The sequence below is a fragment of the Marmota monax genome, unplaced genomic scaffold, assembly GCF_021218885.2.
Source record: "Marmota monax isolate L192 unplaced genomic scaffold, Marmota_monax_Labrador192_F-V1.1 WCK01_AAM20220418_F8-fsc00041, whole genome shotgun sequence".
NCBI lineage: Eukaryota > Metazoa > Chordata > Mammalia > Rodentia > Sciuridae > Marmota > Marmota monax.
In genome coordinates, this window is record NW_026695238.1 from 16,291,474 (window position 1) to 16,434,792 (window position 143,319).

A 143,319-nucleotide genomic window follows, 5' to 3' on the forward strand; every position below is an offset into this window, starting at 1 on the left:
GCAGACACCATTTTTAATCAAGAGAGCCGTGTTGCCATATCACAGCCGATCAGAAGTCGGGCTCTACCCGCCTCGCTTGGCCGGGGTGCCCAGCCCAGGCAACAAAGTGCCTTACCACTGAGGCTCTCCCCTGCCCTCGGCTCTCTCAAGACTGCCTTCATCCTAGGTATTGGCTACTGTTATTCCCCCAATTTGCAAGCCAGCGCCCTGGACCCCGGAGCTCAGGGTTCGCTCGCTGACCGTCCCAGCCGTCAGTGTGTCTTGGTTTGGGGGCTCCCAGCGACAGGCCTGGGCATAGTCTTGGACGCAGGGAGATGGCGTGGGGTCTGGGGCCACTCTCCTTGGGGAAGGGAGGGAGCCAGAAGGTGAGACAGAGACTCCAGGAAACCCAGCAAAGGAGCGTGGATGGCACCCCATGGGCCCTGCTTCATCAGTGCAGTTCCCCAGGCTGAGCCTCCCGTGGGGGGAACCGGGACATTTTATCATCGGTGGGGAGTACATCCGAGGAGCTTGGGGTCCCCAGGACTTCTGGGCTCACTGAGTTTGGGTTGAGCCAGGCCACGGAGCCTGGTGCAGAGAAGCTCTCCATGAACTCTTTCCTTCTCAAGGTCTCAATCATTTTAGTCTAGAAATACAGTGACAATGGAAGATTAAGAAAGCACGGTTGTTAGTGGGCGGAGACACAGGGGCACAACCAGTGTGCGACTCCGAGGGGCTCAGAAAGGTGAAGCTCACGCAGAGACACAGGGACAGGCTGCGGCCTGGGGGTGCAGGTGGCAGGAGGTTGGCAGGAAGTGCGTGAGCCGGGGCTGGCTCCCACACAGATGGCGTCTCCCAGGCCACCGCCACCTGGGTCACATTCCCAATCGCTTCTTCCTGGAAAAGGATTCCTTCCCATGTGGCAAGGGGGACACAGGAGAGACAAGCCTGCTTCACTCCAACAGGGTGTCCTCCACTGACGTGGACGGACGTGGACCTCACTTTCCCACGGGCAGTCTTCCAGACTGTTCCTGCCGCGGTCAGGACAGCCGTCGCAGAATGGGCCACAGAGATCAAAGAGATTCCTTTTAGGGTGGCACATTCTGGGGTCCCACACAAGCAACTTGACGGGCAGAGAAGCAGTGAGACACAGGTGGGACTGTCAGTGGGCGGGGCCCTGTCTGTAGAGGATCCAGGGTCACTCGGGTGTGTTGGGGACACGGGGCTGGGAGCGGGTACAGGGACTAACCAAAGCCAAAGCTTGTGCAGGACCCACCTTCACCAGGCAGAGTCATAGGGATAGTCTCTTGATCCGTCAGGAAGATAGAACATTCCAAACCGAGAAAGGAGAAAATCAGGGCTGTTTCCCTCGGCCCTTCCTGGTAGCTTTAGCTTATGACCTGTGACCTCTTGGGGATGTTTGAAGGAGATGCTCGTCCTCAGCCTAGGCCCATGTCCTGGAAGAGCCCCCCACGGCGGGGCAAGAGGAGGTTTGAAATTATTAATAAATTCCCGGAGCAAGTCATCCTTCTGCCTGACTTTCAAAGGGAGCCAGGGTTGGAATTAACATGGAAAGAAAGTGACTTCAGCCCATGAAAGTCAAAATGCAGTACTCCAGGACTAGAGTTCTCGCCCAGGCCAGGCATATTGTGAAAGAGGATGAGCAAACCAAGAGCCAGACCAGCTGACTAGGCTGTTGTTGTTGTTGTTATTAGAATGGTGGCTGGTCCCTTTTCCTTGCTGTGGGGGCTCCAATCCCCCCTTCCCAGGCCTGACTGAGGGAAGCTGCCACGTGTCTCAGAGGTCAACGGCGTGGCCAGGGCACCCTCAGGCCTGGGGGTGGAGCCCCTTCTCCCCCAGTCCCCTGGAGGCCAGAGAGTGGCTGTGGCCTGTCTTCCTTCAGGATTCCTCCAGCGTCCACCGGAAGAGGACAAGGCAGAGACTCAGAGCCGTGGCTAGCCCTTCACAGGCCCAGAGGAGGCCGTGTGGGTAAAACAGGGTCCTCCTGGAAGCAGAAAGCAGAGCGCAAGCCATACGGCTCCAGAAGTCAGCAGAACACACAGGGTGGGGACAAGGCCAGCTCCATCCAGGGGACCTGTCACACCACAGGCAAAATCTCCCTCCTCCACCAAGGGGATCCCTGAGCCTCGCACCCACAGAGGTCTTGGTGAGCAGCCAGTTGGGTGATGGGGGATCCAGAAAAAAGAGAAATGGAAAATGTGTCCCCCAAATGCGATTCTTTTAGAGCTTTAATCAAACTATGTTTAAAGTTGGATCAGACACTGAGTTCAGTTCAATCTAGTTCTTTTTTTTTTTTCCTCCTGCCTAATGTCCTGAATTGGGTGCTATCAGAATCAGGGATAAAGCTATGATTGCAAGTTGTAAGCAGACACATCCAGACAGAGGATGCACTGGACGAGGCCGGAGCTGCAGATTGAAGGGCAGCGGTCACTCCTGTTGGACAGGAGCCGGTGTTTGTCATTTTGTGGCTTGGCCCGTGTTTGAACACCCTAGGAGTGGCCTCGTCTGATGCCCATGGTCTGTGAAACCTCTGTACTCTGCGGGGCACCCAGGGCTGAGAGTGCCCGGCCTGCTCCCCAACATCAGGGCTGCTTTTCTCTTTTCAGTTGAAAGCTACAGTGGTGAGCTGAGCTTGGTGTGGACCAGCCGATCACCGTGTCCAGCAGCGAGCTCTCAGGGCCTTCCCTGGGGAGGGAGTGCAGCTCCTTCGGGGAAGGAACAGGGGGAGGTAGAAGCAGCACCTTAGTCTCCCGTGCAGCGGCCTTTGTCAGGGACTTGCTCCGTGCTGCACAGGGAGCCCCAGCGGGGTCCCGGAAGAGGCTGGAAAGTTGAGTGCAGACATGCCAGGGACACCTGCAGTGCACCCTCGAGTCCCGAAAGTCACAGGAGTTTCCAAGTTTTTACACTAGCGTTCAATTCAGTCATCGACGGAAATTTAAAATAGTATGTGTTGAAGCAAGCTATAAGTAGAACTTGGAGTCAGACATCTAATTTTAAAGGACATCAACCAAATATGAAAGTGGAAATATCAATAATATTTGTATAGCTTATATGTCTCAGTGGACAGTCACTGGCACATCGATAAAATGGGCAAATGCAGGGTTAAACACGTACAAACAGTGGCACACAGATGACCAGCAAGTATTTGGACAATCTAGGCACAATGGCACACGCCTGTAATCCCAGAGACTCAGCAGGCTGAGGATCACAAGTTCAAGCCTGGCCTCAGCAATTTAGCCAGGCCTCAAGCAACTTGGAGAGACCCTGTCTCAAAATAAAAAATAAAATAAAAAAGGGCTGAGGACGTGGCTCAGTGGTAGAGCACCCCTGCATTTAATCCCCAGTACCAAAACACACACACACACACATTCTTTGGACAAGTGCTTCGCTTTGCTAACAAATAAAAATTAAACTATAATAATGTATGATTATAATCACACACACTAATAAAACACAGTTCTATGTCCTAAACCATGAATGATTTTAAAGAATGTCAAATAATTGTTACAATCTGTTAAAACAAGCACCCTCCCGCTCTGGGGGAGAGGATGTAAAGAAAATAATTTGGCAGTGGATGTGTGCACGCCTTTTAAACTTCTAACTCTATTTCTAGAAATCTAACCTGAGAAAATATTTCAAAACGAAAAGATTTCTGTACAAAGTATTCTTGATCAGAATATTTACGATGAAAGGAAAAAACTGGAAATAGGTAGGTAACAGAGGAAGGAAAAAGGAGATGATGGTTTTCTATAAAGTCTAATGTTATGAATAAAATTTACAGAAGGCTTGGGGGAATCTTTCTCTTTAATATTTATTTCTCCACCAAAAAATACAGCATTGTATGGTTGAGGCTGACCTTTAAAAGAGTAAGGATGTTTAAAGAACAGTTATTTTTATCATGAGAGTGATAAGGGTGAAATTTTTATTTATTTTTGAATATGGTAAGTGTGCTGATTTCAAGATCACTCAGGTTTTATTTTTGAGGATTTTTTTTTCTCAGTATTTGAGGCAAATGACTGAGCTCTTCCCATCCTTGGTAGCTGGACTCTCCCTCCAGATCGACCGACATGCTCAGAACAGTTTTTAAATAATGACAAATGATCTACAGTGTGAAGTGGCTTGTGGTTTTTCATTTCGACAATTTTTTTTTTACTCTTTGAGGAAAAATAATTTGGTCTTTATTATTCCAACACAGAGTAGGCGTCTGTCATGAATGAAAATGTCGAGCACTGTCAGAACAGAACATACTTTTGGTGTTGGCAAAGCAATCCATTATTCATGGTGCTCAGCAGCAGGGAGCAGTGTTGACCTGGGTGACAGGGAGCCACTCCTCCTTGTTGACAGGCACCGGGAGGGTCACACACACAGCAGTTTCCATGAGTTTTGTCTTGTTCATTGGGAATGATTTGTGAATGGTCATCCAGCCTGATTGTTATGGTAATGTTACAAATTGATGTGGCATTTAGAAGCAAGGTGTTTGTAAACCAAAAGAAGCAGGTGTTTAGGGATTGCCACAGACTCCCACACCCGCCTCCCCTCCCTGTCAGACAGGGCTGTATTCCAGAGCCCTGCTCCAGAGAGGTCCTTGCCTGGGGCCAGAGGCCTGCTGCTGCCTCTGCTTTGTTCTCCACAGACCCTGCCAGTGCTGCTGGGCCACCGGGCACTCTGCCTCCTTCACCCACCCACACGTGTGCAAGCTGATCTGAACTGGGCAAAGCCCAGTCCCTCAGGGCCAGTTAGACGCCCTGCCCAAGGCATTTGGGACCTGAGACTTGGAGGGAGCTGGATTGCAGAGGAGAGCCCTGGGCGGGGAACTCATTTGGACCCTCGGTTACTTCAACAGCACGCCCATGTGGCCCGCAATTCCACCCCCAGGTCTGGGCTCAAAGGAACAGGAACACACGCAGATACATGTTCACAGGCACAGCGTCCACCAGGGCCCAGAAAGTGGAGCCAGCCCAAGTGTCCACCCACAGACAAAGGGGTCAACCAAGGTGGTCTCTCCCTGGGATGGAATACTGTTCAGCCATAAAAGGGACGAGGCACAGGCACAAGCTACCATGTAGGTGAATCTAAGATGCCATAAAGAAGCTGGTCATAAAGAGCACATTCCCAATGTCCCCACCCTTGGGGGTTCCAGAACAGGTGCATCCACAGGGACAGAACCCAGGCCACGGGGGAGGAAGAACAGCGGGAGCAAGTTCCTCTGGGGGATGGGTTTTTTTTTTGGGGGGGGGCGTTGGAAGTGGGGATTAGAAAGAACTGGAGGCTCCGCAGCAGGGTGAAGGCGCTCGTTCTGCCTGATGGTTGGTGTCTGAGCTCCAGTGGCCCCACCAGAGAGCTACACAAAACGGTCAACTCTACGGTGTGGGAATTGCACCATGAGGACAAGAAGTCCACCTGACGTCGGGTCAGAGCTGACACCCGAGCTCTGCGGACGGGTGGACACCCGAGCTCTGCAGACGGGTGCTGAGTGAGTCCAGCTGGAGCAGGGTCAGGCCACGGGAGGGAGTTGGCTTCAGAGAGGAGGACAGAACGCGTCACAGAGAAGCAGAGGCACAGGAGGGCCGGGGGCTGGTGGCCAGAGCCAGCAGTGGTCTGTGACATTTAGGTCCCCGCAGTCAGGTCCCCAAGGGTCCCCTGTACCCCTGTGGTGGATGCACTTTTATCTCAACTGGACGGATCCGTCCCCTTAGAGTGAACCTCTCGGTCTAAGTCTTTTTCCAGCTAAATCCTGACAGAAGTGACCTGGTCAATAGAGCAGTCCAGGACCTAACTTGAGGCAGAGACTTGATCCCCTGCTCGTTCGTGGACCTCTGGCACTAACAGAGTGCTTCTGTCAGGAGGGAGGCTGCTGGGGGACAGTGGGCCCAGAGACTGGGCAGGGAGACGGCTGTGTGCCCCAGCTCAGTGGGAAGCCCCAGGAAGGTCCCCGTCTGGAAGGACCCCAAGCCGAGCAGAGCAACACCTGTTCCCTGTGCCCAATCCTTTCCTCTGTAGGAAGGCCTGTTTGCTGGAAGGACTGAGACGATTCTGTGAAATTGTCCCCACTGCCCTGGGCCCTGGGGTGATTGGGCGGGTTTGGTGTTTAAGCATCTGTGTGTAGACTTGGTCTTTCTGCGGTTTTTAGACTTATCACAGTGAGTGTTCTTAAATGTGTCTGGAGCCCTGGCCACCTGTTTTCCACAGTCGGGGTGCTCTACCCTTATCACCTGGTGTCCAGTGGAGGGTCTTAAGCTGTGTGCGTCAGACATGACCACTTGCAGGGAACGTTGGGTCAGCCATTCCAGGTCCACCAGGCCTCCAGGTGGGCTCATCCCTCACTAGGTCTCAGCAACTCTGGGCTGACACAGACCCTTCCCTGCCCTCTCAGGAGTCCACAGCACCAGGGAGACCAGAAGGGCCTATGATTATTCCTATTTCACAGGGCAGGACACAGGGCTTGTGGGTGCCAGGGGGCAGGGTGAGGATCAAGTCAGAGTGACGTGGTTTCTGCCCACTTTCACCCAGAGCTTGCGTCAGGATGAAGAGTCAGGTTGTTGGGACAAAATATCCTGCAGGACTGAACATTTTATGTGCAGACAGCTGAGAGGAGAAAGCAGAGCCTTTCTTGGAGATGGACCTGAGCAGCTGGGACAAGTGTGGAGGTCTCTGGGGAGTCCAGCTCCTGTCTCTGAACACCTTGGGGCCCAGTGGCCCTGGACTCGAGACTGCGTGTGCATGTCATCTTCTGCCTCCTTTGTGAGACCCCAGCCCAGTGACCCTTTGCTTTACCCACTACAGGTTCTGGGCCAAACGTCCTGGCAGGTCACAGAGGTCACAGAAGGGTGTCTAAGCTGCTTGTCCTCGTGCACAGGTCCCTTGGGTAGCTGTCTGTGCTCCTGCAGACCTGTTCTTCCAAGGTCAAGATGAGACCCTGCTGAGCCTCCAGACCTCAGTGGGTGGATTGTTGTCTAAACTGCCATCAGGTCACTAGCTCATCAGGGAAATTCGGCAGCTGTTACTTTTGAAAGGCTAATTAAAAAAAAAAAAGCATTTAACTGGTGGTGGTTTTAATTTTGGCTATTTCAAAGAGTTTGTCACACCCTCCATGGATACCACCCATTGGTCCAGGTCGTGTTGCAAAGCCATTAGCAACTCTCTGAAGGTTTATAGGGCACCCAGTGCAGAACACTAACCCTGGAAGCAAGTGTGTCCTTGGGTGTTTTTATCAGTGTCAGCAGGGCCAGGCCAGCACCTTCTACACACCTGAGCTGGCCTCCCCTCTGTTCAGAACAAAGTCTGTCCACAGCACACAGGGCCCCACATGGCCCGGTCTGCACCCAGTACACCTCCTGTGGCTCCTTCAGCGGGTCCTGTGTCCTGCCGATCTTCCACCCACCCGCTGTCCTTCCACCAAGCGCCTGCTGGCCATTCTCCTCGGGTGGCCCCACCCTCCAGCGCATCACTTCTCCAAGGATTCATTCCTTGGCTCCCAGCATGCTCTGCGGAGGCTCATCCAATTACGTGTGCATCCCAGGGCACCTGCAGGCCCAGGGCTGTCTCCTCTCTGTTCTCCACTGGGCCCAGTGTTCACCAAAAGCAGGTGCTCCATGCTGAGGGAATCCACTGAAATGATCGGGAACTTCACAGGGGATTCCCCTCCCCCAAAGGGTGGTGCCCGAGACCTCCCCAAATCTAAGGCTGTGGTCGCTGGCATTCTCAGCGCCTGAAGCAGCCTCGGGGTTGGCAGGTCCAGCCAAGGCCAGGTGACTATGTCATCAGACCTGGAAGCACAGGCGACCCACCCGGGCAGGAAGCGCCTGCTCTTGCTCTTCCTGGAAGCACTGTCCTCCGTGTGAAATCGTTAGGGACAGGAGGAGAACCCCCAAGGGTGACCTGTCCGAGGAGAACCTCAGCTCCCTGTATCCCCGCGTCCATGGTGGGTGTGGAGAGGACTGGGGGAGAGTTAATCAGCCTCCCCTGGCTGAGGCTGGGTCAGGCCAGTGCTCTCCCCCTCCCCACCTCCCTCCGGCGGTGTGCAGGCCAGTTAAGCTGGACGGGCAGAGCCTGGACAAGGGCCGCTCCTGAGCTTGTCTCCTGCAGCCTCTCTCTGGCCCTGCTCTCAGTCCCCTTTGCTCCTCTTCCTCGGCCTCATAATCATCTTGCTATTCTCCAGGGTCCCGTCTGGGGCCTTGTTCTCTGCTTAATCTGCAAGGTCTCCCTGGACAATTTCCTCCACTCCTTACCTTAATTAGCATCCATTTGCTGTGGGTAATTAAATTTCACTCTGGCCCAGAACTACAACCTGAGCTCCAAACCCACGGAGCTGACCTGGGTCCTGGCCGCCTCCGTGCCCCTGGTGTTCAAGATGGGGCACTCCCAACCCGGCCCCTCTGCGCCTCCCAAGCCCACTCCTCGCCTTCTCCTGACTCTCCAGCGAGAAGTCGGGTGCAACCTGCGCCCGGCCTGCTCCTTGACTCCCCACCGACACCCAGACCAACAGTATAGGGCAGCCTCCTTGTGATGGCAGCACCAGACCCGGTTGTGAGATGAAATGATAAGAGTGTTGTTGATGGTAAGAAACCAATGCCTGGGGAAGGGGTTCCCTTCCCTCTCTCAGCCTTTTTCAGGAAGCCTGATTGACCAGGGGCCCCTACTTTTGGATTGGAGATAACTTCCCCTGGGAGTCCAACTACTCCCCTGTGAAGTGTAGAGGCTCCTGTGGAGGCTCCAGGCCCAAGGCCAGAGACTTATCAAAGGCCTTGCAAGAGGTGCCGGTTCTTCCCCTTATCCCACTCTGCTTCTGTAAACATGCATCCTGCTAGAAACCTCGTGCACAATTGCATATGGAGCAGACGAGAGCATGCGTGACCCTAGATAGGCTGTAAATATTGTGAGAAACTGTGTTTGGGAGCTCAGGATTTGGAGTTTTGTTTTCCTCTGGGCCTGCCGTTGTAAAATAACGTCTGGAATTCTCCCGCTTCAGACTGCTGCTTGCTGCTTCTGGACTGTCTTTCCCACAACATCCTGAGTATTATGGGATTCACTCCCATCCTCTCCCTCCTCTTTGGCTACAACCATAGCTAAAGCGCGCCCCCAGGGATTTCCTCTGACACTCGCAGAGCAGTATTTTTTAAAACTCATATTTTTTCCTGCTTGAAATGATGCAACATTTTAATATGTTACAGAAGCATCCAAGCCCTGAGTCTTGATGGGTTTTCACCCTCTTCCTGGAGCGGACCTCAGCCCCTCCCAAGCCCCCCACAGTCAGGACAGCCTGCCCTGCTCCGTCACACCTGCCTGCCCCAGGCTGCTCTCTGGACCCAGGGCCCCGCCCCTTCCTGTCCTCCTGACCCACCTGACTCCTTTCCACAGTGAGTCCAAGCCCACATTTCCATGTGAGCATCTGGGGCATTTGCTGTGAGCTGGATGCACAGGGCACTGCGGAGCTGCCCCCTCTTTGTAAGGAGGACAGTGGTGGCGTGCCTTCCACATGTGCCCAGTGTTGTGGTGGGGACAGACACGTCAGCGTCTGCATCACCCCAGTGGGCCCAGATGGCCCCGTTTTAGCAGCACATTCTCATCTCCCGATGCCCCTCCGTATGGCCTGCCATTTTACACTCTGCGGGGTCAGAGAAGGGAGACCCAGAAGAAAAGCCACGGTTCACTAGGACACAGGAAAGGTGGGCGGGAGAGAGTTCCAGGCACAGAACTGGCCGAAAGGCACCTGAGCGGGAAGGGATGGTCCACAGGCAGCGTGTAGAAGGACCAGGAAACCTGGATGCTGTGTGAGGAGGGGTCTCGGGAGCAAGCCCCCTGCCCGTATCTGCCATGCTCAGCTCCCAGAAACAATCACCCTCCTCCCCTCTAGACCCTGGGGAACCCCACAACTGCACCACACGGAGCCCATGTGTTTCATGGTGTTTCTTTAACTCATTACTTTATTCCTGTTTGGATTTTTTTTCTTATTTTAACCAATTTTCCTGCTAGAGACCAGAGACCTTCAGACTAGAGACGCTCTCCAATCCCTTGGGCCTCAGAGGGATGCAGGGAACAGGGAGGAGATGGAGCTTTGATGGAGCTTCCTGTTCCCAGAGCATCTCCAGGGATCCACAGGATCAGAATCAGGTCAAAGTGAAACTGTTTTTCCATGTGGAGCAGGGAAACGTTCCTCACAGAGACGGCTATTTCCAGAGCTCCAGAGACACTTGGAGAAGAGAATGGCAGGAGACACCTACAGCTGAGAGTGGCCTTAGAAAAGAAAGTCACAGTGAGCACAGGTTTAGGGGAAGATTCCAGATCAAATGGGGGCCTCTCGGGCTCTTCCATTACTCCCATTCTCCAAGTTCCCGAGCACTCTGAGGAGGGAGGCCGCCCTGGTCTGCCCTGAGTCCCCCAACAGTATAAGAGTGCTGGGCGCTCATCAGATGTGCCCACTCTTGCCCTCTGGAGCCACTTCGGTGAGGCCCCCTGACTCACCCATGGCCCCTGAGACCCCACCCACCAAACCGAATGGGAATCGGCATCTAAGGTTTATGTTTGGTGCTCATTCACCTTTGAGAGGACCCTTGCAAGAGACCTAGTCAGCCCAAGCCAGTGACTTGGTCACCTGTAGAAGTTCCTGAGAGCACAGGCCTCCCTGCCACCTAGCAAGCCCGTGTTCATCTCCAAGACCTGCCCCAGACCCCCCGCAGAGCCTGCCCAGATGCACGATTGCAGCCAGGGTGGCTCGTCCTCTCCACCAGGCTGTGCTCCCCTGTTCTCCCTTCTGTTGAGACGTTGCCCACTCTGCACCACAACCTGCTCTGCATGCCAGCCCCCCTACCAGGAGCGCAGCCGGGTAAGAGAAGGGATCTCACGACTCTTTGCGCCCAGGTCTCCCTGCACACCGAGCAGAGGTGCACCCTCCAGGGCGTGCCAGCCTGTGGGCACTCCTGTTTTATTTTTTAATTTTTGCAGTTCTGGAGATGACCCAGGGCCTTGAGCATGCTAAGCAAGGGTCCTGCCACTGAGCTGCACCCCAGCCCTGGGGTGCACCCTTTGAGTCGCACATTCTAAAACCCCAAACTTCACCAAAGCAGGGCTTCCCTCCCTCCTCACTTCCCCTCCCTCTCCTTTCCCCCTCCCCTCCTCTCCTTATTTCTGTCCTCCCTCCCCTCCTTCCAAAGGAAATGCAGAAGCCAAGGAAACAGTGTGTGTGACCTGGAGCATCGGTCAGGTTTTCATCACTGTGGCCAAATACCTGGCTGAGCCACCTGGAGGAGGACAGCGTGATTCTGTGGCTCAGAGGCAGCTGGCTCTACTGCTTTGGGCCTGAGGGAGACAGAGCATCATGTGGAGGGGTGTGGAGGAGGAAAGCTGCTCGGCTCAGGGCAGCCAGGAAGTAGAGAAGAGGGGCCCAGGGCAAGATAAGCCTTTCCAGGTCACGCCCCCAGTGACCTACTTCCTCTAACTAGGCCCAACCTCCCAATAATCCAAGCGAAGTCTTAATCCAGCAAGTGGATTAATCCACTGATGAGGTCTGAGACCTCCAGAGCAGTCATTTTCTAAGTCTCACCTCTGGACATTGTTGCACTGGGGACCAAGCTTTTAAATACACAGAAGTCACCTTGGTGCCATCACTACTGCCTAGAATTCATATCTGAAATGAATAAGGAAAGTCCCAAAGGTCCAGGAAGGCAGGGTAGGAGGAAGTGCCACACGTTTTCCTGGGGTGCCAGGGCTTCATTGCCATCCTAGATGCCAGGGAGCTGGCCATTCTACCCTGGCGGTTAGGCTGTCTCGTCCTCAATCTGCTGAGAATGTGCCATCAGATAGAACGCGCTGCGGGTGACAGGGCTCCTGGCTCACTCTGCCATCCTAAGTAGCCTGCTGCGTCATTCACTGTGACCTGGGCTCCTCAAGGACACACACTCTGCCTGAGACACACACGTCCTTGACACTGGACGGTCTCCAGCTCAGCAAAGCTGTTCAGCCAGGGGAACCCAAACGGCAATCCCAGGACACCCAGCAGCGGGCACAGGCAGGTGCACACAGGGCCTCAGGCCCACACAACCCGCTGCAGACCCTGCACCCCGCCGCATGCAGTTTCACCCTTGCAATACTGTCAAAGAGCCCCCTCTCCAGCCCCGAGGCCGCGTGCCCTGGACAGCGCCAGATCCAGGGCCAGTCTTCTTCTACCTGCTCCCCTCCACCTGGGCCCTGGGGAAACTGCTGACTCTTCAGGCAGATCAGGATGCTAAACTCTGCTGACTGAAGCAGGAGAAGGAGCGGAACTATTATTCTTTTATTTTAGTTTTTTTCGTGTTCTGTAAATAAAAGGAAAAGCCTCTAAGAAAAGCCAAATGGAAAGATCTCATTAAGCATCTCCCAACAGCACAGGGTAGGCTTATTTCTAACCTCTTAGCATCTCCCCCAAAGGCCCTTTCTAACGAATACAATTAATTTCACCTCCTCTTCACATCCTGAAGGTGCCCAAACCTCCTTATATTGCAAGATGAGCTAAAGAGTCATTGATATGACCCTGTGGAAGGTGTCAGCAAACACAGAGTGTTTGCATGTGCTACAAATCCCAGGAAAAGTCTCCTCTTTGGGTTGACTCATCCCTGAGCCAAGGGACATAGTGGGGAGCTAAGCTTGGCCTGATTTCAGCCCTTAGTGGGTTCCCCAGCCAAGTGCCTTGATTCAGTGCACAAACTTCACAGCTGTACATGGAACCCTGGTGTTGAGACTCCCAACAGATTCAGGCTTAGAGGACCTGGGTCTAGTTCCCCAGGTGAGTCTAATGCACAGCATCATTGAGAATCACTTCTTTAATACACATTTATTCAGCAATGATTTGCAAGGTGCCTCTGCTCTTATTTACAGATGCACTATTATAATGCCATAAGAGTTACTCCACGTGGGAGAAGAAAAGTGTGACTCTTGGTGGAAGAGAATTTTGAGGGTTAAGCCAGGCATGGTGGTGTACACCTGTAATTCCAGTGTCTCGGGAGGCTGAGGCAGGAAGACTGCAAAATCAAAGGTCACCCTTAGCAATTCAGCAAGGTCCTAAGCAACTTAGCAAGACCCTGTCTCAAAATAAAAATAAAAATAAAGAAAGGGCTGGGGATGTGGTTCAGAGCACCACTCTATTCAATCCTAGGGCCAGAAAGAAAACAGAGGATCTGCTAGGAGTGTGCTAAGAGCGTGGTGGAACAGGGTCAATGTGAATAACTGGGCTCAATAAAAGAGCAGGCTTCAGCCAGCCCTCCAAGCCCCAGGCCTGTGTCCCCAGCAGGAGCCCAGTCAGCACAATTCCCACAATACTCAGCTCTGCACCTGTCTCTCTGTACCGGGAACCACCTGGTTAGAGGTAAAATGCAGTCGCGTCAGCCTGCAGGGTGAACGGAACCCATCTCCTGGTGTGAGAACACCTTAAGTGCTCCTCTGCTCTGCCTTTTCTAAAGGATGCCCTTAAAGAAAACTGCCTGCCCAGCTGAGGGCCGCCAGCAGCCAAGAGCCAGTCCCGGCCCCTCGGCTTCCACCCGTGCCTGCTAGAACTAGGTGCAGCCGGTGGGGTGTGAACTCAGGGGGCTTCCGCCAGGGCCAGAGGGCATCACTGAGCAGCAGGAAAGAGGCCTAGGCGTTCTGCTGTCCTAGAGAGAAGACAAAGCGTTCGTCTTACTTCCGAGAAACGCCCAGGCTGCCTCCAGAGCAGGGGCGAAGGCACCGTCCCTCACCCCCAGGTTCTCCTCCCAGCCTGAGGACACGACGTGAATATCACCATCTTAAATCTCATCTGGAGATCTCTGCACTGACCTCACTTACCGTCCTGGCTCCTCCAGCTCCCCTCCTTCCTGACTGCTCTGCCCCCACCTGGCCCCTGATGGCCACCACTCCCTTCTCGGTGGTAGCACCCTCTCTGGACAGCACAGGAAGGAGCCCTGGAGCCTCGGCACCTGCGTGCTCTGGTCCCCGTGTGCCTACTCCATGAGCCCTTGCCTTACGTTAAATGACACTTCTCACTTCTCCCAGGACAAAGGTGATACTAACAAGCCATGATTTAACGGCTCTCAAGCCATTCTTACCAAGAACGGGGAGAATCTTTTGCACAAAAATAAATTCTACGTTATCACAATGTAAGAACGTGTAATAGCTATTGAGTCCCAGCAGGAAACCCCATGTCCTCAAACGGTGCCAGCTTGCTCTTTAATGTGGCCAGTAAACAGGAGAGAGGCATCTGCCTTTCAAGCCCTAAACTCTGAAGACATAACTGGGTGTCATTATCATCAATCACGTCAGTCAAAGGACAGGTTATGGAATGTGCCAGGAGAGCATGTGCAACCCGGATCTCGGTTTCAAGTGTCACTCTCCCACAAAAGGAGCCAGAGCTCCATGGGACAAGGCAGGTCCTAGGACTGGGGAGGGAAATAGATGAGCCTGGAGTGTCTTGTATCAAAAAGTAAGAAAAATGCTAAAGAAAAAAAACTTACATAGCAGCCATTGATGTCAGAGGGCTCAGGAGCCAATTACAAGAGTTTCCAGGGACAGCACTGGAGCCACCTGAGCAGCAAAACAGAGAAAGCAGGTTGGATTGTAGACCAAGGTGTAAAACAGATCCCCATGCATCTGTGCAGATGTAAAGACTGGATCCGCTCAGTAACCAGGGAAGGTGACGCATCCTGCCCAGAGGCTTCCAAACATCACGCGGTTACTCTGGCCCAGAGGAGGGGCCCACCTTGGGACTCCAGGTTTGGGCCACGGAGCATCTTCCTTCAAAGAGCTCAGTGTGTAGGACCTTTGACGACACTGCCCGGGGCCTGCCTCCCGTGGCCGTGGGAGCCTGCCTCCGGGCCGTGGAAACTGCCCCATCAGGTGCCCACTGATGGAGGAGGCACAGGTGGTCTTCCACCAGGTCAGACCTGAGGAAGGGACTGGGCCATTATTCCAAGAAACTCAGCCTCAACTCCTGTCTCCATGCCACCTCACAATTCTGTCAACTCTCTCATCTTTTAAATAAGCTACTTCTCTGTAACTAGCTAATGCCATTTTCTATTGCATTTAAATAAAGCACGAATACATTCAGATAGAAGAAAAGGGAACACAGAAAGATGGCACATGGGAAGTAGTAACAAGCCCAGAACTTGTTGTAGATGTGGCAGTGAGTATGTCCGTCGTCGACTGCAGAAGTCCTTTCTATGTGTGTGCACATGTGTGGGGTAAAGAGGATGTAATAGTATCCAAGCACAATAACAAGAGTGTGGGGTTTGTCAGGGGCAAGAAGCAAGACAAAAGTCCTGCCACAATTTAAAGGAGAATAGATAATAAATAACTAGTAATTACTGTAGAAAGTGCCAGAAAAATAACTTACAGTTGAGTTATAACTTAAAGGATAATCATCAAATCAATAAAAATTCAGTCTGTGGCTTCTTCATCAACAGAGGAAGAAAAGAAGAATATAAAATTTTCATTATTTTAATAATACAAAGGAAAAAACTAAAAAAGAAAACGGAGAGAATGACAGATAGAAAATGTGAAATGGGAGGAATGAGTCTAAAATATCAGAATCTCAGTAAATATAAATGAATTCTATTTGTCAGTTAAAAAGCAGAGATTGTCACATGAGATGTTTACAAATATAGGTAACACCACTTACAAAAAACACAGAATAACATAAAACTGCATAGTCAAGTCTAAATAAAAAGATGATAAATGGTATAGCTTACAGATGCTGATGAAAATTAGGACAACAATATTAATAATAGAAGAAGTAGAATATAATATACGTAGCATTAGTAGGTACAAAAATTGACACTCTAAATTAGTAAAATGAACAACAACAATAAAGTAGATATCAGTGAAATAAAAAAAAGACAACAGATACAACAAAATCAAATATGCAAAAAGCCTCAAATTATGCAAATTTTAAGCTTTTGAGAGAAATATCAGCATCTCCATGTTAGAAATGAACATAGAAAATATTTAGGATAAAAAATAATCATGAACAAAATTAAAACTAACAGGATATATTTTAAAAATCTCCTCTTACATCAAATACAGAATAGACATTCCAGAAAAAGTGATCATGTATTAAATCACAAAGTAATTTTTAATACATTTCTATAAGATACAGATCAAGCTAGCAATTATGATCCAACCAAACTAAAAATCAACAATAACAGATAAAATAGCAGACATCTCCCCCTCCAGATATGGAGACATTTTAAAATTTATTTATTTATAACTCACATAAAAGGAGGAAGTCACAATGAAAATTACAGAGTATCTAAATTGAACAGCCTGAAAATACTATGTAAAACTTGAAGAAGAAGAAAGTAAAATTAGTACTGGGTGTTTAAATTATATCCTTAAAGCATTTATTAAAAATAGAATTTTAAATAAATGAGTTAATTCTTCCAAGTTAGAAAAAGAAAAAATAGTGAAACAAAAAGAAGTAACAAGAAGAAAATAACAAATTTAAAAGTAGTATTAATAAAATGAAAAACAAGGGAACAATAAAAGACCAACGAAATCAAAAGCCAGTCCATGAGAAACCACGTCAAATAGCAGGAGAAAGAGGCACAACAGAGCTACGAGGCGGTGACAGGGCTCCCCATGACAGGCCGTGGACCCTGCAAGGGCAACTCCCTGCCACACACTGGAAGGCTGGGCAAATGGAGCACTGTAGAAGGAACAGGATAATGGGGCTCAGGACGTGCTCCCCGGCATCCTAAAATAATTTAAATTAAAATGTTTTAATCAAAGTCAAATTCAGGAAAAAAAAAAGAAGCTGGTAGCCCCTATGTCTCACCACCTCATTGCCACATGCTGGGGACCTGTCCATCCCTCTGTGCAGGACAAGGGCTCACTGTCCAGTGAGGCAGCTGCCCCTCCTGGTAACTTGGGTGGGGCAGCAGGGGAACCATCAGGTGGGTGTGGTACATGAGAGAAGGTTGGGGCTCTGGGGGTGCAGGCAGCTGCACAGGAGTGTGGGGACATGCACCTGGTGACTCATGGGTGCTCATCCCACCTGCCCCCAGGAAGACTGGTATCAGCACAGCCCCTCCCCTGGGGAGGGGGGGAGATCAAGGGCAGCCTCCCCGTGAGATTGAGGTCACCAGAGCTTTAGGGGCTACTCTGCTTACTTCTCTTCAGAGTCACAAGTCGCGCAGCTGGTGAAGAAACAGGAATTCTTATTAAAACAACAGACACTGAAAGGAACCGATTCCTGCTTAAAAAGGCAGCAGATTTGGATGTGTTTGTGGTATATTTTACCATACCTTCAAAACTGAACTATTTTAGCCATCCAAGAGACTAAAAAACAGAAGGAAAGCCTTCAGAGTCATTTGAAAAATCTAGCCAATGTCCACCTTCAGGAGCAAAGAAGGAAGGAAGAGAGAGAGACCAGCTCATTGATGAACACACCTCTGCTGCCAACCATTGTGCCAAATACAACTCAATGTTGGGTTCTAAAACAGCAATGCCAGTGTATTCCAGGAATGGATGGTGTTTCAAAAGTGGGAAGAGGTGCTATTGAAGTAGGCCATGTTAAGAAAATGAGAAGGCAAAGGGAAACTCCACAGACACAGGAGAGTGGTCAGAAAATCCATCACCAAATGAATTGAAAATCCCCCTGGAATTGGGAAAAAGAAGTATTTTTACAAGTCTATAGCACACACTAGCTCTTAAGGCCAGTCCCTGGGCCTTAGTTCTTGGGTCTGCCTTGAGGAACGGAGGGATGGCCTTCATCAACAATCTGCTCTGGGGAGCTCATAACCCACTTGAATCAAATTGTGAAATATGATATATCAAGAACTATGTAATGTTTTGAACAGCCAACAATAAAAAATTAAAAAAAAAAAACAATCTGCTCTGGTCACTAGAGAAAGAAATAAGACAAGAAAACAGAAATAGTAAGTATACAAAAAGGAAGAGATAATGTCATCTTTACTCACACATGGTACAAGGTATTTCTTAAACACGTAACACACTAAGGAGAACGTTCAGATAAGCTATGAAGATGAAGACAAGAGTTTGCAAGATACATGAAAACGTCAATAGTATTTCTATGCTGATAAATACAGTTGGAATATGGACTTCTGCTCTGGCTGTAGGAGGAAGTGGTGCAGGATGGGCCTCCTGCAGTGGACACCTCCAGCGTTGGACATAATAAAGACCCATCGTTGGAGGCAAATTTGGCGAGAGGGTAGGGAAGAAATGGATCCCAGACAAGCCCCCAGATGTTATAGTTAAAGCTTCGTCCCAGGGTTTCATAAACTGACTTCCAGACCACTCACGTATAATCGAATCAAGCCTTTATTGAAGCAAACCGGTGGCAACTGACCAGAACATAAAGCTGTTCCCCTGATCAGCCCCAAACAATTGCAAGGTGCTCCTTGTAAGCCTGAAAACTGCAAAAGGGATGTTCAGGGGGTCTAGCCAATGCAAGCCAGCCAGGTTACAGAAGCGGGAGAGTGCAGTCAAACGGAGGGAAGCCTAACCAATCACAGTTAGCCCAGTCACCCCAGTTACAGAAACAGAGCCCCGTTACCCTAGTTACAGAAACAATGCCCCATTAGGTAGTTCCGTGTTCTTAAAGGTTTCTAGAGCAAGAGGAAAAGAACATCTTGCCCCAGTCATGACCCTTCTACTTGGCCTGGTTGTTTTACAGGATGAAATCATAAAACAAAATGGAGACACATTTGCTTCTATTATCACATTCCCCACTGGTTTTAGTAGGTTTGATGTCAAACTTGCACATCATTAGGCCTGTTTCTTTTTCATCCTTCTGTGTCTAAGGGACCATACTGGGCTTGCAAGACCATAAGTCTTGACCTCAACTACATTCTTGTGTATATGGTTTAGGAGGGTTTTTAAGAGGCAGGGTCCTACAGCAATCCCAATCAGGAGAAGGACTAGGGGCCCAACTACAGTTGAAATGATAGTAGTCAACCAAGGGGACCATGAGAATGGGTTTTGGAACCAATTGCCTAAAGTTTAAATTTATATCTATTTGACAGCTGAGGGACTTAAAATTTTTAGAGCCTGTGATAAGAATTGCAGTTCCCAAAGCAGTAGATCCAGCTATTCCAAAACCAGCCAGGAGGGGAACTAAAATGGGGGTAGCCAGTTTATGTTGATAAATCAGTGGGCCCTGGCCTTTTAATAAGTCCAGATGTTCTTTTCCTTTTACTCCATCAAAATAATAGGTTACATAGTTCAGAGTTATTGACAGTTTGGAAATTTAGGCAAGGAGTTCAAAGTGGGACCCAGAAAGCACAATTTTTGGTGAACAGGGAGTTGTTCCACTTATAAGTTGGGTTGTGGAAGCAAGCGTCTGTTTCTGGGAGATCACCCCTTGTGATCTTGGGAGTAGTTTTCCAGGCACATCTTTCTGAGCTAGACATATTGGCGAACATCTATATTGACCGTAATTTTTCCTCTAATATTAGGGACCTCCTACTGCTATAGGAGAAAAGGGCGATGACCATTGCTGTTACTCCAAGCTGAAAGGGGGCGATGTGCAGTGGGCAAGCAGTTTGGAGTCCCTTTTTAGAAACTGAGTGGGTCAAGGAGTCCATGGTAAAAATCTGGTTCAGGAAGAACAGGGAGATGCGATCACAAAGGGAGATGAGGTCACACAGGGAGACCTCCAGGGAGACAGTGACAATGTCTCGTCCTGTCCCAGGAAAGGTGTAAGCGACTGCATCCAATCTGACCTTTCCCCCCAGAAGAGTCGACTCACCAGAACTGACAGGCCAGCAGGAGGCTTTTCAGAGCGTCCTAGGATGGATTGGAGTCATCCTCGGAGTGAAGACCTGCAGAACACTGCCTGGCAACCCTGGGTCTGGCCCTCCCTAGGCTGGCTTAACATCTGAAAGTCCAGACGTGTCACCTGGAAACGGATTTTTCAGTCACTGGACAAGTCAGATGAGTGACTCCGAGGGTCTTTCCGCCCAGTGGCTCTATTCATTGCAGATGCCAGGAGGGGATTTTTAGAAGCCACCTGCTCAGGTCTGTGTGAGCCTCAGGATGCAGCTCTTGGTTAGTTCTCTCAGCAGAGGGTGAGCACGTGCCCAGGGACGAGTGGAAAGGTATCAGGAAAGGAGCCAGCATCAAACCCACCCCAGGAGGAGAAAAGTCAGCCTCAGTAGGAAGAAAATCAAATCAGCAAAGCCAAAGATGAACCTGAGCGGCCTGGGAGTGTCACAAAGGAAATGAATAAAGAGAGTGAAAAGATGAGAAAAACAAGATAATGGACGCAATTCGTGAACAATGGCTGCCCCTGGAGAAGAGCACCCTAGACGTGAGCAGAGTGCAATAGCAGGAGGTGCTGAGAAAGCTCTCCGGACCTGCAGGTGGACAGCCCGGAGGAGGAGTCCACAGCCTCCAGGGAAAGATGACCAACAAATGGGCTCCAAGACCATGCCAGCAATTTTAAAAAATAATTTAAAGAACAACAAAAGACTGCCTTTGAGCTTACCCTCAAAGAAACGGAGGTCAGGGAGGTTGGCCTAAAATATCTCTCCTGCTACACTGAACACGGAAAGGCAACAAAGAACTACAGGGGCAGCCAAGGTCTGAAGCGTGGATCAGGGAGCAGACGCAGCAGGCACCAGGGCGGAGGCAGGGGCAGGTCGTCAGCATGCAGCTAAATTCAGCAGCTCACACAGGAAGTCTGACGTCCCCTTTGTCTGCTGGTAGGATCTGACAGCACCTGTCCCCAGTCAAGCACAGTCCTTGGGATGGGAAACAGGTTGCAAAGCCTGGGTCACTGGGAGCAGGGGTGAGGGTGAGTGGGGGGGTGTCTCATTGTCATGGCTTGCTATGAGATGTCCCTCAAAAGTTCCTGTGTTAGTGCAGGGATGTTCAAGTACAGTGGTTAGATTACGAGACCTGTGACCTAATCAGTGGATTAATCCACTTGATGGATCAGGAATTTCAGTGGACTAACTGGTGTTAACTGTAGCAGGTGGGTCATGGCTGGAGGAGGTGGCCACAGGGGGCATGCCCTTGGGATTGGACCTGTTCTCTCTCTGCTTCCCGGCTCCACTGGGTCCTTCACGCACGATGTTCTTCACCTCGGACCCAGATCAATGGAGCTGGCCAGCCAAGGACTGAGACAGCTGAAACTGTAAGTCCAAAATAAGCGTTTCCTCCTTCAAAGTGTTCTTGTCATAGTGATAGGAAGAGGACTCAAGCAGTCACAGTGAACCAGACACTTGTAGGGTGGGGCTTCACTGAGTTTCACCAGACTGGCTGCTAAGGAGCGCCAACTCCTGCCGATGCTGGGAAAGAGTCTGGGTAGAGAACTACATCTTTACCCATCCCAAGCTTTCCAGAGTGTCCCCAGGGCATGGGCACTGATGTTGACCCTTAGCTCCATCATGGGCCCTTGGGCCTGTGCTCTGGAAGGAGTTCTGGGGAGCAGGCACTCGATTCTCATTTCTTGGCTCCAACACATACATGTTCTTGCCTTTTTCCTGACCCTCCCAGACTTAAGGAACAAGTCATTTGCTTATGGAGCAAGTCCATAGACAAGACCTCAACTCTCAGCCTGGAAATTGGGATGTCGCCATGTCTCCGCCCGATTGGTGTGTGCTTGTGCAGCCCACCCATCCTTCTGGGTGAGTCTGCAGGTTCACAGCTTCAGGGACTTCAAAGTCGCCCTTACTGGTAGCATTGCCAGCCTGTCTTCTCTGTTTATTGTCAAGTTGTTTTCAAACTGCCACACCGTGTTGATGTTTTTCTAATTTGAATGCTTCACTTCAAAGGTTTCCTTTGGAGGTAGAAAAATCAAATCAGTATTTGATATAATTAGGCAATGGCCCATTGATTTCCCCACCACTGTAAATACGCCTTCTATTCTCATTTACAATGTTAGTTCCTAATGAGTTTATCCTCTAATAGGTATTTATTGATGTCTTGACGCAACAATCAAAGCGCCAGAGGCTCATCCATATTTAGCCAGACTGAGCCGAGTTATTCATAATTCAGATGCCACCTGAGGGCTATATCTGCTGCAATTCTTATGAAATGACTGACAGCGGCTGGAATTGGAAAAAAGAGCCAGCACCAGTACCACTAACAAAACAGGCCTCTGTTGACCGTTAACCCTCCTGTCCTGCACACCGCGCCACTTCGTGGTAAACTGCGGCTCTTTGTTGGACCCAAAATGACAGTGAGAAGTGCAGCTGTGTCCCCAGGGAGGAAGGAAGGGAAAGTTAATCACAGAGCAGTCCCCAGGCAACAGCGTGATAAATGAAGCTGAGAAAAATGACCCTCTTGCTCCTTCTGCTGTCGTCCTGTTAAAGAGAAGAGGCTGAGAGGTTTGGAAGGGCAACTTGAGGTCTATTACTGGAATCAGGACACCTCCTTGAAGTTCCTTTTCATTGACCCAGCCTGGAGGGCCCCCAATTGGGGCAGAGAGCAGGAAGAGGACCCTAAGGAGGATGGTCTCCTGCTGCCTGCCCCTCCCTGGGCTGCACCCCAGGATTGCAAGGTGGGCCCCTGGAGTCCTGAGACCAATCACATTGCTAGGACCACAGAACAGGCTTCCGCAGTCCTGTCCTTCTGGGGTGATGGAACACGGCCACCACCACCAGAAGGAAAGAAGCAAATTAGAGAGGAGAGGGGCTCAGCAGTGACACAGGGTTATTGGGGACAAACCTGCGGAGCAGCGGGGACCCAGGGGAGACAGCCTGTCTTCTGCTTACAGCCTGGGGCAGATATAGGGGAATGGGGGAGTGGGGAATTCTTGCAGTTAGGCCATGCGAGGGGGTCAGCAGGGAAGGGTCCTTGTGGTGTCACCTTCATAAGGAACTAGGGATTTTCAGGATAACAATTTTCTTTCTTTGCAAGATGGTGACGTATCATCTGGGGTTTAGGTCAGGCTGAGTCAGAGTGACCTGGGGTGACTCTTATTCTAAGAGGGAGGATATGTTCCAAAATGGCATTGCCTAGGTCAAGTTCTTCCTCCCCTGAAGGGCCTCTGTGGATAGTTCATATTCCACTGCAGGGTACCTCCCCTGGGCAGCCTCACGTACTTCCTTCTCTGAGGGAACTTCAGACCAGGTGGGCACAGTCCCAAGTCCCAGGACTGGGGCAGGGGCCCTAGACAAAGCCAACTGAATGTCCCACCCCCTTATTAAGATTGGCTCAGGGATGGACATGTGACCTAGAACAGTCTCATCAGGGCCAATGAGATTCAAGTCTTGGGTTGGAGTGACGGGGCAGAGGACTTGCCCCGTAGCTGTGTGGCCAAGCCTTGAGCGGCCCTTCTAGGTCTTCTTAGAGTTTCCCTGGAGTTGCTTTCCTTTCGTCCTGGTCACAGGCAAATGTACTGACTATTTCAGAGGCCCACGTTTTGATTTTATCAGTACCGTCCTGTCATTGATGCTTGCTGCTGAGGTTCCTCCGTGTTCCTTGGGTTTAATCTGCTCTTCTTTTTCCAATCCTTCTGCTGTAAGCCACCTTCTTTTCTAACTTGAGCATGCAGGGCTGCGGGGTTCTAATTTCGTTTAAGATTTTTCTCTGACTTCCTCTCTGACGTGTCTTTCCATCGTCTCCCTGTTTGAATCTGTTAGATCTGTGGCCAAGCTACAGAGGAGGCCCAGGGGGCTTCTCCCCGCCTCCCAGAAGCCCCTGTGTGTCCCCACGGGCTGCACATCAGGGCCCTTTCCTCCTGTCTCTTTGAGGAAGGAATTTAGGATAAAGAGAGATACAGTGAGTTTTAAAGGAAACACCCATGAGCCATCAGGACTCAAAAAGCACTCAGGAATAAGCCCTGACCCATGTGCCCTTGACCCCAGCCCTTGTAAAATGAGGGCAATAAGCAAGCCCAGGTGGGAAACTGGGCAACTGCGCCCAGCTCTGCCACTATTCTAGCCCCCAGCAGCAGCCCCCTATAAATGCTAACACCCACCCCAAGGGGTGGCCACCTCTCCTTCTGGAGATGGCTGGTGTTCTCCCTTGAGTGCTAGTCCTTGCTTGACCCCACAGTCATCTCTGTGGAGACCCCCCTCTCCAACATACACACTCTCCCTTGAACACTGTCTGTAAGAAACCCCCTCAGCTCTCCAAAGCCAAAGAATGGACTGAGAGACACGAGGTGTAGTGAGGATTTTTACTGCTGGTCTTGCAAGAGTGGGTGACTGGGGCAGCAGGCACCCCCAAGTCGGGCATAGCCAGCATTTTATTCCCTGGAGCTCAAGGTCCCCCCCCCCCCGCCAGTTGGCTGAGCACTAGGGGGCACACAATCTTCCTGAATGAACATCGAACATGGCCTAGGTTATACTATTTCCTCTTAGGTCATTTAAAGAAAAGTGCCCTTTGGCACCTACAGGGTTCTCTCTCTTGGTCAGGTGGCCCGCCCTTCTCCCCTCCTGTCTGTCAAGGGGCTGTGGACTTTACACTTCAGTGTTACCTGCTTGGAACTTTCCATCCTGCTCTCCCCTCCGCCTGCCCTTCTTACATCGCGAGACATTTTACATTTAAGGCTACATACTGTATTCTGAAAACGGGCCACTGGACTTTCTATCTCTCCTGGTATCTACTTCCTAAATGAATCTGTCTATGCCTTTGCCTGGCTTGTACTAATTCTTTCCCATCACATATGCCAAGAACCCTGCTGGTCCTGAATCGAGCTCTCCTTCCCCTCTGAAAGCTCCCTGGACCCTTCTCCTGGACACCTTGACCTTTCCGGATCTTCCTGATGAACACGGTGACTCTGTGGAGGAAGCCTGCCTGGTGGGCGTGGGGTCTCCGTGTGTCTGCGGCTGTCAGGAGTTTGGCTCCTCGCACTTCACCTGTCTCCTCTGACATCCACCTGGGCAGCCCCAGATAAGCAAAGCCTGTGCCCATCTCTTCTTGTATGCTCTTCTCCTCCCATTTATTTTCCATCTTTTAATCGAGGTGAAATTCACAAAACATAAAACTAATCATGTTAAGGTTTAAATTCAGTGTCATTTCGGACATTCACGGTGCTGTCCAACCTGACCGTTACCTAGTTCCCATGTTTTCAGCATCCCCAAAGGAGACCATGTACCCGTTAAGCAGTCACTCCCCTCTCCCCTCCGCAGTCCCTGGGAAACACAGTCTGCCTTCTGTCTCCATGGATTTGCCTGCCCTGAGTATTTCATATGCAGAACTGAAATCACAGAACGGTGGCCCTGGTGAGTCGGGGTCAGTCCTCGGGCTTGAGGTTGGTTTGCTTGTCCTGAGAGCTCTGCTTTCTGGTTGTGGTAAGGACAGTTAGGATCTTGTGGATGCTCTTGTGTTCAGCTGTCCTTCTTAGGATGCCCTCACCTTCCTTCAGTATCCTCAGCAGAAGTTGGAAGTCCAGCAAATTCCCCCACTCCACCCCCTCTTCCTGAATCACCAGATGGCTATTGTTACCTGAGCCATTTCTTAATTAAGTCTTGAGATTTTTTTTAGACTTTTGTTGTTAGGGAGAAGTTACATGATGTTATCTAGAATATTTCTTCATTTTTGCAAAATCACAGTTGAGAGCAGATGTTTGGGATGTGTCTTATAGACCCAAAGATGTCTAAATGTATTTAATGGATTCCACATAGATTTTAGTATCAGGAAAATGTGTCTTTTCAAACACCGTGTTGGCTTTGCCTTATCACATAATGAGAAATGTAAAGCTTGTCATGGGATTTTTATATCCTTGACTGCCAAGAGGGCGATTTAGCTTTCAACTGGATTAACCAATTGATTACGTTTCTGGAATATTGATCTCCTGAATCCTTCAGGAACCTGAAGGCTGCCTGATTTTTAAGTTTTAATCTTATTTTCTTGGAGAAAAAAAATTTGTGAAACAAAATGCATTTAGCATGATGTCAAATGTTTATATTTAAATATCTAAATGCATCACTTAATAAAAATTAAAATAAAATCATATACAGCCTCTTGCCCATATTCCATATTGCCTTACTCACAACTAACTCTTCTATGAATTTTCTCAAGAAATCTGTGATAGATTTCAGTATCTCCAAACACAGATGTGTATGTCCAATGGATGTATAATAAGCAATTAAGATAAAATATAGACTAGTTATGGTCTACAAGGAAGGACGTATGACCCCATAGGCAAGAATTGTGAAGGACCTTTCCCCTTATTACTCCTTAAACCTCTGTATGATTTGAACTTGTTAACACCATTTACTTTTGTATTTTTGTTTTTGGGGGGCTTTTTGTGGTACCAGAGATGGCATAAGGGCCTTCTGCATGCTAGGCAAGCACTACCACTGAGCTGTCCCCTACACCCTACAATTTACTTTTTCAAAAGTAAAAGAAACTGTGAAAGAACAATAAGTAAAACAATACACATATATAGATTAGTGTGATCTGAAGTGAAGCTGTCTCAGAGTGCTTGGAAACATGACACTGAACCCCACAGCAGCCACTAAGTGTCCCCTGAGATTGCCCTGCAGAGAGCCTTTCTGGGGGACGCCTTTCCATTCCCCAGACACCTAGGTGTCCAGGCAAGTGCTCGTGGGGGACACTGGTGTGGCAGGCTGCCATGGATGAGCCATAAAGTTGCTTTCCAAGTCCAAGATTCCTGGGCCTGATTCTCACTCTACTGAAAAGTTCCGATTTCTCCCAGAGCCCCAAACCTAACGGATCAATGTCAAAACAGATTAAACACACAAGGCCTCTTGTAAACAAGGTCTCTGCACCAGATGAGCCTGGTTTTAATTCTATTATATAAATTCCATTAAAGAAGTCTTCTAGGGGAAGAAGTCATGGTGAGGATTTTAAAGATGAGCAGTGTTTTCAAAGGCAGGTCAAAGTGATCTAAATTCCCTGTTTAAATTAAAAACATGGTTCCTTTAAGTGCCTGTGTTGATGAGCATTCCCTGTAAATATTCCCTCGAATGTTTTCTCTTAGTTTCCAGTAACTCTTGAGCCCTTTCTGATGAGTTCCGTTTTGAAAAATTCTTCGATTCAGCAGGGCAGACACACAGACACACACACACACACACACACACACACACACACACACACACCCCGTGTGACTTTCCACTCTGGAATATGCTGTTATTGTCTAACTCGCAGCTTAACCGTGTGTGGTAGAGGAGGTATGTTGGGGTTTGAATCATTGTTGCATTCATGGCTAACTCAGGGCTGCCTGCCAGGTTTCCTAGAACTGCAGAGGATGAGATGAAGGTAGGATTTGAAAGTCACCCTAAGCGTTTTAAAGAGCAATTGCCTCATGGGGGAACGGGGGCTCAACAAAGACCTTCCCCATGGCTGGTGTAAGCAATGCTTCCAGACAGGTGCAGGAGTCTGCAGGAGCCTGGTGGAGAAGCTTGAGCCCACCTGCGGTTCTTTATGACTCTCAGGAGCTCAAGGTCACTCCAAGGGCAGTGCTCTCTATGCTAGAGTGGTTGTTTCCAAGTTATCTAAGGATTTCAGAGATCATGGTGCTGTTTTGCAAGTGTGTACACCGTAGCCTGCCCCAGGCAATAGATGTACTTTATAATTTTAAACAAAACAACAGCTCATGAATAAACAAAGGGCTTAATGCAGCACCACAGGCTGGAGACCCAGCGCAGGGCCGGCCACGCCCCTGACCCAGTTCTCTCAGCCAGCAAGAAAAAGCAAATCTTGTTGGACAGCCGGTGTCTTTCAGCTGGAAACATGAAAGGCGCCCCCTCCCTCTCCCCCTGCCCAGCCTTAGAGGCAAGTTCACTGCAAGAGCCCAAGAGGAGGGAAACCAAGTTGGTGTCAAGTAAGAAGCAGGACAAAGGGCCCTTCCAGGCTGGGCTTTCTCCCACCACTCGTTTAAATTACAGGAAGAACAGCCGCTGGCTCTGCTGGCTCTGTGTCTCTAGGGCAGGAAAAACCCCCAGACCAGGAAGCCTAAGTTGGCTCCCAGTCATGGGACCCCACAAAAGGTCCTCAGACTCCTTTTTGTCCTTAACCAGGGAGGAGAAATCTGCCTGCTTGCCTGTGTTTCAGTGGTTGTTAAGACTTCTAGAAGACTTCTAGGACCTGGAGCTTACATGAGACTTGTTTCCCTTGCAGGCACTTGCTCCCCAATACCTTTTCTGGGACAAACGGAAGGCCCTTGGAGTCCCCAAATGCCTCCTCTACCTTATTATCAACATTTTTAAAAAATCTAGAATGAAAATCATTCAGTTGGAATTTGTTTCTGCTACTGCATTAAGATGCACTTCTGATTCACCTAAATTCATCTTTTAAGATTCATCTTTATGCTGAAATGGTTTCCCTGGCACTGAGATCTCAGGGAGCAGAGCCCCCAGGGCCTCTTAGCCTCTAATCAAGGAAATCTCCTTGTCCTGAGGCTTGACCAAGGTTTGGCTTCAGTCACTTTGGTACAGGGTCTCTCCATCAGGAGAGTCCTGGAGCTAGCTCAGAGCAGGTCACAAGAGCAGATTTCGAGCTTCTCAGGGACTTGGCTAGTTGCTTGCTGCATGCAGCCATTATTATGAATAAAATGATATAAGCTTATAATTAATTAAATTTTACCAAGAGCCAAAATAAATACCCTAAACTCACCGCTTCTTAAATATTTTACTGCAGATTAATAATCTTGAGGTTAGCTTGGAGGTCAGCCAAGTCTCTGCATCTCTATGACAGAAATGCTGTCTAGTGGAGTCAAGTACCACCTGACAAGCTCCACCGTGTCTTCCCAACTCTGCATTCAGTACTCTCAAGAGGAGGAGTATTTACACCACAGGAAGCAGGAACACTGCCAAGCCTCCCACCTCCCACGGCCAATTGTCAAATTACCAGCACATCATGGGTTTCCATCCCTCCACCTCCAGACAACCAGGACTCAAGGCTTACCAGTCTAGAGATAAATCCCTGTTCTGAGACAAGACCTCCATGGCGACACCCTAAGTTCCCCGCTGGAATGTCTGTGGGGCTGTTAGTTCCTGGTAGTTGACCTACAGACATGAAAATGGGCAACTTTAATTTCAATCTCATTCAACTCTTGAAGGCTGTGAGAAGAGGCAAAATGGCCAGGAATTTAAACCAAGGCCATCATCAAGAAATGGATTAGTGTGTTAGCACCACTGCGCATCAGGCCCGATTTAGCAAACCTCCTTCAAACTCAGGCTTCTGCAGACAGCAGGGTGTAGAACAGGGGTCTGTGACGGAGCCCCAGTGGTGAGGACCCCAGGCTCTGCGTCTCTCTCCCACTCCGGGTTACCTGGGGAGGGCGAGTATGGAGGAGGGAGTCCATGCCCAGGTTCTTGGCATCACAGACAAAGAATTGAGCAAGACACACAGGAGAAGCAGCCAGACACGGATTTATTAAAAGTCACAGTACGCCCCTTGAAGTGGAGTGGGCCAATCAGGAGAGAGTGGCTCAGAGCCCCCAAACCAGGAACAGGTGGCTTATAACTAGCCTCATGGATGCTTGGCCTTACTCCGCTTCCCTTAGTCTATGGATCCTTGGGGGGAGTTCCCATAGCAATATGGGTGGTCTTTGCCACAGTTTAGATATGAGGTGTCGCCCAAAAGCTCTTGTATGAGACAATGCAAGAAAGTTCAGAGGTCAAAAAAAATCCAATTAGGAAACCCTAACCTAATCAGTGGATTAATCCACTTTAATGGATTAACTGGGTGGTAACTGTAGGCAGGTACGGTGTTCCTGGAGGAGGTAGGTCACTAGAGATGTGCCCCTGGCGCCTTCCTGGTGCCACGTCCTGAGCTCCTTCCCTCCTCCACACCCTTCCGCCATGACGCTCTCCTCACCTCAGACCCAGATGGAAGGAGTCAGCCAGCCACGGACTGAACCTCTGAAACCAGGAGCCAAACAAACTTGTCCTCCTCTCAGCTTTTCTTGTCAGGTGTTTGGGTCACAGCCGTGAGAACCTGACTCAAACCATCCCGTGGAGAGCTGGGCAAGAGTCCCCTAGGGGGATGCAAGCAGACACACTGCCCTTGACCCCTTCACCTGGTGGCACATCCCCATCTTGCCATCCCAACCTCCTGCCTTGCCAGCCCGATGGACGAGGGGATTCCTGGGCTGCCAAGCCAGGGCAGTCCCACATGGGCCCCACCCACCAAAGGGCTTCCCCAGAAGCTGTTTGCAGGGGTGGCTGTGGCACCAGCAGCCTGAGGTCCTGCCCTGTGTGGAGGTGACTCCAGAGGAAGGAAGGGTCTTGCTGAATGACTTCTAGCCCCGGTGAAGCAGCCAGGTTCCCCACAGACAGTGGAAAGAGGCCCCATGTCCAGCATCCTCATTACCAGTGGGTGGAGGAGCCTGAGGATCCTGGGGGGACAGAGGGGGCTGGTTCAGAGTCTTCAAGTGTCTTGTGCAGATGTGTAGCTGGGCCCTGGGAGGAAAACCCCAGTCTCACAAATTCCCAGTGACATCAGTAGATCACAGCGCAGCCTTCCCTTCCGGCTTCCCCAGAATGGCTGGGACTCTGCATGGGCCCGCGATGGCCGCCGGAGCGTCAGTGCATGGAGAGCTCACAGACCCGGGAATGTCCGAGTCTTAGAGTCATGGTGAACGTCACACATTCGATTAAGTTTGTGGGCACCGTGGTTTTCACTGTTTCCAGGCCGGAATCATCTCTGACCCTGTGATGTTCCAGCTGTGAGAGGCGCGGCCCACGCTGTCCTCACCATTGCCTGTGTGTGTAGTTCGTGGCTCACATTTTCCCAGCAGTTCTGAAGCATCCCAGCGTATCGGATGGACCACCGCTGGGGGTTTTGCAGACCTGTTTCTTTTGCCTCCCTCAAGGCCTCCTGCAGCAGGTCTGCACCTGCTTCTCCCCAGAGGCTCAGAACGCTGATTCGGCCTCTGTGAACACGTTGGTGTCCTGGTCCCCTCTCCCATCATTCAACTCACACGCCCGCCCACATTCCTGTCTCATTGTTGTGGCTGCTGGGACTGTTGTGGCTCTTAACAAGGAGGACAAAGGCGGGACTACAGGAGTGATAGAGGTGAGAGTGCAGAGGTTCTGCTCTGCCAACTGCCCATCATAAATTCAGAAAGAACCACCGCGGTTTGACACATCCCTCTCTCGTGGACTGGGATCAGTTGTTGATAAAGGATGCCCTAGAAAGGATGAACAGATGCCCCAGGAAGGAGGCTCTTTATTCAGGTACCCTAAAAAAGATGGCTTTTATTCTGCTTATTTCCAATAAAAAGCAACCCTTTGGGGGTAACTGAATCCACGGCCCCTTTGTAGATAAGACTGTGTCTCTCTATTCATAGCACAGACTATTTGCCCTCAAGTTTAGCTTTTTGGGGAGTGCAAACTCCCCTTAGTCTACAGTCCCAGGTGAAATTCTCCATTCCAGTCTAATAAAAGAAGTCTAAATCGAGCCACTGAACCAGGAACTGGCCACTAACAAGGATGGCCTTTGAGATCCAGTTGGCTCCTGTGCCTTACGGATGCAGGCTCTGGAGATGTGACTGGAGTTATGGAGGAGAGTGTTAGAAATTGAACCCTGGAACCCCTAGCCGCTCTGCAGACAAGCACATTCAATTCCAATTAAACAGAATCTGAACCAAGGAAAACATTTTACCCCGAGGCTAGGAATCTGCAAACAGGAGAAGCAAGACGAAAAACCTGTTTGCCCTGTCTTAAGCCTGGGGGAGCATTCACTCTCTCTTGGTAAATGAATTCTGGGTTGAGGTGCTTCCCCGGGAGGCCACTGCAGGGACTCACAAACCTTCTTCCTCTGAGTGGGGAGACTGCTGACTGTGAGGCACACCTGTTCACAGCAGGTAACCAGGACTGCAGGGGACCCTGGCCCCGTTCTCCTTGAAAATACCTTCAAATTTCATGGGAATTGGATGAAATGAGCAGAGAACTAGTAAGTAAGTCCAGAGGACATGTTCAATGCTGTGATCCAAGTTCTGCTAGTTGGTAGGAGCCTTGTGCTGTGTTCAGCATCCCAGAAGCCTCCTGTCCTACTGGCTGCTTATCGCCTGCCTGATGGTGCCAAGTCTGAGAGAAATCCAAGGCAGTGTGTGGGAAATTACTTTAAATTCTCCTAAAATAACAAACCATTGATCGTTTTTATTTTTTAAATTTTTATGTTTTTTTGCAGTTTTACACAGTGCCTCTTGTTGATAGTCTATAAATGCTAGATTGGGTAATGTGGTCATTTACAGAGCAACAAGAATTCAGGCAGAGGTGATGTGGTAGGGGAAGAATTATCGACTTGCAAGAAAGAAAACAGGTGGCAAATTGAACATCAGCGTAGGATGGAAAGGCTAATGTTTGCCACCACTGGTCTGTGTGAACCATGTGATCACGAGTCTCTAACAGTGGAGGGACACGCTCCTCGGTGCTGTCACTAAGCAGGCAGGAAACTTCACTTTGGTTTCACTTCTCAAAGCAGCCATGCACAGAGGGTGGTGGGCCCAGGATCAGGGGGCTGGCGAGCCAGGCATGGCTCTCTTGGGTGATGGAGCATAGCACCAGGAGCAGTTCCACCGGGGAGGTTCATGACCCCACCCAGATCCTTTTCCTGGGTGCCTCACTTTTGACCAAGCAGACATTTATCCTGGGATGGAAACTTTGTTACCGCTGTTGACCAGTGACGAGTCCTTGCTTCCCCAATGTTGAAGAATAACACCAAAGAAGCACGCCGAGGCAAGGTCAGAGTAGAAATTAAAAGTTTATTAAAGGACAGCAGAAAAGACTTCTCCCGGAGGAAGAAGGGGACCCAAGAGGTGGAATCCGTGGAAGGGATGTTGTCTCCCCTTTTTATAGTTCTTTCAGTGATGGAATGTAGGTGGGAACGCCCAAGGGGTGGGACACAGGTGGGCCAAAGAAGTAATCTGGTCAGGAAGGACTTCTGAGTCAGCACCTTTTTGCTGGGGGGCTGTTCATTAACATTTCTTTGAGGTGGACTTTGGCCTAGGGCCTTTCCGGGACTTCATTAACATTCCATGAGTTGTCCTGTGTTTTCCCTGAGTCATTCTCCACACAGCCTCCATTTTAGATTTCACTCGATATTAGACCCGATTTACCTAACTACACTGACTACCTAACTTTAAATCTGGCTTCAACTTGATGCTTCACCCCTGGGAAGGAAACAGCACTGAGTTTATTTCCTTCCAGGACTGGAAAGATGTAGAGCCTTGGCTGTAGGTTAGGAATTAAGGAATCAGAAGAAAACCTTTTCCTCCTTCATGCCGGTCAATCCAGAGGATGGATTAGGCAGGATCAAGGTCAAGGAAAGAATGGGTGTCAGTGGGAGGTGGCATGTTTTTCTGATCCTGTTCGTTCACCTATAAAACACGAGTGTCATTTTAAACTTGCCTTCAAGAGTGTGGCCCAAATCGATGCCTTCGAAATGCCTCATGAACTGGGATGAGGCTCCACCGGCCATTTCACCTTCCCCGTCTCAGATCTCACCACGTTCATTACAGCCCCTGTAGAGCCTGGCGTCTTGGGTGTGATGAGTCTGCCCAACAGGCTCCAGGAGAAGAACCTGCGGAGCTAGATGAACACTGGCGACTTGGACAGCTGGAAGGTATCTGCTGGCACCTAGCCCACAGCCTATGTTCACGAATACTTTATTTTCTTCACAAATTAGTTCCATGCACTACCGAGGGCATGGGATCTGCTTTCCTGCATCTCACCTGACTGCCCATCTATCTACATGCATCACTCACACTACCACCTACGGGCAGGACTAAGCGGGACTCTGCCACAGGTCCAAAGCTAACCTGGAGGAGTTAAAGTACAATCCACCCATGAGGACACATGAGGACACAAAACCACTCACGAGCCAGAGCTTACAGGAAGTAGAGAGCTGTGGAGGGTGGTGCCAAGCGCCATCTTGGAAGATGGATGTCCACCCTGAGGTTTAGGATGTGTGGAAGGCAGGCAGGACATGAGGCAGAAGCCCCTCTCGGCTTCACTCCTGATCTGGGTTACTGTGCGCTTGCACCAGCCTGAGGCCTCCTTCTGCCAACATATATGAGGCACCTACTAGAGTGAGTTGCTGGAAGCCTCCGTGACTGGTAGCTGTGTGTGCATTTGCACAGGTGTGCACACGTGGGCGAGTATCCATGTCTGCTCACCCAAAGGGTCAGACCAGGTGCGTGTGTCCAGGGAGAGGGGACAACCACAGCGTCAGAATTCTGTGAATGGGAGTCAAAGTGCACTGAGGGTGCCCAGAGCCAGTTCTGGTTACTGTTCTGCTGTCGCCATCTTGGATCCTTGATCCTCTTTCATGAGACACCTGTTCTCATTTGCACTGGGACCCACAGGTTCTGTGGTCTGCTCTAGGAATGTGCATCCAGGTGAAAGTGTAAGGATGAAGTTATGGAGGAATCTCTGTGAGCAGGAGCCAGGCTGGTCAAAAGGGGAGGACCTCATCACCAGCCAGGGTGCCTGGCAGCCGAGGGAATCCAAGGACGAGCTTCGGGGGGCAGCTCCTGAGGGCTCAGTGCCAAACTGGGTAAACACTCAACTGGAGCAGGCCACTGTGTCCCCGGGAGCTTGTCCTAAAATATCTTTTTTGAATTTTTGTTACTCAAAACAAAATTCCATTATTGGTGCTTTAAACTAAACAACGAGAAAATCTCGATGAGACTACCTTTGTCTTCCCCTAGAGGATGGGTGGAATTCCAGAAGGCAGTGCGGGGGGGAAAGTTCAGGATGGACCCCATGCATAACCACAGACACAGGAGCCAGCAGTTTTGAAGCACAATCAAGGACCAGAAAACACACAATTTTGATGTGTTAGCTTTCTATCACTACAATGAAATACCTGAGATAATCAATTTAGAAGAAGAAAAGGTTGGTTTTTGGTTGACAGTTTGGAGGTTCCAGTGTGTGATCAGTGTGTGCCGAGCTGAGGTGGCACATCATGGTAGGAGTGTGTGGTGGAGCAAGACTGTCTCCCTCAGAAGCCAGGAAGCAAAAAAGAGAGTGAGGAGGGGTGTGGGATCCAAGGGCTCCCTCCTAGTGCAGGCCCCAATGACCTAAAGACCTCCCAGTAGGCCCCGCCTCTTCTACCGCACCTCCAACAGTGCCCTCTGGGGGCCAGTCCTTACACAGACTCTGTGGAACGTTTAGCACAGGGCTTGCAAGAGCAGAGGGCTTTGAAAACAACTCTGGGAAGGTGGGTTGCAGCCGGATGGAGGTGTGGGTGTGTGAAGCTGAGGTCAGAATTCCTTCCCTAGACCAAAGGAACAGAGGCTGCTGTCACCCAGCTCAGGACCCCACCCCTTCCTCAGCAGGAGGCCACAGCTAGGAGCATGGAGTAGGGTGTCTCCAAAGGCTGCTGAAAGGCTGCTTTGGCCAGAGCTGTGCGCCTTTCCCTGTGCTGCCTGTCCTTTCCTGCTGTGTGTGTTCAGGAATGACGCCTGCAGCAAAGCCATGAGGTGGCCTAGAGAGAGGAGCCAGGTAAGGAAGGTGGGAGAGAAGGAGGGGAAAGCCCAACCTAGTCCTAAGAGATGCAGCACGGTGTCTCTAAGAGCGTTCCCTCCTGACCCCTGCCTTGACGTTTCAAGCTCTGCACTAGCCAAGCAAGCAGAGAAAACGCTGCTACGTTCTAGTTGTTGCTCTTGGAAGTTTGTGACGTACAGTGACATATTGAGGGCTACCCTCCCAAGATCTTTCTAGAAGAACCAGTGTTTGTGAGACACGTTCTGGGGTGCACTGCTGTAGGCAATGGGGGAGTTGTTGGTGGGAGCAGAGGGAACCCACGTGTCAAGTGACGGGAGGATGCCGACTCTGACAGGGACACAGAATGGAGAGATCAGGTTGGCAGCAGATAGCAAGAGTCAGGATTAAGGTGGATTGAATTAGAAGGGCAAAGAAATCCTTCCTAAGGCAAAGTGGGAAAGGATTCATGAATGAGACGTGGGGCAGGTCACCGTGCTGCGGGGAGGTCACCGTGCTGCGGTGGGTCCAGGTGAAGGCAGGGGAACCTCGTCAGCAGGGTTGGTGGAGCAGGAGAGCTCCATCCGTAAGGAGTTTAAGTGACCATGGGACACCCGGGCATAGACAACCAGTTATTACTGGAAATTCAGAGTGGAAAATATTGGGTTTGGACTGGGAATCATTTATTTAATGTGATTTTTGAAGAAAGAGAGGGAGAGAAAGAAGGGCAAATGGAGGTCTTAGAAAAATACCTGTTCTCTCTTTTTTATTTTGGGTACCGGGGATTGAACCCAGGGGCTCTTAAGCACCGAGCCACATAGTCAGCCCCTTTTTTTGTATTCTGTTTAGAGAGAGGGTGTCCCCGAGTTGCTTAGGGCCTCACAGCGTTGCTGAGGCTGGCTTTGAACTGGTAATTCTCCTGTCTCAGCCTCCCGAGCTGCTGGGATCACAGGTGTGGCCACTGCGCCCGGCCACGTTCGTTCTCTCTGTTTCACAGGAGGAGTGTGGCGCTGCTCCACAGCACCTCCCAAGGCCGCGTGCTTCGCCCCTCTTTGCCCTGCCTGAGCTACGGGGGCTGCACCTGCAGGCTTGTCTCCTTTCCCATCTGCTGGCGTTGCACCAAGAGAGGGCGCTACTGGAGTGACCCAGAGGCCACGGCAGCAGGAAGACTCCCGTTGTGCCATCTGGTTCACTCGTGCTGTCAGTGGGGGTTCCCGCGGCCATATGAAGCCACCTCTTCCCAACGGGGCCACTTCCTTGTTGGGACTGTTTCTGAAGAGCAGCTCCAGCCTGAACCTGACGAGCCCCTTCCATCTGTGAGACACAGTGAGTCTGGCTCACCACCTGGGGCGGGGGCTCTCCCCGTCCTGCTCTCCTAGCCTCTCTGCAAACCGCTGGTGGGAGCTCTTCCTTTCATCTTCTTTTCCTGGACCCTCAGAGCCCTTCCTAACATTTAGTAATTACCTCCTGTGAGGTCAGTCACTCTATAGCCTTCTCCCTATTCAAATGGGTGGTAGGATTTTTGTCTCTAATAGAGAGATTAGATTGATTTTATTTATTAGATAGCTACGACCTAGAAGTAGAAAGTACAACACTTAAATAAAGAATGTTCAGAGTCAGCACTACAAAGGTGAGACTAGACAGCGCCGGGTTTCATGACTTTCTCTTCAAGGGCACAGCCCCTGGGGGAGGCTCTAGAGGGATTCAGCCTCTAATGAGGGGTTGGACTGGAAGAAAATGAAGGCCACTCCTCACCTTGAGAGTCTATGATTTCACAACGCGTTCTGCTTCTTTTGCCTCCGCTAATTATTGACTCTCCGAGTCCCATTATCCTCCCCAAGGGCATGTGTGCTTGTGATCTGATTGTATAAAGCAGCGGACTCAATGCGAGGGAGGCACCAACCATTCCTGTTGAATGAGGAGTCTTCTTAGGGATTTTTTTATGTAACTTTTAAAATTTATATATGACAGCAGAATGCATTACAATTCTTATTACACATACAGGGCACTGTTTTTCATATCTCTGGTTGTTGACATAGTATGGTCACACCAATTCGTGTCTTCATACATGTACTTTGGATAGTAATGATCATCACATTCCACTATTAATTACTTCTCAGGGATTTTTACAGCAAACCTGTGACATTCCTTATGGGTATTTTTGCCCAGACAGTACGATACTCCACTTCATAAGCACCTAGATTTGGATTTTCTAAAAATACTCCAATAATCAACCACTTAATATTTCCACAGATAAATGGGCAATGGATTCCATTGTTCTTCACTTGAAAAGTAGCCTTGACGGTCATCCACCCATTTCTGTTTCAGTCCGTGCAGTTCCTCGGGGGAAGACAGGTTGGGCAATCTGACTAGACACTGAGTGAAGGTCAACGTCATGCTGGGGAGGGAATTCTCCTTCTTCCTGATATCCAGATGTTCCTTGACTCATGATGGAGTTACATTCTGTTAAAAACACTGTACGTTGAAAACACTGCGAGTCAAACCCCGCATTTCATAATGCCTAACCACAGAACGTCCCAGCCCAGCGCCAAGGCCACTGTAGCATTGTGGCTTCATGGGCTTGTACTGTCCACAGCACAGAGGTGCCAGGGCAGTGGGAGAGGTTGCCGAGAGACCAAAGAATGCAGCCGGTGAAGGCGGGTGAGAGGTAAGGGTTATTGAAAACTACTTCAAGGGAAGGTCCAATGAGAGGGGCTGGACAAGGAGCCCCTCCACCCCTCCTGGTGCTTCACCAGAAAGGAGCACCTGTGTCCCTCACAGCACTTGGACCAGTGGTGGTCAGTTGGACAGGCAATTGTCCTCCCTGCAATGCTATATTCTGAGCCAGTTACTGCAGGGAGAGGAGTTTTACAGGTTAAGTTGCAGAAGCCGTGACGTCATCAGTTTGCTTTATTCCTTTGTGTGACCATCATTCCAAGGAACCTGAGGTGTGCCCAGGAAAGCACATTCTACAGACAGCACTAATTCTCCTAGTCCCCGTGCCTGGGAGGGGAGTCAGTGATCTCTAAGATAATACTTATCTGGACATTTCCATCTGTGTTACTTTCACTATTGCCCGGACTTGGCTAAGTTTGTGGGAATTCAAAGGGAAAAGTCAAGGCATGGTGTTTTACTATTGTCCTGTTTTCAAGGGTAACAAATACTGAGTGGGAGCTGTGGCTTCTGCCAGTGCCCAGAATTGTAGGAAAGGATCGAGCTGCATATCACTAGCCCTGGAAAAGATTCAAATTCAAAATTTGAAGTCAAGTTTCTTCTAAATGCATACCACTTTTGTACTATTGTTAAGTTGAAAAATTATAAGTAGCTAGAGACTCCCCAGATCTTCCTTAGTGGAAAGTTAAAATGTCAGCTTATTCTTTCTTGTGCATATTAACTTCAATATATGGGCACAGAATGTCATCGTTCCTAAAATCCTGCCTCCTGCCTGGGTAAAGTCTACCACTGCCATTTAGGATTAGAAACTACTTCTTGATTTTCTAGCAATTTGACCTTTAATTTTATTGTAGTATTACTCAGAGAAAAATGATTCATTGCACTTGTTTATCACTGTGAATTATATCCTTCAGCACCGACAATGGTTGTTTGATGCTGTGATTTTTCCCTGGATTTTATTTTCATGTAATTTCCCCTCACCGATCTCTCTTTGTTTTTTGTTTTGTTTTGTTTTAATATTTTTTTAGTCATTTATGGACCTTTTTAAAAATTTATTTATATATGGTGCTGAGAATCGAACACAGTGCCTTGTGTATGCTAGGCAAGCGCTCTACCACTGAGCCACAACCCCAGCCCTCTCTGTTTTTATTTAATTCTTTTTACCTTTGTTCATTTTTTCATTTTTTTTACTCTTAAAAATTAGTTTTAGTTACTTTGTTTTCCATTAGGTATTTTAGATATGCCACTTTATTTTGTTGGAGCTTTTACATATAAATGGATTTTGTTTTTCAATTAGCTTAAGAAATTTTTTTGTAGGGGTATTGAACACATGTAGGTTTAATTTCTTTAGGCATTGTGTTCTTTTTAAAGTCATTTTCTTTCTGTTCTCTTGTTTCCTGCCTTTCTTAAATATTATTTCTTTTAACTGTAAGGGTCCCACGAAACGTCGGAGAAAGAGACCACCAAGTGACCACTCATGCAATTGGCAGAAGGGGATTTATTGAACCAGCATGCTGGGGCTCTGTGCCCACTCAAGAAGGGAAAGCAGCCCAGAGCCCCGAGCAGGGGCTGAGCACTGCTTAAGTACACTTTTTGGGGAGGGCGGAGGGCTTTGTATACATCAGAACAAATCATCATGAGGCGCGGGAAAATTGAACAACAACTCCTAAACATGATTGGTTCATTCATTGGCGGGAACAGGTCAGGCTGGAGTGATAGGTCATTCCTAAGGAGGGGGTTACATTTAAACTGATTGGTCCAGGCCCTGCAATGCCTATGTGCGACCACACAGAGCCCTAAACAACCAAATTGTCAGGGGAAATATTTACTGGGCGGTTCTAAGCATTGTCTTAACAGCTACAGAAATTTTGGGTTTTGCAGGTAGCATAGAAACCTAACAATACCTCCTTTACATTTTAACTCAGACCTTGCAGCTTAGAAACTTTTACAACACCCGGTCTTTTACCCTTTAACTTTTACGCTTTAACTTCAATTTCTTTTACCCTTACATAACCACTGCAGCCCTATAAATGTGTGTTAAATGAGTCTGATAATTAAACAGTGGAGACATTGCCCTTAAGTAGCTAAAACAGTGGTGATAATTGAAGTTATGGGAATATCTGGTTGTCTGAGGAGGAGAACAAGAAGGAGGAAGAGGAGGAGGGAAGAAGGAGGGGAGAAGGGGGAGGGGGATATGTGTGGCCAATCCTTGGGGAAGGTCTACATCAGACAGGATGGAGCTACCCATGGGTTCCTGGAGAATCTGGGTAACACAAAACCAGGTGCAAAGGGAAGGGAAGGTTTTAAGAAGAAAAGTCTTGGTTAGTCGCTTCAACAGCTTGAGGAGTCCAAACCAGGTGTCAATTAAGAAAAGATCATCGGGTTTGGTCACTGAGATACCACTAGGGAGGCTTGAGAAGTTGATCTGAGCTCCGGGGTGGAAGCAGAGGTCAAGGAAAAGTGAGTGTGGAAAAGGTATTGTAAGTAAATTAGACTATTGCAAGACATCAGGCAGAAGGAAAGGAAAGGAAAGGCTTACAACAACAGGTATGGGGTGTGGCGGAAAACAGGATTTGTGAACAAATGTAGCGAAGTAAGACTGATCCAGCAAAGCAGGGCAGATACTCTTGATGGAGTGCTGTCTCCAGAGAGAAGAGCTTTGGGATGCCACTGAAGCATCAGCACCCTTCACCCCTCTTTCTTAACTGGAGGGTAAGCATTAAGCATGGAATATAAATAGGCCAGACTCCATTAAGCTCCCCCTGCTGATGTTGAGGGCCCATAGCGGGGACCCCCAGAGCAATCTAGGGAAAGTCAATTATCAGCACAGCAGGCAATGAGGGTCATCTGCAAGTCAATGGCTGCCATTTCTAAATCCATCAATTCACTGCCTGAGTACTGTAAGAGTCAAAGGGTGAGCAGGGCCTCCAGGGGTGACATTCTTCATGTTTCTACCTTATGCATGCCTCACAACCTCCTCCAGAGATTTTTTTAATTTAGCCAACTTTAAAGAGCAGGCTCAGAAGTTAAGTGATCTGCCCTAGGAGGCAGAGTTCTCACGTAAGGGGAGCACTCCAACCCAGATCCTGTAGCTCTGAACGTGGCGTTCTTTGCTCCACATGACACTGTCCCTTTCACCTGAACAGCTAAGTCACATAAAGGTGACAGAACAGGAGCATCAGCACAACAGACCACAGAAGTGATATCCCTGGAAGAGTTTCTCACCCTTGTGCATCCCCTTCCCCATTTCAAGTGATTCATCTGACATGTGCCTACCTTTATTCCTGGAGAGAAGGTCTTCCCTGAGTTCTGCCTCCTTCTATGGGACTGGAAAACTGTGTGTGGGGCAACCTATAAGAAATCCAAATAGCCAACTTTCCCTGGAGGTAAAGGCAGTTCTCAGACCCTGCCCCTGGTTGCTCTCTTCTTCCCCTCTAACCCTTTATTGTCACAGGCTTTTGAGAAAAAGCCACCCAAAGTCCAAGGGAAGGAGCAGAATTCTGAGGAGAATGGGTGTCAGAATGATCTAAAATGTCACAATCTATAGCTCAACCCAGCCATGTGGGATATCTAAAATTATCCAGGTAGCTTTTAAAAGATTCACAAGAATTACATAGTTTTAAGAAAAAAAAGTAAAACATAAGATTATATCAAATTCAATTTTTTAAACAAAATTTATTTTTCTTTAAATCCAAATAAAAAATGCACATACATAATTAAGAATCTCATATAGTTCAAAGGTTTATATAAGTTGACTGAGAATGTGTTTACATGTCCTAAAAAATAGAAAAGAAGGGCTAGGCACGTAGCTCAGTGGTAGAATACTTGCTTAGTATATGTGAGGCCCTGGGTTCGATTCCCAACCTCTGCAAAAGAAAACAAGAAAGAAAGAAGAGAGAAGGAAAGGAAATAAATGAAATGAAAAGTCCAACTAAGTGATTGGGTGTGAGCTGCTGGAATATGACCTTTGAATAAGGAAAAGTAATGAGTATATCTTGATTCCTGGTATAAGGATTTTATGAGCTTTGAGAGCACCACCGTACAAATCTGTGGCTCATGATCCTGTGACTCTAAATGGGGATCTTTTGGCTCCGTGAGTGTGTAAGTAGATCTTTTCTGCCTTTCAATTATCTGTTACCTGGAATGTTTTACTGTACCAAGTTTCCTTAGTGTTATTCATTGTCAACTCCAAAAATATTTAGAATTCAGTTACCTCAGTAAATAGGATCTTAACTGTCTTTGGTGAACAGAAAAACTTTAGCTCCAGAGATATTTAGGATTAAATGTAAAATGGCTTAAAGAGGTTAGCTAAAACTATACATAATGGATAATTTAATATGCCTATAATATTTTAAAAATATGGCTTATTCATATGATCACCTTGTTTCTATATTTCATACTCTAAGATTAATACATTAGTTTAGACCTTTAGTATTAATTTGAAATCTCAACTAATTTATCCATAGAATTAGAACATATAAAAGAACTTTTGTTGTGTGTGTATGTGTAATAAGATTTAAAGGAATTATTTTTACTGGGAAATTTTTTGTTATTACTTTACTTTTAATGATTTAATGATAAGACTGACGGCTGATTTCTCAACTGGAACATGGGGACCAAAGGCAATGGAACAACATCCTCAAAATGCTAAAAGAAAAATGGTAACAGAATTCTGTACCTTGCAATCATATTATTTGAAAACAAAGACAAAAACATCTTCAGATCAACAATTACTAACAAAATACATTTTCAGTTGATATAAGCTAAAAGAAATACTAAAAGGAATTCTTTGTACAGAAGGAAAATGATTTCAGATAGATAGACAGTACAAGAAGAAATGATGAGCACTGAAATAGCAAGAATGTGGATAAATTTAAAACATCACCAATTATGTCAAGCAATAATGATGTATCATGGGATTTAAAATCTAAAATCAAAATGCATGATGATATCACAAAAGGCAGGTGAGATAAACAGATTTAATGTGTTGTAAGCTCTTTACATTATCCTGGAAGTTGTAAAAACATTGATATATATTAAATTATAATAAGTGAAAATAGATTATATCTAGAAACCACTGAAAGGAACAATGAGGGAATGTATAATAAAAACACTAATAGAAAAAGAGAATAATAAAAGAATTGATGTACGTATATGACTGCATGGCTAATGTGATTCTATGACATGTACAATCAGAAAAATGAGAAATTACACCCCATTTATGTATGTTATATCAAAGTGAATAAATGCATTCTACTGTCATATATAACTAATTAAAACAAATCTAAAAATTTGATTAACCCAAAGAAGCTATAAAGAGGTAAACAGAACAAAAAGTACATTTCCTGTGTAGACTTTACAGCAAATTTTGTATTTCCACTGGTTTTGGCCTCTTATCCATTGTAATAATTGCTACTATGGTTGGATCTGAAACTTAGCTATTAACACCATCCCTGTCTTCAAACTTTTCCTCAATATTTATAAAATGTTTGTAAGGCAGGTACAATTATGTATATTTTACTAAGAAAGAAACAGTTGAAGTAACTTGCCCAAGAAATTACACATAACAAGGACTTTTCATCCCAATTAGCCTTATCCTAGCCTGTGCCCACAGAGGCAGAGGTGGTTGGGCAGTGCACAAGACACTCCTGGTCCAGTGGACACAGACCTCCAAGCTATTCACAATTGTGACCCAGTGTGCACCAGGGATTTTAGCTCAACAGACACTTGGCATATTAAAGGGTCCTCATTCTAGATTTTGGAAATACCGAACCTACATCACCTGGCTGGCCATTCTAGCTGAAAGCAGAAGGTGTGGGGTTTTATCATTATTTATTATTTTTTATGTGTGTGTGTGGGGGGGTCCAGGGATGGAACTCAGGGGCACTTGAGCACTGAGCCACATCCCCAGATCTATTTTATATTTTATTTAGAGACAGGGTCTCACTGAGTTGCTCAGTGCTTTGGCATTGCTGAGGCTGGCTTTGAACCAGCCATCCTCCTGTCTCAGCCTCCCGAGCCTCTGGAATTACAGACATGTGCCTCTGTGCCTGGCTATTATTATTACTAATCTTTTAGTTTTGAAATAAGTATTTCACACTCACTGTAAGAAACTGCATGGAGAGACCCTGAGTGCCCTTTGCCAGTCTCCCCAGGGGCCACCTCTTGCACAAGGACTGCACAGTATCACAATCAGGATATCGAAGCTGACGTAGTCATTTCCCCCTCACCTGGTACATTTGTACCCCTGTCTGTTTTAGACAGATTTTTTCACTGCTGTGACTTAAAGACTCTGACCTGAACACCTGTAAGGAGGGAAAGTGTCCTGGAGGGCTCACGGTTTCAGAGGTCTTAGTCCACAGAAGGCTGGCTCCATTCCTAGGGCTCCAGGTGAGGCTGAACATCATGGCTGAAGAGGGTGGCGGAGGGAAGCAGCTCTCATCATGGTGACGGGGAAGCAGAGAGAGACTCCACTCTCCAGATACAAATATATACCCAAAGCCACGCCGTAGTCCCCACCCCCTCCCTCCACACCCCACCACTGCAGGTACCCCTCAGTTAATCCACATCAGGGGATTAATCACTGATTGGGTTAAGACTCTCATAACCCGATCATGTCTCCTCTGAACCTTCCTGCATTATCTCACACGTGAGCCTTTGGGAGTCCCCTCACATCCAAACCCTGACTCCTTCTATAGCAGACTCATGTCCCTTCTGCTCCCACCGTGTCCTCAAGCCTTAGTTAGCACTGATCTCTGCCCTTTTCAATAATTCTGTCATTTCAAGAATGTCACGTAAGTGGCATCATGCAGCATGTACCCTTTGGGGACTGGCCTTTTTCCCGTAGTTAATCCTCTAGGGATTCCCCCAGGATGTCACGAATATCAGTAGTTTCTTCACTTTCTCGGGTGTTTTATACCCAAGGGCACGGATACACGTTACTTTGTTTATCCACTTGCCTATTGATGACCTCTGACTTATTTCCATTTTGAGGCTTTTATAAATCAAGCTGCTGTGAACATCTGTGCCCATCTTTCTGTGTGAGTGTGAGGTTTCATTTCTCTTGGATAAATGCCTTAAGGGCCAGGCAGGGTCAGGTGGTGGGTGCAAGGCAGTTTCTAAAGAAGCTGCCAAACGGTTTCCTGGAGTGGTCTCACCACTGCACACACCCACCAGCGAGTGTGAGAGCGCCAGGCCCCCTGCACCCTTGCTGTCATGGGATGTGGTCACTGCTTGGGTATCAGATTACGCTAACGTGTTGGCCACCTTGACTTCCACATCTATTGGTCATCTCTTTTCATTTGATTTGCTGTCTCTCTGGTTCTGGACGTGGTGGTTTGCCACCTGGGTAGCACCCTCTGAGAGACCAGGCCTTCAACTTTCCCATGTTGCTGACTTTCTTTGACATTGACAGGAGAGGCAGGAGCAACCCCTGCTGCGGATGCCTGAGTGGGAGGCTTCGGGGTACTGCTGAGCAGGGATGGGGTTCAGCACCCCACAGGCCGCACCAATGCCTTGCTGGATGGGCAGATAGTGCCACTGTGATTGAAGTCATGGAATCACCACTGACCTGGGAGGGGGCCTCACCATCCCTGGACAGTATAGGAAGAACCTGCCTCCCCAACAGGTCTCCTCAGACCCCTCCCCAGAGTGGAGGGGAAGGGGCAGTTCATTACAGTTGGTTGGGTACAAGAGTTCCCCTTCTTACGTGACCTCCAAAGCCACCTGGTAGGTCCCCGAGCACCACAAGATGGACAGGGGTGCAAGTCTGGCCTTGCTGGTAGGGGAGGTAGACCAGGGTCTTTTCTGTGATGCTGCCCAGCCGAGAGCTGCTTCGGTTGGGACTTCTCTCCGTCTGTACCGCTCCGTGTTTCTGGCAGCCTCTTCTCCAAATCTGGCAGAGATGAGACAAAACAAACCTGGAAACACGCCGTGGCATCCCTGTGGCCTCTGATCTCCTTCTCTCCACCACACTCTCCTTACCCTCGCTTACTTCAGGCCCAGTGTCCAGGGCTCTTAGCTGTGCTCAGCAGGAGGAATAGGAGAAAGGTCATCTACCACCTTCCCAGAGTGGACATTCGGCAAACACCAAGTTCTGAGAGTCCAGTCTCGCCCTCCAGGCGGCCACCTGACTTCCACCGAACAGGAGGGGTTAGCCCCAGGCAGAGCAGGCAGGGAGAAGGAGCCAGCCGCCCCCTGCGGCACTGAACGCACCCGATCTTGTCCTTCATTCTTAGGTGTTTAGTTCCTTCATTTCTCAGCAGCCTCCAGAATCAAAGGCAAAATGCCAACTAGAATGAGTTGCTTGGGTGTCTTGAAATTAGCATTTCTAATTCCACTCCAAATCCTCCTGATGACTCTCAAGCTGTCTTTGTGGCAGGCTTAAACACTGCCTGTCACTGCGCTATCTATCAAGCCAGGAAACTCTCTGTGGTGCTGTCATCCTGAAGAAGGAGAAGGATGTAGTTCTAGAATGGACGTCAATCACAGTCCTCACAGCCACCAAGCAGCCGCGTGACTGGAGGAGCCCTCAGCAGCCTCGGTTTCCTCATTTTAAAATATACGCATCCCTGCACCCTCCTCCAGACCTTGGATTCAGTGACACAGGAGAGAGGTCCCCCAAGGTCATGTAACAACCACAAAAATGCCAAGGATTTGCAGCCAGTCGAGGTGGCTCATATTCATGTGCCTGTCAGTTTCCGATGGGGTCCGAGGTTAGGTTTCTCTGTCTGGGAACAGGGATTCTGTAAGACTTGTTCTCTGAAGGGTCTGATAAAGGATGTCTCTGTGTGTTTGGTACATCATCGTAAGGAAATGTCTCTTGGTGGAGAGGGTGGCCCAGCACCCCTGCCCATCCTCCTGTGGGGAGCCCGTGCCAAGCGGAGCATGAAGCTGATCTCATTGTTGGCGACGGTGTACGTGACCCAGCCTGGCCAATCAGAGGGGCCTGTTTTCCTGAGAAACGTGAATGGTCACAAAAGGGCATATGACCGGGGCTTGGCCAATCCAAGTCTTTCCTTGGTCCTAATGTGAGAATCTAAGAGAGAGGTTGGGAGGCCAGAGCTGCCAGCATCCACCCTCCTGCCAGGAGAAAAGAGCTCACCCACAGATGAGGTCAAACCAGGGAAATCCTGTGAGGGACCAATGGTACCCTTTGGATTATCTGATTGAGTGACTGCCTAGAAAGAATTTCCTTGAATTCCTTCCAATTTAAGGAATTAAACTAAAGTCCTTAATCTAGTTTCTGAGATTTGTTGTTCAGGAAACTTGATTTAATAATGCCTAGCTTCTAGAAACCACCAACAGAAGTATCCTGTTCTTCCAGTTTCTCCTGGGTGTTTTGAGTCCATTTCAGTCACTCTACACTGTTGTCGAGGACAGGCCTGTCCTTCCATGGAAGGCTGAGCAGAATGGCCTAAGCACTGGTAACTGGAAACCATTCGTCTTCTGTTGCTGAAAGACCAGACTCAGCCGGTGGCTCTTTCTAGATGCCAACCTATCACAGGGTGCAGACCTTCTGTCCAGGAAGCGTGACTTGCAGAGAGAGTGAATCTGGGCGTGCTTGGAGGGAGATCCACCTCCAGTCATATCCAAAGGGATGGACTCCTTGAGATCCTCACCATCAAGAGCTACAGGCTCTGTCCAGCTGACGAGGCAAATTCCCTAAGAAAGGGGAGATCCAGGCAAGTTTACAGAGCTGTTTTCGTAAGAGACCGACAAAGCAGTTTTCCATTCTGGAAACAGACTGGTCATCCCCACAAATCCCCTGATCATAAAAAAAGCACAGACACAAGTGTTGGTGGAATCCATCCTGCACTGGGTGGGAGAAGGCCAGCTGTACATGGCTCATGTGTCCCAGGTTGATCCCCTGTAAATGGAGTAGATGGTACTACATCTGGGAAGGCAACGAGGTTTCAATTGCTGCATGAGCTTTGTACCGCTGTGGGATGGGGTGGCTGCCTGGTGAATGCAAGGCAGGAAGCTGCCTCAGTGGTGCAGGGTGTTGGCCAGCGGTGACATCTGGTGCACAGCGATGCACCATGGGCTAGCCGACCTTAAATGTCCCTCCTTAAAAAGCCCAGCTGGCTTTTCTGATCCTGTCCGACTCTGTCAGACTCTGTCTGAGTTCACTTCACACACATCCAGGGGTCTATGCTGCCTGTGCCATGTTCCCTCTAAGCATAAAAGAGGTCACCCACCGGGTTAACAGGCACTCGGAATTCTCCTCCGGAACCTGGCACGATTGGAGCCCGTGCTTGACACTGCTGCTGACGTGCTGTGCCGATGACTAGGATCACTATTTCACTGTCCTGCGGACAGCTTTTCTTTTGGGGGTTTGGATTCCGGAAATCACGGCAACTGGTTAGAGGTTCTTGGGCGCTATTTTTCACCACTTTCCTCCTCCAAGTTTCTGCCAGCTGACAGCAGACACCAGATCCAGCGGGGTCCAAGCAGAGCTCTGTATCTGCTGAGCTGAGCCCAGTAGCGCGGGGTGCCAGCCCTCTTGGAAGCTGCGTTGAAGCCCCCTTTGGCCTGAATCCATGGTGGAGCCTTGCACACCTTTGTCCTGGAGCCGAAGGCGGCAGGCCCCCCCTGACTCCCCCAGGCTGAACCCCAAGAACCTGGGCACAAAGGGACAGACGCTGGCGTTGCCCTGGGGTCAGCCTTGCTGTCCCCACACTGGACAGTGAGGGGAAGCATCATGCAGGCTCCCCCGGGAGTGGAAGCCTGGGAGAGAGCAGCTGGCTGTCCCTGCTGCCAGAGAAAAGTGAAGCGGCTAGGGCCACACGTCCCCTGCGGAGGGAGGGAGGACGGAGCTTCCCTGATGTGCCTTGAGCGGGTCTGGGGGGACGTTCTTATTTATAGGGAAAGAACATGAGAGGGAAGTGAAGTTCCCCCTACAGGGTCAGCAGTGGCTCAGAGTGGTGAGTGACCCTCAGGAGGCGCCCAGTCGGGCTGGAGGTCCACGTGGCCCTGTGTGAACGGGACAGCTCTTCCTACTCGCCATCTCCCTGCCGGATGCCACCAGAAAGGAGAGTGTGCCCACAGCCCTCCAGCCAGAACCTCTGGACAGGAACAGGAGGCCCCAACCTCTCCTCCCTGAACAGGAAGAGGAAGGACTCCGGGTTACAGAGCGCCTCAGACCCACCCCAGGGCCGCTGTTATGGCTTGGATTGTCCATGTCCCCACAGGCCCTGTGTTGGGGCCTGGCTGCCAGCCTGTGGCCCTGTTGGGAGATGGTGGAACCTTTAGGATGAGAGGTGTCGTGGACGGAAGGTAGGTCATGGGGATTGCTCTGGAAGGGGCTACTGGGACCCTGGCCCCTTCCTCCCTCTTCCGGCTTCACTGAGGAGAAGAGACCTTCTCCATCACTGGCTCCCCACCGTGTCACAGCAATGCAGAGCCGACCAAAGCAACCATGATTGGGCAGGTGGTCTTCCAGATGGTTCTATTGGGAGAGCTCTTCACAACGCACATTAATGACGACCATTAAAGTCATATTCATGGATCCTCAGGAAAAGTTTTCAAAACTCAGAAATCAGGGTGAAAAAAGCGATCATTAGCTCCTAGAATTAGGCTGAATGGCTTCCTAATGAGTCTGAAAGTCATCTGACTCAGGGAATAAGTGGGCTTGATTAATCATTGATCAGGGCCAGGTTAACCGAAGAAAGCTGATGAAGTGTAATGACCCCCCCCCACCCTTGCTGGTCAAGATGGCCCTGGAGGTCATGGTTAATTGCCCTACAGAATGTGAACTGGTTGTGCCTCTAGGTCAGCAGGTGTCTTCCAATGTTTCTGGCTTGTCCCTCCAGGAGGTAACATCTCTCCCAGGTGATTGTTATCGACTTTATCAGAATTACGATCTTAATCATAATCCTCAGAAACGGCCTGAGTGAAATTACTTGTCATAATTCGTGAAAATGCTTAAAATACAATATAAACTTGTAAGTCCACAGAACTGAATATAATCTGTTTTCTGGTGACATAGATTTATCTGTGGGCTCAATTCTTTATCCATGGCCCATCCACCCGCCCATTCCTCGCTGTTCACTGAAGAGTGCGGGGTCCGAGGTGAGAGGGTTGGGATTTAGACCCTTTCTGAGGTCTGCCCTGACTAGCCCCATGACTTTGGGCATGTCTTATTGCTGAGAAGGACTTTCTTGCTTTTAAGATAGGGGCATCAGGCATGAGATTGTGAAGAAAAGTAAAAGAATGTACCCAAAGCAGAAGGAGAAGGGTTTGGTTTGTATCTTCAACTGATAGAAAAGATAATTAATCCAAATTATCAAAAAATCACCTTAAATGTAGTCGAAATATACCAATTAAAGAAGATTGTCAGAAAGAACAATGAAAGAAGACCCAACTCTATGTTGTCTACAAGGAACTCACTTTACTGATGAAAACTCAGCAAGTAGGACTTAGCAAGGTAGGACTTGCCCGAGTCACGGGTCTAGTAAGCAAAGGGGAGGAAGGCAGATTAGGTGTCTTCCCAGGTTGGCAAAACTGAATAAATTCAATTTTCTTTTTAAATCATTTTTTTCTTGCTCCTGATGCAGGTGGGTGACCAAATCCAGCCTGTCGGGATCCCCAGAGCCAAGTGTCCTGCCAGGGGTTCCAGGAACAAGAAGACATGCTCCTTGGAGTGTTGTCTAACCTCTGAGAAGATGTGTCAGTCTGAGCAGCATCCACAACCCCGCTCCGGCTGAAACTCCCAAGACAAGATCACAGTAAACTCCAGGGAGCCCCGAGCATAGTTCAGGAACTCTGCCCTCAGGGGTCCTGCCTGCTTTGCCCCTCGTAATAGGAGGCAGAGTGCACTGATCACAGCTCACGAGTTCAAACAGATCCTGGAGGGAAACCAGGAAAGATTCTTGAAACTCACACCGTGGAGAAACTCAAGAAAAGAACAGCACTCAGCCCAAGATTCAAGGAATTTTTAAATTTTTTTTTTATAAATTAATTTATTGGGCTGGGGATGTGGCTCAAGCGGTAGCGCGCTCGCCTGGCATGCGTGCAGCCCAGGTTCGATCCTCAGCACCACATACAAACAAAGATGTTATGTCCACCGAAAACTAAGAAATAAATATTAAAAATTCTCTCTCTCTCTCTCTCTCTCTCTCCTCTCTTTAAAAAAAAAAAAAAATATATATATATATATATATATATATATATTTATTTATTTATTTATTTTTATGTGATGCTGAGGATCAAACCCAGGGCCTTGCACTCTGGCGAGCGCTCTACCACTGAGCCACAACCCCAGCACCTCAAAAAAATTCTTAACTAACCAGGTTTTCATAGGCAAGATTTGGAGTTTGAAAAGCACAGCAATGGTATGAGAATAGAACAGGTGTTCTCAAAAGAGATGGAGCTCTCAAAAAACTTGGGACTGAGCATTACAAAAAATGCAAAAACTTCAGTGCTGTCCACAAGCCATGTTTAAAAAAAATATCTAGAACAGGAGAAGAAAAAGAAGACTTGCTTGGTGTAAAGAAGTAGCTGAAACCCTAAATGAGATGATTTATGAACATAAAGAGAGGAACTGGAAAAACACAGTCAGAAAAAAAATAGATAAAATAATGTATTTTTAGAATCATGTTATTCCTACATTTTATTATTTTATCCTTAAGATTTTTCAGATTTAAAAATAGTACATATTGATTATAGAAAAATGAGAACATATAAAAAAAATAATAAAAAAATGTAAATCCCATAATAATCCCCTAAAAATTCCATGGAAGATCATCTCTATTATCATGTTGGTCTGTTTTTGATAAAGTCTTTTAAAAAACACAAAATTTCAGGCATTCCTAAATAAATAAAAAGTAAATGGTAGAGGACTGGGGTGTGGCTCAGTGGTGGAGGACTTGCCTAGCATGTACAAGGTCGTGGGTTACAGTCCCAGCACTAAGGGGAAAAAAAAAAACCATGGAGGGGTAGAAAAAGATATACTATGTTAACACTAATCAAAGAAACCTGGAGTAGAAGATAAAGCTGATGTCAGAACCAGGAAAATTATCAGAGACAGAGAAAGGCTTTTCATAATGGAAAGGGGGCATTTCTCCTAGTAGACATCATCTTTAAAGGTGCGCACCAGCCACAGAGCATCAGAGCCTGTGGGAGCTCTCTCTGGTTGGTAGGATGATGAATCATTTATTTTATTAGCCAACTATTCACCAAAACACTTGCATTAGTTCCCCATTTTGCTTACCCAGCCCTCCCAAGCGTGGAAACTGGGAGGGCTGGAACAGAAGCCTAGGAGGTCAGATGCTCAGTTAAAGTGTCGAAGAGCTCTTCTTTGCATTTGCAGGTTCACCTTGTCAAGAAGAGAAAAGCACAGGAGCCCAACCTGAACAGATGGCCTCTCGCAGGGTGCTCACCGCTGCAGAAATCTCAGAAGATCAGCTTAAAAAGCAAATCTGAACCTCACACTTCCCTGTCAACTTGAGTCACAGGGCTCCTTTGGGCAGGCTGGCCACCGAAGCCGAATCAGGCTGAGGATGTGAGGCTCCAACGTGTGTCATCTGCACTCATTTGACCTTCAGAAGGATTCCACGCACCAGCAAAAGGATGCTCTGAGCCCCAGGTGGGAAGGAGAGGGGCACAGGGCTCAGGCTCGGAGCCCTGTCAGCCCGCCCTGGGGACAGCCGATGTTAATTACGCGGAGAGAGCTAGTTCCTGGTGTTTATAATTCCTGAGCAGTCTTCAATGTACTCTGGTGCCAAACCGGAGCTCTCATGAGAAACAACAAATCCTTGTCCTCAGGAAAATGCTGTACAATGTCCTGTCTTATTGAGTTAACAAACAGAATATATATATGTTTTTAAATTTGAGGACATATATCTCATATATTAAAATTCGGGTTTGTACCCAAACTTGGGAATTAAACTTTTATGAAGTTAAGATATATTTCTGGTCAACTGAGAGTTAATAAAAAGACATTTGGTTTTAGTTCATGTTAATAATAATAATAAAAAAAAAATCTCCCCTGCCTTTTTCCCATTATAGCTCAGAGTGTGGAGGAATTGGTTGCCATGGCAAATATACATATTTTCATCCTGCAGTTCAGTCAGCGAGAGTGAAGGAGAGCTAGACGAACACATGTAACCCCAGGATTTACTAGGAATTTTAAGAACCCTTTGTATCCGTGTGCTCTGTTGTAACTCCACCTTGTCCCCAAAGGAGATTGCCAATGTTTCCAAATCAGCAGGGCCACTGCTGTGCCACTGCCCCAGAGGTATCCACCAGTCCTGGGCCTGGAGCTCAGTCCATAGAGGCTGGAGCTACAGCCCAGCCCCAGACGGTGATGGAGGGGTTCAGGGCCCAGGGCTGGCAGGAGCCCCTCCACTGCCACCCACTGGACAGGGGCTCATCCCTCACAGCCCCTCTTGTCCATGCCAGCCTGCCAGGAAATAAGTCATTGTCACATCTGGTTTTGACCCTGGTCCTCAAAGAGCTCAGTGCCATTCCTGTGTTAAGCGGATACCCGCCTGGCCAGAGCTGTGTGCCAGGTAGTGCTGGTGAGTGTGACCCTTAGGTCCCTGCTCTGGGGAACTTCTGCTCTGACCGGAGAAGGTGGTAAGAGCCTCCCAACCAATGAGTGCAAGATCATCCCTGGTATGAGCACCTCCAAGGGGAGGATGCAGGATGGGGCAGGGGACTGCTGGAGGGACACTGAGGTCACCCCAGGTAAGATGCTCAGAGGGACAGATGTGCTGAGAGGGAGGGATGAGAGGAAGTCAGCCACCCCAGGACCGCGAGTGCTCAGGGGGAGCTGGCTCGGCTGTGGCTCCGGCAGGCCGGGAGCTCTGGAGAGTGGGCCCGAGGCCTGCACACCCCCCTCCCCCAGCGTGCAAGGCCTCCAGACCTCAGACCATGATGGATCTGGCCAGCAGGAGGCCAGCAGAAAGGCCTTGGGAAGAAGAGACCTTGTCACTTTACCCAGTGGAGGGCCGGTGTTTCTCTCCTCTGGGTGGAGCCCACCCCCCATTCACAGGCACAACCCAGGAATGGGGTGGGGGAGGCCAAGCGCCTGCGCCCCAGGACGGGACTGTTCTGCCGTCTTCTGCAGCCGTGGAGGCTCCCGGCAGCGCTGGCCCCGTCTCCCACGCAGTCCCCACTCTGTTGGCACTTCTTGCTGACATCTCAGCTTCCCACTCCCCACCTCTGCTTTCTAGAACAGTCCCCCAGGTAAGTCGAGCAAGAGGGCTCGACTGGACTGTGTGAAACGTTAATGAGGAGCTTCCCTCTGAGGAGCCTGCGGCCAGCACTCGGCCAGGCTGCATTTGCTGAAGTCCCTGCTACAGCCACAGCTCAGACACCGCAGCAGGACTGCAGCCAAGACAGCGCATGACCCGAGGACAGGACCGTGCTCCATGAAATGCACTCACAGAAAGGTGTGGGGGGTCAGCCCTGGGCTGCGGCGGCCAACCTGGCCTGGGAGCGGAACGCTCTTGAGCTGGGGCAGTTCTGTGGCCTGAACAGCAGGGATCCGCGTGCCACAGGACCCGGAGGGTCACGTCTGTGGTCAGGGAACGCTGTCTTCTGGACGGTTCAAGGGATATGGCCAACACTGGCTTCAGTGCCGGGGGGGGGGGGGGGGGCAGAAGGGCCAAGAGCAGCCTTCCTGTTTTCCAGAGCTACCCTGTATGTCCAGCACAGAGTGCAGGAGGGGAGCAGGTGGTCCTCCAGGGACCAAAGGCCTCGGGACCTGTCTCCACCTCGCTAGTTCCTTGGGCAAAGGGCAGGAGAACCCAGTGTGGTCTCTGTGGGAGATGGCGTCTTCCCCCAGTCTTCACCGAGACCTGGCTAGCAGGAGGGAGCCTCCCACGCAAGGGACGGCAGTTCTGGCCTTGGGCTCCATGTTTGGTGACGTGTGTGATCAGAACCATGAGGCCACTCTCTTGCCTGAAGACTCCTGAAGGGGGAAGACTCCAAGGCCAGCGGAAGTGGAGGGCTGGGCCATAGCACACGCAGCAGTCGGGAAGGGGACGGTCTCAGTACCTCCTGTCACTCAGGGGTCCATGGAGGACCACAGGAGACCTCTATGGCATCTCCCGGGGGAGCTTGGAGGTTTGGGGTGATAGGGTGCTGCAGAAAGCTACCTGACCACGGGGCAGGGCCCCCCCTTGGAGAAGGTCTTGGAGCTCAGGCCCCCATGAGGACCCTGAGGAGAAGGGTAGGAACAGGGGCTTCTTCATGAAGTCAGGGAGGTGGCCCTCTCAGGCCAACCCACCCAGGGCCAGCCCACTCCACAGCGACACTTGTGAAGCCCTCAGCTGGCAGGGTCCTAGGAGGAAAGTCAGGAACAAGGACAAGAGGTCTGTTCCACCACAGGGAGTGGACACCCTGAGCACCTTCTCTGCCGGGTCCTCCTGAGGCCCACAGATGGCCTGTCCCCTCCCAGACAGGTGTGGGTGGGGGCGGGCTGGTACCCCGGGTCTCTGCTGGCGGGTACTAAGCGTGGGGTTCTCACTGTCCCACTCAAGGCTTGGGGTCGTCTATCTTGACAGTTGACCACTGCACCATTTTAATAACAGGTTATGCGAGTCCTGCCCGCGGGCTGCATGGGGGGTGCTGATCGGGCTGACGCCCAGGCTCAGGGGCACCCCACGCGCTGAGGAGTTCAACATGAACCTGCCGGTGGAGCTGCACGGAGGCCCCAGGACCGGGGGGCGGGGGGGGGGGGGCAGGAACCCTCCCCTCATCTCTTTCCTCTTGCCAAGTCTGACTGCAGCTTGTCGATGGGGCTAGGCCTGTCCCTCGAGCTTCCGGTTTGGGGTTCATTCTGATATTCTGCTGCCGCCCTCTCATCTTTGTGCCGTCCACTGCGCTGGGTTCCAGCTGTCCCTCCACCTCCTCTCTCTGGAGCGCTCCCTGTTGTAATGAGCCTTCCCGTGGTTTCCCCCGGGGGGCTCAGTTATTTCTTTCCCGTGTTCTTGTTTCGTGGTTGTGTGCAGGTTTTGATCTTGACTTTAAGAATTTCGGCCTTGGAAGCTGGTGACAGGGGAAAGGTGGGGAAACCCGTCACCTGAATAACACCTGCCCACTTTATCAGGAAGTTGAAGGAAATGGAAAGTGCATTCGCCTGAGTGTCTGCCCAGGATCTCAGAAACGTCCCCAGGCGTGACTGAGCAGCACTTACCACTGAGAGAGCCGGGGAAAGAAGACCACAGCAAAGGTGGTTTTAGGCCCCAGGTCTCCTCAACAGATACACGATTGAATTCAGGAGAAAAATTAGGCTCCTGATCACCTTGTATTAGCCTGGTCCTGGGTGGTGGCAAGAAGACCCTGATGGCCACACCCTCTCTCCCTGTCTTACTTCTTGTGGGATCTAGTGTGCACCCAAACACAAGAGGCCAGCAGCCGCAGATCAGAGAGGCTATAATTTAGGCAATAGCTCACTTCTAAAATCTCGAGCATAAATCTTGAGGAAGGACATATTTTGAACTTTCTTGCTGTCCAAAGCACCAGGAGGTGTGTAAAACCACCGGGATTCAGTGGGTCAAGTCAGTGTCCCCTCTGATCAAGGTGGGGATTCCAGGGAGGTCTTGGCCATTGAGCGGGGCTCCAGATTCACCAGGGAGCAAAGCCCCTGCACTTTGTCTCTTGCACACAAGCCCTAGGCCAAGTCCCATAAAACTCATCGGCAAGGCTGTATTTTAAATCTGGAGAGAGGCAGGAGGCCTCTGAAATCTTGCAAAGGAGCCTGGGTGTGAGGCGGTCAGCGTTTCCCATCTGGACACGCGTCTCCATGCCCATCCGGTGTTTTGCTGTGTGTTAGCGGAATCTGACAGCGATTAAGACGGCAAGAAAGATGATCACAGCCACAAAGGTGGAGAAAATTGAAGTCAGTGTGCTCTGCAGACAGCAAATGGAAAAAATAAATGGGTGGGATTCTCACTTGGGCAATTCAAGGAGAAATGTTTTGAAGTAATAAAGGAAACGAAAATGAGATAGGAGGAGAAATTGGTTCATGAACTGAAAGGCGTCCACCTGTGTCCTAAGTAATACAGAATCCCAGACACCAGGTAGGGCGTTCACGATGCCTGGTGCTCATCTCAATAGAGTCTTCAAATGTTCATTATTTAGAAATGAAAAAGGTTTTATAGGCAAAACATATTCGCAAAAAGAGCATTGGTTTATACCAAAATGGAAACAGCTACCAGGACGTCTACTCAGCTGTCGGCTTCCCTGGACGCTCCCAGCCGGCGGTTATCCAACAATTCTGAGGCTACAAATGAGACCCCTGGGCTGCTCGTTTGACCTCCTCGTTCAAGATCAGTGAGAAATGGCCACCTGGGTCCTGCCGAGGCTCCCTGGAGGCAGGTGCTTCTCCATGTGGTCGCGCCCTTCCCAAGATCCTCAGGGAGGCTCAGCCATCCACCCGCTGCTGCGTGGTGGTGACCTCTGCTCTGCTCTGGGTTATCACATACCCGCGTGATCCTCACGCTGCTGGGAGCAGGAGGGCAGGCTGGACGGGGTGTCCCTGCCCCGGGGGCCTTCCATGCCACGGGCCTCCAGTGCGCAGTGGTGCGGCTTATCCATCAATGCAAACTCTGGGAAGTCATTTAATTTTAGAGGTATTCAATTTTTTCATCTGTAGCACAAGGAAATCTTTAACCAGTCAGCGATTCAGAACTAAGAGTATGCAGAAAAAATTCCCTACGAAGCTTTTTAAAAATGTAGTCACCAGGGCCCTACCCCAAGCAACTGAATCAAACTGGGTTGAGGCCTGAAATGTGTGGTTTGGAAAGTCTTCCCCTGACAATTTAAATGCAGACCTGCATTTTAAGAATCAATCAAAACGCTGACTTCAAGTTCCTGGCTCGTCCTCACATTCTGACTTTATCTTTTACCATCTCTAAATATCTCTCCATCATGCAACAGCTTTGCTCGGGGGTTGGCAGTGAAATGCCCCATGATGCTGCACTTCCAGAGACGGGGTGAGTCATCTGTACGTGGGCCTACAGGTTTCGTGATGAAACTCTCCACTGACGGGAACTCACGGGAGGCTTCCGTGTCGGGCAAGGACACGAGGCCATTGATGACCTGGATTCTGTCTGGGTGGACCACAGCTTCTCCCCACCATGCATTTCAGGTCCTGCACCAGCACCACCACCCCAAATTTGCAAAGTCTCTCCACCAAAGAAGCCAAGGTTTAAAGACACTGCTGGGGATGGGTTTCTTCCCAGTTAAAGGATCTACTGTTTGGCCCAAGATGATGGGGTTAGGGGAGAGCATGATTAGGAACTGACAGATATCATTGGACAGGAAGTCAACTTCTTCAGACCACTCAACTGGGGTTTTGAGATAAGCTGTACTGTTTCTTGGAGGGTTGGAGAAACTACCAAAGTCATTCAGATCATGATTAGCTTTCTGTTGCTGTGACAAAATACCTGAGATAATCACCTTAAAAAGAGGAAAGGTTTATTTTGGCTCACAGTTTCAAAGGCTTCAGTCCATGGTTCGTCAGCCTGTGACAGAGCAGAACATCATGGCAAAAGCATATATAGAGGAGGCTACTCACTTCATGGTGGCCAAGAAGCAAGGAGAGGAAGGGCCTGGGGTCCCCATAACCCTTTTAGGGGCCTGACCCAGTGACCTACCTCCTCCCACTAGGCCCCACCTCCTACAGGTTCCACCATGACCCAGTAGTGCCACAGACTGGTGGCCAAGTCTTCAGGGGATGGCCTCTGGGGACATTTAGGCGCAAACCCATGACAGGGTGTATGTAGAACACATCGCTTTAGACTCGTTGGCAAAAGGAGACGGCTTCAAAGCCTGTGCCTGAGAGCTCCACAGGAGCTTGTGGACTTTCTAATAAGGGAAAAAATTGACTGCAGTGGACACAAGTTTCCTCCTGCACAAGTCCATGGGCAGTTCACTTTGAAGTAAGAAGAGATAGAATGAGAGGAGGTCACAGTTCGAGTCAGTACTAGATGGACCTTCTTTTTCTATGAGACCTTGGATTTTCCTTCTCTGCTCCTGTAGCCTGAGTCTGAGAACAGGGCATGAGACCGCCTGAGGTCACGACTGGCCCAGCAACAGGCGAATGCGGGGCTCGCTCATGCACTGGCGCTGTCCTCCGCTGGGTGGCACCGCCTCTGTCTTCCACAGACCCAGAGAGCCATCCTCAGAAGCTGGGGAAGTCCTCCTGAGTGTCACTGCCGTGGATCTCAGGCAGCCTGCTGGGTTCCAGGTCACTCATGCATACCCAGGAACGCCGGCCACGCCTCACCCTCTCCCTGCACAGAAAGCCCCCGCCCCAGTGCCCCCGGGCAGGGGCAAGCAGGGCACAGGGGGACACGCTGGACTGAAAAGCCGGGAGCACACCTGGGGTCCCTCCAAGAGGAGCAGGGCCAGGACCCCCCAACGCCACCGAGCGTCAGATCAGGACGCAGCACGCACACCAGGATGCGCAGGAGACCCAGGGGACAGGGACAGGCACTCAGTGCTGACTATGGGAGGTCCCGGCTTGACTCCCGGGGATGGCAGGACACTCTCACCCTGGGGTGCAGTCACCCTCATGAAGATGGAGGGCAGTCCCTCAGCACTTCTGGTCTCTCTGGGCTCCCAGGGACCTCACTACTGCCCAGCAGCTCTGGACTCCTACAGGAAGGTCCCCCTCCCATCAGACATGAGGGTCGGCTCATGCTGCCTCCTGAGAGGTCCCCAGCACCTTCTCTGGACCTTGTCACACTGGCCTACGTCTGTGCTAGGCAGCTCTGAGCAAAGAAGCACCCCTCGGGTGCGGTTATCTGAAGACGTGTCTCAGCCCCCGGAAGATCGTTGTTCTGGTTTGCACGTGAGGTGTCCCCCAAGCTCCTCGTGAGAGGATCCCCTGAGAGGGATTAACTGGTGGTGACTGCATTAACTGGGTGGTGTGCCTTGGGGTGTGTTTTTGTCCTTGCTGAGCAGGGCCCTCCCTCGGCTCCCTCCACCACACCATGATGTTCTGCTACCCTCCACCCTGAGGAATGGAGCCGGCTGTCTCCGAACTGAGACCTCTGAAACCGTGAGCCTCCAAATCAATGTTTCCTCCTTAAAATTGTTCTTGTCGGGTCTTTTGGTCACAGCAGAAAAATAAAATGATAAGAAATAAAAAGCTGACATTATAAAGTCCTCAAAGGAAGCTGTGTCTTGTTCATTTTTTAACTAATCACAATCCCTACGTGAACTGTGTCCCTCACATCTACCAGCCGAGGGAACGCACAGTTCCCCAGGTGAAAAAGGACCGTCACTCAGCTGCTGAGAGCCTGGCCCCAATGGGCAGAGAACACCCTCAACCGACTCCCGCTCCGGGGGTCTCGAGGGACTCCAGGTACAGCACTCCCTGCTTAAGAAAAAGCCCGGGAGGGCCCTGGGGCAGGGTGCAGGGAGACAAGCCTCAGGGAAGTGTGCAACCCCATCCCGAGCATCAGGTTTTGCGTGAAGAGCTCCTCTTCATTAAGGAGCACAGAGGAATATTTTGTGCAAAACCCCAAGTCCCACCTATTTCCATACCTGACGCACGAGGCACCCTCGGGGTGGCCTGCAAAGGTTTAGTTACCTGCCCCACCATTAAGACAAGCACTGGAGTCCGCCAGCCTCAAATTACAAGCATAAAGGGAATCGTGACCTTGTTTGACATGACGGCTAAGATCCGGCTGCCACGGAGCACCTGACCCCAGCCGAGCAGATCCGCAAGGTCCAGCCTCTGCACGGTACGTGTTGTTCCTCAGCCTCCACCTATTCCCTCATCCGTGAAGTGCAGACCGTGTCGTGGAGGGGTCTAGATGAGATCAGCCATTTACATGAAGGAGATGACTCATTGTTCTGGGATAATATTTCAACAAATGCAATTATTATTCTGTTACCAGGAGGAGAATTTGGCAGTTAGAAGCTTGAAGATGGAAAGTGAGTCCACACAGAGTGAGCCCCTTGGAAGCACACGCCTCCGTCAACAGGACGCCTGGAGTCTGGCCGTGACAGCCACAGCAGGACGGTCCCTGGGCTCCAGGACCCAAGAAGACCCTGCTACACGGCCCAGGTCAGAGACTCTGGTGTGCCCAGGAGAACAACCGAGGAGAACTCGCACTCCAGAGAGCGAGGCTGGGCCCAGCCACCCGGGGAGCACGGAGGAAAGGCCGCTCTCTGGAAAGGGCCGCAGCTCCTCCAGGGCTCGGAGGACCAGAGCAGAGAAGGGCGAACACAGGCTCTGGGCAAAAGGTCTCCTTGTCACGGTGTCTGGCTCAGGAAGCCTTCATAAATGTCACTGTGATGTAGTCCCCTGCTCTGTGGAGTGGGTAACAGCCGAGCTGGCCCAACTTTGTCCCCCTGAGAGTCTCCTCCTGTGACATCTCATGCTGCGTCTTTGCATCCTCTCACACAAGCTGCAAAGCAAGCTGGCAGAAGGAGGGATAAGCAGCAGGACTACCCAGGTGATCAGCAGATGGGTCGGGAGGAGACGGGGTTGTGTCCTATAATTAAATAAAGATGGGTCCCAGGAACAACCGCAGCCAGGCATCTGATGGCCCGTGGGCCCCTCCCTCTGGACCCCACTGTGAGTGGAGCAAGCACCCTTTGCTTTCCTCTCAGCACAGTGGAACGTCCTCAGCAGGGCCTGGAAGTCCCCTCTCATGGCTTCCATAATGTAAGGGTGGCCTGAGGCCTGAGCCTAAGCAACTCCTTTTTAACACTCCAGTTTGAAACCTGCAGTCCCACCAGGCACACCTACAGAGCGCTCCAGTGTGGCCCTCAGGCACAAGCAAGTCACCTGCCCACCCTGACAAGCTCAGAGTGAAGTCTCTGTCAGTTGTCCTCACCCTGATAAGAGAGAGAAGCAAGAAAATCAGGGTGGGGACCACCAGACCAGATGCTTTAACCTCAGGACAAATGACATCACTGAGAAATCCAGGAGCAGCTGATAGGGGTTGAAGGGACGGCCAGAAGCCCCAAAACTCAGTATAAATGAAGGAGCAAAGGAACAGACACTCAGCCAGCAGACCCTGATGCCCACAAGCCTGAGAGCCTGGTGAGGACCTGGACTGACATTCCAACTCTTCTTATCATTTGCCTGATCCTCTGCATCTTCCTCACCTCTCTCAAACTCTACAGCCACATCTTGACTCTGGTGAGAGCCACGACTTCTCCCTACCACACTCTCCTCAACCAGCCATCAGCTCCACCCCACGAGAAGCCTGCCTTGGTTCCTGACCTGGTCACCCTGTCTGAGTGAGTGGGCATCTGCTGGACTTAGAGCCTAAGGCTTGAAACTTTTGATCTGACACCTGAACTTAGCCTGCAGAGGGAATGTCTGTCATGAGCCTGTCATGATTAAGTGTGCTTGCAGTGCTTAGAATTAAACTAGAATTGTTTGCTGTGAATTGATGATGTCTGTTGCAGTGCCCAGCATTAAGGATTGTCATTTTCTTAATTAAGAACCTATAGAGTAAAATTGTATTGAGTGACTTGAGTGAATAAAGCATTGACAAAGGCAGAAGCTGTGGACATTCTTTATTTCTCCCCCTCGTCTGCCTGAGTCGCACCTTTTGCCATCACAACACACCACCAAAGGCAACTGGGTGTTTTCCATGTTCACCTCAAAACATTTGTGGGAGAAAAACCCTCTTGGCCAGGCTTGGGTCAGGCCTGCGCTGCACCAACAAAGGAGGCTGAGCATGAGGGCCTCACTCAGAAGGAGGGCAGCCCCAGGAGAAGGGCCGGGATCTGGACAGACCACAGGAGGGGTCCCACCCGGGCCCACTTCTTATGTGCTAAAGCAGAGATTAGCAAAGCATGACCAGATTGGTGGCCCATCTGTTTCTGTAGACAGTTTTATTGGATCACGGCCACACTCAGAGCTGAACAGTGTGACAGAGAACTAGGGCTGGCCGCAGGGCCCAGCGCATGCCTCTCCTGCCTGTGCTGAGGAATGAGACCACCCGGGAGAGTCCAAAACGGTCACTCAGGCCTGGAACAAGGAGATGGCCATGCCCCTCACGTCAGGATTCTAGTAAATTCTAGTAAATACTGAAGTAGAAACTCTGTGCCGTGGTGGACACAGAGCCAGGAGCAATTTCCCTGGTGCATCCTCCGGCTCTTCTGGATCTTGGGGGTGAGGCCCGGGAGAGCCGGGGTGGGAATGGCCCCGCTTTGAGGCTGTCAGAGAAATAGGCTCGTCGTATCAGAGATGGGATTAAAATGGAGGTTGCAGAGAAACATGCATTTGTATTCATCTGATGACTGTTCATGAGGGGGGATAATGGGGGGATGCTCTCTCATGGCAGCAGCCAGTCTGCATCCTCTTAGCTGCACAGGATGATCCTCTTAACCTGGGCTGTCCTGTGCTGGGGTCCCCCTGCGCGACTCCCTGGAGGGAGAGTGAGGACCTGGGGCAAAGGCTCTGTCCACCCATGCAGAGGCGTGCAGGGGACAGGCTCACCCTGAGGTGTGTCCTGGCACCTGGAAATCTTACTCAGAACCAGCTAAGGCATTCACGTGGGCACTGGGTGTGCTGGCATGGACAGGGCCTGGTGGGCTGGCTCACCAGGGTGAGCACAGGGTCCTCTGGAACATTCCCTCTCCTCATGCAAGGCGTGTGGGGAAGCCACGTCCCTCTCCACCCCCAGGCCCAGGCACGGAGTCCAGCAGCACAGGAGGAAGGGCCCACGGAGCCTCTCTCGCCCTTCTCCCCACCAGCATCCTCTGCCCACAGTTGGCCCGGGAGACACAGGTGACGCAAACGAAACTGAGCCCTGGATCCTTGCCCCAGAGTCAACAAGCTGAAGGTCAAGCCGCGGGCGTAGATCCTCGTGGGGAGGCCTGTCTTCTGGGGCCTGGCTGGACTCCCTCCCTCTCCCTGGCTCTTCTAAGAGCCCTTTGTCTCCTCAGGAGGCTGAGGTTAGAAGTTCACTCCCGGCTCTGGGTGTCCAGAGATGGCGCCCAGCCCAGGATGGACTGCTCTTTCTGCGTCGGCCCGGAGACCAGGCTCTTCACCTGGCCCAACCCTCCCCGTCTGGGAGTCTGTCCTCCAGCAGGGGGCAGGGTGAGGCTGGAAGGAGGGTCTGCGGGCCCAGGATGTCTCACCGTCTCACCTCCTTCCCCACAAGCACAGCCCCTCGCTCAAGAACAGTGGGCTGTCCTGGCCCAGGGCAGAGACGGTCCCATCTGGCCCCTCAGTTCCTTCCAGGCAGGAGGGCGGGGAGCTGCAGCTGGAAGGTCCGGCTCGAAGGCCGTGCTGCAGCTCTAGACTGTCACCATCAAAAGAGAAGCGGGACAAGGGGCTTCACTAGGATGAGGCCAAAATGAGCCCCAAGCTGACTTTCTAGGACTCGGAGCTCGGGGAGAGGCTCGGGGGGCGCCCTCAGGCCCCGGAGCTCAGCTCACCAGACCCCACCTGGTCTTCTGTCCGCTGGCCATTCCTCGCATTCCTCGGGAGGACGGGAGACAAAACAACTCAGAACCAACGGCTGAACGCTGCTAGGAAGCAAACCAGACCTGCCCACCCCACAAAGCCTGCTGCGCCCCACAGGGGCTCCACCCTGGGCCATCTCCATTGTCCCCTGGGAGGGCTGACAGCCCTGGAGCAACAGGCTGGGCGGTCACTACGAGGGCCTGGAAGCGAGGTGCCCAGTGCCTGGACAACAACCCTCACCCTAACGTCCCAGAGCCCCTGGCTCCGACAGCAGGTGGCTTCATCCCAGGGCCAGGTCTCAGGCACAACCGTTCACCGTGACCTTCCTCCACCACCCAGAGGGCCTCAAACAGAAGGTTCTTTCATGAATCCCAGAGTTAGGAAATCACCCCGCTGCAGCTGGAGATGGCTTCATGGAGCAGAGCCTGGCCTCCTTCAACGTCTCACGGCAGGACGAGCACCGAGCCTCTCTCAGTCCTCAGAGCAGGGAAAGGGACACCTGCTACTTCTCTGATGAAGTTTCCATGTGTGAACTTGAAGCCAGAATGAGACAGGCAGGCAGTGTAGACAGGTAGATCCAGTCAGGTGGATCAAGGAGGCCAATTTTGAGTGAATCCCGGGAAGTTGCAGACTGTCCCCTGAGGGACTGAAATGTGAGTTCCTTCAGAGCCCTTCCTCCTCCCTGACCAAGAACCTGCCCTGCTGCAGCCTGTTGCCAAGGTGACCTGTCCCAGGAACTGCCCCTGCCTACAGGGAGCCAGAAGGTGGTTAACTAAGGTGTCCTGGGCTGCCCTATCCTGCCCTCCCCCCTTCAGCCCACCTGCATCCCACCTTTGGGCGTCCCACCAGCAGTTCCTGGGCCTGGTCACCTACACAGGAAGGAGAAAGGTAAGGGAAGAGGAGGAGAACAAAGCAAGCCAGGACACATAGAAAGGGCAGAGCAGCTGCCTCTTGGGACAATGATGCGCTGGTCTGAACCTTAGAGAAGCACGCGGAGGCAGGCAGATGAAGCAGGGTTTATTTTAAAAGGGGAATAAAATAGACACTAGTGTTGCTGAATGTATATACGTGGCTGTATGACCAAGGTGATTCTGCAACCTGTGCACTAGGAAAAATGACAGATTATACCCCATTTGATTCAACTGTATGATATGTCAAGACCATTGTATGGTCATGAGCAACTGATAAAAAATAAATAAATAAAATAAAAATAAAAGGGGAAACATAGGCTTCTCCCGGGAGGGAGGAGGGGCCACAGCTGGCACCCTGGCCTCCTTCAACTCGAAATTGGCCTGACTCGATTTACCTGTCTATACTGCCTGCCTGTCTCATTCTGGCCTCAATACCAGGACACCAGCTATGGCCCCCTCCTCCCTCCCGGGAGACGCCTATGTCACCCCTTTTTTAAAATAAACCCTGCTTTACATGCTTGCCTTGACGTGCTTCTCTAATGTCCAGACTTCAACGTGTGGGGAGCAGGGCTCATCGCTCATAACCGGCGTATCACACTCATGGGTGAAGACGAGAAAAGCGAACAGGAAGCCTGCCTTCCGGGCCCCCCAATAAAAATAACGCTAAATAATAGCGAGGCCCAGCCTCCTTCAGGGACAGTAACAGAAACATGGAGCCATCAAAGGGAGAAGCAATATTGGTGTATAAATCACTCGACTTTCTGCTGTCGTGCTAGTGGCCAGCGCCTTCTGGACTGTGCTTGCTGGCCAGCGAGGCGGAGGCCTGGACTGAAGCCGGGAGGAAGAAGTCCGGCTGGCCTCAGCTGCTTGCTGGTTCCTTCCTGAGCCAAACACCACGCACCTGTCTCCTGTGCAAAAGCCGAGCTGCTTGACTGGCAGAAGCAGGAGTGCTGCTGTTCTCGGTGGGCAGCACAGTCTTGCCAGCAGGAGCGGGCTGTCCTAAACAGGTGCCACCCAGCGGATCCTAAATCTGCAGGTCGGAAACACCTGGGGCATTTGCTATGAATACAAATTCCCAGACTCTGCCCCTAAGACTCTGATCCAGCGGGTCTGGGCTGGGGCCCAGGAGTCTGAACACTTGGTGGGACTGCTGGAAGCCATGTTCTGGCAGCTCTTCTATCCCATGCCCCTGTTAGCACTCCAGAGTATCAGACAGGGTTTGGATACCATGGAGTTTGGGCTTCACAGAGAAATGGCATTGAGCCTGAGAGAGGACCAGGCTGGATCAGGCAGGGAGAGACCCGACCTGACGGAGCCCACTGTCGTGACTGAGAACCTAGGATCCAGGCTGCCTCTTTCTGAACAGAGGCTTTAGGCCTAGGTTTCTATAAAGGATTTGAAACAAATAGCCTTCCAGGAAGGGGAGTGGGGAGATAGGCGTCAACCATATAGAAAGAGCCTTTGTTCATAGGAGATGCTTTGAAAAAGCAAATGTTAGTGAAAGATGCTGTACATTAGAGGAAGTTCCCAGGGCGAATCCAGCCTGGAGCACAAGGACCCCTCTGTCTGGCCATCTGCCGCCTGTGTCTGAGGCCCACGCAAGAGGCAGCGACTCTGACGCCTAAGGACTTCGGGGCTCCAAATAAAAAGGAAACAAAGCAATTCTTAAACAGGAGGACTGCAGTCTGAAAGCAGTTCTCAAAGAGAAAGGGCCCCGTTGATGTGCATTCTTCCCAAACGGAGCTTAGCAGGCCACGCAAGCTAATGTGCTTTGAAGAGGCCTCCAGATCCAGTTCGTTTCTAAATTCCTCATGGAGGAGGAAGCTTGGGCAGCTTCAGGCAGCTCTGTGTGGACTCTCAGAGACACTAGGAAAATAATTATGGCGCCCCTAGAGTCACCTGCGATGACACATGAACCCTAACAAGGCAGTTCTGAGTTCCTGGGCCGACCCTTCACTCCAGGCCTACAGGATCCAGGAGCAGAACAGGCTTCTCTGAGCACCTCAACGGTGGGCTCCTCGGGGAGGGACAGGCAGACTTTGGGCTCAGAGTGGACCAATGGAGAGTCCTGGCAAGCGGCAGGCCTACCCCAGGTGATGATATCATGGTCATTTCTAAATCTTAGGCCTTCCCATTTCCACTTACTGAGATGCCCTTCAAAGAATTATTCACAGAAGGGGAACAGGCAGACGTGGGGCCTCCCTGGGTTCCTGCCCCACGGCGCAATTTGCAGAGCAAATGGGCACTTCAGGTTCACCTTTTGATCGTGTGGGAACGTCTGCCATACACTTACCTGGGAACCTTCAACCGTCACCCCCGGTGCGCAGGTGACAAAACTGAGGCCTGGGTGTTGCCCGTCAATAGTGACACAGCCAGATTGGGAGCGAGGCATCTCGACATAGAGGACAGCATTCCTCCCAAACCAACAGGCGGCCTCTGTGACCCCTCCCCTGTTGAGGTTGATTTCTAAATTCTGAGACCTTTCCTGGGTGATCAGCCCCATCTCAGCTTCTCAGGCTTGAGTGGAATATCTGGAAGATTCTGGGTAGGTCTGTAAAGCAGCTGCACTTTAACGTGAACCCTCTTGTGTAACCCTCCTGATTGTGGGTGGAGCCTAAGATCTGTTTCTATTCAATAAAATGTGTCAAAGGTGACAGATGTACCTCTCTGGAGCAGGCAGTGTCATGTGGCAAAGGTGAAGGGGGGCTGGCTCATCTCTGGGTATTACATGACACTGTGGGTAGCTGATGGGCTGGGGAGCTTCTCACTGGTCTCAAGGTGAGCTCCAAGTGGAGAGAGCACCTTGCCAAGGAAGGGCAGGGGACCTGGGGATCTCACCACAGGAAAAGAGGACCCCGTCCTCCAGCCCCAGGACAGAGCTCTGCCAACCACCACATGATATGGAGGGGAGGACTTGGAAGGTCGGGTGACACCTGAGTGCAGCCTGGCAAGGCCCGGGCAAAGGACCCTGGCTACAGGCCCTGAGGGAGAGTCAACGCACAGCCCACAGGGAGGGGGCTCTCACAGGGTCAGGTCTACTAAGTCCACTCAGCTGAGGTTCCTGTGAGACTGTCACCTTGTCATCAGTGGGTCAACGCCTAACCTCGTCCTGAATACACAGAGTCGGTTCATGCTGGTTGAACCCGAGGCCAACAGCAGCATAACACCCACCTGAGTGCCCCTCATCCAGCACCCGGCCTTCCTCCCTCAGGCACCTCACAGCCCACGTGTGCTAGGGACACTTGAACACTCAGGAACAGAACGAGGCATCACATCGGGGACATTTAAAACCCAGAATCACCAATGAAAAGGACAAACTGCCATCAACCTGGCTCTAGCTAGACTGCAAAACAGACACTTGTTCATAGCATGAGCTGATTCAAAAGGCCGTGTGTCCTGGCTCCCCCCAGCCCCAGCCAGGCACGGGGACTTGGGACCGCTCCAGTGTTTCTCTGACCTGCTCACGTCCCCAGATGACAGGAAGTGCACCACAGCCTCCATTTCTGGTAGGTGAATTCATAGATTCAGAGTCTGCAGATAATGAAGACGGACTGTGTGGTTTTAAGCCACTGCACGGGGGGGAGGCACCCGTCACACAGCACTGACAGGTCCTTACCTCAGTCTGTGACTTCTGTCCCTCCACCTACAGGGACGCCCCAGTGGAAGGTCCTTCTCAGAAATAAGATCACTCCTGGTGACTCTGAGCCTCCCGCCCCTGCCTTTGCCTTCCTTCCACCTTCCTCTGAAGGTGACTCGTGTCCTGCCCGTGTGAGGTCGTGGCCTGAACGCTGCTCTTCTGCACCTTTTGGTTGCTTTGTGTCGGGTGGTTCCAGCACCTCGTAGCCCTGGGAAGGTGCCAGGGGGGCTCTGCTGTGCATCTCGAGGGTGTGAAGAGCAGGCAGGACCCTCCCAGCCTGGCTCACCCACGCTCAGCCGCCTTCACTTTTGCTGGCTACTTATCAAAGAGTCGAGCCTCAAGAACATCTTTCATCCTGAGAGAGCATCTTTCTTCTTTTCTACAGATCCCGTCTCCTGTCCTCGATGGATCAAAGAATTCCAAGAGCTCCCTCCCCCGACTCATCTGGTCCCATCCTGGTTCAGCAGGGGAGACAGAGAACCAGGAGGGTGCTCTGCTCTCTGACTGGCCCGGCCCTCTTCTGTCCCCGTGTGGCTCCTTACCCTAGGCTCAGCGGCACCAGTTCCTGCCCTTTTCCTTACCATAAGTTTGCTGCAGATTGGGGTTTAAACCTCAGTGAACATGAAACAGGGCCTGTCCTTGCTTGCAGTCCCCCAGTGCAGACTTTCTTGCCCCCCGGACAGACCCTAAGCATCGCCATCCAGAAGCACCAGTGTTGGTATGCAGCAGGCGGTTCTGCAACCCCAGACCCACCCCGCACCCTGGGCTCAGCTCTCGCTCCACTAACTCAGCTGCTTGGGTTGATGCATTTGTACAGAGCCATTGCCTCTCCCAGGGCTCGTGCAGAGGGCCAGCTGGGCTTCTAGCACTTTCATCTCAGCTTAACGTTGTCTCAGGGACCCTCGTCTAACTCTCCATGTTCGCATCACCCCTCACCATCCGGATGTGGAGGTGGCCCCCTCCTCAGTCAGTGCTCCGTCAGCCTGCCTTCAGGAGGAAGAGAAAGCCCACCCAGTCATATGCCTTCAGCACATCAGGGCCCAGACACCCCTGTGTTGAACTGCACCCCCGCCCCGCTGCGTCTAGACAAATGAAGGGAACAGATGCTTGCATGCAAGAGAGGGAAACATCTGACCAACTCACCCAAGGAGCAGTGTCTCCCCAGCCCAGGGGCCGAGAGCGCCTTGGTTAATTAGCATCATCTGCTTCAATGCCGCAAAATAGGGAGAAAAGTAATGGTCCATTTCACAGCAGACACTCATCAGGGCTCAGCATAGGCCCACGGAGCAGCTCAGAAAATAAATGACCCAGACCCGTCTGTGTGCGCAGATTGTGGGGGAATCCAGCAAAGCCATAACTTCCCCCTCTTTTCAGTCTCTGAACAAAGTCTGTCCTTTCCACTTGAGCAGGTTTGCCTAGGGGTTTGAATTGGAAGGGATTGATTTTATCCTTTTTATCATTATCAGTTGACGCTGTTCTCAGGTCGCTGAGCATTCAAGATGTTCCAGAAGCCACAAGAAACCAAATTGGGAGCACGTGGAACAACACATAGAAAAGCATTCTAAAGCCTATTAGCACTTTCACCTTAAGAAATGAAGATATTTGTAATAATAATTTGTAATAACAATTGCTTAAGATTTCATTATGTCATGACTCTGAGATTTCCTCTTTCAGAAGGTACAGCTACAATGAATCTTAAAACAGCAAGGAATCAGAAAATAAAAGCAGAAGAAAATGTAAAATCAAAGTGCACCACGGGATTCTTCAAGTAAAAACTAGGACAAACCTCGGCAGCCATGATCGAGCTTAATATGATCGACCATTAACTCATTTGCATGACTTTAATACACATCACCTCTTATAATATTCCACTGGCTTCCTATTCCGGAATCCTTCCGATCTCCGTGGTTGATGGGATTTGACATTAGTGCTGGACTTCTTTATCCTGGACTTCTCCTTAACAGCTACATTCCAAACCAATATTCAGAAATGTCACTTGATGCCACTTTAAGAGTGTCCGAACCACTCATGGAAATAACAAGGGATAATGCAGCATTCTCCAAAACACTTCATTAGGACACTGATTTACACTTCACCTGGCTCCAGAAAGCATTTGAGATGTCTCACCATTGCACTTATATGAAATAAGGGGTTTTTTTTAAGGGAAAGAAACCGTGGGAATATTAGGAAACAAGGTAGGAATGTAAGACGAAGTCTGCCTGCTTGTACTACCCAACTAGCACCACAAAAGTGCCACAGGAAGGACAAGGACCGTCTAAGGCAGACAGCATAAGCATCTCTCACTTGCAAGCCTGCAAGTCAGCCAGGGTGGCTCTTACTCCAGGCCCTGGTGACTCTCTCCTCCAGGACCAGGGGCCAGTGGGGACACAGACTTCTAGTAATGACAGAAGCATGGTGTTTTAGTCAGCTTTTTGCTGCTGTGACTAAAGACCCTACCAGAACAGCTACAGAGGAGGAGGAGCTTATTCAAGAGCCCACGGTTTTGGAGGTCTGAGGCATGGAAGTCTGGCTCCATTCCTCAGGGCTTGAGGTGAGGCAGGACATCATGGCTGGAAAGTGTGGCAGAGGGAAGAAGCTCATGTCACGGTGATCCAGAAGCAGAGAGAGAGACTCCACTTTCCACATACAAATATATACCCCAAAGCCACGCCCTAATTCCCACCCCTCCAACCACACCCCACCACTGCAGGTACCACTCAGTTAAACCCTATCAGGGGATTAAATCACTGATTGGGTTAAGGCTCTTACAACCCAATGATTTCTCCTCTGAACTTTCTTGCACTGTCTCACAAATGAATTTTTTGGGGACATCTCACATCCAAACCATAACAGATGGGATAACAAATGGAAATGCAAGGTGCTCTAAGGCCCCGGCTCAGAGCTGAGACTCCGTCTCCACTTTCCAAGTCTTATGTAAGTTCTACTCGTGGGCAAATTCTGCATCAGAACCACGCAAGGAACGGGACTCTGGGAGATACAGTCCTAGACTTAGATGTGTGCAGCACTGGTGGTGATAGTGATTGTGATGGTGGTAATGATGGTGGTTATTGCGGTGGTGATGGTAGTTATGGTGGTGGTGACAATGGTGATGATGGTGATGGTGGTAATGTTGGTGGTGGTGGTGATGGTGGTGATGGTGGTGATGATGATGGCAATGGTGGTGGTGGTGATGGTGGTGATGGTGGTAATGGTGGTGATGGTGGTTATGATGGTGGTGATGGTAATGGTGATGATGGTGATACTGGTGATGGTGGTGATGATGGTGATGGTGGTGGTGGTGGTGATGGTAATGATGGTGGTGATGATGGTGATGTTGTTGTTGGTGGTGGTGATGGTGGTGGTGGTGGTGGTGGTGATGGTGGTGATGATGGTGATGTTGTTGGTGGTGATGATGGTGGTGGTGGTAATAGTGGTGATGGTGGTGATGATGGTAATGGTAGTGATGATGGTGGTGATGGTGGTGATGATGATGGTGATGGTGGTGGTGGTGGTGATGGTGGTGATGGTGATGGTGGTAATGGTGGTGATGATGGTAATGGTGATGATGATGGTGATATGGTGATGGTGGTGATGATGGTGGTGGTGATGGTGGTGATGATGGTGATGTTGTTGGTGGTGGTGATGGTGGTGGTGGTGATGGTGGTGATGATGGTGATGTTGTTGTTGGTGGTCGTGATGGTGGTGGTGGTAATGGTAGTGATGATGGTGGTGATGATGGTGATGATGGTGATGGTGGTGGTGGTGGTGATGGTGGTGATGGTGATGGTGGTAATGTTGGTGGTGGTGATGGTGGTGGTAATAGTGATGATGGTGGTGATGATGGTAATGGTGGTGGTGATGATGGTGATGTTGTTGTTGTTGGTGGTGATGATGGTGGTGGTGGTAATAGTGGTGATGGTGGTGATGATGGTAATGGTGGTGGTGATAATGGTGGTGATGATGGTGCTGAGAACTACAGGTTGAGAGAGGAGTAATGGTGGTGGAGGGAGACATCACACATTGCTTCTGAGACACTCATGTGCAACAGGGGGATAACTCTCTGTTTTCTAATCACTGCTGACTCTAGCAGAAGCCAGGAGGACATTTTCCCTCTCTTCCCTCCTGCAGACTGTCCCAGTTCCTCATCTAAACACTTTCTTTGCTAAAATATACAAGCAGACACTCAAACTCTAGATACCAGGTTGGCCCTGGTTTGCAAAGCCATTGGCTGTTTTTATTTTGGGGGTGTTTTGGTGGGAAGAGGAAGATCCATTTGTCCAGGTGGCTCCACTTTAACTGTGAACCCCATGTCCTCCTCTATCACAGAGGACACGGGTCTGTGAATGCCCAGGGGTGGCAGCACCAGCATGACATCTGCTGTCTGGGAGCGCAGCACTGGGCCAGGAGGTCTGCCAGGTGTCTGGCCACCTTGGTGCTTCCTCCACCCCATCTCCCTGTCTTGCCTGGGTGTGTCCTGGGCCCAGGCCAGCCTTCTGTGTCTCACGGCCTCTGTGGTCCAGAGCTGGGACATGGTGCTTAGTTCCAGGCCAGAAGTCCAGAATCTGGGGCAGCCACACTGTGAGGCAGGCTGGGGAGGCAGACTGAGCAGGCTTTGGGCTCGGCCATGTCTTCCAGTCAACCAGAGCCACCCATGGCCACGGCCGTACACAGGACCCGTGAGTGCCTGGGGGCTAAACAAGAGGAAGCATCCATAGTGGTGTCCGCAAGCCAAAGGGGTGGCCTGTCTCCTGGCCACGCATGAGTGTCACCCTCCCTTTGAAAACAGGATAGGTCCACAGTTCTGGAACACAGTGCTCTTTGTCAGGAAGAAGTGGAGGTGCCTCCTCCGTCAGGCGTCGGAGGGTCGATGTGAGCTCAAACCTGCCCTATGCCTCTGGGCAGCAGAGGAGCAGCAGCGAGCCCTGGACATCCGCGTCAATCTGTCCTCATCATTCCAGCTGCAGGGGAAGCACAACCCGCAGCCTGGTGGTCCGGCTGAGCCGCTGGCCCTTCACCATCAGGGTGGCTCGGACAGGTTCCTGAAAGGCTTCTAGGAGGTCTAGGTGGTCAGGGCCACGTCTTGAGATGGGTGAGGGTTAGAGAAGGTAACAGACACGAAACCCCTGTCCTAGAGGTGGCTCCCTGTCCCCTCTCTCTGTGACCTGGGCTGAATTTCTACTACCACCACATCACAAAGACTGAGGGATTTTTCATCAATCAAATAGGTTTATAGCAGCTCAAGTCCTCATTTCTGAACCTTTCTGAACAGGAAACCCGTGCTGAGAGAACGTTTGAATTGGCTCATGCAAAAAACAATATTTGCTTGAGGTTAGCTCCTGCACTATGAATTTTCAACCTCCCATAAATCAAACTGTAAAAATGGACAAAGGCCGAATTTCCTGTGCCAGGACCAAAATAGAAGCTGCATGCCTCTCCTAAACAATTCCAATCATGCTTCCATAGCCAAGTCATGCTGAGATGAATAGCCGGGATATTTATATTTAGGTCCCAAATATAAGTAAATGAAAACAGTCTCTCTTCTCCCCACAGAAGTTGTGCCACTTTTTTTCATTTGTAAAGGCAATTCAAAGACCAGGCTGGGCAAAGGCCGGGGTAGGCCTGGGGCAGGATTTTGCTTCCTGTCCTCGCTGCTTTTCCAAAGGCTGTCCTAGCAAGGTCCCCAATACTGAACGCTGAGTAGAGAGCCCCAGGGAGCCAGTCCACAGCGAGGCTCCCAGTGAATCCTTTTGTGGATGCTTTGTTCTGAGGAACATGGATACTTCAGAAGACGTTCCAGCCAGAATCTTGTAACTGCACGGTCTTATCATAATTTTACTAAATAATGCTTTCATTCATTTAAGGGACATATCTTTAGCCAGCCCTATGAGCTAGGAACATGGAAGACTGAAAACAACCACGAGGTCTATTTTCTTTCAACCTAGTAGAAAAAGAACAGGAACACTTGGTGGGCCAGCAGGAGGGGAGGCTGGAACCCTCGGGAGGTTCCGAGCAGGTGCACTGGACTTCTAGGACCAGGGAAGTTGGCACCTAAACAGGCGGGCTCAGAGCTGATCTGCAGAGAACAATGGCGGTTTTCATGGGGGACAGAACTGCAGAGGCCACCGGGGTTGACTGTGGCAGTGCTGATGTGCAATGGCGGGAGTAGGTTGTAAGACCAAGGGCCAGTGGGAAGCACCTGCAGTGAGGAAGGGGCTCTGTCTCAAGGACCTGGAAGCTTGCAAAAGCATTTACCAGAAGTGCTGGTCTGGTGCAGGCAGTGAGCAGGCTCCTTCCTCCTCTTGGTCACTTGGTATAGGTTTATTGAGACCCTGATGTATCCATCCTTCAAATGGAGTGACTCAGCTTTAGAAGGTGGCAATGTCCCTGGATCCCATGAACCTGTATCTGCCCCTGCCAGCGATGCCCCAGGTGGTCACCTGCCCAGCTGCCATAAAACCTTCCAACACACTCGACCCTCAGTTTGTGGCTCAGGTTGATCCAAGGGGAAGATCACAGGTTCCCTGTCTCACACCCTGGACATCCATCCAGGCACCGTCCCCCAAGTGGGCCCCTGGCAACCAGGTTTCTTTCTGTCCCTGCAGCTCAGCTCTGCTGTCCTCCTTGTGGTCCTTTGGATAGAGCTCAGCAGCAGCTGGTGGGTCCCTTGCTTGGCACGATAGGACCTAGACACATCCACATTGTCCTCCCGGAACCCACCCCAGCACTTTCCCGGGAAGGTAATAATGAACATGGGCTCAGCCATGGTTTCTGGGCCCTTTTATAAGCCTAGGAGATTTTTTTTCCAAATGCAGTTACTTCATCTTGATTCATACCACTGCTTTCCACCCAGATTCAGGATGCAGACTTCATAACTCAAATTCATGATCCTCCGAGTCTCCTTGCTCCCCTCCTGAAAACCGGTCCTCAGTGACATCAGCCTCATTCCTCCATTGCTCTTGACCCACCCCAAACAGTAACCTCAGAAGAAAATGCCAACCCTCGCCACCGAAAACTACCGTCACCGGAGCTGTTGGGACCTTCAGCCAGCTTTGCTGTTGTTCTGCCCCGCTGGGCACCTCTGGCCAAACTGCTGGGTTTTGAAATCACCTGAAACAGCTCCTCTTTGTGTTGTTCTGACATCAACCGCAGACATTGTGAAATCTGTTTTATCTGGGTTTCCCATTTTTAGGGACAGCATTAATTGTGATTTTGGGTTGATAATCATGTAAAATATATATATATGGTTCCAGATTCCGGTTTCCAACAGGCAGCTCTGGTTCAGCCTCCTTACCTACAGCCCCTTCCTCTCGTCCCTGGATCTGCCTGTCCTTGAGAGGACTTTTTGAAATGTTGAAATTTACACTTCCATTATTTTTACACACATACACACACACACACACACACACACACCTGTTTCTTTCTTGGTTAAGTAAAGGCAAATCTTGCACCTCGTCCTGTCCCGTGCTCTCAGCAGCTGGTAAGATCATCCTGCATCCTGGGGACATCTTCTTTCCCTGTAGTCTAGCCCCCATCACAGGGATGTCCCCTGGTCTCTCGGCCTCTTCATGGACACCCAGGGGCTCCCATCTCGTGCGGTCATGACCAGGGCTGCAGAGGCCACCTGGCCTCTCTGTGTGGGGCTTTTCCGGCAGCTAGACTTCTAGAGCCCCTGCCCCATCCCAGGCCTTGAGGATACGCTGCTTCTTCAGCCGAGTCCCTGCTGGCTCCTTCTGAATTCTGAGCGCTACCAAGGCACAGCTGAGGTCCTCTCCCGCCAGGTGCTGTGGTGGGGTGGCCCTGGGTGGTCAGGCCAGGAAGGCAGAGTCCTCGTGCAGGGATCAATGGCCTAGTAGAGGAGCGCCCTCGCCCGGCACCAGGCACGCACACAGAAGATGCCACCTGTGACCTCTGTGAACGGGGAAGGGCCCTCGCCAGACACCAAATCTGTGGGTGCCCCCATCTGAAGCTTCCAGCCACCAGAACTGAGAACGGCTTTCTGCCTTGTCGGCTGCCCGGCTCTGGTATTTTGTCACAGCAGCCTGACTGGCTAAGACACTGCCCTCCAGGGGCAGGCATGTGGCTGGGGTTGGGGGAGAGACAACCCAAGACACACCCTCTGGGGTGGGGGGGTGGAGGGCAATGGAGGGTTCCATTCTACCCGACCAGGCCTCGCAGAGAGGACCCCGGAGGACAGAAGGCAGGACCCAGGAGCACACGGGGGGACCACTCATGCCAAGGGGAACACCCCCAGGAAGGAGAAGGAAGGCCAGCAAACCGGAGCACGGCCAGGAGGGCTGCAGAGACACGGCGCAGACGGCTGGGCCAGATCACGAGGAGCGGAGCGTGCTAGGTGCTGAGTGTTCTAGAACACCTAGACGCCAGGCTACAGTGGCATCCCATCCCAGGGGAGGTGCACCCATGCCAACCACCTTGCCACGCACCACATCCTGGCCAGATGCTCTGTGCCCTTGAAACCTGAAGAGGCCTGCCCTCACCATTTGCAGCCCTGGTCCTGCAGCCCAGACCAGGCCAGGATGGCAGAGTGAGGGACATCCTATGGGACATGGGAGCAGGCCACTCTGAGAACCGCATGGGAGGCACTCGGGGTGCCATGCAGCCACTGAGTCCTGAACCCAGGTGTCCCCAAATCTGCCGGCTCCTCTGCACCAGCTGAGCCACTCCTGGAGAATGCCCTCGGCTGGCTGAACAGGGGGCAGAGGTCTCCTTGGCTCATCCCTGGAAGTCCTTTAGGTGATTCAAAGGAACTGCCTGCAGCTTCCCCACGCTGCAGCCTGGGTGAGCAGCGCCCAGCCCCGGGACAGCCACCTGATGACCACACGAGGCTTCCTCGGGCACCTCCCACCTTGCGCACCTTGGTTCACTTCTGTAGGTTAAAGACGTCACGGACACGAGGAGAGTGTGACAGTGTTGGGGACAGGGAAGTAAGCTGAGGACAGAAGTGAAGAGTAGACATCTAGGGGTTCTCTGACCTTGGAAGCCTCTGCTTCATTGTTTAAAGGGGTGAGGGTTAGACCAGTGCCTGTATCCTAGGACAATATGTGGATTACGTGTGACTTGTTCCTGCCTCTGACAGAGAGGCGCTCAGTGCAAACGACGTGCAGAGGATGTATTCCCCGGTGACATCTTATTACCATTACCATGGTTACTGCTCTTGCTCTCTTAGTCCTTTTGTGCTGCTATAATAAGGCGCCCTAAACTGGGTGGCCTTAAACAACAGAAGTTCACCTCCTGCCGTTCTGGGACCTAGGAGGCCAAGTCAGAGGTGCTGGCAGGTTCAGAGTGCAGAGAGGACCCGCTCCACAGATCACAGCCGGGGCCTTCCTGCCGCATGGGCCTTCCCGCCGCGTCCCCACAGGCAGCAGACATGCTCTCCGGCCTCTTTGTGCCCTGGTAGGACACTAATCCCGTTCATGGGGACTTGGCCTCCAGGACCTAATCACTTCCTAAGGCCACTGCTCCCTGCGAGCCCTGTGGCTGTCCCGCGTTGGCCAGATGGCGTCTGACCTTCCCCTTGGGGCCCATCAGCTGTCTGCCTCTGCCCCCACCCACCCCACCTTCAGGCCGATCCCAGCACGAGAGCACAGGGCTCCGGGGACAGGATGCTGGAGCCAGTCAGCCCGAGGCCAAAGGGCGGGGGTGGCAGATGAGGGACAATGCAGGACGATGGGGGACGATGCGGGACGGCAGAGGGGCACGTGAAGAGGCTGGAGGCCCTTATCCTCTCCAGGGCTGGGGGGAAAGTCCTGAGGGGGCTCCTCCGTGTTCAGGCTCCCCTCTACGTGGTGTGGGGCAGCTGCGCCCCTGAGGGCTGCATGGGTGGGTGGGGAAGGTCACCCCACCTGGGAGGGAGGGAGAGCAGCCGAGGGAGGCAGTGGGGAGGGCAGGGGCCGCAGGCGAAGGGCGCGGCTGGGCACGGACGGAGGAGGCCCGAGAGCCGTTGCTCTGTCCAGTTCCTGCACCATGCCTTGCAAGACCTTCCGGAAATGTCTCCTGCGCTCCCTGGGAGCCGTAGCTTGAGCGGTGGTGGGACCACGATGAAGAGCCGGCCTCGCTCCGCTGCCCACGGTGGAGACGGCCGGCCAGGCCCGTCCTGTCCTGTCATCCGTTCATCAACCCTGGGGAATGGAGGTCGAAGAGGGAGGGAACCCCTCTGGTGAGGGCTTCTTGCTGGGGGCGGCGTCCCACGGTGGGTGGGAGGGCACCAGAGTGAGGGGGTGGGACTGGGTTTTACAGCAAACCCGCTCTGGAGGTAATGGCCGCTTCTACAATAGCCCCCTCAGCGAACTCAAGATGTCACCATCCCGCAAGGGCCCACCTGTCAGCGCACTGCACTGGGATGAGGGCCCCAAGGTTCCCACCGTGGACTCTGGGGGACACTCTCAGACTGTGGTGGTCACCAACCTTAAAATGGGTGCCATGGTAGCCGAGGATGCCTTGGCGTGGACCTCGATGACAGAGGCACAGAAATGAGGGAGGCCTCTGGACAGCTGTGTCCCTGAGTCCATGGGCCGTTTCCCCGTGGTCCTGTGTAGTTTGGAATGACTCGGGTTGCTTCCTTTGCTTGTTCAAATCCAGTGAGAGGCAAAGGCCGTGGCGAGTCTGAAACACGGTGATCAGAGCCGGCTCCTCTCCCTCTCTGAAGCCCCAGGTCTCCAGGACTTCGATGCAGGCGCAGCCTCCGGCGTCCAGGGTCATGGAAACCTTCCTTCCCATTTAAGAGCCTCTGAGCCTGGTTAGAGGAGCTAGCCACTGGGCATGCAGCTGCTGTGGGCAGGTCTTGGCCCCCACTGCTGGGCCCGTGATTAGATTTCAGTGTGAAGAATTGGGGCTGCCTGCTTGAGGGGCGCCTAGGAGAGGGGAAAGGAGACAGTCACCAAACGCCCCTGAGCCCAGGACCCCACAAATGACCAGGGGCCTCGGAGCAGGTGACACCCCGCTGCCGTCCAGCCCAGAGATCTAGGGGTTGTTCCACGTCCTGAGCTGTGCCTGGGTGCGCAGGTTGGTCCCCACGTCCCACCCTCACGTCAGCCTCACTGGGCCCCGAGGGTCACAGAGGACGCCGTCCTGGGTAGATCAGCTCGATCCCCACATGGCTCCCCTCTCCTCCCTCCTGCCCTCTCTTTCAGGAACCTACACGTCTGAAGGCATGAATCGCCGTGAGGGACGAGCACGTTTGTCCCTTGTCATTGTTGTCCCTCTGGCCAGGTGCAGGCTCCACGGGGAAGGGCAGAGGCCGCTCTACTCCCTGCATGTCCCCAGGCCGAGGACTGGCTTCCCGTGCAACAGCGTCCATCTACTGGCCTGCTGGCCTGCAGAGGCCTATATTTGCTCCTAAATCTACGTACAGCTCTGAGGGGCGCGTCCAGGACACACGAGCAAGCAGCCCGTCCCCTCTGTCCTCCAGGGCTGCACGAATGAGAAGCAATTTGGGAGTCACTTAAAATCCCATTTTGTTGGCTCAGATAAGATAAACAAGGTCACAGAAAAGAAAATTAAAGTTCAAGTGAGAACTATCTTTCTCTGTGTTGTTGTTGTTGTAGCAAAACCAACTCCCAAAGCTTCTCAAGGACCCGGGCACCCAGGGGAGTGACGATCCCCCTGCTGTGGCAGCCTGGTGGGTCCCCCCTCACAGCCCAGCTCTTCCCAGGCTGTTGGGGGCCCCCCAGCCTCAGTCCGTCCTCAGTGCTTCTTCCTCCCTTTGAGGAGACAAAGCTCCACAAACATTCCCGTCCACAAACGGGCTATATACTGAGGAGCAGGATCCACCATCAACCTGAAGGGTGCGGGAGGCAGCATGGTGGCCCCTGAGATGTCCACCCCTTACCCCCGGAGCCTGGGATACTACTTCATATGGCAAAAGGGATCTGCAGGTGGGAACAGATCACAGAGCTGGACATGGGGGATCACCCTGCGTTATACAGCTGGACACAATGTCGCCACGAGGGTCCTTGGAGGAGGAGGCTCTAGCTAACACCCCCACCGCCCCACTCGCTCACCGTTGTTTGTAGTACAAGCATTTCAAATCTACTTTTATTTTTATGAAATATACATTACACTGTTGCTAACCGTAGCCACCATGCTGTGCAACAGATATCAAAAACCAATTCCTCTGTTTAACTGAGACTTTGTACCCTTTGATCTCCTCATACCTCCCTGTCCCCAGCCTCTGGAAGACAACTTCCATTCTCTGCTCCTCTGAGATCAACTAGTTTGGGAAGTGAGATTAGTGCAGTATTTGTCTTGTGCCTAACTTTTCTCATTTAACATTATGTCCTCAAGTTTGTCCATGTTGCTGACAATGGATTTCATTCCTTTTTCTGGCTAAATAGTATTCCACTGTGTATATATACCACATTTGCTTTATCCGTTTATCCACTGATGGACATTGAGGCTGTTCCCATAGCATGGCTGTTGTGAGTTGTGCTGCAGAGAATCTGGGGTGCAGATATCTCTTCAGTGCCCGTATTTCAACTGCATGGGACACACACCCAAAAAGGCATTGCACAGCCAACCTTGATAGGGCTTAGATGTGGCTGTGTGAGTGCACACATGTGTAGGTGTGTGCTCATGTATATGTGTGTTTCCATGCATGTGTAGGTGTTTATACAACTACAGAACCTTCACATTGCATTAAATACAATTTCATGTTATTTGTTGCTTCCTGGTATCTAAAATACTCACACAAGTTAAACTTGGGGGATGCTCTCAAGTAGCTGTGCCCATGTCAAGCTGGGGATGTGCCTTGACTTTTTTCTCCTTGCTGGGCATTGGGGGACTTTGCATATTTTTGCATTTTAAGTAACGTCTTTCCCATCAACCTTCGTTACTGCCTTGGAGTGAAGTCACTGGGGCGGGAAGCATTGCATTTTAAGCCACAATTCAGCTTATAGAATAAAAGGCGCAAGCCCGAGAGGGGATTTCCAAGCAAAGAAAGCACAGTTGTCCTTTGGGGGCTGGGGACAGTCTCCCTGAATCCCAATTGGTGGACGTTTGTCTCTCCTACACTTACTCGTCCGTCTGTGCACGCACACATACGTGCGCGCACACACACTCACACACACACACACACTCCTCAGAATTGTTCTCCTAAGAAACACTGCAGCAGCTTTAGGCCGAAGCTCCTTTCTCCCCGCGATTTCGCTCAGACGTGGTGGGAATCACCCAGGTGAGGCAGCTCCCGGTGACGCCAGTGGTCAGCCGATGCCAAGCGGGCACAGCAGCTGCACGCGGCTGAGCACCAGGGTGCTGTCTCCGGCATCTCGGGGATCAGCCCAGGATGCTCTCAGGTGCTGGGACACCAGGGCACTCATTGCCGAAATGCACTTCCTTCCCGAAATTCAAGGGGAGGTTTGTCCTGTCAGACAGCCGGTGGCCCTGGGCCCGGCAACGTTCAGGTCCCTGCAGTTGAGCACATTCCACGGATTTTCTCACATCTGCCTCTTCGTCAATGTGAGTAGAGATCACGTGACTGTGAACTTGGACACTTACCTGTTGCACGCACCGGGGACGCAATGAGAGTTCTTATGTCCAATTCAAGGAGGTGAAATAGCCCAGTCGCTGCTTTGACTAGGATAGATATCAGGATTGCTGAGTGCATTAAATCAGACCACTGCTTAATCAGTGAACATCACTGGACCGCAAGTCTGTGCAAGACCCTGTGCCAGAACCAGCGGGTGACACTGAGCGTGACCAGCGCGTCCTGGGCAGGCGTCGTGCAGGTGTGTGCACGCAGGATGGCCTGCCTTGGTCCTGACTCGAAGGCCGCTGTGACCGGTCTTCATGATGGAGTCCTGCAGAGGTCAGAGGGAGGCCCAGCTTCCTCTGGAACTCTGGTCTCACCTCTGCGTCCCCCAGGGAACTCTCAACTCACCTGTGCGCTGTGGCCCGCCTCCTGCCGTCCTGCCAGCCGAAAGGCCACTGACACCTGTTGTGAAGCCGATCCTTCCAGGCCTACCCACACACTTTAAAAATTTTTTTATTTGTTTTTATATATGGCAGTAGAGTGTATTTTGACATATCACACATACGTGGAGTGTCACTTCCCATTCTGTGGTTGTGCGTGGTGTGGAGTTACGCTGGCCATGTATTCACATATAAACATAGAAAAGTGATGTCCAGTTCACTCTACTGTCTTTCCCATTCCCTCATTGTGAGTTAGCATCTGCATATCAGAGACAACATTGTTTGGAGGGGGATTGGCTTATTTCACTTAGCATGATAGTCTCCAGGTCCATCAATTTACTGGCAAATGACATAATTTCATTCTTCTTTATGGTTGAGTAATATTCCATTATGTGTATACATTTTCTTCATCCATTCATCTGTTGAAGGGCACCTAGGTTGGTTTCATAGCTTAGTTATTGGGTTGAGCTGCAATAAACATTGATGTGGCTGCATCACTATATATAGTATGCTGATTGATTTTAAGTCCTTTGAGTATATGCCTAGGAGTGGGATAACTGGGTCAAATGGTGGCTCCATTGCAAGTTTTCTGAGGAATCTGCATACTGCCTTCCATAGTGGTTGCACCAATTTGCAGTCCCACCAGCAATGTGTGAGTGTAGCCCACAACACTTTTCACGTGGCCTCTCTCCCAAGGCTCCAGCAGACAGAGCCATTCTCTCCCACACCTCTCCATGGTGCCCGGCACACACCTCTGTCTTTGACTTAGACATCAGCACGTGAGGACTTTGAGTTTACCCAAACTTCAAGATCCTTCTCCAGATGTGAGCTAACTGAGGAGGGGACACGCATCGTTTATGCCAGGACCTACTGGTTGAATGGACGCCCTAGTTCATTCAAGGCAAATCTGATGCCCACACACACTTCAGCTACAAGGAACATGTCGTGAGCCAGTATTGGTGGAAAATGACTCGGAGTTGGTTTTCAACAGGCAACTCTTGCCTGACCCCAACAGCAGAGTGAGTGTGTGAGAGAGCAGGATGCAGAAGGGTCCAGGAGACCACGAATGACCAGTCTCAATATGAGCTTGGGTACATGGCCCTGGACTTGCTGCCCCCATCTATTGACAGATGGACCCAGAAAAATAGCTCCATGAACCACGAACCACGATCCAACCTGCTGCCATGCTTTAAAGACAGACCACACGTTAACTGGGCCATCCATCTCTGGAGATGCGGCTGAACTTAACCTGTGGCAGGCTGAGTCCCTCTGTGATGTCCCTGGGTCCCCAGAGCCTCACCCCCCTTGGACTCCTGTGGCTTCCAGGTGGCCGCTGCTGGGTGCTGAGGCCCAGAAGTCCACCTCTCCGTCACTTTCTGTGGGACGGCTGCTCACATCAAGCATTTAATGATCTCTCTTAAGCCCACACTGAAATTTCGCCCACCAAGGTCCTGCTCATGTGGCTCCCCACCCAGTGGGCAGGCACCTCTTGCCTCTGCTGACCCTCTTCCCTGGTACAACCATGCAGCTCCCCACGGGACTCAGGCCCCACAGTCCAGTCCACACTCGTGGCCTCTAAGCTATTGGTGTCAAGGTGGAGTTGAGGCTTCTCTGCATGAGCCTGGGTACATGGAGGAAGCAGCCCGGCTCCCTGGGGGAGTCGAGGGGAGGGCTGCCAGGTGCACCAAGGAGTTCCTGAGAGGGGAGAGTCCAAGGAATTGGAACCAATGTCCCTAAGGAGTGGAATTACTCTAAGGAGCTGGGAGAATTGCCTCCAAAGAGTTTTCAATACACAATTCTTACTCCCAGCGTGGCTGCAGAGGCAAGGCAATCACAGAAAGAAACCGCCATCCGAGGTCAGTGAAACCGACTCTGGTGGGAAAGCCAATACTAAACTTAAAACACAGTCAAAGAGCTTAATAAGGTGCTCAGTTACAAAATAAATCTGTAAAAATCAATAGCTTTGTTTTACACCGATAATAACCCTGGGGGAAATGTAATGGGGAGAAAATTCCATACTCTAGCCTAGCAATAAATAAGAAATGCCCAGAGAAATCCTCACCAGCGCGGGAAGTCCTAGATGAGCCCTCTACAGTTTGCACACGGAAAGAAGCCGAGTCCCCTCCTCCAGGGGCAGCTGCCTCCACTGTGCTGATGGCTCAGGCTCTGCACCCTCCTGTGCTGCGGCCTCCAGCCAGACACGACTGTCTCATTCCCTGTTCTGTCCTGGCACATAGCCAAGCCCCCGGTATACAGCAGGTGCTCAGTAGATACTGGTTGGACTAACAAGTGAAGATGAAGATGACCACAAATCTAAGTTGCTCTAAAGGGACCTGCAGAGAAGCCGAGAGGGAGCCCAGGGATGTGAAGGAGCCGTTTAAACTGCTCCTGAGCCCAGGCCGGAGCTCAGGAGGCTGCGTGCTGGGAGGGAACACGTCTGCTGGCTGGTCGAAGAGTGGGGAGAGGGAGTTTTGTCCCAAAGCAGCTCTGCACCTCCAGGGCTTGAGGGGGGACAGAGAGAGGACTGGATCGGGCACAGGTGGGCTAAGGGGGAGGGGACACCTGTGTCTTTCTGGGAATAGGCGGAGGTCTTCCTGGGACTTGGGGGTCATCTCTTCATTCCTCTCATGATCCTGTGTTTTGGGTCACAGCAGCTGGTAGGTGTCCTTGTCCTTGAAGAGGAGGAGAGAGGCTAGGCAAGTCCAGGTCAAGCTAACCCTATAAAACATCTCACAAATGTCCCACAGATCTGATGCAGGGCTGAGTAGAATCTGACCCAAGGTGAAGGCAGCCAAGGGGACAGACACAGCATGAGGACAGAGGCCCAGCCTTTCATCCAGGTCCAGTCCCCCACGAGGCATCCTCGGGCCCAAGTGAAGGGTCAGTGTTTTCAGCAAAAGCTGCCTCAGGTCCCTGAAGAGTGACCTGGGCCACGCTATCACAGAAGCCACGAGTCAGAGGTGCCATCTACAGCAGAGCTGGGGGAGACCAGCCATGCCCAGCTGCGTGACCTCCAAAACCAGGGGGTTTTAAGTCAACTGAGCAGGTGAGGCCAGAGGGTTAGGTGGGTTTTTCCTCAGTAACAAACCGCAGTGGTTCTAAGACAGTTGGGAGTGGTCCTGTCCTGGCCCTTGGGTGCCGGGGGCCTCGCTCCTGCCCCTGGGTGCAAGTGGCAAAGCCTGCGCCCAGGAAAGCCGCGCTCCTGGGAGCCAGGGGTTCTCTCCGGGGTTCTTGGCAGGGCCGGGGCCCACGAGCTTCCTCAAAGTGCTCCAGAGACTGCAGGGGAGCAGCAACACCCCAGGGCTTCCAGTGGTGATCAATGGCCATGTGACAGGAGGACACACTGGTGACGGCAGCCCTCCCTGCCTTCTAGAGGGACCAGAGGGCAACCACAGAGTCCTGGAGCTGAGGAGCGGTCCCAGCCCTTCCCCTAGACACTGATGAGCAGAAGCTCCATCCCTTAAAGGGTCACTGAAAGACCTTCAGTCTGCAAAGAGAAGCCCAGAATCCAGTTTGGGGGCCAAAAGGAGAGAGGGAGGGAGAGAATCTGACCATTCTGCACATAAAGAGGATCTGCTGAGGACAGAGATGCGGCAGACAAGAAAGTCACAACAGCAGGACTGCAGGACCGTCAGCCAGCGGCAGGGAGAGCTGGGGGTGTAGGACCGGGGGCCCCGGTGCGCAGCCAGGTCAGGCCATGAACAGGTGGTTGAGCTGAAAGAAGACCAGGGCGTGGAGACAGCAGAGGAGGCCGGAGCAGGAGAATCTGACGTTGAACAGAAAGAGAAGCTGGGGTGTAAGCTGGCCGCGTCCAGAGCACGTGCAGGACGGGCTTTCTGCTTGTGAGGACGCTGGAGGGGAAATCGGGTCAAAGGATGGAGACGGCAGGAGAACAACCTGGCCCACTGTGAGGAGAACATTCTGGCAATCAGAGCAGCCGGGACAGGAAGGAGGCTGCGGTGAGCCAGGCCAGCTCCCTCTCACCCTGGAGGGAGGGCCACACCTTGAAGGACACAGGTCTGCGGTAGCCTTGGGGCTGAGAGGAACCGAGACTGTTGGGTCTGTAGACGGAAAACAGGAGTTGGTGCTGCCTTGGGTTCAAGGTCCGTCCAGCCTAAGGCGACAGGTGGGCGTCGGCTCCGTCCTGCTCCACAGGGCTGTGCTGGGTGAAGTGAAGTTTTCTGTACTTGGTCCCAGTTCTCCGGAGCACAACTGTCTCCTACCCAAAGGGTGCAGCGTCTCCTGAAGTGTTTACTTGCTTAATTAGTCAAACCCTCCCCAAACTCAGCTGTTATGTGCTTAAGAGAATTTCAGCTTCCAATTTCATTAAAATAGAAATAAACATGTCACTTTAAGAGTGACAGTAGGATCAATGACAGCGATTGACACCACTGTCCTCTTCTGCCGCGCTTTACCTCCGGCTCTGCGGATGACGTGCACTCGCTCTAGGATTCCTCTCGGCATTCGCCAGTAGGTCCTAGGTCAGTTTGTCCTCATGCCCGTCTAACCAACGCTCAGCCACAGAAGCCGCCCCTCCCTCAGCTATTTCCAACACCTGGGGACCGTGTACAGCAGAAGGGGACACACGGAGCTCCCAACGCCACCACTGAGGCTGCTGTTGGAGCCTCACAGCCCGTTTAGTTGTAGGTCCTTCCTGGCCCTGGACGGTTTGAGCCCATGTCATGCTGAAGTGCAGTGCTCGGAGAGCTTCGGGAGACTGGGGGTTATGTAAGCCACTCGTGAGGCGGTTGGGAGGCTCAGGGACGCGAAGGGACCCGGCAGAATCAGGTCACTGGCGTTGGCAACACCAAGAAGTCAAAGCTATAGTTTTTAACTCTACAGTTTTTATTTTGGTTAATCTTACTTTTAAAATTCAAATGGACACATACTGGTTCATAGTCATGGGATGCGCAGCTTTTTAGCCACGCTTAAGTGTATGAAGCGACACGCACCCAGCACCTGCAACATTCGCCATTTGTTTGCATTGGGAACATTCAAAATCCTCTTGTCCATTTTGAAACAGGAGTAGACTGTCGCTAGTGTAGTGCCCTGCAGAGGGCAGCTGTGTCGGAGTACCCCCAGAGCCCTCTGAAGCCCTTCACCAGGGTCTGCTTCTCGTGGTCAGGCAAGACCGAGTGTTCTCCCCGGTGTCTGACGATCCCCAGGGAGGACTCTGAGCCGTGGCTGAGGTCGCAAGCCCATGGCTGGGCCCATCACTGGGACCAGGTGTGCTGGTTCCTAAATGGCCTCCCCACCAGAACCATGCGCTTTGAGATAGAGAAGTCCCCTCCAGAGGGTGTGGCCTTCTGGGAAGACCAAGCCCTGCCCCCAGGGCGCTGGACCTGTCCCACCTCTTCTCCCAGAGCTTCAGCCACTTCCTCCCTCCAGAGCCAGGGGATCCAACAGGGCGGAGGCGGCCACAGGTGGCCTGTGAGCCTTTGTGAGGGGCTCAGCCCGGCTCTGAAGGCACAAATGTAAACATCTCATTGATAATGGTTGCTATGAGTCACATGCTGAAACAGTGACATTTGGATATGTCAGGTTAAATAAAATGTATCACTCAAATTCAGTTGCTTCCTCTTATTTAATATGGCTATTAGAACATTAAGTCCCACTCTGGCTCCTGTGCTTCAGACTCTGGAGGAAGCTGGTCTACAAACGGCAGGAGGAAGGGCCGTGCCCGGGGCCTCGCACAGGGACATGTCAAGAGCAGGGCAGAGCGGAATCACCTTCCATCAGCCTTTTTCTTTCCACTTGCTGGAGTCTTGCTCAGATGTCCCCAGGCCGTGCCCTAAAGGGGGTTCACTGTAGGGAAGAGGGCCATCCATTGCTTTCCAGAGTCAGGAAGTGATAACCAGCGCTCGGCTCTGCCTCTCTGGAGGTTCCAAAGCCACACACCAGGCCCCAGGTCTCCACGCCACTCAGGTGGAGAGGGTGTGAGGCTGCTCAGGGGTAAACACGGCACTGGGTGTCACTGTGTCACCAGGACTTGGACGTGGGTGCTGCTCTCCCCAGGACCAGCCTCCCACGTGCAATGGTGGCCTGGCCTGTGAAGTCTGCGGGGTGCTCCTGCTCTGTGTGAGCTCTTTCTATGTGGTCCACTTTTCTGTGGGCCCGTTTATGGAGGGCAGGGATGGCAGTCTGGGGGGAGAACTCGTTGCCCTTCACTCAGAAGCCTGACACGGGGTCGGGGACGGGTGTAGACAGCGAGGCCCGGCTCCCAGAGGCGGAAGGCTCCAGGACCTGTGCCTTCCCAGGTCCCCCACCCCAGCACCCCGGGGAGGAGGGAGGCGGGCCCTGGAATTCAGGCATTCAGCCCTGGAAGCTCACCTGAAGAAGCCAGGGACACTAAGGAAGGCTTCTGAACACACGCCGCAGCCCGCCACTCAGACCCCTCGGGGACCACCCACTGTAGGGGCAGAGACACCCCACGGCTCACCCTGGCCTCTCACCTGCAGAGTGGAGCCCGCAGCCCTGCGGCTCGTCCCCTGCTCTCAGCCACACAAGCCTCCCTGCTCCCAAAGGGGGTGGCACAGGACCTGCCTTGGAGCCTTTGTCCCCTTCCCTGGGATCCTTGCCTCTGCCTTCCTAGAGGGACCTGCCCAGACCAACTCTTCTCAACGGCACAGCACTGTCAGCCTCCAGCAGGACTCCAGCCATCGCTGATCCTGTTCCCTTAGGGACACGATCCTCCTCCATCCGCTCAGCAGCCCCCCATTGTCCTCCTTCCCCTGATTAAATGTGACCTCTTGCAGCGGGATCGCTGGGATAATTTTCTCCTTGGTTCCCCGTGTCCCCAGCTGTGCATAAGAGGGGCACCAGTGATATTTGCACACACGTACACACTTGTGCATATGCACACACCCTGGGGCATGGGGCAGGATGGGGAATCAGTATTCAGGGTCTAAATGAAAGTTAGGTGGGTGTTTTGAGTTGAGTGGTGTCATCTCAAAATTCACAGTCGAAGCCTGACTGTAAACGCCTCAGCATGCGGGAGTCAGAGATGTGTCCCACGCGGGTGCAACCGGCTGCCAAGAAGCCAGACTGGAGTAGAGCCATGTCCTCATAGGAAGTGGAAACGTGGCCCCGGGCGACACTCGGACAGGAGAGAGTCCAGCTGAAGACCAAGGCAGAGACCAGGAGCCAAGGAGAGCTGAGGACGGCAGCCACCACAGAGCCAGTGAGACGGGACAGAGTCCCTCACAGCCTCGGAAGGAACGGCCCTGACACAAAGCCTGGCCTCAGAATCGCGGCCTTGGGAACTGAGACAACATCTCTGTTTTGTAAAACACTGGCTTGTGGCACTTGGTTATGGCCGCCCAGAAAAATGAATGCAGCAGGTCCCCAGAACAGACCCCGGAACAGACGGGGCCTTCAGTGGTCGGTGGGCACAGGCAACCTTCTCCTCTGCCCTGGCCCACAGTCTGCAGCCAGATGATGATTTAAAGAATCCTTCTTGCCCTCCAGGAGCAGACAAGGCCTGGGCTGGAGACCCGGCCGGGCTGGGCCACCCAGGAATTCACACAAATCTTTCTCCCACTGATAGGAGCCTTAGAGGTGAGCTTCTGTGGCTCTGGACAGCCACCCCTCTCAGATCCTCAGACCAAACCCCAGTGCTCAGGGGACAGTGTCTGGAGGAGCCGCTGACACACGGGAGGTGCCCTCTGAACCCTAAGGCCTTGCAGCCTACAGAAGTGCAGGCTGAATGCTGTGGCTAAGAGGGCAGCCAGGCACAGGAAGAAGGCCGAGCGGGTGAGGCCCGATGACAAGGAGAAGCGGCCCCCTGCACAGGGCGGCAGCACACGGCGACACCCCTGGGGTGGCAGAGCAGGGCGGCACTGAAGACCAACAGGCAGCCGGCCTTCACCTCCAGAGGCCCTGGCCATCCATGCTGCTCCCTCGAGGCACTCCCGGGTACAGAGGAGCAGAGAAACTGATGGCAGGTGACCGCAGGTGACCGCAGGTGACCGCAGGTGACCGCAGAGAGAAGGAAGAAACTGGGTTGTGTCCCGTGGTCTCCAAGGAGTCACACTGTAGATCAAGGCCACCGAGCCCACCAGGCTGGAGGGTCAGGTTCCCAGAGAAAAGACAAGCGGAGAGAAGCAAGTCCAAGGACCCAGCCCTCCTCCCCAGAGAGGGCCGCTAGGTGGAAGAGGCACGCAGCCAGGCCAGCAGGGACAGTGAGCAGCCAGGGGGGCCACACAGGGCTTCCGACGGCCTCGCACAGTGGGAAGAATAAAAGCTACAGGAACAGAATCCAGGCTCTGAAGGGAAGGGCTGCCGAGGGACACTCAGGCCAGTCAGTGGGGACCGGAGAACGGCATCCTAGCACGCGACCCTAGTGCATCCTGGGGCTCAAGAAATCACCAGGCCTGTCCTGCTGCATGGACATCGGCCCCAGTGATTGCAAAGTGGGCTGTGTGCCTCCCGCAGAGCAGGGAGATGGCACCACAGGGCACTGGTACCTCTGTGGTCACCACGCCCCGACACTCAGAAGACAGACCCAAACCAGTGCCAGTAAGAACATCCCTGCAGTGGAGTGGGAGGTACTGACTGAAATCCAGGCCCTGCAGCTGGCGTGTTGAGTGTTCTGTGTGACAATGGGCTAACGGACACTGGAATTTTATGGTTCTCTCTAAGAAAAGTGATTGTGTGATTCTTTTTAACTGCAAGCTGCATTAGCCTCACTTTTCATGGAACAACATTATACTTGAAAAAACAACAGATAGACAAATTACGGTTAATCAGACTTGAATTGGCAGACGTTCTCAAAATGCACAAAGCAAGCCTGTCTTTTCAAGGAAAAATATTCAAATTATTGTCAATCGTAAATCTTCAGTTGAAGTGGAAATTAGAATTTTGGAAACTTGGATCTGTCACCACAGGCTTGTCACCATAAAGCTTCCCAATATTTTCTGATAAGATGAGTGATATGAGTGAATTTTATTTTTTGATCTTACATAATTTTGTCAACATTTGTAAGATTCCCATAAGTCAATGGCGATATTTTCCATGTGACCAATGCATAGATAAAATAGCCGTTCAAAGTGCATGATAAGATAATGGTTGTTTCTCTTTAGCTTTTTTTTTTTTCTGGGACTGGGAATGGAACTTGGGGGTACTCTACCACTGATCTACATCACCCCCACTTTATTTTTTTTTATTTTGAGACAGGGTCTCACTAAGTGGTTGAGGCTGGCCTCCAACTTGCTAACCTCCTCTCTCAACCTCCCGAGTTTTGCCTAGGATTATAGGCAAAAATGGATTTTAATTTAACACTGCAAAAATTCATTGGTATGATTTCAGATGTCACACTGTGACAAACCTTTGAGTAACTATCATCACTTGTTGAGCTTTGCTGAAAATTCACCTAAAAAGTACATTAGCATGTTCCTCTTTTTTCCAAAAACATACTGTGTGGGGCTGGATTTTGTTCATGTGCTTCAATCAGAACAACACATTGAGACAATCCACACTGAAACAGAGTGGATACAGAGCAGACAGGGGAATCCAGCTGCCTCTCGTTAAGTCAGACATCAGAAGGAGGTGACAAAAATGTAGAGCACCATTACTTCTGTCACTAATTTTCTTGTTTTTGAAGACTGGTTTTTTTCATTAAAATATGTTATGTAGGCCGAGCACAGTTGCACACACCTGTAATCCCAGCGGTTGGGAGGCTGAGGCAGGAGGATCCAGAGTTCAAAGCCAGCCTCAGCAACAGCAAAGTGCTAAGCAATTCAGTGAGACCCTGTCTCTAAATAAAATACAAATTAGGGCTGGGGATGTGGCTCAGTGGCTGATTGCCCCTGAGTTCAATCGCTGGTACAAAAAAAAAAAAGTTATTTATCTAATATGGAATAGGCTTATGATTACTGTTTAAAAGAAATTAATAAGCAAACGTGAAAGCTTCTCCATTTTTTATATGGTTCATATCAATATATGTAATTTATATATATAAAAGCTGTTTGAAGACCTTGGTAATTTTTAAGAGTGTAAAGAGATCCAGAGACCAAAGGCTTGAGAATCTAGGATCTAGACCATTAATCAAAATAGAATATAAACCAAACCATAAGTCAGTTGACAAATTTCAATTTTTAAATTACTCAGAATATGTTCTCTGGCCACAACAGAATTAAATTAAAAATCAAATTTAAAAAGAAACAACTAAGAAATCCCCAGTATTGGAAAATCAACACATTCGATTCTAAATTCTCTATGCATCAAGAAGAAATCGCAACGGAATTTTAAAAATATTTTGAAATAAATGACGATGAAAATATGGCATGTTAAAATCCACAGAAATGTACTGAAGAGAAATTTACAGCACTACACACACTCACTAGGAAAGAAGATCAGCGAGGCACAGTGAGTCAGATGTCTGTGGTGTAGAACAGGCAAGAACAGGAAACGAAGATCAGGTCCAGGAGAGGAGAAGGCTGGAGTCAGAAATAATCACTTAAAACACAGTACTCGAGTCCACACTAAAACAAAAGCTCTTTGGAAAAAACTAATAAAATTAACAAGTCCTTAAAATGTTTGAGTAAAGCAGAAGAAGGCATAAATTATCAATACGGAGAGTAAAAGTGGCCCCTAAGCAAACTACAGCATGATGTGAAAAAACATCATGTACAAATTTTAGAAAAGCAAAACATAAAAATCAATAGAGAGAAATAGAAAATATGAATAGATTAATACCCATTAAAGAAATTGAATCTCAAAGTCAAAATGTCCCTGTGAGAATCTCATAAGAAAGAAATCACTAATTTCTCCTGGGAATGTGGATGAGTAATCCAAATAAATACCGACAAGACAAATTTTATTCAATTGTATATAAATTAAATCATATAAATAGTATAATACATTGTGACCAAACTGAGTTTAACAATGTAGATTGGCTTGCCTTTCAAAACTGAACGGATGTATGCACAGACGCGCGCACACACACACACACACACACTCGGTGCTGCGTGGAGAGCATTCTGGTTTGCAGTCCAACATGTAAAGAGCTTGGAAATATTCAGCCTCATCCTCACAATTTAAATAAAATGCATATTGAAAACAAGCCTACGTCCATCAGAGAACAGAAGGCTCAGGGCACACAGCCAAGGAGGCAGACAGGTGCAGAGAACCCAGCTTCAGGGAAGCAGGCCCTCCGCTGCACAAGGTGGGGTGCTTAAGGTTCGGGGGGCTCCCTGCGGAAGCCCCACGCTGCCGTGACTTTCCCCTCAGAAGCCCTGCCAGGCTCTTGCTGGGAAGCCCACTCACGCTTCCAGGAGACAGAGGGAAAAGCAACGATTCCCGACATTTCCGGGGCACTCCGTTCCTCTCACCTGTCTAACCAGAGCTAAACTTGGTTTTACAAGGGCCTAATTGGCCTGAAGAAAGAGAAATGACCAACCTGAGTTCACTAGAAGACCAAATCCTAGGATTATAAAAATGCTCCCCCTCCCTCCAAACCTCATCACCCTATAAACAGGTGTCTGTGTCACAACAAGGAATTAAAAGTAAACGAACTGCAAGTTTTAGACCCTGTTTAAGATATCCCCAGGAAAACCCAAAACAACAGAGACTGGGGAGTGGAGCAAAAACAAGAGCGCTAAGGGGGATTCTAGCCTTTGACCCCACAGTTACAGCAAGCAGCCGACACGGCCTAGTACCTGGCCGGATGAACATGAACCTCCCACTGAAGACCATTTGCTTTAATTCCTTTGACCTGGCACGTCACATCAGGATTTCAACAAGAAGTCACAAAGAGCACCCAAAGCCCCAAAAGTAAAAGCCAGTCTACGAGACCAAGTGGGCATCTGAACCAAACTTAGACATGGCAGGGATTTCAGAATCATCCAAGGAGGCATTTAAAATAAGTGTGATTAGTGTGCTCAGGGTTTTAATGGAAAAGTGAAAGTGTGCAAGGGCAGATGGTTACACAAGCAGAGGGACAGGAACTCTAGACACAGACTCCAGAGGAAATGCTTGAAAGCAAGAATGCCAGACGAGAAATGAAGAATGCCTCTGATGGACTCATCAGTAGAGTGGCCACAGTCGAGGGAAGAACCAGGGAGCCTGTCATGACAAAAGAAACTTCCAGAACTGAAAAACCAAGAGAAAAAGAATGAAAAAATGGGTCAGAACATCCAAGAACTGCGAGGCGGTTTGTTCAGCGCCAGGGCTGCACATGCCCCAGCATACGATTCACCACCCCTGAGGAGAGCACTGGAGAACACAGAGGAGGTTTGTACATTCTATCACTCATGCACTCCTTGGCGGAGGCAGCTGGATACAACACAGGCTGCCCCACACCTAGAAGCAGGGGATCTAGAGAACAAGTTGCATGCGCACTGCACGGTGGCCTTCTTATGAGTACATTATCTTACTTCACATCCAAGGTCACTCTGCTCTGACTCTCACCTAAAGACTGAAGGTCAGGGATGTGGCCAGCGACCTCTCCATTTCCTGCGTTGTCCCATTCTTCACAGTCCTTCCTATCTAACGCAAGCTGTCCTAGGTACTGACCAGTGTTTAACCCACACAGTTATCTAGGCATAAACTTTGAGACGTAGAATAATACATTTGTGATACTGAAAATCATAACTTAACAACAAGTCAAACAAAAGATAGCAAACTCTTCACATACCTAACATAAAACATCACTGAAAAAAGGTAGAAGGTAAACATAACTATAAACATATATTATTTTCACCGATTGCAAGACTCAAGAGTGAAAGATGTTCAGTCTTTCAAATTTATCTCTAGATTTGGTACCATTCTGACTTTAAAAATCTCAGAAAGTGAGCCTTAAAAACTGATTCCGTAGTTTTTATGAAATACAAAGGTCTAAGAGCAGCAAAGACAATGCTGAGGAACAAAATTGGTAGTTTTCAATTACTAGATATCAGCACTTAATAGAAAGCTATGAAACTGAAAGGGAATTGGGTTAGCTGGGCCTGGTGGCACACGTCTGTAATTCCAATGACTCAGGAGGCTGAGTCAGGAGGAGAGCAAGTTGAAGGCCAGCCTCAGTGATTTAGCAAGGCCCTGTGTAATGTAGGAAGACCCTGTCTCAAAATAAAAAGGGGTGAGGATGTGGCTTAGCAATTAAGCACCCCAGGTTTAATCCCAGGTACCAAAAAAAAAAAAAAAGGTAAAAAGAAAAATGAGTTAACAGAAAAAGTTCGAAAATAGAACAAAGTCATTTTCATTTATAAAAACAAAAAAAGATTACATTTCAAAGCTGTGGGGAAAGGTGATCTCAACAATAGTCATTTTGTGTATTTTAACAAATGAATCTTGACTCCTACCTAACAGCTTCAACAAAACTCAATTCCATTTGGATTATAGATATAAATGTGAAAGATTAAAAAAAAAAGTTTCTAGAAAAGAATCGTGTTTGTGGTTGCCAAAGTTTTTTTTTAATAAGACACAACTATTAAGTATAGTCGGGAATTAATAAAAACTAGAGCACACTAAAATGAAAAACTTCGGGGCTGGGGATGTGGCTCAAGTGGTAGCGTGCTTGCCTGGCATGCGTGCGGCCCTGGTTCGATCCTCAGCACCACATACAAACAAAGATGTTGTGTCCGCCGAAAACTAACTAACTAAATATATAAATAAATAAATATTAAAAAAAAATAAAATAAAATGAAAAACTTCATTCAACAAAGAGACATATCAGAGTGAAATCAGAAAAAATATGGGTTAAAGCAATACGACAGCAGTTTCCCCCCATAATGGCCAGCACTAGCCAGCGAGAGCAGCAGGGGGCAGGGCTGGGAAGCCTCTGGGACAGCTGCAGGGCCCTCGGGCCTGACCTCTGGAGGTGCCCTCCTGGGTGTCCCTTAGGTTGACACACAGGCCCTGGGGCCCGGCCATTCTTCTCTTGGGTCCTCCATCAACTGACTGCAAATAAGTCCTAAGAGCTGTGCCCAAGGGCGTAGGCAGCAATGCTACTCACAGTAGCTCCACCTCAGAAATGACCAAAATATCATCAAAGGGACAATGATATACCAGGTGGGATGCCCAAGGAATGCAATGCCGTGTGGTAATCAGCCTCTGCAGCCCATGGATGAAGCTCACAAATACAGCATTAAAAGAAATAAAACAGATGCAAGAGAACACGCAGGGTGTGATCCCATTGATGAAACATTCCAAATCAGGTCGAACCCCTGGGCAGCAAGCAGGGAGCTGGGGGGTCGATGCCTAAGGGGAGACGCAGAGGGTCCTGGGGGTGACCCAGTGCAGCTGCCTCTGTGCAGGCTGCAGTTCTGTGGCCCCTTCGTGAGAGTCTAGCAGGCGGCACTGTTGAGACGCCTGTGCTTTTCTGCATGTATATTACATTTCAGGTAAAAAGCTTATCTTTGTGAACTAAGTCAGGGACGGGGAGGAGTGAAAGATCCAGGGTGCCCACTGCGCCACCTCTATCTCCTCCTGAGCAGACAGTGTACGATGCAGATTCCTGAGCCGTCCCTGACACCCGGAAAGGAGAGGTCAGCACATCCTTGATGAATGAGATCAAAGCAGAAATGTTTTTTCCGCCCCATCAAAAATCTCTGTACTGGGGTCTGAAGACGGAGGACCAGAGGAGGTCGCGTTCCTGGCTGCTCCGTGGCGTGAAACCCAGACGGCAGACAGGCAGCTTCTCCGCAGGGTGCGTGAACAAAAAAATGGGGGGGGTACTTTACTGGAAGCTAACACTGGACACTCAGAGCAGACTGGGGACACAGGAGGATGGATACAATAAAATAAGGGAAAAGTCCCCAGGGGCACAGCTGCTGCCACAGCCACTGCACAGCGGAGCCAGAAGCTCCAGCCGGAGAGGTCCCTCCATGAGCTCAGTGGAGGGCTAAGGGAGGTCAAGGAGCCCGCATTTGGAGGAGGCCCAAGGCGTGTCTGGGTGCAGGGCATTTAGAGACCAAGGACACTGCCCAGCAAACCTGAAGGACACGCTGGACAATATCTGTGTGGGGGAAAGAAGCCACCATCTCTCCAGGTGGCATGGGGAGGGCACAGGAAGGGACCATTTTGCAGCTGCAGTGTGGGGGCCGCCAGGGGAGGGTGCCGATTCCCGAGTTTGGCCTGAAATACAGGCCCAGGAAACCCACAGTACATGACACAGAGTGGGCTTAAGTGACCAGGAGGAAACCAAATGTGGAGAGAGGGTCACACAGGGGACAACTGGTCGTGAAAACCCACCCAGCTCTACCCTTCCCCCTCCAATCCAACTATTTGCAGGACCGCGGGGACAGACGCATCTGGCTGGTAACTCAGAAGGGGCCCCCACCACATGAATGGATCGCAGGGGAACCCTGGGGGACAGTCTTTCAGTGTGGACAAGCAAGTACTGGGCACTAGGGGCACTGATTTAAAATCTCCAGCCCAACTGGCATTCAGCCAAGAGCCTGGAGCCACCTGAGCCTAAGCCCTGCCTCCAGGAATTGTGCCTACGGGATCACCTCTCCCACTCCAGCACCCAGAGGGCGGAGCATCACCCTCCAGAAGACCCACCTAACACTGCTGAGAAGAGAAGGTGGGAATCATCTGGACTCCAAAGGAAAGAATTCTTTAACTTTTCATCAAGATTCTTTTCTTTATTTTTTAAAATTCTTTTTCACTATTTAATTGTGGCCTTAATGATACATGAACATTTATACAGTTTTCTTTTTTCCCTTCTCATCTCCAGCATTTCCAAAGCCAGTTATTTTACATGAATTAGTTTTTTTTGTGAACTAGGACGTTTGATTAGTATATTTTAGTTTTTTGTATTCTTTTATTTTTATTTTTAATTTTTTTAAAAAATTTTGCTTTACATATATATTTTTAATCCTACCTGTTTCCCTTGATTCTCTCTTTTCTTCTGCTAACAGACAATCTCTATTGTTCTTTTACTCTTCCTTTAATCTTGTACTTCTTCTCTCTTCCTCCCTCATAATCACCACATTCTATATCACTTCTCTCCCTGTTCACCATCTGAAAATGCAAACCCTTTTGCAAACTTGCTGCTTTTATTATAGGCAATAACTGATCTGTTTACTGGTATAATTAAGAGTGTAAATATCATATTTGGAACTACTTGGTTTAATGCTGTATATTGTTTGCATTGGTTGTTGTTATTATTTGTCTCCCCCTAAACAGTGAGGTGCTGGAAACCTTCACAGACACTGTAAGTCCACAGGGTAGAAACTCTACTGCCTCATATCCATACTGTTGGATGGGTAGACACACAAACAACATGAAAAAGCAAGGGAACAAATCACCCCAAGCAAACCAAGATACTCCAACAACAGAATCCAACATCACAACAGTGGCGAAAATGTGAGAGAAGAGGTGTAGAATGTAATAGTTAAACTGATTTGAGAAGTAAAGGATGATGTAAGAGCAAATACAGGTAGCAAATTATCACTTCAATAAAGAGAGAGAGTTCTTTTAAAAAAAAAAACGCAGAAATCTTTGAAAGGAAGAAAACAATAAACCAAGTTAAAATTCAATAGAAAGCATCACCAACAGACTAGACCACTTGGAAGACAGAACCTCAGGAAATGAAGGCAAAATATATACTCTTGAAAATAGAGTTGACCATGGAGAGAAGATATTAAGAAACCATGAACAGAACTTTCAAGAATTATGGGATAACATGAAAAGACCAAATTTAAGATTTATCGGGATCAAGAAGACATGGAGATACAAACCAAAGGAATGCACAAATCTTTTCAATGAAATAATATCAGAAAATTTCCTAAATCTAAAGAATGAAATGGAAAATCAAATTCAAGAGGCTTACAGGACCCCCAAATGTGAAAAATTATAACAGACCCACGTCAAACCACATTCTAATGAAAATGCCTACCATACGGAATAAGAATAGAATTTTAAAGGTTTCAAGAGAAAAATGTCAGATTACACATATGGGGAAACCAGTATGGATCCCAGCTGATTTCTCAACCCAGATCTTCAAAGCCAGAAAGTCCTGGAAAATCTACCAAGTTCTGAAAGAAAATGAAAGCCAACCAAGAAGTGTATATCCAGCCAAATTAAGCTTCAGATTTGAAGATGAAATAAAAACCTCCATTAATAACAAAAATTAAAAGAATTTGCCACCAGAAAGCTTGCACTTCAGAATATCCTGAACAAAAAATTCCATGAAGATGAAATGGAAAAAAAAAGTGAAAACCAGTGAAGGAGGGAACTACACTAAAGGAACAGTCAGTCAAAGGAGAAACCAAGTCAAATTAAAAATTAGAAATAAACCAAAGTGACCATGAACACAAATCATATCTCAATAATAATTTTGAAGATTAATGGCCTAAATTCATCAATCAAAAGACATAGACTGGCTGATTGGGGTAAACAACAAGACCCAACAATATGCTGTCTCTGAGAGACTCACCTCATAGCCAAAGGCATCCACAGACTGAAGGTGAAAGGATAGGGAAAACATCTCACTCACATGGGTCACATAATAAGCAGGGGTTTCCATCCTCAAATCAGATAAAGTAGACTTCAAGCCAAAGTTAGTCACAAGGGACAAAGAAGGACATTTCATACTGCTTAAGGGAATTATACATCAACAAGACATAACAATCATAAATATTTATGCCCCAAACAATGGAGCATCTGTGTACATCAAACAAACCTTTCTAAGCTTCAAGAATCAAATAGACAACACACAATAATACTGTCTGACTTAAAGTCACATCTCTCACTACTGGATAGATCTTCCAAACCAAAACTAAACAAAGAAACTATAGAACTAAATAATGTGATCAATAATTCAGACTTAACAGATATATATACATATACATATACATGGATATACATGGTATACATGGATCCTGCTCTAAAACAGACCATATCTTATGCCACAAAGCAACTCTTAGCAAATACAAAAAAAAAAAAAAAAAAGAGATATTACCCCTAATATCCTATCAGATCATAATGGAATGAAATTAGAAATCAATGAAAGAATAAAAAATAGAAGATATTCTAACACCTTGAGACTAAATAATATACTACTGAATGATGAATGGATAACAGAAGAAATCAGGGATGAAATTAAAAAAATAGTTAGAGGTAAAGGAGAATAGCGATACAACATATCAAAATCTCTAGGACACCATGAAGCCAGTGCTAAGAAAAAAGTTAATTGCATGGAGCTCATTCATTAAAATAATAGAAAGCCAGTGAATAAATGACCTAACGTTACTCTCAAAGTCCTAGAAAAAGAAGAATAAATCAACACCAAAAGAAGTAGAAGATAGGAAATAATTAAAATCAGAGCTGAAATCAATGAAATTGAAACAAAAGAAACAATTCAAAATATTGAGAAAACAAAGTTGCTTCTTTGAAAAAAAAAAGAATAAAATTGATAAACCCTTAGTAACACTAATTAAGAGAGAGAAAAATTCAAATTACTAAAATCCATGATGAAAAAGGAAATATCACAACAGACACTACTGAAATACAGAAAATAATTAGAAACTATTTTGAAAATTTATACTACAATAAAATAGAAATCTTGAAGACACTGACAAATTTCTAGAGGCACGTGACCTACCCAAACTAAATCAGGAGGATGTATACAATTTGAAGAGATCAATCTAAAGCATTGAAATAGAAGACACCATCAAAATCCCAGGAACTAAGAAAAGCCCAGGACCAAATAGATTCTCAGCAAAGTTCTACAAAACCTTCAAAGAAGAATTATTATCGCTACTTCTCAAATTATACAATGAAACATAAAAGGAGAGAACCCTTCCAAACTCATTCTAAGAAGCTAGTATCACTCTGATACCAAAAACAAAGACACATCAAAGAAAGAAAACTTCAGACCAATATCCCTGATCAACATAGATGCAAAAATTCTCAGTAAAATCCTGGCAAAACTCACACAAAAACACGTTAAAAAGATAGTACACCATGATCAAGTGAGATTCATCCCAGGAATGCAAGGTTGGTTCAACATACAGAAATCAATAAATGTAATTCATCACATCAATAGACTTCAAGACAAGAATCATATGATCATCTCAATAGATGCAGCGAAAGCATTTGACAAAATACAGCACCTTGTCATGTTCAAAATACTAGAAAGACTAGGAATAATAGGAACATCCCTCAACATTGTAAAAGCTATCCATGCTAAACCCAAGGCTAGCATCATTCTAAATGGAGAAAAATTGAAAGCATTCCCTCTAAAGAATGGGAATAAGACAAGGATGTCCTCTTTCACCACTTTTATTCAACATCATCCTGGACATTCTAGCCAGAGCAATTAGAAGAAGAAACTAAAGGGATATGAATAGGAAAAGAAGAACTCAAACTATCACTATTTGCCAATGACATGATTCTATACTCAGAAGACTGAAAAAATTCCACCAGAAATGTTCTAAAACAAATAAATGAATTTAGCAAAGTAGCATGATATAAAATTAACAACCATACATCAAATGTATTCCTATACATCAGTGATGAATCCACTGAAAGAGAAATTAAAAAACTATCATGTTCACAATAGCCTCAAAAAATTAAATAAAATATTTGGGAATAAATTTAACAAAAGAAGTGAAAGACCTCCATAGTGAAAACCATAGACCACTAAAGAAAGAAATTGAAGAAGACCTTCAAAGATGGGAATTCTCCCATGCTCCTGGATAGGCAGAATTAATATTGTCAAAATGGCCATACCACCAGAAGTGTTACACAGATTTAATGAAATTCCTGTTAAAATCCCAATGACATTCTTCATAGAAATAGCAAAACATCATGAAATTCATTTGGAAAAATAAATAAGAGACCCAGAATAGTCAAAGCATCCCTTAGCAAGAAAAAAGAAGCAGGAAGTACCACAATACCAGACCTTAAACTATACTACAGACCCATAGTAACAGAAAGAGCATGGTATTGCCACCAAAACAGACATAGCAACGGTACAGAATAGAGGACACAGAGACAATCCACATAAATACAGTTATCTCATACTAGACAAAGGTGCCAAAAACATACCTGGAGAACGGATAGTCTCTTCAACAAATGATGCTGGGAAAACTGGAAATCCATATGTGGCAAAATAAAATTAAACTCCTATCTCTCACCCTACACAAAAATCAACTCCAAGTAGATCAGAGACTTAGGCACTAGAACAGAGACCCTGCACCTAATAGAAGAAAAAAAGTAGTCCTAAATCTCCACCCTGTCGTATTAGGAACTGACTTCCTTAACAAGACTCCTAAAGAGCAAGAAAAAAAATCAAGAATCAAATTAAAAAGCTTTTTCACAGCAAAGGAAACAATCAACAACATGAAGAGAGAGCCTACAGAGTGGGAGAAATCATTGCCACCCACACCTCAGAGAGCACCAATCTCCAGGTTATATAAAGAACCCAAAAAACCTAACACCAAAAAAACAAATAACTGCTGAGAGCCATTGCCAAGTAGGTATGACGCATGGCATGACCCAGGTCATTTGCAGTGACATTGCATGAAAGGTGACCTTGCTCAAGGACCAGGGCGGATCCAGGTTTAGGGTGTATCCTGCTGGGATTAGGGAGTATCCCGCTCCTTGGGTTTAGGGCAGTTCCAGGTTTAAGGTGTACCCTGCTGGGAATAGGGCGTATCCTGCTGCCTCAGGCGCGCCGCTCCTTGAGTTCTCGCGGGATTCAGAGAGTATTTGGGATTCAGAGCCCGGTGGAGTGGGTGGATTTTGCCCAGAACGTGGATTTCTCCAGAACGTGTTTGTAGAGTGCCGGTGTGAGTTCAGGAATAAAGAATTGCTGTTTGAATCTACAAGGCTGTGAGTGGCTCGTGATTTTGTGCCCAGCCAGACTGCGGCAAATAACCCAACCAGTAAATGGGCAAAGGAACTGAACAGACACTTCACAGAAGAAGTGTTTTCATCAACAAAAAAAATGAAAAAGTGTTCAATATCTCTAGCAATTAGAGAAATGAAATCAAAACTACACTAAGATTTCATCTTACTTCAGTCAGAATGGCAATCACCAAGAATACAATCAACAATAAATGTTGGCGAGGATGTGGGGAAACAGGTACACTCATCCATTGCTGGTGGGTCTGCAAACTGGTGCAACCACTATGGAAAGCAGCATGGAGATTCCTCAGAAAACTTGGAATAGAACCAGCATTTGACCCAATCATCCCACTCCTAAATTTATACCCAAAGGACTTAAAATCAGCATACCACAGTGATGCAGCCACATTAATATTTATAGGAGCTCAATTCTCAATAGCTAAACTATGAAACCAACCTAGGTGCCCTTCAACAGATGAATGGATAAGGAAACCGTGTACATATTCACAATGGAATATTACTCAGCCTTAAAGAAGAATGAAATTATGGCATTTGCCAGTAAATGGATGGAACTGGAGAATATTATGCTAACCAAAATAAGCCAATCCCAAAGAACCGATGTTTTCTGTGATATGCAGATGCGAATTTACAATAAGGGGCAGGAGAGAATAGAAGTATTTTGAACTAGACAGGGAAGTGAAGGGAGGGGAGGAGGCAGTGGGTAGGAAGGATAATAGAACAAATTGGACATTATTACCCTTTGTGCATATAGGACTACATGACCTGTGTAACTCTACATCATGTACAACCGGATGAATGAGAAGTCATACTCCATATATGTATGACGTGTCAAAATGTATTCTACTGCCCTGTATAGCTAATCAGAACAAATAAAATGCATTAAAACAAATCTCTGTACAGTGGTCCTCCACGGGGCAGGTGGTCCACTTTTCTGTGTCTTCAATCTGCTCCTGGGACCTGCCTGGACCAATAGCAGTGACAGAAACAGCGCTGTGGCCCCTCTGGGTGTGGCTTTGGTGGCCTTCACTGCCACTCTTGCTCTCCAGCCTCTGGACACTGAGTGAACACACCCAGGTGAACTGTTGGAGGACGAGCAGCCACGTGGAGGGGGATGGACACAGCCCAGGTGACACTCGGCCATCGCAGATACAGGAGGGAGCCCAGCAGGACCAGCCCCCAGCGGACCCACAGGCTCCTAAGCAGTAATCAGTGGTTACGGTTTAAGCTGCCCAGTGGACTAGTTTAATTTGCAGAAAGAATTAACTGATTAAACCACCAAGGTGCACGGATTCACATCAGATTCAAGGAGGACAGAGCCCTGAGGTTGTGCAGCCCCACCTTTCACAGCGTTGGTGGCTCCGGGAAGCACTGGGCTGTGTCAGCCCCTCCACGCGCCCCCCACGCCCCTCCACACCCACCCCCCCAGCCCCTCTGTGCCCACACCCCCCTCCACCCGCCCCTCCATGCCCACTTCTTCTACAGAAGCTTTAAGTGCTACCATTGACAAACTGGCTCCCCTTGAGGCTGGGTGTGACCCGCCATGTGACAATGTCTGGTCACTTAAAATACAGGCAGAAATTGGCCAGGGGCACTGCTGATAGAGCAGGAGTAAGTAACAAACAGAAGAATTCAGGGCACCTGGGTGGATCGAATTGGAGAGGAAGAGATTTTTTTTAATGCAAGTCTGTTCCAAGTTGATCGCTGTCTCGGACCCGGTGACAGCCATGCACAGGCTCTAGCCCCGTGTGCCCCAGCAGTTGAGGCGGGAGGGGTCCTCCCAGGGTCTGCTGAGAGTAATCCTGGCGTGTTGGGTGGTATGTTAGATTAAGTGGACCCCGAGAGCTCACAGTGAGCCATTGCAGGAAAGGTCAGAGGTGAAATGACCAGGATATGAGACCCTTAACCCCACCCGTGTGTGAACCCTGGAGGGGATTCACTGGCGGTGACTGAGGCAGGTAGGACGTGGCTGGAGGAGTGGGTGGCTGAGGTGTGCCTTTGGGGGTGACATTTGTCCCTGTCGAGCAGAGCTCTCTGTCCACTTCCTGATCGTCATGTGAGCTGCTCCCCCGCCACACCGTCAGCCAGGATGCCCGCCTCATCTCGAGCCCTGAGGGGTGGACCTCTGAAACCCTGAGCCCCAGAATAGACGTTTCCTCCTCTGCAGTGGCTCTTGTCAGGTCTTTTGGTCCCAGCAGCGAAAACTCCGCGGAATCACCGGGTATTTCCAAACTGGAGGCAGCTGCCTCTGCAGGCCCGCAGCCGGGGGAGCCTCCTCCTCTCAGCCTCGCAAGCCCTTGTCCCTCCACCGTGACTTCTGCTGCGTGGGTGCACTCGGCAGGCAGCCCCTCATTTTTATCGGAAAGATAATGACCCTTGCCCTTTGGAAACGAGTCCGGTTGCCTGCTGGTCCCTGAAGGACAGAGGAGAAGTGGGGGACTCAGGTGGCCCGGGCCCTTTGTGGGTGGCAACCCTGCCCTGTCACTCGTCACTCTCCCATTAGCTCTTACGGTCCCAGCATCCCCGTGTCTTATTCCCCCCGTGATTCCATCTCTAAATATGTGTCTCTGGGTCTTGAGATCTTCTTCCATTTACTCTTCAGGCCACTGATTTGTGTCTAAGGAGAGGATGCGTTCCCTTTGAAAATGCGGACTCACATTTTTTTAAATTAAAACATGATTCTTCCCTTCCAGGCCGAGCTGTAATTGAATCCCTAAGTGCTCTTTACTGGTGTTTGGCTCCAGCCGCTGTCTGCCTGTGGGGGCCTGCCCTGCAGCCAGACTCCGATGCCTGCTTACTGCTCTCTCTGTCCTTGGAGTCATGCCTTGCTGCTGGGCTGCCTTGGTGGTGACAGACCCTGTCACTCTGCCTCCTCCTGTGGGTCCATGTGACCCAGCCTGAGGGCCAGGGTCCTGCCTGCATCTAGGAAGCAGCCTCCGGCTCCTGACTTCTCCGGAGCAAGGTTTTTCCTCTCTCAATCTCCCAAGTGGGCCACTAGGATCACCTGATCAGCTTCCCTGAGACTCCTCGGCACCAGGGAGACCAGCTATTCCTCCAAGATAGGTTGGCTCCACCCCTGAACAGTGCCCATAGACCTTCATAAGCTGTGTAAGGGCACTGTGAATCCAAGCCCCACCCCAGGGCTCTATTTCGGACACCTAGGCCCAAAGAGGACCGAAACTCAGCCTCTCACTCCCTGCAGCCTCCCTCAAACGTGGTCGTCCGGCTCCCACTGAGCTCAGGAAAGGGTGTTGGTTGCTAGCTGACTTACACCAGAAGGTGGCCCTGGAGCTGGGTTTTCCCGCTCTCTTCCTGGAAATGCCTGGGCCTTGAACTTTGAACACTTTTTTTTGTTTGTTTCAAATGGTTTAAACTTTGCATAATCTTGTATTATATTTTTAGTTAGAAAAGAAGACTTTCAGCACCAAGAAGTTTTACTTAAAAAGAGAGAAACGTGTTAGGCTTCATGAGATCAGAATGTTGAAGTTTCCCAGTTTCTTGCTTCCAAGGTCCAGCAGAAGCCTGGAGGCCCACGTGTCCAGGGTCTGTGGGCTGCTGGACCACAATGATGTGGACTGACAATCACCCAGGAGAGCCTGAGGGGGCACTCCCTGCAGACCTAGCCCAGCTGGCTCCGCGCCCGCCGCAGCCTGGGAGCCTGTGCAAGGAAGCCACACCCAGAGCCTCACCCTCAGAAGCTACGAGAACACGAGGGTGCGTCATCTCAAGACACTACATCTGTGATCACTTGTGACGCAGCCTCGGAGGCCACTACCCCTGCCGCGAGGAGTCGGCATCCTCTGTGTCAGAGACAGATGGAGGGAACAACCTGTCACAGTGAGAGAGTTAGACCACCCAGGCATATCACCCCGTCAGAACATGAGGCCGGTGCCTTCGGATCTCCCACCTTCCCACCTAGGCCTCAAAGACTGTTCCAGACGCGTGCCTTGCTCACCTCAGCTACTGTGCACACCCACCCAACCCTTCACCCTGACTCTTTCCTAGATCAAAACTTCTGGAACGGCCTGCTAGTGTCCCTCCTTCCCCTCAGATCTCCATCTTCAAGAGAACAGCAGAGCAAACACCCTCACTGTTTCTCTCCCACCCCACAGGGACGGGCAGGGGGGACGGCCATATGGACGAGTGAGTCCTGGTGGGCCCTCCTGGCCACGTCTGTACCTGCCAAACCCACTCACCACCCCTGCGCCTACAAGCCGCCCCTGGCTTTCCAGAAAAATCGTCTCCACAGGACGAGCTGTCTCGCCACCTCCGTCCCTCCCACCTGCCGTCAAGATGCTGATGAAACACTGTTCCCGGAGCCTCAAACGTCTTTGGGGAGAATGTTTTTCAGGAAAGACACAGTGAGACAGCAGCCAAGCACGGGCCACTGCTGGGCTCTGGCTCATTTCTGCAGACAGCCTCCTGTTTGTCCAGCCGGTTCTGCCCCAGATGACCTGTCTCACTGTGGCCCTGGAGGGAGCAGGACCCTGCCAGCACCTTGACTTTAGACTTTGGGGTCCCAGAGCTGTGAGAGATTGAGTCAGGAGATGCGTCACAGTCTCCTCGGCTTCTGTCCCTCGCTGCAGGCTCAGCCCTGCCCCTTTGGTGGCCACCCTGCCCACACCAGGGCCATTTTAGAGTTGCCAGCTCCGTGCCCTGGGCTGTCCACCCAGGCATGCCCCTGCGTGGGCGCTGGCAAGCACACCCTGCCCTGTTCGGAAGACAGACTCCAGGGCACCGCCTCCCACGGCTGGAAAGTCAACGTGCTTTTCTTTGATTCTGTTCAGGGCACAGTCAGCCTCCTCTTCAGCCCACTGTGGCTCCCTGGAGCCGACAGCGTGGCAGGAGCCCCGGGGGCAGAGCCACCAGGGAACGCCCAAGGTGGTGAGGGTACGAGAAGAGGGCTACACTGGGTACGTGCCCAGCACACTCTCACACTCTCACACACACACACTCACACTCGCTCTCACACAGAGGGTCTTCCCCCTTAGTCCTTAGGATGGTCACCAGAGGCCAGCCGACTGTGACATCACAAGCACATGCGCTGGAGCCTTGCACGCCCTCTGGGAATGACCAGCCCTGCACAGAGCAGCCCTCCGGCCCTCGACAGCCCCGGAGCCCACGGCCAGCTCCTGGCTGTGCTCCCCCACTCTGTGCTCCCCCACCTGCTGGGCGACGCCTGCGGAGCCCCATGCCCAGAGCTGCCCCTGGCCTGAGTGTCGCCCAACTCCCCACACCTGCAGAAGGCCCAGCTGTGCAGCCCTGGGGAGAGGTGGGGACAGGGCCCACCCCCAGCCACATACGACAGACTTCCCCAAGAGGTCACAGAAAGTTCCGGCTGAATCTAAAGGAACAGGAATGAGGAGAAAGTGCTCACAGCATACTCAGTTTTTTAAAAGTAGCTTGTGAAACCGTGGAGACTGGAGTCCCGGGTACAACCATTCTGCACTATCCTAGGTTCACGGAGTCCAGGCCCACTCTCAGCTGCGGTCCACCTCAGTTCAAATGACCCTCTGGGGACATCTCCCAGCTCAGGAAATGGAGACCCTTCTTCCTGCGGGGAGACACACAGCCCCTTTTCTCTCACCTTAAAAATGAAAGCAGAACTTGCCCAGTTCCTGGGTGGTCTGTCCACGCTCCCGGAGGAGCCCTGCCACCTCCTTCCAGGGCTCAGGTGGCCTCGCGGGGCTCCCTGCTACCTCCTGCAGTGGCCAGAGCCACCCTTCAAGCAGGGGTTGAGTGACGGCCATCTCTCCCCACACCTTCCTCTCCCTGAGAGCCAGCTCCCAGCTGGGCTGCCCATTTGGGACCCACATGAAGGTGTTGCTCAGGGGACGCTGTCTGGACCATCATCTTATGTGGCACCCATGTCTTTCTAGAAAACCCCTCCCTGGGAATGGAGTCACCCCGTCCTGATCTGGTGGCCACCGGGCAGGTAGCTCTTCCTCTGCTTCTCAGACAACTCCATAGACTCAGGCTTATGACAGTGAGAATGTGGACAGGGGACAACCTGCCTGGTGGCCCCGACCTCCTTCAGGTTGGTGTGCACTGTGACTGTGAGGCCCAGGGCACGCTCAGGGTCTGCAGGGTCGAGCCGCCCGGAGAATGGGCGCAGGGGTGGCTGGGGATGAGACCCTGAGCTCTGCTGAGGAGGCCAAGACCCTGAGCCTGGAGGCCAGAAGCACAGAGACGGGCCGTCCTCTGCCAGTCCACTTGGCTCCCCCTCTTTCGGGAAGAAGTCCTCTGTGGCAGGCGGGAAGCCTCTAGGAAAGTGCACTGAGATGTCAGCTGACCTGACCGGTCACCTCCTGGGAGGAGAATTTCCAAACCCAGAGAGGATCTTGCCAGCCCGTCACAAGTGCTACATCCCCAGGATATCCCAGGGCTTCCAAGGGCCACACTCCGTGTGCTGGATCCAGGTCCTTCATCAAGGGATCACACATGCCAGGCAGCCGGTCAGACCGTGGTTGGTAGCCAGGTCGGTGCAGCCGCAGCGTAGAGGCTGCTGCGTAACTTCTCCTGTGTTCCGATGCTTGACTGCACACACAGTTAAACCTTTCCCACAACAGGTCTGTGAAAATCTAGAAAATACCATTCATGCCCTTCGAGAACAAGTATCTGTTTAAAATGGGCCCCTTAGAAAAGGAAGAAAAGCAGCCTCTCCCCATCTCCTGAGCAAGCATTGTGAAAAGCTCCGGTATCTCTTAGTTTGAAGGTGCCCTGAGTTATGGGCCCGCCGGGGTGGGCACAGAGCAGCCCCAGGAGGGCAGGCTGGGCGTGGTCACGCGGTTCTCGACGCGGGTGCCACTGCACCAGGAAGCTGACCTTCGAGGGGTGAAATTCAGATAGGGTTTATCTTGCAGATCCTTCTAAAGAGAACATTAAGCAAGTTAATGACTGATGTCTCTGAGGAGTTTCACAGCGCACTCAGAAATGGTTTCATGGACGTGGTTCTTAAAGGAATCCTGAGACCCGAGGGAGGACACTGAGACTCAGGAGAATCCCATTGCTTCAACTCACACCCAAAATGTTCCTTGAGAAACTGAGACACCATGTGGGTCTTTTTTAGCTGTCAATGGGTTTTTTATTTTGTTTATTTGGGGCCCCACACATGCCAGGCAAGCGCTCTGCCACTGAGCCGCAATCATGTAAAGGTCACAGTTTTGTTAGGAACTCTCTGGATTTACAGAAAAGAGGCTGAGCAAATAGTAGGAATATAACCTATTCACTGAAGAGAAGATAGATGTGGGTAGAAGATTTGCAGTATGTTAGTGTTCCTGTTTTCATCATTGATTTTTAACTTTGTATTTATTTTTTAATTGCTTTTTTAGCCTACGCATAGTGAATTCCATTGGGACTTTATATTGTAATTTGAAATTCTTCTCAAAATCAAATGAATCCGTCATTTACAGAGTCAAAGCGTGACAGGAGGCTATGAGGAGAACAAGAGTCCCTGGTCCCTCCCCTCCTTCCGTCTCCACTCCCAGAAGGTGATCAATTTTGGCAGCTGACTTCTTTCTGGTCTTCCATCTTCTAATAACAAGAATGTGCTGTGCTGCCGTATGAATGTGTCCCCCAGATTCTGTGTGTTGAAAGCCCCCAAATTCACGTTAGTGGTATTTGGAGGTGGGGCTTTGCGGAGGTAATTAGAATTAGATGAGGTCATGACAGTGACCCCACCAGCTGCCAAGCTCAGCTGGCACCAGGCTGTTGGATTTTCCAGCCCCCAGAGCCAGGAGGAATCTGTTTCTTTACAAATTACCCAACCTCAGCTATTTTGTTTTAGCAGAAAAATGGCCAAAGACACACTGCCATTAATTGATGTGAAATTTTTGACATTATCTAATAATAAAAAAACAAACAGCACCCTGTGTCTTTCCCAACATGAGCCAGCCTGTCCCCAGCGCCACTCCCTCCCAACACCCAGTGCATGGTTAGTAGGATCAGGGGTCTGTGCTTACGTTATCTGGGTACATTTTGACAATATGTTCATGATCCACAGCTGAAGAATCTGGGTCCCTATGACGTCCTTCCCTTTCCTATGCCACTTTTTGCTTTTCCTAAAGATAATGACCACCTTATTTTTTCTGTCCTCTTAGTACTTGTGTGGAACTGGTTCTCACATCTGCCAGATCCCTAGAGAGACAGGCGGCTGCTCCACCAGTCCTTGCTCCCTTAGGATCTCAGCCGTGTCCTTTCTGCCTGAAGGGCTGTGAATGCCCGTCTTCTCTCTTGGCCCTGATTCCTGGCCCAGTCCCTTCTGTGTGGTTTACCCCTTTGTTTTGGTGGAACACATCCTGCAGTATTCTCCAAATAGGAGTCCTCAGAAATTTTTTAAAAAAAAACAAAACTTTTTTTTGAGAACTCCATGCCTGAAACTGTGTTTTCTGTCCTCCAACTAGGTTGGTGTGGCCCAGAATTCCAGGCGAGAAACAAGTTCCCCTAGAAGTTCAAGGCATGCTCTGCTCTCCTGTTCGTTCCAGGGCTGCTTTTCTGAAGGTGACTGCTGCTCTTCCTGCTGACTTCCTGCTCTGACCTGCACTCTCCCTCTGCAGACCTGAAGGGCCTTCTCTTCTTTCTGGGCTGTAATTCCACGGTAGAGGCCCTGCTGGGATCTCTCTCCATTCATTTTGCTGATTGCTGGCTTTGCCCTTCAATCCAGGGGCTCAGACCGTCGGTCTCTGGACATTTCTTTACCTGTTTTTTTCTTCTTTAAAGTAATTTCCTCTCCTCTATTCTCCCTGCCTCTTCCTCGTCTGAGGAAGTCCTTTTGGACTGAGGCTCCGCATTTCTTATTATTGTCTCCTATTTTCTTGATCTTGGTGGCTGCCTATTTTCCGGGAGGTGGTGGCAGTTTTATGGTTCTTCTGTTACCACTTTTTAAAAATTTCTGCTCCCATTTTTTAATGTTTCAAGAGCTCTTTGTTCTCTGAATTTTTCCATTTCTTTTGTTTTATTTTTAGCTTTGTTCTAATTTTAGAGGTGCCGTGTCTCTTGCTTCTCTGAGGATGTGTGTGAGGTTTGTGTGAGGAGTATGTAAGTTGTGTGTGAGGGGTGTGTGAGGAGTGTATGAGGAGTGTGTGTGAGGTGTATATGAGGAGTGTGTGTGAGGTGTGTGTGAGGTGTGTGTGTGAAGATTGTGTGAGGAGTGTGTGTGAGGAGTGTGTGAGGAGTATATGAGGAGTGTGTGTGAGGTGTGTGTGAGGTGTGTGTATGAGGTGTGTGTGTGAGATGTGTGTGAGGTGTGTGTGCGGGTGTGTGAGGAGTGTGTTTGAAGAGTGTGTGTGAGGTGTGTGAGGTGTGTGTGTGAGGAGTGTGTGAGGAGTGTGTGTGAGGTGTGTGTATGAGGGGTGTATGAGGAGTATGTGAGGAGTGTGTGTGAGGTGTGTGAGGTGTGTAAGGAGTGTGTGAGGAGTGTGTGTGAGGTGTGTGTATGAGGGGTGTATGAGGAGTGTGTGTGAGGTGTGTGTGAGGTGTGTGTGAAGATTGTGTGAGGAGTGTGTGTGAGGAGTGTGTGTGAGGTGTGTGTATGAGTGGTATGTGTGAGGGGTATGTGTGAAGTGTGTGAGGAGTGTGTGAGGTGTGAGGAGTGTGTGTGAGGTGTGTGTGAGGAGTATATGTGAGGGGTGTGTAAGATGTGTGTGTGAGGTGTGTGTGAGGAGTGTGTGCGAGGTGTGTCTGAGGTGTGTGTGAGGGATGTGTGTGAATGTGTGAGGAGTGTGTGAGGAGTGTGTGTGAGGTGTGTGAGGAGTGTATGTGAGGGGTGTGTGAGATGTGTGTGTGAGGTGTGTATGAGGAATGTGTGAGGAGTGTGTGTGAGGGGTGAGAGGAGTGTGTGAGGAGTGTGTGTGAGGTGTGTGAGATGTGTATGGGGTGTGTGTGAGGTGTGTGTGAGGAGTGTGTAAGGTGTGTGTGTGTGAGATGTGTGTGTGTGTGAGGAGTGTGTGTGAGGTGTGTGTGAGGAGTGTGTGAAGTGTGTGTGAGGAATGAGTGTGAGGTGTGTATGAGGAGTGTGAGGAGTGTGTGTGAGGTGTGTGAGGTGTATATGGGGTGTGTGTGAGGTGTGTGTGAGGATGTGTCTGTGAGGAGTGTGTGAGGAGTGTGTGTGAGGAGTGTATATGTGAGGTGTCTGTGAGGAGTGTGTAAGGTGTGTGTGTGAGGGTGTGTGTCCCTCCTGTCCCCTCTGCTGCTGTGCTTCTTCCAGGTCTCTCCCAGCAGGTGGCTTTACCTTTCCTCAGGTCCAGGCCTCCCCTGGCTACCATATTTAAGGGCGTCCATAGTCAGTGCTCCCTGTGTGGAGGGGGTCTTGGTGGCAGGCTAAGTCACTCTATAAAGGGTCCTCCCACGCCTGCTGGTCTCTCCCCTCACCTGGGACCTCTGGCAGAGGGGACACGTCCTGGCCTGGCCTCCTCACCTCTGCCCTGAGTCCAGAGGCCTGTGGAGTAAGGTCTCCAGGGCAGGGAGCAATGGTCGCCCCGCCAGGGCGAAGGCAATGGGAGAATCAAGCCCCAGTGCCCCAGAGCATCCCCGCTGTCCCCACCTGCCCAGGGCCAGCAGCGGCTCTGTGAAACAGAAACAAACCAGAGAGGGAGCCGGAGGGGCCAGCAGCCCCCCTCCAGGGGAAGTTCTCTCCTGCAGAGACGTGACCCTGAGGGATGCCTGAGGAGTTCACCACCGAGGCAGGAGTGAGAGAGCCGCCCTGGGTGTGAGGGAACGTTCCGCACCCAGGGTAGCCAGAGCCAGGCCATCCAGAGAGGTCAGCCGTGAGTCCTGGGAAGATGGAGGTCCTTGGTCCCCTTCAGCCGCTGAAGTCTTCTCGCAGGTGCATTTCTCGAGGTTTCTGATGGCTTGGCATAAGAGATTCTGTCTTCTGAATGGTGGACAAATGACAGTGTCACTCTGGACCCCAGCCGTCTTGCCCACGACCCAGGCCGAGGCAGTATGGACAGCTCCGTGTGACCCTGAGCCCCTTGGGCTTCCCCACAGTTCCAGATGAGGGCTAGTGAGTCAGCTAGCACACTGAGGCCCGAGAGCACTCCCCAGGCAGCTCCTGTAGCCTCCTTTGTCCTTTTATAGACACACCTGAGACCTCGCCACAGAGGCTCCTGTCCCCAGTCACTGCCTTCCTGAATCACACGCACACCCCCACCGCCACCTCCGCCACGTCAGCCCCAAATATCCAAGTAGACCCTGGTGCTGCAGCCGTCCGCAGGCTCCAGCCACAGTCTGGTTGGTGGCACCGTGTTGGGAAGACCACAAAGCTCACGATGGGCCCTGGGTGTTAGCTGCTTCTCCTATCCCTCTGAGAGCCACTCACACAGGGACATGGGGCACCACGATTGACAGAGCCTCAGATGCCCCTGATATCACTGCAAGTCCTGCCTGAGAGACCAGCCTCCAGGGGCATAGGTCCTGTTGATCGACAAGTTATATAGAAAAATAGGAGCTTAGCTGAATAGGAAAATCAAAAACTGATTTTTGACAAAGCAAACGGATACCCCTTTATATTCTAAACTAGGTCTCACACTGGATAGAAGATAGTGTTCTAACTCTCTGAAACCATCTTTCATCTGACTGTTTTCTTCTCACTCATGGCTGAATTGAATCAGTCACACTTACTAAGACTAGACACGATTTTGTGTAGTTACAAAGCCAAACTCAAAACTGTCTCTGAACTGCTTTTTATCTTTTTGCCTTTCATGTTGGCAAAATATTTCCCAATTTCCTGTAGTTCTTCGTCTCTTTTCTGTTTTCTTTCATAAGTTTCCTAATTAGGTCTCTTCTTTCAAGAGGAATATTGTGGGTTTGAAATTTAGAAAGTAACATGAATGACCCATTCCTACCAAACAGGACCCCCAATCACAGGGAGCAGGGCTTGATTTTGGACTTTGAGGCTCCCGAACTGTGAGAGAGTGGATTCCTGTTGTTTTAAGTCGCTTGAGTTGTGGTGATTTGCTGTGACAGTCCTGGGGGAAAATACAACATATTCAGAGACCAAAAATATCAGGGAAAGTGGGCACTGTGCAGGGATGGGGGGGTTGGGGTGTGGACGCCAGCTAGAGCCTCGGTGTCCATTGCCACAGAGGGCACAGCAGACAGGAGGGAAGGCCAGCAGCACCCAGTGGGAGGAACCAAGTGGGACTCTTACATCCCAGCAGTGGCCTGCCCTCAGGGCACAGATGAGACAGCAGTGAAGCTGTCATGGACAGGACACAGACAGGAGCTGTCTCCCCATCTGGTGTTGGGTGACGAGGAAAACACACACCAGCCCTCGCCCCAGTTCAAAGTCTGAATGTGCACCCCCTGAGGGCACGAAAACTCAGGTGGGAACTAAGGGTCCAGAGGCCTGAAGTCGCTGAGCCCCTCGGGGCTCAGGAGAAGAATGTGCAGGTCTGTTCTGGTTGGCCCACCAGCAGCCAGGCCTCTCAAGAGTTCCAAAGAGCAAGGAGCTCACTTTCAAAAACCCTAAGTCACAGAAGGAAGGAAGAGAATGTGACAAGAGAAAGCAGAGCTCTCAGCCAACTGAACCAGGACAATATAGACTTTAGCTGTCGAATGATCTGATATGACAGAGAATAAAGCAATTTAAGGACATCGAAGAAAATTAAAAGTCTGAATTAGATGCAAAAGACTAAAGCTATAAATAAGGAGCTTTAGCAAAAAAAATTTAACTTTTACAAATAAATCCACAATAATTCAAATTAAAACCTCAATTAGACATAGCTAAAGAGAAAATTGGTGAACTAGAAGACAGATTGGAAGAAATCTCCAGCATGGGAATGTCACGAAATCAGAAAAAAAAATAAATAAGGCATGAACATGAAGCTATTCACACTCTGACAAGGGAAAAAAAAACAGTTATACTATTGAAAAACATGATAGCTGAATGCACTTCATGCTGGGGTAAATAATAAAGATAAGTTCACAGACTAACAAATCATAGTGCAAATTTTTAGTGTTCCAAAGACAAAGAAATAAAATCAGATGACTTTCTAAAGGATGACAAACTAGAGTGACAACAGATTTCTCAAAAGCAATAAAGAGAGCCCAGGGGCAATAGAATGTTAGCTTCAATAAACTGGGAGAAAATGATAGGCAAATAAAATCGTATATCTGTGAGATTAAAAAAGAAGATACTTTTCAAGAATGAGGGTAAAATGGGGTCATTTTTCAGAAAATCAAAAAACTGAGAAAATTTACTGCCAACTGACCTTCACTAAAGGAAAATATAATGAATGTACTTGAGGCAGAAGAGAAGTAATTGCACACTGCTGGTGTGAAATTTTTAAAACTCACAAGCAAAAACACATCTAAATATGCATAAAAATCTAAACCTAAATTTACACATGGAACAATAATATTTTCTTGGAAGATTGGGGGTTTTTTTTGAAAAAAGATAAATATAATATAGCATTTGAGAAAAATAATTGGATTTGAAGTGGTCCAATGCCTTTGAGTGTTCAAGATTTTTAAATAGTGGATTTTCACATTAAAGTCAATTTCTAGGGTAAGTATAAATAGAGGAGAAGTAGGATGTATAACTAATAAATTAGCAGAAGAGAAGACGATGAAATAGGAAACTCTTCACTAATAAATCCAGAGAAGGGAAAGCACAGAACAGCCAGGGTAAATTGGAAGCAGGAAGGAAAGTGGGAGAAATAAACCAAATAAAAGTGGGAGAAATATACCAATAATTGCACTTCTCAAAGGGGATAACAAACAGGTTGAAAATGCCAATTATATTTTTTTAAACTGTTTTTAGTTATACATGGACACAATAGCTTTATTTTGTTTGTTTATTTTTATGTGGTGCTGAGGATCGAACCCGGTGCCTCACATGTGCAAGGCAAGCGCTCTGCCACTCGGGGCTGGCAACCCCAGCCCCCAAATTATATTTTAAGATCAGTCTAGATTTTTTAAAAAATTCAACTGCCTCTATTTAGAAAAGACAGACTAAATTACACAGCAACAAAAAGATTGAAAGTAAAAGCTTGAAAAAGCACACTGGGAAAATATTAAGCAAATAATAAACGAGGCTATGTGATGAGTAATAGGTAAACTACGCTTCAGGCCAAAAAAGAGAAAGTGCTACTGAAGCACACGGAATGCGAAAAGTGCCATTTATCAGGGACGGGCTGCCTCCCCCGAGCCCAGAGCAATGGAGTGGGCCATCCACAGACTGAGACATCTGACACCTGGAGCAGAATACCTTTCTCTCCCTCCTAAGTTGTTCTTGTTGGAGATTTTGGTCACAATGACACAGAAGCTGACTAAAAACAATGACAAATAAAAAATAGAGTTATTCACAAAATAGACAATGTAGAAAAGCAGAATTAAATGTAGAAAACAAAAACTGACAAAACAACAAAAAATAAACAAAGATATTCACTTATTAGAGTAGGGGATTTTAACATGTTTCTCTCAGTAATTAACTGACCAGACAGACAACGGGCAACTCCAGGGCTGTGGCAGGGAAAACACAAATAGGCCTGAAGTATCGTGAAGTACCAAAAAAATGGAGCCCAACAAAGGGACGCAAGAGCAGCAGGAAAGGCTCTCACTGGCCAAATCTAGGGAGATTGAGCATCCACAGGAAAAAAAAAAAGGGTAATAATGGATTATTATCATGTAATTACTCTCGAGTGCACTCAAGGACATAGAAAACTGCAAATCCAATTATTTCTCTCTCAAAAGACACATTTACATATGTTATATTTCTTTTAAAAATTAATTCTCTGAAAAATTATTATTGTTTCAGTCCATTTTTATTTAGATTTATTTGCATAATTAGTTGTGTATTTGCTTATTATTTCTTTCAAATTTCACATCATCCATATGTGATATAGGAAGGTGGAAAGTAGAAATCTTTTATGTAAGTTAATTAATAATTAACTTGATAATTGATGAATTAACTAGTAAAAGAGAAGGAAAAGCTCTCCCCTACAATAGAACGTCTGCTAATAAATCTAAAAGAATGGATGGTAATCATTGTTTATTCACTAACATAGTGATAATTATTCAGCAAAAATCAGCAGATGTTAATTCAGGATGAGGAAAATGTAAGAAATAAAATAAAAATCTCAAATTATCTCTCCATGGGTATCTATTAATTATTGATTAATCAATAATCTCATCATGCATACTTATTAATTAGTTGTACAGTAGAGAAGGCTAAAAATACCATTTTAAGCAAGTAATGAATCCAGTTAGTAGGCCCAGTAACAGCATTCACGGCCAACATGCACCCAGACAGAACACAAAGAAAAGACACAGCTTCCCCTCCGTGACGCCAAAGACGCATCCCCGGGTCAGTTCTTGAGAAAACACCAGACAAGCATGAGGTGGGAGACACAGCACCAGATAACAGGCCTGGCTGCACCAAAGACGCCACGGTCCCCATTCATAACGGCCTCAAACAAGAAACCCGAGGAGTAAACCTACTGAAGGAGGTGAGACTTCCACAGACAGAACTGTGGGCACTGAAGAAAAGAATTGAAGAAGTCACTAGAAAACGGAAGACCTCCCACAGTTAAAATGGCCATACTACCAAAAGCCACAGACAGATGCAGTGTCATCCCCATTAAGATACCAATGATATTCTTCACAGAACTAGGAAAAAAGAGTCCTAAAATTCATTTGGAAGAATAAAAGGCCCAGAATAGCCAAAGCAATACTGGAAGCATCACAAAACCTGAGTTCTAATTGTGCTACAGAACTATAATAACAAAAACTACATGATAACTGCATAAGAACAGACAGACCAGGAGAACAGAATAGAAGACACACACAGCTAAACCCACACAGATAGTCATCTGATCCTTGACAAAAGTACCAAAACCACACTGGAGAAGAGATGCGCTTTCTAACAAATGGTGCTGGGAAAACTGGTCATCCATGTGCTGAAGAATGTGACTAGATGCCTATCTCTCATTCTGTACAAAAGGCAACTCAAAATGGATCAAAGACTTAGGAATTAGACCAGAAACTATGCAATCCCTAGAAGAAACTGCACCATCAACACGCCAACATATAGGCACAAGCTACAGTGTCTTCCATATGACTCCTAAAGCGCAGGATATAATACTAAGAATTAATAAAACGGGATAGCAACAAGTTTGAGGTTTCTGCTTAGCAAAGGAAACAATTAAGAATGTGGAGAGAGAAGGTACAGAATGGGAGAATATCTTTGCTAGCTCACTCTTCTGACAGACGATTAATACTGAGAATACATAAAGAACACAAAAAATTTACCTCCAAAAAACCCCACATGTAAATCAATTAGTGAAAGGGAAAATGAACTAAATAGATACTTCTCAAAAGAAGAAATACAAATGGCAAAAAAAAAAAACATGAAAAAAAAATGTTCAACATCTTTAGGAATTGAGGAAATGCAAATCAAAACCACACTGAGATTTCATCTCATTCCAATTGGAATGACAGCCATCAATAATACAAATAATAATAAATGCTGGAGAGGATGTAGAGGGGAAAAAAAACACTTTTACACTGTTGGTGGGACTATAAATTAGAAAAACCACTACGGAAAACAATATGAAGATTCCTCGGTCTCCTAGGAATAGACTGCACGGCCCCCCTGTATGATCCAGCTATACCTCTCCTCTGTACTTATCCTGAGGAATTAAACCATCTTACTACAGTGATACAGGCATATCCATGTTTATAGCAGCACAATTCACAATAACCAAACTATGGAACCAGCCTAGATGAATGGATAAAGAAAATGTGGTCTATATACATATTGGAGCTTTATTCAGTCTAAAGAAGACTGAAATTATGTAATTTCCATGGAAAATGGATGCAACTTGAGAACATCGTGTTTAACAAAATCAGCCCAACTCAGAAGGTCAAGGATCGTACACTTTCTCATATGTGGAAACTAGAGAGGTAAAAAGAAAAGAAAGGTAGGGGAAATCTCATGAAATTCCAAGAGGTTAGTAAAGTAGAGGGACGAGACCAAGGAGAAGGAGGAGGGAAGGCGAAGGGGAGGCGCTGGGGACTGACACACCAAGTCACAGTGTTGTATCATGAGCTTGGTGACTAGGCAACAGTGGATCCTACCATCAGGTTCCACTGCAAGGCACCAATTAAAAATATGAGGCCAAGGGGAGAGGACGAGGGAAAAACTAGAATGTCAAGGTCAGGATAAGACCAGGAACAGGTTGAAGGAGACTGAAGAGGCAGGGCTCCCAAATGCCTGTGCGACCCCTCCACCGGACCTGTGAAGGGCATTTTTGGACAATTGGATGGGTCTGGAGGATGTGATGGTGTAATGCATCAACGTTAATTTCCTTGGAGAGCTGACCTTGAGTGTGGAAGTGCGTCCTTGTCGTGCACACTGAAGTATTAGTGGGTAATGAACCATCACATTGCTCCTTCTTCTCAGTGCAGACTCTGCCAGCAGATTGGAGCTAACCCATGGCAAAGACCTCTTTGCTATTCCGGAGCTACATTCCCTTGAAGCTCTCTTCCACCTCCATTTTCTTGCTATAATGAGCAAATTTCCTAATGTCAACAAATGCGCTGTGGAGAGGTGGGGATTGAATGTGACTCTCCAAACACCCAAGGTTAACTCTGGCATGTGCTGATATGGAAATAAGAAGGGAAAGCGAGACCCTCAGGAGGAAAGGAAACAGTCCCTGAGAGTTCAGCTGCCCCCTCCCCTCCCTTTGCAGATCATCCCTTGCCTGTGACTGAGGCTTCCTCTGCACTGGACTGAGTCACTGTGACTCTTGTGCTTTAAAGGAGCGTAACCCTCGTGCAGTGTGACCTCCCACACACCAGGCACAGCGCTGAATTCTCCATCAGAGGGGAACCCCTCCCCCTCCTAGACAGCAGAGGAAACCAGTGTCTGTCAGCCCAAATTCCAACTCAGGCCACCCATTTCTCTGCTGTGACACCAGGGACAAGTGACTTCCTCTCCTCATCCAGAAAGCAGGTTAATTTAAATGACTGTCCCGGGACGGGAGGTGGTTAGGGGGCTCTGGGCAGCAGCACAGGAGCCCTGGGCACAGTACTGGTGTGCCTGCTGTTTCCCCACATCATGCCAAGCATGAAAAGACGGTTTGAGCTTGTAAGAAACAGTGTTCTGCATAAAATGAATATCAATGCAGTTTTGCCACTGCCCACAGAAGTGGAACTGTGTCTTCTTGGGTCTTTTTGTTCCCTTGCTTTATGAATCATGCATTCCTCTGACATCCAAGAAATTCCCAACCACACTGCGGCTCCCACCTGGGGTTGCCCTCCCAAGAGCGGCTGCACTCTGCATTTGCTCGTGGGGCGCAGAGCATCTGTGGAAGGCCCCAGGGGTCTGGGGCAGTGGCCGTCTCCAGGAAGAGGAGCTGGGTGGGTGGTCTTCCTCCAAGCCCCTACCACCAATCGCAACTTTGGAACTTTGTACCACCTGAGTCTCAAACATTTTTTTTTAATTAATTAAGGTTTGAAGACATGATTTTTATTTGGTTAAATCCTAGTTCTACAACTTTTAAGTCACCTCACCATCCAGTGACTTGAATTTGTCCAAAACTAAGTAAATATTAAAATTTTGCAGAGCTGAGTTAGCAGTCAATTAAACAGTGAACCAAACGCACCAAATGTTCAGGTGTCCTTCAAGAGAAAGCGCCGTGTGCCTTAAGATTGAGTGAGAGCATGGACGTGTGAGGAACAGCAGGCCCAGAAGGAGCAGAGGCTGGACTTGGCCAGGCCTCGCGGAGGCCAGGGAGAGGCTGTCTCGGGATTTGTGTGTTTGATGGACAAATCTGAAGTGAATCCACCAACAGTAGACTCTGCATTGGCTTGGGGAAGGTTATGGTACCGTAATGACATCTGCAGTCATGATGATGATCTTCTCTAACTGGTAGCAGTCTTGCCCGGGCTTGTATCAGGTAGAGGTGCACAACAGCCCAGGAATTGTGTGTGTGTGTGTGCATGTGTGCACGCCTAAGCGTGAACTCTGTGATTCACAAACAGGCCAAGCAGACAGGCCCTCACAGAACCCAGACATGCCTGTGGAAGGAAACCCAGAAAGGGAGCGAGAGGTGCGGCCAGTGAAGAAGCAGAGCTGGTCGAGGACCCGGGCGCCTGCCGGAGGGGCCGTCAGACAGAGATGCTGGTTTCCGAGCACGTTAGCTGCCTGTGGGTTTGTAAGGAGGCAGCACCCCGTGATGCCACCTGCTCGGCTGGGCTGCCCAAGAGCAGCGCCCTGTCTGGAGTATCAGGCAGTCGAGAGAGGGCGGGAGGAGAGAACCAGCCAGCGCGAGCAGCACACCCCAGACTGAGTGCTCCCGGGAGCTCCCTGTCCCCACCTGGCAGAGGGACGAGCAGGAACGAGGCTTGCAAGGGACCTGCACCTCATGTTCTCCCCTCAGCCCCTCTGCACCCCTGTAAGTGACGCATCGCTTTGCTGAACGCACTTCATACCCAAGGATGTCTGGACAGACCCCGGGACCCCACCTGCAAGGGATCAGGAACAGGGACGTCCTGGCCCACACTGGACCAGGAAGCATGCCCCCCTTGGGCAGATGAGTGTCGCCAGGGGAGGAATGATGTCCTTGTCATGGGTAACAATGTTGCTGTGTGTTGCTATCATGTGTTCCCAGGGGTCCAGAGGGGTGTCCTCGGCCACAGATTCAGTCCTACCCACTTTCCAGAACGCGGTCGACTTTAAAGTGTCTTAACAGATTTCCGTCATTCCCTCTGTCCCCCACAAGGTACCTAATGAGGAACTCGGGCTTAGACTCAAGGCTCCCGGGTGGGCGTGGGGGTGGGGCACACACGTGTCTTTTGAGTCCACTCTGGTGTGCCGAGCTCCCACTCGGGTTTGCCGTGATCTCCTGTGAGGCACAGCCGTGTCTCCTCCCCCCATACCCAGGGCCCCTCGGAAGAGCACAAGAGAGGACAGAGCCAGAGCGTCCCACGATGACTCCTCTGCTCCGTCCCTGACCACACCTATGACAGCCTCAAACGGGAGCCCCAGGGCCACCAACTCCCGTGACATGCCCGTCCTTCTCTGTGGCCAAGCCAACCCCGCTGGCCAGGCCCAAGTGCTGAGGTCTGGAGGTCACCACAGGCTGGCCACCCTGGTCCTTTGGGTTGTTAGAAACTCCCGGGGGGTCTCTGAGAACAGGCTTCCCTGATGCTGTCCCGGGGTGACGGTCCTTGTGCCCCGCGGACTCGCCAGCGGTTTTACTGGACGCAGACCTTGCGTTTCCACTTCTTTCCTGAGAGTTAGACCTGTGGCTCCGTTTCTTGGGGCACAAAGCAGGTGCAGCGGGAAACGCCAGTGGTGTCACCTTCGTCCTTGGAAGGCAGGTGCTTCTTGCCCAAAGAGCCCAAAAAGGGTCTTCTCCTTCCTCCTTTTGCTGACGTTCTTAATTTTATTCGAATCTGGGCGTCCACATGGAGGGTCTCAGGCCCACCCCGAGTCCTCTCACTGCACTTTCTCATGGTTTCAAATTTCAAGAAGTTCCCTCGAGGTCTTACTTTTGGAGACATTTATACCCATACTTTGGATCCTCTTTGTCTATCTCATATTTTCCAGTTTCTTTCCAATATTTTCTTCCTCTTCATTGTCTTCTGATTGACGTGCTGCCCTCCCGCTCTCCATTTCCTCAGAGCCAGCTTCACCTTAATGATGGAACGAGTTTCCTCCTTACTTCTGTCTCCTGAGTTCCCTTATCTCATTCTGACTCTTGCATAACTTTTTAGATGTCTTTAGTTCACTTTGAAAAGGCACGCTACAGCTTTGGACTGATTATTTTTGCATGTTTCCCTGGGAATCCGTTCTGCTTCTTATGTAAATAAGTTACTATGGTAACTTTCTGTGGAATTTGGTTTCGATGACTTTCTGCTGCTCAATTTTGGGTGAATTCAGCTAACCTGTTTTTAGAATTGTCTTTATGTAGTATTGTCCTGGTCTATTTTCTGTTGCTATAAAAGAATACCTGACACTTGCTAATGTATAAAGAAAAGAGGTTTCTTTAGCCTGCAGTCTGGAGGCCCCAGAGCAAGGTACCTGCTCAGCTCATAATGGCAGATGGTGTCAGGGGGAGACTGTGTTTGAGGTGTGAGGGAGACATGGTGACATGAGCGGCAGGCAGCACAGGACCTCCTCACTCCCGGGAGCTAATCAAGGTCCTGCAAGGACTGTATTTACCCCTTCAGAGGTCACGGGCCCCATGACCCAATCTCCTTCCTGTAGGACCCACTCCTTCTAGCACTGATCCTTTGAGGGACTCACTCAAATCATGCCTACCCTGTGGCAGTGGCAAACGCATACATGCCCATGCATGTGTGTGTGCAAACACACATGCACACTCATGCACACACATGCACACATGCATGCACATGCACTTGCATACACCCATTTGTACATAGATGCACACACAGTTGCTTTCTGAGATTTCTGGCTGTTTTGTTGCCCTGATTTTATCGGTCCCTCTTTCCTGGTCCTCCTGTGTCTCTATGATTCTGATCAGCAGAGTCTCCCTGTGTGGGTCCTGTCCTTTCTCATGACCACAATGGCCAGACTGTCCATGGGGACCAGGCTGCCGCAGCTCCTCCACACCTAACAGGGCTCCGGGCGGCCCCTCCACAAACACAGATCCTCAGTGGTCCCTGCACTTCTCACGCTGGCCCACGACGCTCCCAGTGGGCAGCTGTGGCTGTTGCGTGGGCTCCTGCTCTCAGGCCCGCCCAGCACCCTGCTTTACCTCCCCCGGAGGCCGTGGCCTGTCCTGGACACTGCCGGGAGTGCATCCTGGGTGACTGGACCTCGGAGGTGACCAGGTCCCTACCGTGGGCTTCTTGCACGTCTCGTCCGTGGTTTCCGTGCTGCTGTCCAGAGGCCCTGTCTGTTCCTGGTGAGATTCAGGAAGGTGAAACCTGTGCTGCCTCTCGCGGCCTTCTTGCAAGAGATGAGCAGAGAGCCAGATGGGAACCCGCGGCCGGCGAGTGGATCCTGCGGGGCCGTACCAGGCTGCGCCCCTCCCAGACGCGCTGTCCTTCCGTCCTCGTTGTTATAGATGGTGAAACAGGCTCTGGTCGATTTGCTGTGGCTGGAGCTGGAATGCAAACCTGATTTAAGAAATGTTTATTAATCAGTTTTACCTTGTTTTTCGTGGAGACAGAATGGAAACGTGCACTTTTGACTCCGGCCTCCCCTCTCCTCCCACTTTCGCCCTGCCGCCCTTCGCCTGGGATCGCACACGTTCCCGTAGTGGTCACTGCCGTCTTTGCCCCATCTTTACTTTTATCTAAAACACTCACTGCTGGCTCTTTAACGGCATCGCCACCTGTTGCAACAGGCTCAAGGGTTCGGGGCTGCTGGTTACTAGCTTCACCTGCATCTCCCCAGAGCCAGGCGGCTCTTACCCTGCCTTTTTAGAGGGAAAACCAGCGTGTGGCGTGAGAACGTCGTTCCTGGGTTCGTGGCTAGTCTGCAGGTCTCCTGGCTGTGTGTATCTTCCTTTTAAGCTGAAGTGAAGTTCATTCTAAACACAGCTTGCTATGGATCTGATTTACTCCATTGCCATCTAGATTCACATTAAACAAATTATGTTAATTGACCCCGAAAAGAATTTAGGAATGCACAGAGAAGGTTGTGTTTGATTATTGGAGAGAAAAGGACTCGTGCCAATTTTTTAAAATGCCTTCACATTAATGATTAAGTAAATTAACAGGGAGTCTTAGGATTCCAGAAATGCCCTGGCGCAGACGGGCTGTGCTCGGAGTCACTGCCTTTCATGGGGCTCCTCTGACAGCAGAGTTGAGGCTTGCAGACTGCGGGGCACCGGCCCTGCTCCCTGGAGGCACCTCCTGCCCGCGGGAGTTTGTTGGCAGGCACAGCTGCCGCCTACCCTCTGGGTCTGAGAGAGGCCCAGGGACCACGTTTCCCCCAGAGCTCTCCAGCGCTTCACAGAGATGGTCAGCAGAGCCGGAGACGGCTAGCAGACTCCCCGGGGAGGGTGCACCACAGAATGCTGGGCTGGGGAGGGGAGGTGACGGCCTGGTGACACTGCACAGGGAGTGTCACCTCAACCCAGCCCAGCTGAGAACAGCAGCCGTGACCCCTCCTGCCCTGATGGTGTGCTGGGAGGTTCCTACCTTTCTGCTCTGTCCGGCAGGGATGCGGCCACTGAGGTTTCCAGTGTGGACATGGGAGAGATGGGCTCTGGGAACTCAGATCCCCAGGTAGCCTTGATTTGCCTGATGTGACGGAGCCCCATGGATGGCTACACCCACAGACATTCCTGTCTCGCAGTGAGATCCAGGGTCAGCAGGGCTGGTTCCTTCCGGTAGCTTCTTGTCCCCTCCAGGCCTCGCTCCTCGGGTAGGGACCCCCGTCTTCTCCCTGTGGCTCTCAGCATCATCTTCGCCCAGGCCTGTCTGGTTTTATGTCCAATATTCTCTTTTTATAAGGACATCATGTTGGCCAAAGGCCAACCTGAATGACCTCTTCTTAACTCCATCATAGGCAGAGGCCATACTTCCAAATTAGATGGCATTCACAGGCATCTGCAGAGGCGTCCGACCCACCTGTAACAGCCGTGGGTAACGTTGTGCATGAGCTTCACCCTTCAGAGATGTGGGCGGCAGCCTTTCAGACGCATTCCCCTGAAGCTGTGGCAGTTGTTACCTGTTGCCTGCCCCCGCTGATGCCCAGGGCTGAGCTGACCTCACCGCAGCAAGGCAATATTCTGGCTCAGACAGTCTCCTGCGAACCCTCGGGGCCTGCTGTTTTTGGGAAGGCTGATTAACAAAGATGTGACCAGGCCTGAGGTCAGTCTTTGGTGGGTGCAGCAAGAGACCAGTTCCCCACCTCTGGGTGCCCATCTGGGTGAAGTTCTGGACCTGGGGTTTGGCTCCTGGTGGGGGAGACTGGGAGGAGCTGTCCCCACCCCAGCCCCTGCTCCTGTACCCCTTTCCCTCACTGGGCTCCGTGTTTCTTGGGTCCCCTGGATTCCTGCACTCCCTGCCCATGGCCAGGGAGTTGGCTTCTCCAGCACATGCCCTGTTGGGCACCTTCCTTCTCTGCCCATGTGAGGTCTGCAGAAGACGTGAAGGGGACTCACAGCCTCCCCTGGGGCTGAGGGCAAAGGAGAGGTTCTAGCTTGAGGGCAGTTGCAAGGGGGTGGAGCAGAAATACTTCTGAGGTTTCCAAGTGTGTGGAATTCCGAGGTCCACGGCCATTCTGCGCATCGACATCTACTGCACGAGGCTTATTCCACACTGAACTGGGCGGCTCCCCACCACCCACTCCGCCTCCTGTAGATTCAGTAACCAGCCTCACCTTCCGCGGCCGCACACCAGCCAGAAACCTGGGGGACCCCTCCTTCCCTGTGGCCCTGCAGCCAGGCAGGGGTCTGGTCCAAAGCTGTGGCCCCTCTCACCACCTCCGTCTCTTCCCTTGTATCCCACCACCTTCATCCAGCCCTTTCTTAACTCCTGAGCGAGTACAACAGCCTGCCACCTGCACCCCTCCCCAAGCACAGGAAAAGCAGCCCCATCACCCTTCCAGCAGGATCAAGCCCTCAGACAGGGTTGAAGGCCTGGAGAGGGGCAGCTCCTATTCTGCCCAGCCATCAGACCTCGGGCAGCCTACTCCAACCCTCAGTGCCCCGTTGCTTCACCTGTGAACTAAGGAGACGGAGGATAATCAGATTCTCATCACAGGGCTGCTGTGAGGGTTAAATGAGATAATCTACATAAACCACTTAATACATGCTTCGTCAAATGTTAGATTCTTCCCAGTGCCTCGCCAGCCATAGCTCTGTATTTCTTTTACAGAATAGTTCTATGCTTTCTCACCTCCTAGAGTAAAAGCCTGCTGAAGGTGGGGGGGGGGTCTCTTCATCACGTTGCACACCACCTACCTTGGATCATGTCCTGCAGGTACTTGATCCTCTATGAATATGTCAAAGATGGATGTATGGAAGAATGGCGGGGTGGTGGATCATGGATGGGTGGATGGATGGGTGGAGGGGTGGGTGGATGGATGGATTGATGATGGATGAAGGGGTGGATGGATGGATGGATGGTGGATAGATGGATGGATGGATGGTGGATAGATGGATGGATGGATGGTGGATGGATGGATGGATGGATGGATGGATGGATGAGTAGATGGTAGATGATGGATTTCCAGGTATGCGAGGATTCTGAAGTGTGGCCATTCTGTGCATCTACCTTACCCTGCAACATTGGACCCATTAAAGGTTTTTGCCTCATCTGATTAGTTTAAGATGTTCAAATTTATTTTGGGACTAGTATTTATCACCTGTAAGTGTTAGATGACTAAAGGGGAAGTTTTTGAAAATTAATATGTTGACAGTAAATGTTGACCCTGTGGAAATATTACAGTATTTGCTCTTTCTTCTGAAGTAATAGTGTCCTTCTTAAGAAAAAAAAATTCTTTTAAGAAATTCTTTATATAAATGTACATGATTTAAAAACAATAAGTGTTCTGTATTGTACAAATTACAATTTTATATCCAGTTATGTATTATAATAATAATGCCTAACATCAACCACAGTTTTAACATAATGATAAAACTATTGGAACCACATTTATTTATTTTTTTATTATTAAATATTTTTTATTGGTTGTTCAAAACATTACAAAGCTCTTGACATATCATATTTCATACATTAGATTCAAGTGGGTTATGAACTCCCATTTTTACCCCAAATACAGATTGCAGAATCACATCGGTTACACATCCACATTTTTACATAATGCCATATTAGTGACTGTTGTATTCTGCTACCTTTCCTATCCTCTACTATCCCCCCTCCCCTCCCCTCCCATCTTCTCTCTCTACCCCATCTATTGTAATTCATTTCTCTCCTTGTTTTTTTCCCATTCCCCTCACAACCTCTTATATGTAATTTTGTATAATAATGAGGGTCTCCTTCCATTTCCATGCAATTTCCCTTTTCTCTACCTTTCCCTCCCACCTCATGTCTCTGTTTAATGTTAATCTTTACGTCCTGCTCTTCCTCCCTGCTCTGTTCTTAGTTGTTCTCATTATATCAAAGAAGACATTTGGCATTTGTTTTTTAGGGATTGGCTAGCTTCACTTAGCATAATCTGCTCTAGTACCATCCATTTCCCTGCAAATTCCATGATTTTGTCATTTTTTAGTGCTGCGTAATACTCCATTGTGTATAAATACCACATTATTTTATCCATTCATCTATTGAAGGGCATCTGGGTTGGTTCCACAGTCTAGCTATTGTGAATTGTGCTGCTATGAACATTGTTGTAGCAGTGTCCCTATAGCACGCTCTTTTAAGGTCTTCAGGGAATAGTCCGAGAAGGGCAATAGCTGGGTCAAATGGTGGTTCCATCCCCAGCTTTCCCAGAAATCTCCATACTGCTTTCCAAATTGGCCGCACCAATTTGCAGTCCCACCAGCAGTGTACAAGTGTACCCTTTTCCCCACATCCTCGCCAGCACTTGTTGTTGTTTGACTTCATAATGGCTACCAATCTTACTGGAGTGAGATGGTATCTTAGGGTGGTTTTGATTTGCATTGCTCTGACTGCTAGAGATGGTGAGCATTTTTTCATGTACTTGTTGATTGACTGTATGTCCTCCTCTGAGAAGTGACTGTTCAGGTCCTTGGCCCATTTGTTGATTGGGTTATTTGTTATCTTATTGTCTAATTTTTTGAGTTCTTTGTATACTCTGGATATTAGGGCTCTATCTGAAGTGTGAGGAGTAAAAATTTGTTCCCATGATGTAGGCTCCCTATTTACCTCTCTTATTGTTTCTCTTGCTGAGAAAAAACTTTTTAGTTTAAGTAAGTTCCATTTGTTGATTCTTGTTATTAACTCTTGTGCTATGGGTGTCCTATTAAGGAATTTGGAGCCCGACCCCACAATACGTAGATCGGAGCCAACTTTTTCTTCTATCAGACACAGAGTCTCTGATTTGATATCAAGCTCCTTGATCCATTTTGAGTTAAGTTTTGTGCATAGCGAGAGGAGGGGATTCAGTTTCATTTTGTTGCATATGGATTTCCAGTTTTCCCAGCACCATTTGTTGAAGATGCTATCCTTCCTCCATTGCATGCTTTTAGCCCCTTTATCAAATATAAGATAGTTGTAACTTTGTGGATTCGTCTCTGTGTCCTCTATTCTGTACCATTGGTCCACCCGCCTGTTTTGGTACCAGTACCATGCTGTTTTTGTTACTATTGCTCTGTAATATAGTTTGAAATCTGGTATCGCTATACCGCCTGATTCACACTTCCTGCTTAGAGTTGCTTTTGCTATTCTGGGTCTTTTATTTTTCCATATGAATTTCATGATTGCTTTATCTATTTCTACAAGAAATGCCTTTGGGATTTTGATTGGCATTGCATTAAACCTATAGAGAACTTTTGGTACTATCACCATTTTGATGATGTTAGTTCTGCCTATCCATGAACAGGGTATATTTTTCCATCTTCTAAGATCTTCTATTTCTCTCTTTAGGGTTCTGTAGTTTTCATTGTATAAATCTTTCACCTCTTTTGTTAGGTTGATTCCCAAGTATTTTATTTTTTTTTTGAGGATATTGTGAATGGGGTGTTTTTCCTCATTTCCGTTTCAGAAGTTTTGTTGCTGATATACAGAAATGCCTTTGATTTATGCGTGTTGATTTTTATCCTACCACTTTGCTGAATTCATTTATTAGTTCTAGTAGTTTTTTTGTAGACCCTTTTGGGTCTGTTAGATATAGTATCATATCATCCACAAATAGTGATAATTTAAGTTCTTCTTTTCCTATTTTTACGCCTTTAATTTCTTTCGTCTGTCTAATTGCTCTGGCCAGTGTTTCGAGAACTATGTTGAACAGAAGTGGTGAGAGAGGGCATCCCTGTCTTGTTCCAGATTTTAGAGGGAATGCCTTCAATTTTTCTCCATTCAGAATGATGCTGGCCTGAGGCTTAGCATAGATAGCTTTTACAATATTGAGGTATGTTCCTGTTATCCCTAGTTTTTCTAATGTTTTGAACATAAAGGGATGCTGTACTTTGTCGAATGCCTTTTCTGCGTCTATCGAGATGATCATATGGTCCTTATCTTTAAGTTTATTGATGTGGTGAATAACATTTATTGATTTCCGTATATTGAACCATCCTTGCATCCCAGGGATGAATCCTACTTGATCATGGTGCACAATTTTTTTGATGTGTTTTTGTATCCGATTCACCAGAATTTTATTGAGGATTTTTGCATCTAGGTTCATTAGAGATATTGGTCTGTAGTTTTCTTTCTTTGAGGTGTCTTTGTCTGGTTTCGGAATCAGGGTGATGTTGGCCTCATAGAATGAATTTGGAAGAGCTCCCTCTTTTTCTATTTCCTGAAATAACTTGAAAAGTATTGGTATTAGTTCTTCTTTAAAGGTTTTGTAAAACTCTGCTGTATACCCATCCGGTCCTGGGCTTTTCTTGGTTGGAAGTCTTTTGATTGCTTCTTCTATTTCATCCATTGGTATTGGTCTGTTCAAATTGTGTGTATCCTCCTGACTCAGTCTGGGCAAATCATATGACTTAAGAAATTTATCGATGTCTTCACTATCTTCTATTTTATTGGAATATAGGTTTTCAAAATAATTCCTAATTATCTTCTGTATTTCTGTAGTATCTGTTGTGATGTTGCCTTTTTCATCCCGTATGTTAGTAATTTGAGTTCTCTCTCTTCTTCTCTTCATTAGCATGGCTAAGGGTCTGTCTATCTTATTTAATTTTTCGAAGAACCAACTTTTAGTTTTGTCAATTTTTTCAATAGTTTCTTTTGTTTCCATTTCGTTGATTTCCGCTCTGGTTTTAATTATTTCTTGCCTTCTGCTACATTTACTGTTGTTTTGCTCTTCCTTTTCTAGGGCTTCGAGATGAAGTGTTAGCTCATTTATTTGTTGGTTTTTTCTTTTTTTGAGGAATGACCTCCAGGCGATGAATTTCCCTCTTAAAACTGCTTTGATTGTGTCCCATAGATTCCGATATGTTGTGTCTGTATTTTCATTTATCTCTAAGAATTTTTTGGTTTCCTCCTTTATGTCTTCTGTAACCCATTGATCATTCAGTAACATATTATTCATTTTCCATGTGATGTAGGATTTTTCCTTCCTTCTTTTATCATTGATTTCCAGTTTCATTCCATTATGATCAGATAAAATGCATGGTATTATCTCCACCCCTTTATATTTACTGAGGGTTGCCCTATGGCATAATATATGGTCTATTTTTGAGAAGGATCCATGTGCTGCTGAGAAAAAGGTATATCCACTTGATGATGGTTGATATATTCTATATATGTCAGTTAAGTCTAGGTTATTGATTGTGATATTGAGTTCTATAGTTTCTTTATTCAACTTTTGTTTGGAGGATCTGTCCAATGGTGAGAGAGGTGTGTTGAAGTCACCCATAATTATTGTGTTGTGGTCTATTTGATTCTGGAACTTGAGGAGAATTTGTTTTATGAATGTCGCAGCACCATTATTTCATGCATAAATATTGATAATTGTTATGTCTTGTTGGTGAATGGTTCCTTTTAACAGTATATAATGTCCTTCCTTATCCCTTTTGATTAACTTAGTCTTGAAGTCGATTTTATTCGATATGAGGATGGCCACCCCTGCTTGCTTACGAGGACCGTGTGCGTGGTATATTTTTTCCCAACCTTTCACCTTCAGCCTGTGTATGTCTTTTCCAATCAGATGTATCTCCTGGAGGCAGCATATTGTTAGATTTGATTTTTTAATCCATGTTACCAGCCTATGTCGCTTTATTGGAGAGTTTAGGCCATTAACATTTAGAGTTACTATTGATAGATGGTTTGTACTTCCAGCCATGTTTGATTATTTATCTTTTTTTTTTAATTTAGTTTGTTTCTCCATGATTAGCTTTCCCCCCACTCTCTGTATTTACTGAGGCACTTCCCACTGATGGTTTTGGTTATTGTTTTTCATTTCTTCCTCGTGTAGTGTTTTGCACAAGATGCTTTGCAATGCTGGTTTTCTGGCTGCAAATTATTTTAGCTTTTGTTTATCATGAAAGATTTTTATTTCGTTGTCATACCTGAAGCTTAATTTTGCTGGATACAGAATTCTTGGTTGGCATCCATTGTCTTTCAGTGTTTGAAATACGTTGTTCCAGGATCTTCTCGATTTCAGCGTCTGTGATGAAAAATCCGTTGTTAACCTTATTGGTTTACCCCTGAATGTAATCTGCCTCCTTTCTCTTGTAGCTTTTAATATTTTCTCTTTGTTCTGTATATTGGATATCTTCATAACAATGTGTCTTGGCGTTGGTATACTGTGATTTTGTATGCTCGGTGTCCTGTATGCATCTACAATTTGTATATCCGTTTCCTTTTTTATTTCTGGAAAGTTTTCTATAATTATCTCATTCAGCAGGTTGCTCATTCCCTTGGTTTGAATCTCTATACCTTCCTCTATCCCAATGACTCTTAAGTTTGGTTTTTTTATGTTATCCCATATCTCTTGGATGTTTTTCTTGTGATTTTTTACCAGCCTTTCTGAGTTGGCTAGACTCTTCAAGATGATATATTTTGTCTTCATTATCTGACATTCTGGCTTCTACTTGCTCCACTCTGTTAGTGATACTCTCATTTGAGTTTTTAATTTGGTTTATCGTTTCCTTCATTTCTAGAATTATTGTTTGATTTTTTTTATAATCTCTATCTCCTGATAAAGATGCTTAATTTCTTCTTTTATCTGTTTATGTAATTCATTTTCAATGTGTTCTTTCACTGTTTGAATTTGCTGTCTCATATCCTCTTTAAGGTTCCATTCCATCTGTCTAAGGTAATCCTTGAGTTCTTTATTTGACCATTTTTCTGATGCCTCTAGGTCCTCCTGAATATTTAGGCTGTCCTGCATTGTTTGTACTCCTTTTCTTCCTTGCTTTTCCATGCTGCTCATGTTACTTCTTGTTCTGTTTGACTGCTGAGTTACTGTTTACTCCTATAAATTTATTTGATGCTTGGGAGGAAAGGTATTAGAAGGGAAGGGAAGAAGTCACTAAAGAGAATGAGAGTAAGCAGGTAGAATTCAAGGAAGAGGGAATAAGGAAATTGAAAAGAAATGAAAAGACAAAAGAAAAAATAGAAAAGAAAAAAAAATTTTAAAAATATAAAAATTAAAATTAAAAAAAAAATTTAAAAAATTTTAAAAAATTTAAAAAACAACAAAAAAATGAAAATGAAAAAAAAAAACCCAAACTAAAAAAAAAAAATTAATAAATGCAGTCTTAGAGTTTGATTAACTTCTCTTCCAGTATGTGGAGCTGTTCCCACCGGGCCAAGCTTCTCTCAATACGCAGGAACCAATCACTGTGCAGCAGCTCCTCCTCCCAGACTGGGCGGGTCTCCAATCCTGAGTGCCTAGGGCCTTCTCTTGTGTCTAGTCACTTCCCCACTTTTCCTCAAGCCAGGCCCCCTCACCGGTGACGCTCACCACAATACTGGCTACACGCCAGGTCTGCTGCTCCCGGGAGCCCTGTTTTCATGAACGCCTGGGCACACTCTCCCTGTTTGCCATTCCCTCAGACCCTAAGTTTGTAGAGCTTGGGGCTGAGAACCCTCAGCGAATTTTGCTTGCCCTCCGGTAGCCACGCCCCCGGTAGCTGGTGCATGAGACCTCAGTTATCAGCACTGGTGGGAGCGGTAGCCGGGAGTTCCATGCCGCGGGTCCCACGCCACTCCTGATTCCCTCCGTCTGGCTATCACGCTCACGGGAGAGCTGGGAGGGGCCCTTAAGTTTTCCCCGCTGTGTGGAGAGGGAAGGCTAGGGGGTTACACACCTGTCGCCGCTGGTTTCAATGGAGTTATCTCCTCCGCCGCATTCTGGTGACATCAGGTCTCTGCCATGGTGGTATCCCATGCAAATGGCGACAGTTCGTTCCCTTTGCCAGGTGACCAATGCAACGGGTGTGTCCTGACTGGCTCTCCCAAGCCCCGTCTCAATCCTGTGGCCATTGCCTATGAAGGCTCGGTTGGCATTAACCTCCGTAGGTTCAGAAGGGCTGACCAGTTGTTTCAGCGGGATCCTTTAGTGCTGAGTCACAGCAGTTTGTCTGCAAGAAGCAGCCGATCCGGGCTCGGTGTGTGTTCTGAGAGGCCCAGACTGTTCGCCCCAGATCCACGTCAGCTCAGCATTGCCTAGTGATCCTGAGCAAACAGCATTTAGACGGTTTACGACTCCCTATGCCTGAGCAGCTGAAGAGGTCAGAGACTTGATCTCTCTGCGCCCGCCGCCATGTTGGATCTGGAACCACATTTAAACAAGGGAAGACTTACCTTTAGACTAGAATGATGTCAAAATGTTGTTCTGCAAAAATCCAATCAGTGCAGGCCTTAGGAGAAGAGAGTACATTCCCTTGAGGGAGGGAGAGGTCTTGACTGCCACATCTACTTCCCTGGGTTTCCAGTCTGGTAGCCTGTCCTACAGAACCTGGGCTTGCCCCTCTCACAATCACATGCTCCAAGTCCTTACAATAAATCCCTCTCTGTGTGTATATTCATCCTGTTGGTTGTGTGTGGGAGGCCATCCTGCACGTGATCTGAGTTACCTCCCTGGCTGGGTGAGAGGCGCTCAGACACATCTTTGTGTCCAAAGCTTTCCCTACCTTCTCAGGTCCAAGGGCTTGTCCGTGTGGAGGCGTGTCTGGCCACTACCCTGAAGACCCAGTCGTCACACCTGACCTTGGGATGCTGCCCCCCTTAATCTTCATTGGATGGGATTTTCCCCAGAATTTTTTGTTCCCCAATAAAAGTCCACTCCCTGGTGTGTTCTCTCTCTCTCTCTCTCTCTCTCTCTCTCTCTGGCCTCTTCAGTAAACCTCGCTACCTACCGCATTAGGTGGCTGGAGGCGGGAGCGAGGAGAAGCCGTCCCGGAGCTAGTTTAAAGGTAATTAGAGTCTGTCTCTTTAATTCAAACTCCCTAAGGATTTCTCACTACTGAACCTTCCGGTGCTGGCCGCAGGCTAAAGTTGTGTCTCTGAGGTACCCCGATTAATACATCATCTTACAAAATCATAAATAAATGAGCGTGTTTTTAAATGCATGAATAATGAAGTTTAACTTGGGACACATTCCCGTTTAATAACCCAGCCTGGGCCCTCGGCAGCTTGTCTCAGCCTGAGGCTTCCGGGCTGCCCATCATCAGGCCCCACCAAAACCACTGAAATGGCGTGAACCAGGATCCCATTTTTTCTAAGGATCGCCAAGGGTTTTGGAGTCTTCGTGTGTGGCTCTCTCTCTCTCTCTCTCTCTCTCTCTCTCTCTCTCTCTCTCTCTCTCTCCCCCCACCCCGTGGTCTCCTTGTCAGAAGGCCAGTCTTGCTGCAGTGGGCAGCCCCTCTCCAGTGGGACCCAAATGAACTAAATATATTTGCAAGATTTGCAAGGACTGTACTTCAAAGTGGAGAAGTCATGTTCTGAGGTTCTGGGGTCAGGCCTTGACATCTTTGGGGACATCAAATTCCACCCACTCTGGTTGGTATGCGCAGTTGTTTTCGGTGACAGTGGTAAAGTCTGTAGTAGTACAAATGTCACCCTGGTCAGGCACTGGAAGCGCCTTGAGTCACTCACAGGGACAGCCTGCCACCTTCCATAAGGGGAAGCCGTCACCCTGAGGATGAGACAAGGAGCTCTGCCCAGATGCAGAGCCCCTGGGAGGCCTGGGCACGTGGGGGGGCACAAACCCTTCTCCCTGGGCAGGGGAGGGCTCTGCCAGGCTCTGCCTCTCTCTAGCCGCCTGGTGGATTCTTACCCCAAACCAGCTGGACTCTGGGACATTCATCCTGCAGGGTGGGACAGAGGGGCTGTACATTTAGGGGCCCGATGATGGACCCAGCCCCTCCCGGGTGTGAGGGGAGCAGAGAACATGTGGGGACAAACCCCAGCCATCTGAGTGGTGATCACAGGGGCAGTCCCAGGGCTGGGCCTCCACCAACCCGACAGTTCTTCAAGCCCTGCCCAGGATCCGAGCCCAGAGCAGCCATCGCTGTCCCCGTGGTGACAAGGTAGAAGGCAGTGAACTTGGGACGGGGCTCTCCAGCTTCCTCCCCCAAGAGAAGGTCCTTCTGCAAGGACAGCAGGGGACATGGGCCAGGGACAGCAGACCCTGAGGGCAGCCCCATCTCCCTGAGCTCCTGCCCCCCTGTTGAGGGCCACAGCTGAGTCAGGATGACCATGGCATATGGCCAGAAGGGGGTGGTTGAGAGGTGCCACCAGGGAGCCATTGAGATGAGGATGGTTATGTTAAGCTGTGTATTCGATTGTATATCTGACCTTTACTGTTCGGCAATAGGGCAGCTCTTGCCGCCCCGGGGAGAGCAGGGAGAGTTCCTGGGAAGTGTGCGTGGAGTGCTGGAGGAGTTCGGGCAAGAAAGTTTCCTGTTTGAGCATACAAGTGCTTTGTGGCGGCTCGGTGATTTGTGCCCAGCCAGCAGACTGCGGCACCCCCCTCCCCCAGCAGGAAGCCAGGCCCCTCCCCTGCTCACCCTGTGACCTTCACTCCTGCTGAGGTCTGCAGGACAGCTGGCCCAAGACCTGGACACCACCCCGCCCCAGGCACACACCCCTGCCCGCCAGCACGGGCCCCGCAGCATGCAGGCCTGGCGGCCACTCAGGCGTGCTATACTTTAATTTGAAATGGGGTCATAGTGATGTGAGTTCAGCCAGCGAGGGGGATCTGACTTTTATTGTATGAAGCTTCCTGTTTTCCCACTTGGAAAGCCCCCCAAATCCTTGTCATTACAGCTGTCCCCCCAGCAGGGGCAGACATCCCCCAAGACCCTTTGCAGACACGAATATCTCAGGCCTGAGGGTAAGACCCACCCTTGGGTTCTCACTTATCCTATTCTCTTCCCACAAGCCTCTGTCCCCAACCCCCACCAAGAGCTGCCCCTGAGGGGGATGAGTCACAAAGGGGAAGGAGCAGGAAGCGCTTTACAGTGGGGCCTCGTGGCTGAGCACTGAAGAAAGAGAGGTGCGTGGAGAGTCCCGGATGCCGCAGCGCCCAGAGCCCAGCGGAGCTTGGTGAAGACGCGAGCCGCGGCTCAGGGAGTCAGGGTTGGCCGGCTCTGCCCAGAGGCCAGGTGGAGAGCTGCCAAGCCCCCTGTCCTCCCGCTTCCTCCTGTGTCCTCGCTGTCCTCCCTGGACCTTGTGTAAGTCGGGATACTCAGCTCTGACGACAGCTGGGGCCAGGGGCACCAGGGCCCGGCAGGGGCTCACCCCACCAGGCCCCTTGTTGGCATCCCCCACCCCAGGCACCTAGGGGGAGCATTTATAATATGGAAACACCCAGCTAGCCTGGGAAGGAGAGGGTCCAGGTCAGGCCCTGGTGGTCACCATCCTCTTGGCCTGGAGAGGTGGGTGTGATTAGTCACACAGGCTGTAGATGGCCCTCAGTGGGGGTGGTTGGGGTGGGGACATTGTATTGCCACAGGGGAGGGGGTGGTGACAGGAATCTAGTGGGTGAAGGTCAGGGATTCTAGTAAACACTCTGGCACACAGGGCAGCACGAAGACCTGCCCAGCCAATAGCTCCATCGTGCTGAGAAAACTTGACCCACAAGATCTTTCCAGAGTAAAGTCCCTACCTGTTTCCTAAGTTAGCCAAAAAGGGAGCACAGACTGCTCCTGTCAGATACTCACATGCTCATGTGGTTGGTATCTACCAGGTGCCACCATGTGCCAAGGACTCTTCCAACACTGGGGATCTAAAAATGAACCTGACAGACGAGCTGAGGTTCCCAGGGGGTTGGGTGGAAGAGGGAAACAAAACGAATAAGTAGAAAGGCCCGCGGTGATAAGGGCCGTGGAGAGAACTGCACTAGGGTGGTGCACTGGGGAAGGATGAGACGTCTGGTTTTGATCTCGTGGTCAAAGTGGCCCCCTGCAGCAGTGACATTTCTGAAAGACCTGAACCACAGGAAGTGGCCAGACTCAGACAGATCGGGAGACAGTTTCCTAAAAAAAGAACAAAGAGCTTCTGTGAAGACTTCAAGGTAGAAGGGGCATGATGTGTCTGAGGAGCATATCAAAGGCCAACAGAGGGAGGGAGGAAGAGGACGATGTGGGAGCTTCTGTACACCAGCCAGGGACCAGGGGCTCCACCTCTCCTGGTGCAGGGGGGTTTCCTGGAGGAGTCAGGAAGGAGGCCAGTGAGCCCTGAATTGTTTCTGAAGATGGCCCCTGCCTGGGACAAGGGACCACAGAGGAGTTACCAGTTGACTTTTGTCCTACTTCAAAAGTAAATGTTGGCCTTCTGGCCACCTCGCTCCTCAGAACGTGAGCTTATGCAGAGATGGTCTTACAGAGGTGACAGTGAGGTCATTCAGGTGACCCTTAACCCAATATAATGTGTCTTTATAAAAATGGGGGCCATGGCCGGCCACAGAGGGGAGGTGTCCTGAGGTGGTGGCAGGTCCAGGGGGACGCTCCCCCAGGAGTCTGCAAGCCCGCAGAGCCAGGGCAGATCCAGAGCAGATCCTCCCCACAGCCCTCAGGAGGAGTCAACGACTGACACCTTGACCTTGACCTTGCAACCTCCAGAACTGAGGACCAATTCCCGTTGTCCGCTCCACCCAATCTGCGGTACTCCTCACAGCAGCACACAGGCACCGAGGCGGTGGCTGTGTAACCTGGCAAAGACTGACGTGTTGAGAGCGGGTAGAGAGAGGAGCAGAGGTGTCGGACCTGCTCCCGAGACAGGACTCGCCGATGCAGGGGTGGGGGCCGCCAGGACCCCAGGATCAGGCCTGTGTTCAGCTTGAGCAAAGAACAGGAGGGAGACAGGTCCCGGTGGGGAGTGGAAGACGCAGCCACCTTGGCCAATTCCTTTCCATCTTCACCCTTGACCTCCAGGGCAGCGGGCTGTCCACAGCAGCTGGACTTAGTCAACACACTGCAGAGCTGGGGCAGGGCTGCAGAGTGGTACTTAGAAGTTTGTCTCCCCTTGTTTAAATGGCTCCTCCTCCTCCCTGTTTGGACATTTTCATCACCCAGTGGGCACTGGTGAGTGACAGGGTCCACTCTGAAGTTTAAATGAAATTATCCCAGAGAAAAACAAACCGTCCTCTGCCGCCCTTGAGGGTGGAGCTGCCCATTGACTTGCAGTTCCTGGAAATGTACAAACAGGCCTGGGGCTAGGAGGAAATAGCACCCTGACCTTGGCCTTGCAATGTCTGGCAGTGGCCACATCGGGGTCTCTGCAGCACCTCTGCTGCTGTCCCCAGGCACCCGCCAGTTAATCCCCCTCCCCAACAAGAGGTGAGGGATAGCCCCTTACCACAAGGACTCATTCCTCACAACTAATGTCCTTTCAAGGGAAGTTGCTTGGTCCGGACACACTAATGCCTGTCTCCCGAATTCTAGGGAAGAGCCAGGTCTTGTTCCTGCTTCAAAGACCAGCAACCAGCAGGCAAGAAGGGAATGCACATTCGCTCACACCCTGCTGTGAGAACCACGTTCACCTGTCCACATCCAAAGAGTGAACCAAGAGACTTAAGGCAGAGCAGAAAGCCAGGCTTTGCTTTAATGGGACTTGCAAGATCAAGATCTGGTGTCTTGCAAGAGTTGGCTGGGGGATGGGGGGAGCAGGCACACCCAGACTGGGGACAGCCAGCCTTCTAACCCCTAGAGCCCAGGGTCCCTCCCCCAGGTCCTCATTGGCTGAGAACCATGGGGTATAGGGTATTCCTGAAAGTGTCCTAGGTTTTACTGTCTCCTGTTGGGTTTTTCAAGGAACCAGTACCTTTAGCTGTCCCCACCTCCCTTTGTTTTCTTGTGCCTTTTGGCATCTACGAGGTTTATTCTATTGGTCAGATGAGTTGGGGGGACCCAACTTGTAACTTTCCATTCTGCCCTCCCCTCCGGCTGCCTTTCTTGCATCCCAAGTCACTTCGCATTTAAAGCTATGTACTGTATTTTGAAAATGGACCACAGGATTTATTTCTTCTCACTCCACTATGCACGAAGCCCTGTGCCCAGTGGAGCCACAAGGTTTCCTTCATTAAGTCTCATGATCGCCTTTCTAGGGGAGGATTATTCGAGCATCCAGGACTGAAATGCAGAAAGGTTGAATAACTTGCTCAAGTGGCTTAAGATTCGCAGGGGGAACAGCTCAACCCTGTGGTCATCTTAAATGCCTGAAGCCACTCAGCTCCTGCTCCGATGACTCTAATGGCAGGTGACATTGCCCTCAACTACCTGGCAAGGTCCTCTTTGGAAATCTGTGGCTGAAGAACCACTGGTCCCCAGTAACATTTCTGGGGACCAACAGCAGCCTCCCCCTGGAACACAGTCCCACGATCTTAAGTCAATCATCGTGTTCTCTGAGGCTGCGGTCTCCCTGCAAGGTTGGTTGAGCTGATCACCTTCACGACGGGGTGCCATTTCCCTACCACGTCTCGCTGCTGCAGAGCAAGGCCATCCACGGAGCCAAGGCAACTGAGAGATCCTGGTCCCCCAGAGTTTGCGGTCAAGCCAGAGGATTGCAGGTGAGTCCCTCCAGGTAGCAGGCGTGAGTCTATTAGGAGGAACAGGAAAAGGGTAAAAGGAAACTCTTGAGGGGGAGAGAAGGAGACGGTGGGTGCACTCAGGAGAGGCGTGTCCCTCCTACCCTCCTGTTTTATCAGGGCTCCGGGAGGAGGTTTCCGCGCAGTCCTGTCCAGGTCCACCTCTTGACTTTTGACTGACAACAGGGTTGCATCAGACTTTGAAGTCCCCAGGTCTTCAAAGTGTGTGTGATCTTAACCCTTGGAGGGGAGATTGGGCTGTGATGATGACATGTTGAAGATCCAAGGCAACTCTGAGTCACCTTGGCCCGTGCTGACCAGTTCTAATTAGAACTTGTTCTTACAGATTTTATGGTTATGAGACTTCGCTTCCAAGTATCCTGTTGACCTGGATCCTGGAATCTCATCTGTGTAAAGTCACAAAATGCCTCGCTTCAGGGTAACTTGTGTTCTTATGCACAGGGACAAGCCTTTGGGACCTGCATTTCTCCTACAGATAATAGGTTGTTTGCTGATGAATATAATATATCCCACTGACTTGAGCCAGGCAGGGCCAGAGCAGTCTCAGGCAAATTGTCCTTCAAAAGAAAGACAGTGAGCCTGGTCTATAGAATGATCCCTTTAACCTCCTGTTCTCACCACTTGCTTCTGTTTGTGACCTGTCAATACCAATCAGGTGGCTCTGCTCTGACCACCTGCCACACCCCTGTCTTGCTTTGGCAGTCTCTTTGATTGCAGATGTAAATTGCTCAACTAGCTTGGCTATTTGTCTTTGGATTGATTAGGTTCCATTTTTAGCAGCATGTAGGAGAATCGTCAACAAACAGTTTGTTTAAACTGGTCAACTTTCTTTAACCCACAGGCAAATAAATAGGAAATAAATTCATTGTCTCTTACAATGAAGAGAAAACCCCAGAGCGTTTGACCCAAATGAAGGCCACTCATCAATTCTCTGCCAGGTAAAATTCAGAAGTCTATATAAGTCATTCTTTAGTACGAACCAATGCAGATTTCTCTGATGAATTTGCAAAGTGTTTTTTTTTCAAAGAATCTTATGGTGAGATTTTTGAAAAATTATTATATTTGGCAAATACATG

The 143,319-nt window shown here is 49.6% G+C and overlaps 3 long non-coding RNA genes across 6 annotated transcripts in view; 2 read left to right on the forward strand and 1 right to left on the reverse strand.

The window, feature by feature from the left end:
- Positions 1-9,914: 9,914 nt before the first annotated feature.
- LOC124089499 (uncharacterized) lies at positions 9,915-20,567 on the reverse strand. The gene is made up of 4 exons (XR_006850752.2): positions 20,447-20,567; positions 19,709-19,858; positions 14,457-14,526; positions 9,915-10,233 (listed from the first exon to the last, which is right to left on the reverse strand). It is a non-coding gene; the product is annotated as an uncharacterized LOC124089499 (long non-coding RNA).
- An 11,076-nt stretch (positions 20,568-31,643) lies between these two features.
- LOC124089700 (uncharacterized) lies at positions 31,644-51,077 on the forward strand. 2 transcript variants are annotated; one of them, XR_006850834.2, is made up of 3 exons: positions 31,644-31,779; positions 36,310-36,638; positions 50,543-51,077. It is a non-coding gene; the product is annotated as an uncharacterized LOC124089700 (long non-coding RNA). The 2 variants fall into 2 exon arrangements; XR_009226308.1 differs by lacking the exon at positions 50,543-51,077 and adding an exon at positions 39,419-40,118.
- Positions 51,078-138,755: 87,678 nt separating this feature from the next.
- The window catches only part of LOC124089482 (uncharacterized), a 6,811-nt gene continuing 2,247 nt past the window's right edge, over positions 138,756-143,319 (forward strand). Inside the window, exons 1-4 of one of the 3 annotated variants that reach the window (XR_006850747.2) lie at positions 138,756-138,869; positions 141,081-142,204; positions 142,569-142,661; positions 143,085-143,319. The exon at positions 143,085-143,319 is cut by the window's right edge and continues 2,247 nt beyond it. This is a non-coding gene — a long non-coding RNA (uncharacterized LOC124089482). Of the gene's footprint in view, positions 138,870-141,080; positions 142,205-142,568 lie in introns of all 3 variants that reach the window. The other 2 variants (XR_009226299.1, XR_009226300.1) reach the window with 2 other exon arrangements.